The sequence below is a fragment of the Salvelinus alpinus genome, chromosome 35 (assembly GCF_045679555.1).
Source record: "Salvelinus alpinus chromosome 35, SLU_Salpinus.1, whole genome shotgun sequence".
In the NCBI taxonomy this organism is placed as follows: Eukaryota; Metazoa; Chordata; class Actinopteri; order Salmoniformes; family Salmonidae; genus Salvelinus; species Salvelinus alpinus.
The window spans coordinates 12,733,688-12,858,144 of record NC_092120.1 but is presented as its reverse complement, the minus strand read 5'-3'; the positions used below and the strand labels follow the sequence as shown (position 1 = coordinate 12,858,144).

Genomic DNA, 124,457 nt, shown 5'->3' with positions numbered 1-124,457 from the left:
AGGCAGCAAGAGAAGGGTTTCCTGGTAAACAGTAGGCTGGTGATGATAACTGGGGATTTCAGGATGTGTGTTTTTCCTACCGCCGAGTGTTCACACAGATAAACAGCACTGCATGGTGGGTTAATGGCGCACACATCCTTGTCATGAGGAAACCAAGAGCCCACAGAAAACATAAAATGGTTTCCTGTAGGCTAGAGTGCCCAACCAGGGTCCTCTGAGACAAAGCCTGACTGGACTCCTGTATGATGGAACTAATCATGTCCACCTGCCTGCTGTGCGCTAATTGAGCCTGGGGACACAGTTAGAATGGAACTGTAGCCTATGTCTCAACACAAACTCAAAAGCAAAGTTAAAATCAATTGAGCTGCAGAAAATCATGGAATAAGACTAATTACATATTATGTAAAGATGTGCTTGACCCTGGCCCATCTGTTGATTTGCAGATTGCTCTCTCTCTCTCTCTCTCTCTCTCTCTCTCTCTCTCTCTCTCTCTCTCTCTCTCTCTCTCTCTCTCTCTCTCTCTCTCTCTCTCTCTCTCTCTCTCTCTCTCTCTCTCTCTCTCTCTCTCTCTCTCTCTCTCTCTCTCTCTCTCTCTCTCTCTCTCTCTCTCTCTCTCTCTCTCTCTCTCTCTCTCTCTCTCTCTCTCTCTCTCTCTCTCTCTCTCTCTCTCTCTCTCTCTCTCTCTCTCTCTCTCTCTCTCTCTCTCTCTCTCTCTCTATCTCATATGACCCCTGGTGGATTATGCAAGCTTTACTCATGTGGCAAGCTGCTGCTTTAAAATATAAACATATTGGGATAAAATATTATATTAATTATGAATCATTGACATTTTCAAAGCATGATAAGTAAAACAATTACAATGTCTAGATAGCTTCCCATAGGCTCCATAATTATAAGAAATGTGTAAAAATGTTACAAACAGGATGGTATAAATTGGAAAGGTTGGGGAAACAGCTGTTGATGAAAACATTATCACAATGCAATTTTCTCTGGGGCCCCAACATGGGGTTTCTCCATTGGGACCCTAGGAGGCAGGTTTGCAAGAACAAGGGGGCAGGTAGGCCAACTGTCAGAACTGTGACAGGCTAATCAAGAGTCCACTATTGGAAGGATATAGGGCACATTAGTTTCAAATGACTGTTTCAACACAGGGGGTTTGTGGCACCTTGATTGGAGCAGAATAGGTGGAATGGTATCAAACACATGGTTTGATACCACATGGTTTCCATGTGTTTGATGCCATTACATTAGCTCCGTTCCAGCTGTTATTATGAGCCGTCCTCCCTTCAACAGCCTTCTGCGACTTTCACGTATGTATTGGGTAAGGGTTGGTATTGGAATGACAATGGCAATGTTCAGTTTGGCTCGCAAGTACAACATTTAGCAATTAAGTAAGGATTATTTGCAAATTCAAAACCACTTCTAATCAACTAAACCTGAAAACAAGTTCAGAACGTTGCCGATTGTGCTCGTCGGGGGTGTAGTCATTTGTCCAAACCAGTGGAGACTGCTGAGGGAAGGACGGCTCATAATAATGTCTGGAAGGAAGTAAATACAATGGCATCAAACACATGGAAACCATATGTTTGATGTATTTGATACCATTCCACTAATTCCACTCGAACCATTACCACGAGACCGTCCTCCCCAATTAAGGTGCCACCAACGTGCCACCAACCTCCTGTGGTCCAAACGAGAGTTACAATTGGACAAATTCCGCTAGGTCCCTCCCCGTTTTGTTCAGTTTGCTTCCGTTTAAGAAACGTAAAGAATACACCCCAGTGTTTAGTCTCTTAAAATGAAGGGGGAGATTCACAGTGTTTGTGTGAGAAGTGTGCATAAGGGCATGAGACAAAGTAATGTGAAGCATTGGGGAAAGTAGGGATATGTGCAGTGGTGGAAAAAGTACCCAATTGTCAAACTTGAGTAAAAGTAAAGATACCTTAATAGAAAATGACTCAAGTAAAAGTCATCCAGTAAAATACTACTTGAGTAAAAGTCTGAAAGTATTTGGTTTTATATATACTTAAGTATCAAAAGTAAATGTAATTGCTAAAATATACATAAGTATCAAAAGGTAAATTAAAATGTCAAATTCCTTATATTAAGCAAACCAGACGGCACTATTTTCTTGTTATTTTAATGTACGGATAGCCAGTGACACACTCCAACACTGACATAATTTACAGACGAAGCATGCGTGTTTAGTGAGTCTGCCAGATCAGAGGCAGTAGGGTGACCAGGGATGTTCTCTTGATACGTGTGGCAATTGGACAATGTTCCTGTCCTGCTAAGCATTCAAAATGTAATGAGTACTTTTGGGTGTCAAGGAAAATGTATGGAGTAAAAAGTACATTATTTTCTTCAGGAATGTAGTGAAGTAAAAGTTGTCAAAAATAGTAAAGTAAAGTACAGATACCCCGAAAAACTTCTGAAGTAGTACTTTCAAGTATTTTTACTGAAGTACTTTACACCACAGGATATGTGTTAATTGTAGGGGTGCCCATGGGACTGTGGATCAGAAATGTCCAGTGCAGAAGAGGCAGGTTGAGGTTTTCAGGGCTAGAGTAGTGCAGAAGTTATCATATTCTGAGGCAGTGAAGAAAGTAGAGGAAGATGGGTCAAGGGGGAGGGACTCTGAGAGGAGTGGTGTGAGTACTGTAGTAGATCTGTACCAGTACAGAGGGATAGGCCAACAAGTGATATACAGTACCAGTCAAAGTTTGGATACACCTACTCATTCCAGGGGTTTTAGTTTTTTTTTTTACTATTTCCTACATTGTAGAATAATAGTTTAGACATCAAAACTATGAAATAACACATATGGAATCATGTAGTAACCAAAGAAGTGTTAAACAAATCCAAATATATTTGAGATTCTTCAAAATAGCCACCCATTGCCTTGATGACAGCTTTTCACAATCTTGGCATTCTCTCAACCAGCTTCATGAGGTTGTCACCTGGAATGCATTTCAATTAACAGGTGTGCCTTGTTAAAAGCTAATTTGTGGAATTTATTTCCTCCTTTAATGCGTTTGAGTCAATCAGTTGTGTTGTGACAAGGTAGGGCTGGTATACAGAAGATAGCCCTATTTGGTAAAAGACCAAGTCCATATTATGGCAAGAACAGCTCAAATAAGCAAAGTGAAACCACAGTTCATTATGACTTTAAGTCACGTTCAGTCAATCCGGGAAAATTCCAGTTTCTTCAAGTGCAGTTGCAAAAACCATCTAGCACTATGATGAAACTGGCACTCATGAGTACCGCCACACGAAAGTAAGACCCAGAGTTACCTCTGCTGCAGAGGATAAGTTCATTAGAGTTACCAGCCTCAGAAATTGCAGCCCAAATAAATGCTTCACAAAGTTCAAGTAACAGACACATCTCAACATCAACTGTTCAGAGGAGACTGCATGAAACAGGCCTTCATGGTCGAATTGATGCAAAGAAACCACTTCTAAAGGATACCAATAATAAGAAGAGACTTGCTTGGGCCAAGAAACACGAGCAATGGACATTAGACTGGTGGAAATCTGTCCTTTGGTCTGATGAGTCTAAATTAGAGATTTTTGGTTCCAACAGCCGTGTTTTTGTTAGACACACACTAGGTGAACGGATGATCTCTGCATGTGTGGTTCCCACCGTGAATCATGGAGGAGGTGTGATGGTGTGGGGGTGCTTTGCTGGTGACATTGTCAGTGATTTATTTAGAATTCAAGGCACACTTAACCATTATGGCTACCAAAGCATTCTGCAGTGATACTCCATCCCATCTGGTTTGCGCTTAGTGGGACTATTATTTGTTTTTCAACAGTGACCCAACATACCTCCAGGCCGTGTAAGGGCTATTTGACCACAAAGAACAAGAGTGACCTGGCCTCCACAATCACCCAACTTCAACCCAATTGAGATGGTTTGGGATGAGTTGTACCGCAGATTGAAGGAAAAGCAGCCAACACGTGCTCAGCATATGTGGTAACTCCTTCAAGACTGTTGAAAAACATTCCAGGTGAAGCTGGTTGAGAGAATGCCAAGGGTGTGCAAAGTTGTCATCAAGGCAAAGGGTGGCTACTTTGAAGAATCTCAAATATAAAATAGATTTTGATTTGTTTAACACTCTTTAGGTTACTACATAATTCCATGTGTGTTATTTCATAGTTATGATTTCTTCACTATTATTCTATGATGTAGAGAATAGTAAAAATAAAAACCCTTGAATGAGTAGGTGTGTCCAAACTTTCGACTGGTACTGTATGCTTCAGTAAGATTGGATTTTTTGCATTTATAGCAATGGTTTTCAACTGTACTACAGAAAATTAAGGTTGTGGTGGACGCTACAGAGAGGTATTTGGGTGTATGAGACTTAACGTCAGAAGAGTTACAGGGTGTGTTGTGTGGTGGTGACTTGTCATTTCAGGCTGTTGGCCTGAGCTAGGCCTATATATATTTAAATAGTGGAATAGGGTGGTGAGTGTAGGGTTAGATGGTAGGGTATTTGGTGATTTTTTAAAATGTTGTATTTACAAGCCAAGTATACGGGAGTTATACTCCAGTCTAGTAGGTGGCGGTAATGCAACATTTATTGGATGCCAACCGCCGTTAAACCTCATCGAAGAAGAATAAGAAGCGTAGTCTTTTCCGGTGCCATGTCAGCCTGCTGAATTTACCTCATGGTTCAAGTGGAACTGTGAAAACGTTTTCATTTATCCCTTTTGAACAACAATGTGAGTCTAGATAACCAGACCAGGTAAAATAATTAGTACCATTACCCCGGTCGTTGTTTATGATTTCATAGCCAGCACTTATTAGCACAGCAATGACTTCCATTCAAGTGTAAATGTTTTCTTAAAACTGACTAGCTAGCTTGCTTGTTAGCTAAACCCAAACTGAACTTTGCCTGAGCAGTCTTTTTTGCGGACTTGCAAACAGAATTTGTATATTATATTTGAGAAAATAGTGTTCTTTGTGCATTACTGTTCAACTATCTAATACATAAATGTTGACATCTGATACTGAAGACCTGTCAAATGCAGTGTAATATAGCTAACGTTAGCTAGCTAACATGTTCATTTCTTTAGAAATAAATGGCAGAAACTGTTCAGGAAAAGAGCCGTGGACTGAAGTTTGCAGAGCAACAGCTACTGCGTCATGGCTGGGAACAAGGTAATGTTAATGTTAGATTTTCAGAAAGGTATTTAGTAACAGTACGGTATAGTCATTTAATGATGGGCAATATGCTAGCTAATGAACATTTTAAGATTACAGGCAGGAGTTTCTATATCAAGTGTAACGTTATACATGTCAGCTTGAACTTGCTTGTAAATTACATTGGTAGGCAGGGCAAACCAGTTTTGGTGATTTAAATCCATCAAAGCACGTTTTTGGACTCATTCAGCAGTTTTTACCTGATTTTAAGTACAATACCATTGGAAATGAATGTTGAAAGTTACATTTGTATTCCTGAAACTTGTGTTAAATGATGCTGGCACTGCTTCCTGTTGACAAGACATTTGGATAAATAGCCCAATGTCAACAGTTTTAACGTGTCCAAATCAATAACCAATAATCAGAAACAGTTTATCTTGAAAACATAAAATGTACTATCATACATGTGCAACAATTAGTAATCATATTACCTGTTTTGACAGGTGGCAATAAATCACTGATATCGATTAGGGGGGAAATCGGGTTGTATGCTCTGTTGAAAATTAAAACCACATGACAACTGGACATATTTTTACATCACTGGTTAGAGAACAACCTGCAGAAGACAGTGGGCTACATTGGGGTGATGCATTTTGATTTGGGGGTCGCCAAAACAGAAAAAGAAACGCACTGTTTATTTGTAAATCACTCATATCGAAAACCACATGGAATGTGTTCATTACTGGTTAGAGGAGAATTTGTAGAAGACTGCTAACTACATTTTGAAGTGTTGAACAGGGGGTAAACGTTTGGGGTGTAGCGCTGTTTAAACTAACACTATTAAAGGCCACACAGAATCATGGAATAACTTGTACATGGTTGGTTAGATGAGAACTTGTAGAAGGCTGCAATGTATATTTTGGAACGTCGGATGTTGATTTCGCCATCACGAAAAGGGAACAAACCACTGTTAACCCAAACGTTGTGATTAGTTTAAGTTATCACCACCCATAGGATATCAACAGTGACAACGGCTGGCTGTTATTTAAGTGATAGTTTGATTGTCAAATCCATTGGTGTGTGGCCAGCAACTTTTAAAGAGAGACTGAGAGAGAGAACTTTTAAAGATACTTTTTTTGTGCCATTTCATTAACGGCGTGTTCTGCGCATCCCAGCACGTGTGACAATCAATGGTACAAAACCAAAGATATTGATCTGTTTTGAGCAATAAATCTTGTCATCGTGATGACTATATTCTTTTATACTCACATCACCAATCTGAGGTAAAAGGATATGTAATTCCACAAAATGTTATGGTTTGAAAATGCAAGCTTGTTAGGTAGTAACAAACTGTCCACATTAGGGAAATTAGCGCAATATTCAATTCAATATGGCAAAATAATTAAACATGTCAATTTAAGATGATTGTCTATGTTGCCTACTCACAAACTATTGCAACAATGACATCTATTTCTCACTAATTTAATGATTTAGAGTGTTAAAAAAATGCTCTCAAACACAATTTAACCGGGGCTCTAGACTAGAGCCTCCGTAGTGTCTGTGCAGCAGCCTGAATGTTTGATGTCCCTACTAGTAGTAGTTGCCAGTCGTATCTAATTCTGTGTTATGAATGGTAACTAGATTTAATGTTCTTAGTCTACCACTAATAGAAGACCCCTCACTGTTCACAGGTAAAGGTCTTGGTCGGCAGGAGAATGGTATATCTGAGGCTATCAAAGTCAAAGTGAAATGTGACAAGGGAGGGGTGGGACATCGTCAAGGGGAGCAGTTCACCTTCCATTGGTGGGACCATGTCTTCAACAAAGCATCTTCTAGCCTGGAAGTGGAATCTGGCGAGGTAAGTCCTCAGAGGGGGTGTGTGAAATGAAAGATTATTTTACCACTAGGCCACGCACACGCATACACACATTCACACACTTACATTGGGCCTAGGCTATATCTCCACCTTTCTGTTCTAGAATGGTGTGCAGGTGAAGAAGTTGGTGGAGGAGGAAGAGGAAGGAATGATCTCCAACAAGAAGCCAACGAAAGCCATGTTGGGAAGAGACAAACTTTATGGATGCTTTGTGAAGGTACAGAAAAACAAATCCAACTGGAACACACCCATATCTGTGCCAATGAGCGCTCTTGATAGTACAGAAAGATACTGCACTTAGGCTAATGATATGGACTGGAACTGTTTTATGTCTCTTCCTCCTAGTCTGCCACCCTCCTGGCAGGACTGGAGCAGCCAGAGCAGAAGTCCTCCAGTACAGATGACAGCAGCTCTGACGATGAGGACCAGAGACTGGACCTCTCCAGCACCACCAAGTAAGAACCTCAATGCCCAATACCATCCACCACCATACAGGGATTGATATCAGTTTGTGAAGGTTATTTGTTTTCATGTCAATGTGAAGATTAAACCATTACATTGTTAATGACAGTGGTTTTATGTACTCACAGGTTTAAATATTAAATGATATTTCCCTCTCCCTTTCTATAGGCTATCAGACGCTGACCTGGTGAAGGCTTGTGGAGGACGCACCGCTCACAAGTAAGTTGCTTGTCACCAATACTTTTGTAATAAACCGTAAACAAATCACATGAATGTGTGTTCTATCTTGGTGCATGCTGTTGGTGAAGGGCTTGAACCTGGTCTTAATTAGGAAGCTAAACATTGTCCCTATTCCTGTTCGCAACAGAGGAGCCAGACACGGCCTTACCATGAGTGCCAAGCTAGCCAGACTGGAGCAGCAGGAGCAAGAGTTCATGGCAAAGTATGGCAAGAAAAACCAACTAGCGGCTGCAACACCAGATAGCGTCACTACCCAGCCAGCTGCCCAGATCCCTGAGGATGAACTGACGCATGAGACCCCGGGGAAGAAGGCCAAAAAGAAAAAGAGGAAGAATCACTCAGAGGATACCCGTGAGAATGTGGCTGAAGAGAACGCTGATTCTGCTGTTGTCTCCGGAAGTACCAACATGGAAATAAAGGTGAAAAAGAAGGAAAGTTTAAAGGAGAACACTGGGGAGGTGGCGGTGGTTCCTGTAGAGGAAGAACTAACATCTGTGGAAGATAATTCAGCAGACAACGCTCAGCCAACCAAGAGGAAACGTTCAAAACAGAGGAAGGTGTTGGAAGAGGGCGAGAGCTGTCATCTAAATGGAGAGGTGTGTGAAACTGATGTCATTTCTATAGAGAGTGATGCCGGAGGAGGCTGTGAAGACGCTTCGGAGGGAGAAGGTGCCACTCGGCAACAGACTGACTCAGACACTACTACCAAGAAGAAGAAGAAGTCCTCCAAGAACAAAGAGGTGGCTGAGGAGATGGAACACACTAAAGATAGAGAAACCAACCAATCAGAAACTGTGGCGGACTCCCCTCCAAAAAAGAAAAAGAAACGGGATGGAGCAATAGAGAGAAAGGAAGTGAGAACGGTGGAGGAGGAACCTAAAATAAAAGGTAAAAAAAAAAAATGCAAGGAGGTCAAGCAGACCGTAGAGGACAGGTTGCACGATGTATTGGACTCCATACCTCTGAAAAAGAAAAAGAAGAAAGCTAAACAACAGGAACCAGTTTGATGAGGACTAGTGGTTGCCTTGTTGGAGAGGAAACAGGTCAGGGATTTGGGTCAGCGCTCTAATACATCTTATAGACACATGAAATCATCGAATGAAATGCAGTATATTTTTAATTAACGCTTATTGCAACACCATGCAAAAAGGATGTTTTGTTTCTTGTCAACATTTATTTGTATGGAAAGATTCAACTACAGACTGTAATAAGAAAATATATTTAGTCGTCAACTAGTGTTTTTATACAGCTTCTTGTATGGTGGTCTTGTATTGTTAATATTCTCAACATGGATGTTTTAAACAATGTGATATCAACATCAGATATGAGGTTGCTACGTATGAGCACAGTAATGTATTTTCTTTGCTCAATAAACTTTCCTTACTATTTTGTGTGATGAGGTACAAGTGGCAATTAAAGCTGCTGATTTAGAAGTATTACATTGTTTATAAAACAGTGATTTTATTAAAAGCGGAACCATTGAAAGCCCTACACAAATGACTTTATTTTTTATATACTCTTTACAATAGATCTTTGACTGAACGTAGCTCAATTTACATTGGAATGCTGAATCATATGGTCAATTAGCCAAAGGTGCATTGTTTGGGTTAGTTAAAACACAATCATGACCCCACAGGTTGATGCTTCCAAAACCTATGAAAATAATACAATGAATGAAAAAAAACGTAATGAAAAAATTATTTAGGGCTGGATTCAATCTGTGTCGCGGAAGATCCACGTTAAGAATTGAAGGTAATGGTTTCCGATTGGGCCGGCATGCAGCATTTACTGTGAATGCAGTCTGCGAACGTGGGAACATTGATTTTAAATTTCAATCGAGCTATAATGCGGACCTTCGACGGTACCGATTGAATCTAGCCCTTAGTGAAGAATTGTTGTAGGCAACATGCTTTGTTGTATTTATACTGATAGGAATGTCCTTACACATCAGTCAGATTCTGATTACGTCCATCAACCCAAAGCCATTGACTGTCTTCTGCTATGTCAGTCAGGCCAATCCAGTACCCATGATCATCATAATAGGATTGAGTGTTGAGAATGAATTCCTGAATGAGAAATTAAGGATACAAATGAGTAAATAGGCTACATTTAACAGCCGCAGTTCTGTGAGGCAGCGTGACAGTGTCTAAACGTTATGGATATATGCATCTTATCTGGTCCAAATGAAAGAGAATACGGTATGAAAGTACTTCCTACTTCCTGTAGTCAGTCCCCTACTTTTTTTGAATGGGCTTCAAGCTTACATAATCAAATTCGTGAAAAGGCAGTTATACACTGAGTGTACACAACATTAGGAACACCTGCTCTTTCCATGACAGACTGACCAGGTGAAAGCTATGATCCCTTATTGATGTCACTTGGTAAATCCACTTTAGATGAAGGGGAGGAGACAGGTTAAAGAAGGATGTTAAGCCTTGAGTCATGGACAGTGAGTGCCATTCAGAGGGTGAATGGGCAAGACATTATTTTTGAAGTGCCTTTGAATGGGGTATGGTAGTAGGTGCCAGGTGCACCAGCTTGAGTGTGTCAAGAACTGCAAAGCTGCTTCTTTTTTGAATACTCAACAGCTTCCTGTGTGTATCAAGAATGGTCCACCAACCAAAGGACATCCAGCCAACTTGACACAACTGTGGGAAGCATTGTCAACATGGGGCCAGCTTCCCTGTGGAACGCTTTCGAACACCTTGTAGAGTCCACGCCCTGACAAACTGAGGCTGTTCTGAGGGCAAAGGGGGTGCAACTTAATATTAGGAAGGTGTTCCTAATGTTTTGTACACTCAGTGTATAATATATATATACAATTCTATTCGTATTTATGTATTGATTTGCTCATACCCGATTCTTTTTATCAAAATATTTGACGCTCAAGAAGTAAGACACATAGCCGAAAGTTAGAAAAGTCTTATTTGAAGCCCATTCTTAGCCTACAAAATGAGCCAACAGGAAGTACCACTTTCATACTGTATAACAAAGAGCACAGATGTAGCAGTGTTAATGAACTTCATGTTGTGAGGGAGTTTCCTTGAACATACAGTAGCTATAAACAGTTGAAGTCGGAAGTTTACATAAACTTAGGTTGGAGTCATTAAAACTCGTTTTTCAACCACTCCACAAATCTCTTATTATCGAATTATAGTTTTGGCAAGTCGGTTAGGACACCTACTTTGTGCATGACACAAGTCATTTTTCCAACAATTGTTTACAGACAGATTATTTCACTTATAATTAACTTAACTGTATCACAATTCCAGTGGGTCAGAAGTTTACATACACTCCGTTGACTGTGCCTTTAAACAGCTTGGAATATTCCAGAAAATGATGTCATGGCTTTAGAAGCTTCTGATTGGCTCATTGACATCATTTGAGTCAATTGGAGGTGTACCTGTGGATGTATTTCAAGGCCTACCTTCAAACTCAGTCCCTCTTTGCTTGACATCATGGGAAAATCAAAAGAAATCAGCCAAGACCTCAGAATTTTTTTTTGTAGACCTCCATAAGTCTGGTTCATCCTTGGGAGCAATTTCCAAACACCTGAAGGTACCACATTCATCTGTACAAACAATAGTACGCAAGTATAAACACCATGGGACCACGCAGCCGTCATACCGCTCAGGAAGGAGACGCGTTCTGTCTCCTAGACGTACTAGAGAACGTACTTTGGTGCGAAAAGTGCAAATCAATCTCAGAACAACCGCAAAGGACCTTGTGAAGATGCTGGAGGAAACAGCGTTCAAAAGTATCTATATCCAAGGTAAAACGAGTCCTAAATCGACATAACCTGAAAGGCCGCTCAGCAAGGAAGAAGCCACTGTTCCAAAACCTCCATTAAAAAGACAGACTACGGTTTGCAACTGCACATGGGGACAAAGATCGTACTTTTTGGAGAAATGTCCTCTGGTCCGATGAAACAAAAATATAACTGTTAGGCCATAATGACCATCATTATTTTTGGAGGAAAAAGCTGTAGGCTTGCAAGCCGAAGAACAAAATCCCAACCGTGAAGCACGGGGGTGGCAGCATCATGTTGTGGAGGTGCTTTGCTGCAGGAGGGACTGGTGCACTTTACAAAATAGATGGCATCATGAGGGAGGAAAATTATGTGGATATATTGAAGCAACATCTCAAGACATCAGTCAGGAAGTTAAAGCTTGGTTGCAAATGGGTCTTCCAAATGGACATTGACCCCAAGCATACTTCCAAAGTTGTGGCAAAATGGCTTAAGGACAACAAAGTCAAGGTATTGGAGTGGCCATCAGAAAGTCCTGACCTCAAGCCCATAGAAAATGTGTGGGCAGAACTGAAAAAGCGTGTGCGAGCAAGGAGGCCAACCAACCTGACTGTTACACCAACTCTGTCAGGAGGAATGGGCCAAAATTCACCCAACTTATTGTGGGAAGCTTGTGGAAGGCTACTCGAAACGATTGCCTTTCAAAAGTTAAACAATTGAAAGGCAATGCTACCAAATACTATTGAGTGTATGTAAACTTCTGACCCACTGGGAATGTTATGAAATAAATAAAAGCTGAAATAAATAATTCTCCCTATTATTCTGACATTTCACATTCTTAAAATAATGTGGTGATCCTAACTGACCTAAGATGGAATTTTTACTTGGATTAAATGTCAGGAATTGTGAAACTGAGTTTAAATGTTTTTGGCTAAGGTGTATGTAAACTTCTGACTTCAACTGTATCACATATTTTAATATGGTTCCTATTTCACTTTTTGTACATTTTTATTGCTTGAGTAACCCTTTAAAGGTTGTGTGAATCTCCCTTAAAGCACTTACCTGTAGCAGTGTCCTACCTGTTCCTCTTGACTGCCTATGTCAACCAAATCGGCATAGTTGTTTTTGCAGTGCTGTCTGCTTCCTTGCCAGATCCTCAAAAGGTGACAGAGGGGGACTTTAATGTGCAGAAACAGGTAACAACTGGATTGGAACAGCATCCAGCCAACTTGACAAGGTTTGCACTCTCTATATGTGCAACATGAAACATGCAAAGTAATATAATAATATATACCATTTAGTAGATGCTTTTGTCCAAAGTGACTTACAGTCATGCATGTATACATTTGTTGTATGAGTGGTCCTGGGAATCAAACCCACTATCCTGGCATTGCAAGTGCCATGCTCTATCAACTGGGCAACAGAGGACCACTACGATCAGCTACATAGTGTTTTTGACATTTTAAAGTAACATAAAGCATCACTGTGACATACATTCTGGACCATCAGCATATGAGAAAATTCAAATGAATGAGGAAATATTAACTAGGATGGAAACTTTAACTTTGGTGTTGGCATCTTTATATGGGCAGTAGTTATCAACTGGGAAAGTCTTCAACTGAAATATGACCCCAAGAGTCCAATTGAGCCCATCCCTGTCTCCTGACAAGTTCATCCTCTCTGCCTTCAATTGCTGGTTTTCAGCAATTGAAAAGCAATTGATTGGCTACACTAAGCTTGCAGTAGAGATTCATTAGGTCCTGATTGGCTGCCAGTAGGGATATATGCTCATCTGTTAGCTGCTCCAGTTCCCTCAACAAATTTGTGTTGTGCTCTGAGAGGGCAGTGTTGGCTGTGGAGAGAGAGAAGGACATACTTACTCAACCTGCACCTCTCCAAATGTCATATTATTTTGTCTTTATGATCCACATACTCACAGTAAACACAGAGAGGTATAATGGCTGATGCAAACAGGACACAAAGAACCCCCAAACACACTGCCACTACTCGAAAGGGTTGAGAGTGGGGAGCAGGGCCCTCCTCCACTAGGATTAGCAAAGATAGGAGTGCATTATAGTTACATTTTAATATGCTTCATTAGTGAATCTGACAGTATGCTATCATTCGAAGGAGTCTAATAATTGAACAATAAATGGTGGATATTGATCTCTTATTTAACACACATGCTGTGGCAGGACCAGGTTGACTTGGTGCACTCCCCCTCGCCTTTACTTCAACATATAGAGTATGTTCTTCCTTTGTCTCTTTTCTTTCATTCGTTTTTACTGTGGTAAGAATGTAACTTGTCACAGAGAGGTACTTGATTAAACCTTCATTTACAATACATTTGGCATCAATGTTCTCCAACACAGAATTGATAAAACATTAAAATAATCTGGACTAAATAGCTGCCATAACTGGCTCGCTTGCTTTAAGCATCCATCAATTTGAAGATTAAAAAACATGGTGATTTAAATAAAACCGTTTTAGTGCTAGGTCTGGCAGTAAGAATTAGCTTAATTGGTAGAAATGCACTAAAAAAGAGTAAGATAGATGAAGAGAGAAAGAAATGCTGAGACTCAGCTTTTGGTGAAGAACATTTTAGATTTTTTAAAACCATTGTGGATTAATGCAGCTCTTCTGGCATCCTTCAGATAAAAAGAAAGTCATAACCAATGGTGTCTGAAATACATGTGTGACTACTGTTAAAAAGCATACTCCAGGACTTTTCAACAGGTGACTATCAGGAAAATAGTTCTCTGTCTGTATTGATCTGTTTTATTTAAAGCAAAATTCGAACAGGCTTATGTTTCGTCATTGGACGCCTTCATAAGCGCTTTTTCTTTATTTTTCAGTTTATTTAAAGGTATTTACTTACCTGTTGAAGTGTCCTGGGGTGAGGAAGGCTTTTTTTGATTTTCAAGTCCCTCAGTCGAGCACCTGATTCCCTTTTTTTTGTTCAAGCTGGGCTGAAGCTTGTTTGGGTACGCTCTATTTATACAAGTGTGACTACTGTTGTTATTATCTTCAATAGGATCTGTATAAGTACTTCTGGGTTGACTCTGGTCTGCATGAATTACTCACAGATAATCTCCACCCAGCCGGCTCTCTCTCTCTGTAGCAATTGAGCCTGGGGATGAGGTTACTTCACAGACAGACATTTCACTGTACAGATTCACACATCTGACTCAAAGGGGTATGTTTACATGTCATGATGGTAACATTGCTGTGTGGTACTCAATATGGAAAGCTGTAAAGCTGTGGGAAACATAAATAACTATGTTCAGAAACAGAAATAGGATTGTCTTTCATTCCTCTCTTGTTTTAAGGTGAGCATATCTCTGAAGACTTGCCTTTCCCTCCTTATACCCTCCAGTCACTGGTTGATTCTTAAAAAATAAGTTGACCGAGCCACATTGACTGGTTACAAGTTCAAGGAAATGCCCTGACTTGCTAAGATGTCTGAAAATGTAGTAATCCTTTTCCCATTTGTCTGTTATATTAAGATAGATATATTAAGTCATTTCCCATATGAATGCAATAGATCTTCAGTACACTATTGAGCCAACACTAAGAGTTTGAATGGATGCAGGGTTTCTGCAATGTGGATGTGGGCTGCTGCAATGTTGAAATACTGTCACCAGAGGGTAGTAATGAGGTCATAATGGATCAGAGAAAATAGCTCCACAACAATTTGTTTACTTTGTACACAAAATAGTCTCATGATATGTGTGTATCAGATAAACTAAAACCATTGTGTACACATTTAATAAAATAATTGCAAATGTATTTGCATAGACAGTCTTCTACAAAACATTAATGTCAGTCAAATTGTGAGTTTCTCCAAGTGACTGACTCAGACACCAATATCAAAAAGAAGAAGTCGTCCAAGAACAAAGAGGAGGATCCAGTGGAGATGGAACACACTAATGTAAAGAAACCAACCAATCAAAAACTGTGGAGGACTCTCCTCCAAAAAAGAAAAAGCAACAGGATGCAGCAATAGAGGAGAGAAAGGAAGGGAGAACAGTGGAGGAGGAACCTAAAATAAAAGATACAAAAAAAAATGCTAATAATTTGGAACAAGATTGATGAGGACTTGCCCAAGATTGTTGGAGAGGCAAAGAGATCAGCCATTGATCAGCTTGTGGCAGAGCTCCAATGTTCAGTTAATCTTATAGACAAATTAAACCATCAAATTAAACACGATATATTTAATCTGGACTCAACTGAAATTTTTGCAAAACCATGAAAAAAGGGTGTTTTGTTTCCGGTCAACAATAGACTTTCAGCAATTGAACAATAGAGGTTTATAGTGGAATTGATATTAGAAATCATTTTTTAAACTGGTGTTTATATGCCGATTCTTGTACGGGGTTCTGTATTGTTAATATTCTCAACATGGATGTTTTAAACAATGTGATATCAACATCAGATATGGAAAGGCACACACCTGTGCCTTTCCATTTGGAAAGGCACACACCTGTGTATATAAGGTCCCACAGTTGACAGTGCATGTCAGAGCAAAACCAAGCCATGAGGTCGAAGGAATTGTCCGTAGAGCTCCGAGACAGGATTGTGTCGAGGCACAGATCTGGGGAAGGGTACCAAAAAATGTCTGCAGCATTGAAGGTCCCGAAGAATGCAGTGGCCTCCATCATTCTTAAATGGAAGAAGTTTGGAACCACCAAGACACTTCCTAGAGCTGGCTGCCCGGCCAAACGAAGCAATCGGGGGAGAAGGGCCTTGGTCAGGGAGGTGACCAATAATGCGATGGTCAATCTGACAAAGCTTAAAATTTCCTCTGTGGAGATGGAAGAACTTCCAGAAGGACAACCATCTCTGCAGCACTCCACCAATCAGGCCTTTATGGTAGAGTGGCCAGACAGAAGCCACTCCTCAATAAAAGGCACATGACAGCCCACTTGGAGTTTGCCAAAAGGACTCACAGACCATGCAAAACAAGATTCTCTGGTCTGATGAAACCAAGATTGAACTGTTTGACCTGAATGCCAAGAGTCACGCCTGGAGGAAACCTGGCACCATCCCTACAGGGGAGTATGGTGGTGACAGCATCATGCTGTGGGGATGTTTTTCAGCAGCAGGGACTGGGAGACTAATCAAAATCGAGGTAAAGATGAACAGATCAAAGTACAGAGAGATCCTGAAATTCTAAGACCTGTTTTTGCTTTGTCATTATGGGGTGTTGTGTGTTGATTTTTGAGAGGGAAAAAACAATGTAGAATAAGGCTGTAATGTAACAAAATGTGGAGAAAATTCAACGGGTCTGAATACTTCCGAATGCATTGTAAATGCCTTATGAGCTTCGTTCCACTGTCATTCTCCATCACAACCCAAAATATAAGCTTGATTTCTTCCAATGTTTGTAATCAAAGTAATTGTCAACAAACACTATATAGCCTCATAACATGGTTAAAACTATTAAGTTTATATAACGGATGGTCAGTCCTTGCACCCATAGCTCTTTCTATGAACTTGACAGTGGTTACATTTCTCCAGCCCCATCCCTCAGCTTTTTTACCAAAACAGGGGCGAGAAATTCTTTGTTATTGTTTCAATTGCTGATTGGCGCTTTAAATAAATATCTCATCTAGTGCATAAAACTTTCGATTTAGCAGAAGTATTGCATAGGTTATAAAACTGAGTGATTTCAGAAAAAAATGTAAACTTCCATTCTACATATTAAACTTGTACTTCATATGCTAAGATGTTTCAAAATTGAAGGAAGAAAATCTTGGAAGACAAGTCTAGCTTTGCTTTGTAAACTGAATATTATATGATTTCTGATCTATGAAAGGCCAAAACAAATGTTATTCTAAAACACTACTATACATATAGTTGATCTTTGATTGTGAACATAGAAACAACTGTATGAACATAATACAATAAGACAATATAAGAGCACTAATTCATTGTCATAATGAAATAATTGATATGAAAGAAAATGTGTCTGATTTATATGAAAGCTCAAAACTAAACATTATTTTTTAAATTCACCAAAGCTACATTAAAACAGATCGTTGATTGTTAACATTTCAAAAAACGTACAAAACAAACCTGTGTTTGCGTCAGCCAAATATGGTTTTGCTTTGTGAATTCTATATTAAAATCACTTCCTGAATTGAGTGAATCTGAATTGACCCCAACAAGCAGATGCAGGGGTCCTTCAATTAGAAGAATAAAACCTAATTTAATTCTCAAAGGAAGATGCAATAATATATGAGTTCAGTATGTGAGAATACTTCTTAAGAGAGTGTTCCTGCAATTTAATCTGACCATATTAATGCTCTACTCTCACAGATCCAACAGTTCTGCATGTCACACGATTCAGCTTTCCAATTAGCCAATGGTGCATTCTTTGGGATAGTTAACACGCAATCACCCCCAGTTTGACTGTTCCAAAACCTGTGAAAAGAGAACACCACCATTAATGAAAATAAATTACTGAGTCAAAAAATGATTTAACAATGCTTCTTTGTTGTGTTTACACTGAATAAAATGTCCTTACCCAGCAGTCAGATTCTGATGACTTCCATTAACCCAGAGCCATTTGCCGTCTTCAGCTTTGTCAGTCAAACCGATCCAATACCCATGATAGTCATCATAGTATTCTTTAGTGTGGTTATGAATGAATTCCTTAATGAGAAGTGAGTGAAACCACAACTTAAGTGTTAGGGAAAAGGTACATTTTATAGTAATCCACATTTTCAGGAGGCAGTGTGTAAATGTTGGATCTAATGGATGTAATCAGGTCCAAATGAGAAATAACAAAGAGCACAACAGGAAGTAGCATTTTAATGGGCTTTGTCCTTTTGTCTTTTAGTTATGACTGCTTTACCATGAGTTCATAGCTATTACACATTTTAATCTAGTTCCTATTTCACTTTTCATTCATTTTCATTGTTTGATTGACTTAAAGGTTGAGTGAATCTGTCCCTCTAAACCAGTGGTGGAAAAAGTACCCAATTGTCACGTTATACTTGAGTACAAGTGAAGATACCTTTGATGGGTTTGGATTTCTGAACTTTAAATGTTATTAATCATTAGTTATACTAGATACCTGAGGGGTGCCATAGCCGAGGGGCTACACCAGAGGTTAATGGTTATCTGTAGGGGGAAGGTATATGGTGGGTGCATTTAATCTTGGAATGTACTGTAAGTCTATTTATTCTTGTAAGTCGCTCTGGATAAGAGCGTCTGCTAAATGACTTAAATGTAAATGTAAATGTACTGAGAGTAGGGAAAGTGATCACATGTGCCAGGCATTGATAAGGGGAGAGAGCCATGGATTAGTGATGAAGGGGGTCGAGGTCAGGTCAGGTCACTTTAAGGGAGAAAGAAACGTTTATTGCACGTATCACTTAGTTTCCTGCCTAGCAATAAAGATACAATGTTTAGCGAGAAGGAGGAGACTCCACCCAAAGTGGGGTACAAATACCACTACTATTGTTGACATGTTTTTGTATATTCAGCTGTTCGATCCTTTGGGAAGAATACACTTGGGTTAAGCTTTCATAGTGTCCGTCGAGTTCTTACTCTGGTAATTTCAACCTAACACCTTAATAGAAAATGACTCAAGTAAAAGTCACCCAGTAAAATTCTACTTGACTAAAAGTCTAAAAGTATTTGGTTTAAAATAAACTTAAGTATCAAAAGTAAATGTAATTACTAAAATACACTTAAGTATCAAAAGTTAAAGTAAAAGTGTAAGTCATTTCAAATTCCTTATATTAAGCAAACCAGACGGTACCATTTTCTTGTTTTTTTTAATTTACGGCTAGCCAAAGACACACTCCAACATTCAGACATCATTTGAAAACGAAGCATGTGTGCTTAGTGAGTTCGCCGGATCAGAGGCAATAGGGATGACCAGGGATGTTCTGTTGATAAGTGTGTGAATTGGACCATTTTCCTGTACTACTAAATGTAAATGTCATGAGTACGTTTGGGTGTCAAGGACAATGTATGGAGTAAAAAGTATAATATTTTCTAAAGGAATGTAGTGAAGTAAATGTCAAAGTAAAGTATAGATACCCCAAAAAACGACTTAAGTAGTACTTTAAAGTATTTTTACCTAAGTACTTTACACCACTGCTCTAAACTCTTGTTTGCACCAGTGTCCCACCTGTTCTGCTTGGCTGCCAATGACAGGCAAATCAGCTTTTTCTTGTTTGCAATATTGTTGGCTTTCTGTCCAGGTCTTCCATTGAGTGTCAGGTTGCACAATCAGGTAACAACTAGATTGGAACAACATCCAGCCATCTTGACAAGAGTTACACACTCTCTCTACAACAATAAAACATTTACAGTATTAACGCTACAATATAAACACAATTAGTTTTGTTAATACTGTATATTCATTTTAAGTGTAATATCTAATAAGTAATGTATTTTAATGTACAAGAAAGGGGATTACCTCCTGTGCCAACGTTTTGTGAACAATATTTCTTGACAGGAAAGTCATCAAACTGAAAAATTAACTGAAGATTCCAGTTCAGTCTATCCCTCTCTCTTGACACATTTTCTTTCTCAGCCGCTAAACGTCGGTTTGTAGTGCTGACATTGGTGTAATCACTCTGCAAAATGTGATTGGCTGTACTCAGATTGCTATTGAGATTCATTAGGTCCTGATTGGCCGCCAGTTCCCCCACCAACTTTGTGTTGTGCTCTGAGAGAGCAGTGCTGACTATGGAGAGAGAAGGACATGTTTACTCTATGATGTCATCCTACACCCCTCCAAAATCCATAATACTTTATGATCCACATACTCACAGTAGACACAGAGGCCTATAATGGCTGAAACTAAGAGTGCACAAAGAAGCCCCAAACACACTGCCACTCCTCGAAAGGGTTGAGAGTGGAGAGCAGACTTCTCATCCACTAGGAATAGCAAAGATAAGAGTCATGTTATTATAACCATACTGTTAGAATAAGAATATACATTTAATGGTAAGTGTTATTCCATCAGCTGATGAAATCTAATAATTGAACAATAAAAGGTGGATCATTTGATTATGGCGTAGATTCAATCCGGACCACGGAAGCATGTCAGAACTTTGCGCTTTGAAACAAATGACTAGCCACTTGCAAAATGCTATCATTAAAAATAACCTCTGTGATCTCCATCTTGCTAGCTACTATTTTGTATTTTATTCAAGCGGATAAGGTAGTGACATAGGCAGTGACATCCTCTATGCAAACTGACGTTCTATTACGTACAGACAGACAGTGTTAATCCGGAACATTTGAAAATTGTAGGATGCAACCCAGATCTCTAGAGAGACTAATCATGCTATAACTCAGATCTTCCACAGTCCGGATTGAATCTAGCCCTATCTCTCAAACACACCTGCTGTGGCAGGATTTTGTTGAGTGACTGCACTTCCCTTAGCCTTTACTTCAGCATATGCTGTTTCATCTTCTTTTTTCTCTGTGGGGAATAGAAAGGAATACACATACATATCCATTAATTGCAACCCATTTGTGAACCAATTTTTGCCTTACATGCCACTATGAAAATCTTATGCCATTAGTAACTCTAACATGTAACCCATATAGCTTTTTTATTTGTTGTTGATTGGAAGTATGTAAAAAAATAACTGACAATTACCCCTGTTCCTCAGCCCCAATATCTATATACTTCAGTCCACTTACCAACACACCTAAACCCAATTACCCACACACCCCAGCCCAGTTACCCCCATGCCCTAACCCTAACATACACATGTCAGTACCCTAATATTTATACAATCAACTACCGATACACCTTTATCCTAGCCTTAATTGCCCTATTTGTTCGTCATAGACCCCAGTTTCTTTGCCAAAACTCCTCATCCCTGTTGCCTTACTATCTCAGCCCTGTTACTCACTTTGCCTAGGTCTGTATTAACCCAAGTCACCAACAGTAACCTATATCCAGCCACTCGCTGCACATCTCAACCCTGTTATTTGCATATCTTAGTCCTGTGACCTCTGACCTGTAATCACTTAATAATTTCTAATAATTTCATAGATAAACTCACAGTACAGTGGTATAACACTGGTAGGGGTAAAGTGACTATGAATAGACAATAAACAGCGAGTAGCAGTAGTGTAAAAACAAAGGGGGGGGTCAATGCAAATAGTCCGGGTGGCCATTTTATTAATTGTTCAGCAGTGTTATGGCTTGGGGGTAGAAGCTGATAAGAAGCCTTTTGGACCTAGACTTGGCGCTCCGGTACCGCTTGCTGTGCGGTAGCAGAGAGAACAGTCTATGACTTGGGTGGCTGGAATCTTTGACAATGTTTTGGGCCTTCCTCTGACACCGGCTAGTATATAGGTCCTGGATGGCAGGAAGCTTGGCCCCAGTGATGTACTGGATCATACGCACTACCCTCTGTAGCGCCTTACGGTGGGATGCCGAGCAGTTGCCATACCAGGCAGTGATGCAACTGGTCAGGATGCTCTCGATGGTGCAGCTGTATAACTTTTTGAGGATCTGGGGACCCATGGCAAATCTCTTCAGTCTCCTGAGGGGGAAAAGGCATTGTCATGCCCTCTTCATTACTTTCTTGGTGTGTTTGGACCATGATAGTTTGTTCGTGATGTGAACACCAAGGAACTTGAAGCTCTCGACTCGCTCCACTACAGCCCTCCTTTTCCTGTAGTCCACGATCATCTCCTTTGTCTTTCTCACGTTGAGGGAGAGGTTGTTGTCCTGGCACCACACTTCCAGGACTCTGACCTCCGTCCTCTAGGCTGTCTCATTGTTGTCGGTGATCAGGCCTACCACCGTTGTGTCGTCAGCAAACTTAATGATGGTGTTGGAGTTGTGCTTGGCCACGCAGTCGTGGATGAACAGTGAGTCTACGGAAAGCTTGATCACACAGTTGTCCGGAACAGCTGGTGCTCTCGTGCATGCTTCAGTATTGCTAGCCTCGAAGCGAGCATAAAAGGCATTTATCCCGTCTGGTAGGCTCGTGTCAGCTTGTGGCTGGGTTTCCCTTTGTAGTCCGCAATAGTTTGCAAGCCCTGTCACATCAGACGAACATCAGAGTCTGATGACTCTAGCCTTTAGCTCGATGCAGATTTTGCGTGGCTTCTGGTTGGGATATGTACGTATGGTCCCTGTGGGGATGACGTCATCGATACACTTATTGATGAAGCCGGTGACTGAGGTGGTATACTCCTCAATGCCATTGGATAAATCCCAGAACATATTCCAGTCTGTGGTAGCAAAACAGTCCCTGTAGCATTCGTGTCATCTGACCACTTCCGTATTGAGCGAGTCACTGGTACTTCCTGCTTTAGTTTTTGCTTGTAAGCTGGAATTTGGAGGATGGAATTATGGTCAGATTTGCCAAATGGAGGACGAGGGAGAGCTTTGTACACGTCTCTGTTTGTGGAGTAAAGGTGGTCTTTTTTTCTCTCTGGTTGAACATATGACATGCTGGTAGAAATAAGGTAAAACGGATATAGGTTTGCCTGCATTAAAGTCCATGGCTACTAGGAGCGACAATTTTGGATGAGCATTTTCTTGTTTGCTTACAGCCTTTTACAGCTCGTTGAGTGCGCTCTTAGTGCCAGCGTCGGTTTGTGGTGGTAAATAAACAGCTACGAAAAATGTAGATGAAAACTCTCTTGGTAGATAGTTTATCATGAGGTACTCATAAGCTACTCTCTATTCGACACCACGCACTAGCTGTTATTGACAAATAGACACACACCCTCACCCCCACCCCTCGTCTTCCCGGACATAGCTGTTCTGTCCTGCCAATGCACAGAAAACCCAGCCAACTGTATATTATCTGTGTCGTCGTTCAGCCACGACCCGCTGAAACATGAGATATTACAGTTTTTAATGTCCTGTTGGTAGGATAGTCTTGAACTGAGCTCATCCAGTTTATTCTCCAGTGATTGAACGTTGGCCAATAGAACGGATGGTAGAGGCCGGTTACCCACTCGCAAACGAATTGTCACAAGGCACCCTGATCCGCACCCCCTGTATTTCCTTATTTCCTTCATGCGAATGACAGGGATTTGGGCCTTGTCCAGGAGCAGCATTATATCCTTCGCGTCAGACTCATTAAAGAAAAAATCTTCATCCAGTTCGAGGTGAGTAATCTCTGTTCTGATATCCAGAAGCTCTTTCAGTCATAAGAGACGGTAGCATCAACATTAGGTACAAAATAAGTTACAAACAATGCGAAAAAACACACAAAATAGCACAATTGGTTAGGTACCCGGAAAACATCAGCCATCCCCTCTGGCGTCATTCTTCCATTCCATTCCAGATCTACATGCATCTCAGCCCAAATACCAACACGAAGAAATATCATTGTGCAAGAGACAGTAAACAAACCTGTTGACATTAAATATTTGTTCAGTTATTACACTAATTGAGTTTATACAGAAAGTTTCAGACCCCTTGACTTTAACCACGTTTTGTTACTTTACAGCCTTAATCTAAAATGGAGTCAATCGTTTTTTCCCTCCTCAATCTACACACAAACCTATTTTTTCCGGCTATTGTGACCCATGGGATTAAATGGGTTAAGAATGTAATTTTTACTTGATTTAACTGAAGATATTTGATTAACACATAATGGCAGAGTAGATTTGCCATCAAAGACAAAAAAACATGAACATGATTCAGCATAAATAGCTGCCATATCTGGCTCACTTTCTTTAAGCACCCTCCAATTTGAATTTTCACAAATAATTGTGGTTGTTAGTCTTCAGTCTATAACATTTTTTGTTAACTAAAAGACAGTGACATTAATGAAGAGATGAGAAAGAAAGGCCAAGACCCACCTTTCGGCAAAGAAACGATGGGATTCTTGAAAACCACGGTAGAATAATGCAGCTCTTCTGCCATCCTTTAGACTTGTTGTCAACAGTGTGTACAGATAAACCTTACCCAGTGTTGAACTATATGTTATGGTGGTCCCTGTTTCTTATATCCCTATTAGGACCTGTATTAGTACTTCTGCTTTGACTCTGGTTTGCGTTACTCATGTCAGACAACAATTTCACTGTTTCCATCTGACTAAGAAGAGGAAGTCGTGTTGACGTGCCATGGTGGTACTGTCATGACGGTACTGAATGGCACTGCACTACTCAATGTGAAAATCTATATGGAAAACCATTGGCCTACAACTTTGAATGGAAAACAGAAATAGTTTTGTACAGAAATAGAAATCGGAGTGTCTCTCATTCTCTGCTCACTTGTTTTAGTGTGAGGATACCTCTGAAGACTTGCCATACCCTCTTGTCAGTGGTTGATTGAGAAGTTTTTTGAGAAGTTGGCCAATCCACATTGTGGTTGACTGGTTTACAAGTTAAATTTAATACCCTGATTTGCTGAGACTTCAGAAAATGTTGTAATGCGTTTCTCATTTGTCTGTAATAGATCTTCACTTCAACCATAGGATCGAGGTTGAAGTCTTGTTACCATGTAGACGTGGGGCAATGTCGAAATACTGTCACCAGATGGTAGTAGTGAGGCCAAAATTGATCTGAAAAGTAGCTACATCACTTTTTTAATCAAGATGGTAGTCTATCCTTTATTAAGTCAATCAATGATCTAATTAGATTGATTTAGCCTATAATTTCTAAACCTACATCACGTGTGACAATCGGAGTTGTCTTAGTACAAATATAAAGGTTTCCTCTAGGCTTCCTGTCAAGTGTATTCATCATAGAGTATTGTATTCATGCTATTGCATTTAGCCTTACATATTACATTCAGTAGTCTCACAATTACGCACAATATGTGTGTATCAGGAAAAAAAACTGGTGTAAAGAAATACATGATTTCATAAAAATAACTGAATATGTACTTGTAGAGAGATAACAGAAATCATTCAATCAAAATGTGAATTTCAACCTGTGAATAAGAAGCAGAAGACATTCCAGCAGTGCTAGAGTTAACCCCTAAATGACATCACTGCTCACTCCCTCCTCCCTCTCCTCTCCATCCCTCCTCCCTTTTCTTCCCCTCTGCCCTCCCCCTGCATTAATTCCAGTATGAAAGGAGAGTATCTCACCAGCGGTCACACTACAGGAGGCAAGCAGCCTCACAGCACATTCTGACCCCCACACACAGGCTTGGAGAGATAGACCCAATCAGCACCTCACACACATTGACAGAAACTGCTCACTCCAGAGTGAGGCCCTCTTTACTCAACCAGCATCACTATCTGTCCTCTCTCTCTGACATGGAGCTTCACAGCCTCCGACACCACCACAGCCACCGGACCGACAACAAGCTCCAGATGCTGAACCTCAACCAGCGCCTGGAGACCTACCTGGGCCGAGTGAGGCTGCTGGAGGAGGAGAACACGCTACTATGCCAGGAGCTCCAGGCACTGAGGGGCTGCGGCCAGGGGGGGCGGATGGGCCTGGAAGACAAGCTGAGCCTGGCCAGGCAGGAGGTGGAGGAAGCCTGGAGGGAGAAGGACCGGGTGGAGCTGGAGCTAGGGAGCCTGGGTGAGGAGCTCCAAGTCCTGGGGCTGCAGAGACAGTGGGAGGCGGACGCCCATGGGGAGGTGAAGAAGAAGCTGGCAGACAGCAGGAAGGAGATGGAGGAGGAGAGGAGGGCTCAGATCTGGTTAAGAGAGAAGGTGAGCCAGCTAGAGAAACAAATCCAGTTCCAGATACAAACCCACCAGGAAGATGTTGCCGGCTTCCAGGGTACACTAATCCAAGTCAGACCTGCACTGCCACCCCCTCCATCCCAAACGGGCACCCAGCTGCTCAGCCTCCAGGACCTGGGTGAGGAGTACTCCCAGATGGCTGTCAGGGCGTGGCATGAGGCGGCCATGGTGTTTCAGGGCCAGGTAGACAGCCTGGACGAGTCTCTAAACCAGGCCAGAACCCGGTTGGCCCAGGTGGGCCAGGAGAAAATTGAGAGCCAGCTGAAACTTAAGGCCCTGGAGAATGAGCTGCAATCAGTCCAGGATAGAAGGCAGTATCTGGAGAGGAGTGTGGCCAAACAGAGAGACAGGGAGAGGCAAGAGATACAAAACCTGCAGGTAAGAACAGTTAAAGTAGCCGACCTTGATCTTTGGTGTGGGCATATTTATGGGTGTGGGTTTATTCATGTCAGTATCTCATAGGTAACTTTGTTATAACAGTGTAATTTGCCAATGCAATCATATAACAGTATCAATTAGACTATTTAGAACTCCTGTTCACCTGAACCTGAACTGAGACAAAAAAGTGAGATTCCTAACCATACTAACCATACTATTAAATTCCATATTGAGTGACGCTTGAATAATCATACATTCTTTAAAATGTCTTGAGTGTGTTGTCTGAATGTGACTGCTGTGTGGGATTTAGGACCTTCAAATGACTTCAGTCCAAAGACAATTGACAATGTGCTTGTTGTGTATTTTGCCAGTTAATTGAGACAGCTAAAGCTGCTTCCAGTTGAGAAAACCAGAGCAAAACAAAACGTTTGAAATGTCAGTCATAGCAGAACGTTTTTCAAATGGACATGGCCCAAAATATAAACGGGGAAAAGATGGTCATTTTATGAAAACACACAGAGGTGTTTTTGTCCAAATGAGTCTGATGATATCTATGACAAAGAAACACACCAACGCAGTATCGCTGAGAAGGCTTATATTGTGCTCCCTTTCATTTGAAATGCTAATGAAATGTTTGGACAGAAACAGCATATTGGACTCTGCATAGGCTGGGGCTCAGGGAATTAGTTCCAGGTCATCATTTGTCTAGAAAGGTCAAAAATCCACACTGGGGCCCAACCATAAGATGCAGGGAACACAACATTAAACATTCTATGTTCTATGCTGGGCATAGGCTCTGGACATGGGACCAGGAACCATAATTCAGTGCCTTCAATACATGTGCTATAGTTCATGTGCTATTGTTGGATGACATCAATGCTATTTCTAATCAACTCTCTTCCCTTTTCCTGTTCCTCAGGCCCATCTGGAGGTGTTGGAGATGGAGAAGGGGGCACTGGGAAATCAGATTGACGCTCTCCTGACAGAAAGTAGGGGTCTGGTGCAGCTGAAGATGTCTCTAGGCATGGAGGTGGCCACATACAGGTACTGTACATGTCACAGTACATATATCAGATGCTACAGTACCTCCCTCATCATACCTTTAGCACTAATCTATAGACATTTTGGGCCAAATGCTAAAGGGTAACTAGTAAATCATGCATTAATGTCAATTGGAGCTTTGCTTGAAAATATTAGTTACATACAAGGATCTCAAGTTGGACTTCAGTCTTAACTTGTTTTCCTTGTCTGTTTTTCTTCACAACCACTGATCTGATAGACCATGGCAGTTGAAAGTATTATGATGGCCATCCATCCAATTATTTTACTCATCAGCTGTAGAGGGAAAGGAGACGAGGGGAGGAAGCCATGAAAGACCATTGGCCCACAGCCAAAGGGGATCAGAGGTAGTGTCATTTTTTATGTAAGAGAGGCGTGGGAAGGTTCAAATAAAAGCGTCACCTCAAGCCTGTCGATCAGAATATGAAAATTGAGGCAAATGTCCCACTCATTCCATCTTCACTAATATCTTCCCCTTCTTTTCCAAGAGTTATTTTCCAAACATGTTCTTTTTCTTTTATTTACCTTTCTACCGATTTGTGAGAAAGCCGTCATTATTAGCCCCATGTCCATGCTGATTTAGACGTCTAGTTTATCACATTCAAAGATGGCTTTTCAACTGGAAGTTCAGACTGAGCCCCATCACCCCTCCCCCTGTGAGAATGTGGAACAATATGTAGATGCCCAAGGCCTGTTGTCCAATAGGGCTCAGCCGTCTGGCCTAAAGGTCATCCCCTTGAAAAGGCCCGTCTCGGCTGTCTTGAGCAGGGTAACTTTATATGGGCCTCTATAGTGGCGCTTTTCTCTTCCCCCTCCATAGTGACCCCAAGGTATCAGCAGGGAATGACCAACGTATGAGCCATGGGAGTCTAGAGGAACAGGAATAAGAGGCAGGGGGAGAAGCAGAGAGCAAGTCTCAAAGAGATTTACTAAATGCATCAAATTCATATTTTTTGCACCTACACGGTGCATCCCAACACGCAATACAACACATTGAGCAACACTTGGAATGTCATTCTGGGATCATATTGGGATATTCATGTGCACCAGTTTATAAGTATTTAAGAGTATTGTTTCATTAGAGATGCTGGTTTGAATGTGTGTTGGAATGGGCATGGTCCACATCTGTGAATACAAATGGTATTAGTTCTGCTTGTGCTAATCAGAATGTCAGGGCGTGCATGCCTGTATTTTAGGCTGTGAGTATGTGAGAGGGGGAATTGATGGTAGTGGTGTGCACTGCAGATGACAATGTCATCCCCACATTTCCATAACAACAGATCTCATGTTGGCAACAAAAGCCCTCCCACTTCACTCCTCTGACCCCACCCTACGACACTTATTTTAGAAAAACCCCTAGTACGGCCAAACTAAAATGATCTTGGTTATTCGTCACATTAGTATTCAAGCTGCTTCTAACCAAAACACAAGATTTTCTAGATAGTGATGCAAAACATATTACATCACTTTCCCTTCATGAATCCTTCTCTCATTTGTCTATGTCTGTTATTTTCCTTCAGAGCTTTACTGGACAATGAAAGTCTGACGGGGGATTTCTCTTCAACAAATCAGCTAAGGAGTACCTACACATCTGGTAAATGATCACTTCATGCAGAACCAGCTATATCAGTGACTGTGTTGTAATACAACTTGATATTGATAGGCGTCAAAGCCATCACCTCCATGACATGTATTCCTGTTACTGTATACTTCTACTCAAAACCAAGAGGCATCTATCTTATCCTTAAGGTAGGCGAGTCCTGACTCTGTATTGTACTGTATATAATCACATTAGACCAAAAAGACTGGGGGATGGTGTGGGTTGGTTAGGGGGCTGAGCTAGACGCGTCATGCTCTGTAACACAAGCTACCTAAGAGGGTCCCCAAAGGTCGTTGAGCCATATGGCTTTGCTTTCCGGTAATTCAGACTCGAGGGGAAGGAAGTCATGATCAATATCTTTCCATTACTGTCTAACCTCAGGAGAACATGTCTCCTAATATTGCCTTTGGGATGGGATTTCGAGATCTGTCAACCCTAGGATAAAACTGAAGACATTTTGGAATAGGCAGAGATTTGCAATCAAAAAGCAATCAAAGCATTGATGAATGTTTCCTGGTATTGTCAAGATTATTGTCAGTGTCATTTCAACTTTATCGATGTCTATCTATGATAGTCCCTGGCCTGTGGCCTACCCATTACCATTATGCCTGGTCTACCTATTCAATAATCTTCCTATGTCATTCACAGATGGAGTGCCCAGCTCTCGAGGGGTTAAGCAAAGCTTCCAGACACAGCTGGCTACCAGTCACATGATCAGTCCCATCTCTACCTTCCATAGAGCAAGCCCACGATCCAATGTAACAATGATGTCCGCATCACCAATCTGGACTCAAAACCGGGTAACCCTGAACGAAACACCTGAGAGTTGTCGAAAGACAGAGGAAGAGCATGTTAACTTTGACTTAGGGTCCAACCGGCAGGTAAGTTGGTCAACGCCTTACCCCAAAGTACCACAGGATGGAATTTCAGTCGACCACTTCAGACCCCAAGATGTCCATGAAGAAGTCAACTATGCTGAGCCTCTCTCACCTCCCACTGAAGAGGCAGGAGCTGATGTTGTATCTTGGCTTGGTTCTGACCATAAGGAACAATCCATGTGGGATTTAGAAAAGGAGGAAGAGGATCAGAACATAGTCAGAACCTGGGTTGCTGAAGAGAAACCCGTTCTGGAATCTGCCATGAGTCACCAGGTTGAGACCAGCTTCAGTATGCCAACTGTGTTCAGCACTGATGCTCAAGAGCTCTACAGCCCTTCAGTGAGCTATGAGAGAGCAGGTTCGGTGACAGGGGCACATTCTGCTTTCTCAGCGAATGATGATAATGATGTACCTTTTGAAATGTCTTCTGAAAAAGAGGAACCTCTACTAGATCTGCCTTATGGTCCCATGAATGCATTGGGGGAAAGAGATCTTGAAACAGCAAGGAAAGACACTGAATGGGTGGGAAAAGAAGGCTTGGAGTCTGAAACTAAATCAGTGCTAGAACATGCATTTGAGACCTTCACAAGCAGTCAAGCTTTTGAGTATGGGGCGGGGAAAAGTTACAACAAGCCAAAAGAGTTCAACCAAGAGGACAATATGTCTTATGCATCTATTCAAGCCTCCCACGGTTCAGAAGAGGCATTTCACCATGTTAAAAGAGTGGAGGAAGATGTTATTAATCTCACAAAAGAGGATGATGAAAATGATATGTCTAACAAAGATGAGGAGCAATTGGAAGATGAATTGCGCCCCTATGGGTATGGTAAGGATGATTGTGAAAGATTGGCAGGGTTCAATAAGGAAAATTGTGTGACAGAAAGAATCGATAAGTTCAACCGAGAGGCGATTATCTCATATGAATCTGCTCAAGCTTCTCACTGGTCAGAAGAGGTATTTCACCATGTTGAAAGAGTGGAGGAAGGTGACATAAATTTCACAAAAGGGGATGATGAAAATGATATGTGTAATAAACGTGAGGAACAATATGCATTGCACCCCAATGGGGATGTAAATGATGAATGGGATAGAGTGGGAGGATACAATGAAGAGAGTGGAATTGGAGAAAGAATGGATGATTGGAAAGAAGGAAAGGATAATATGAAAGAGGAAGAGATGTGGAATAACAGAGAAACCCAACCCAATGGGTCTGATCAAGAGTATATACCTTCAAATGTAGAGAAACTGAATCAATTCGAGCAAGAGCATATACCTTTAGGCAGAGAGAAACTGAATATATCCGACAATGACAAAGAGGATCATGATGAGGCAAACGACTGTCAAAATACTTCTATTTCATGGAGGGCTGAGCTAGAAGGTGACAGCTACGCTCAGGACAACACACTGGCCGACACACACCCCCTGATTCGTTACAAGAGTGACGAGACGGATGCCAACACTCAGGCTTCACACATGGGAGAAAGTGACTCCAGTGATGGTGAAGAGGACAGGGAGGTTTGCCAGACAGGAACAGGCACCTGGGGCGAAGGCAAGTCCAAACAGTTTGACACCATGGAGGATCTGTATGAAGAGTCAGAAGGGGATGTCATAGATCAGGAAAGTAACATGGGCTCCACTCACCAAGAGGACATGGATGCTAGCCAAACAAAGGAGCATGCTACACAGGAGAATGATGAGGAGAATGCAGTAGATCAGTTGATTCAGAAGACAGAAGAGGAACAATCCTATGAGGAACTTACAGAACCTGGAGAGTACTCCATGGTGTGCTCTGATGAGGACTATAATGAAGAAATAATTGATAGATTGGTGGAGCAAGAGTTAGAGAATTTATCTATATCCAGTTACAGTGAACACTTTAATGGGCAGATGATTGAGAGCGAGTCAGTACTGAGTCTTCAAATTGAGTCTCACACTGAACTTTCCCAGACACAAGACATATTATACAGTGAGGAGGTAGACCAGATACACTCAGTGAGACTGAATCAATCTGAGCAAGAGCATACGACCTCAGGCGGCGAGAAACTGAATCAATCCGAGCAAGAGTACATAACTTCAGGCAGAGAGAAACCGAATCTATATGCGCAAAAACATATACCCTCAGACGGAGAGAAACTTAATCTCACCGAGCAAGATAATATACCTTTAGGCGGAGAGAAACTAAATCAATCTGAACAAGAGTATATACCCTCAGACGGAGAGAAACTGAATCAATCCGAGCCAGAGTGTATAACTTCAGGAGGAGAGAATTTGAATAAATCTGAGCAAGAGCATATACCTTCAAACGGAGAGAAACTGAATCAATCCCAGCAAGAGCATATACCTTTAGGCGGAGAGAAAATGAATCAATCCGTGACAGAGTATATACCCCAAGGCAAAGAGAACATGAATCAATCTGAGCAAGAACATATACCCTCAGACAGAGAGAAAATTCATCAATCCGAGCCCAAGTATATACCTTCAAACGGAGAAAAACTGAATCAATCACAGCAAGAGCGTATAACTTTAGGCAGTGAGAAACTCAATCAATCCGAGCAAGAGAATATACCTTCAGACAGAGAGAAACTGAATCAATCCGAGCAAGAGAATATACCTTCAGACAGAGAGAAACTGAATCAATCTGAAGATCAGTACATTCCTTCAGGCGAAGAGAAACTGAATCAGTCTGAGCAAGAGCATATACCTTCAGGCGAAGAGAAACTGAATCAATCCGAGCAAGAGACTATACCTTTAGGTGGAGAGAAACTGAATCAATCTGAAGATCAGTACATTCCTTCAGGTGGAGAGAAACTGAATCAGTCTGAGCAAGAGAATATACCTTCAGGTGGGGAGAAACTGAATCAATCCGAGCAAGAGACTATACCTTTAGGCGGAGAGAAACTGAATCAATCTGAAGATCAGTACATTCCTTCAGGTGGAGAGAAACTGAATCAGTCTGAGCAAGAGAATATACCTTCAGGCGAAGAGAAACTGAATCAATATGAGCAAGAGTATATAGCTTCAGGTGGAGAGAAAATGTATCAATCCATGCAAGACCATATACCCTCAGACGACGAGAAAATGAATCAATCTGAGCCAGAGTATATACCCTCAGGTGGAGAGGATCTGAATCAATCTAAGTCAGAGTATATACCCTCAGGTAGGGAGAAACTGAATCAATCTGAGCCAGAGTATATACCCTCAGGTGGAGAGGATCTGAATCAATCTAAGTCAGAGTATATACCCTCAGGTAGGGAGAAACTGAATCAATCTGAGCCAGAGTATATACCCTCAGGTGGAGAGAAACTGAATCAATCTGAGCCAGAGTGGATTTCCTCAGAGGTTATGTATTCAATGCACTCTAGGATTCGAATGACACCTGAACACACATCTCTTAGAGAAAGTTCAGTAGAAATATCCAAAGCAGGATATTTGGCTCAAGGTAAGGTCTTCAATGGGGAACTGGAAACTGAAGCTGTACCAGACAAAATAGAAGGAGAGGATGACCAGAACCTTTCTATGCTGACTCATGCAGACTTCACTGAAAGCCATTCTATCTACAGCAGTTTAAACAGCAGGCCTGAGAGTCAAACCAATATGAACAACTCGGATATAGAAGAGTCCAACAGCACAGATGATGAGTCTCCAAATGCAAGCCAGTATTTGCAACCTGCCAACGAAGCAAATCTAACTGCAGATCAGGAAGACTTGTTAGATGTGGCGGTCTCTCACTATGAGGATTGCAATGCTCTTATAGAACATTCTGCAGAGGAGGTCACTAGCTATCAGGCAAGTCATGAATGTCTTCAGACAGACAAATGGGAAGTCTTAGAAAGTCCAAACAAACACCTGGAATCTGGAGATCCTTTTGCAGGTCACAAGAGAGACTCAGAGAGATCATCCAAAACTGACAGCAAAGGCCGGGACCGCCACAGCTTCCTCAGCTCTGGTGTACACAGCAACTTCTGGGGTTCCAATCTGGAGTCAGGAGCCCCCTATCAACCGGATGAGCCATATGACCATGTGACCGAGCTACCCAATCAGAACCTGGCCTTGGCTGATAACCTATCCTGGGTGGATTTGGAATCCACAATCCACAATCCACAATCCAATTGGAACACAAAGATGGACAGTGACACACCTAAAGCTTCCACCCTTGAAGAAGAGGACGAACAGATGCCCTCACAGGTGAAGCAGCTGGTGTGTAGAGATGTGGTAGAGGGTGTGAATGTTACTTCTGAAGGTTCTGAAGATGAGGGAGACTCCAGGTCATCTGGGGAAGAATAGGAACAATTTCAGCATAGTTTCTATAAGGAGTAAAGTAGAAGTAACAAGTGTTATTGAGAGTGTAATACTATTTACACTTTACAGGCTTTGAATATGAGCATTGATTCACATTGATCCTTACAGTGAAAAGTAAATGAAAGGATCATTTCATCCAAACATGAATGTACTATGTCACAGAATGTCATGACAATTCAGTGCTCTCTGGAATCCTTGGGATGTTCCTACCCTAAACCCTAACCTTAACCCCTACCCTTACCTTAACCCTAACTATAACCATGACCCTTACCTACACCATTTAAAATGTCAACTTCAATGGGGTAGGGACGTCCCAAGGATGCGAGATAGCATGGACCGTCAAATATTTATGCTGTTTTCAAAAACCAAAGTTGTGCCTTGGTGCACACCCTGCTGACACTAACCACCAGTGTACCTACTCCATTTCAAGATATTGAGGGCCATTTTTGTAAGTTTTACAAATTTATGTTTGAATAGCCATTTTTCTATTGTTTTTATTTTATTAATTTTTTATTAGCCCATCCACAACCCCCCCCCCCCCCACACACTTTGGAGAACAAAAGTAACTTAGTTAAAAACCAAATAAAGGACATTTGAAAGTCAAAGCATTCTTGATTTGATTGCACTGATTGAAGGAAATCAATTAGAGCAAAAGTGAGAACCAAGGTATTTCAGTGCACAAGACCTGGGAGCTTGTTTTTCTAGTGGCAACTTTTATCTTAACATCGTAAGCAAGTTTATTTGATAAGGACTCCAGTTGATATATACAGTACCTTCAGAAAGTATTCATAGCCCTTGACTTACTCCAATGAAAAGTGTTATTTATGATTATAATTTGATATTTCAACTCAAACACTCACTACAAGCAGCAGTGCATGGTTTGAAATCCTAGAAGAACAGCTTGCCTTCATTTTAAAGGGATAAATATAACTAACAGACAATGAAACAACATGGTGCCATATTAGCTATGCTTTGTTGACGATTACGGCAAAAAACACTTGTGTTGTTTTTTGGCTAGTGTTCTCTGTAGAAATGCACAAAAAAACCTACATGGAAAAATAAAACTAATTGACAAATATGTTTATAATTGTATATTTGCTTAAGAACTTTTTATGACTTATTTCATGATGCAGTTTTGATATACTCTACATTGAAATATTTACAGTTTATAAATAAAGCTTTTGTAAAATTAAGGGAGAAAAACATAGAAATATAAACAAATAAACACACTCTGGTCCATAAAAAATAAAAAATAAAAAATGTATTTAACAAGGCAAGTCAGTTAAGAAACGGTCAGCTATTTTACAATGACGGTCTATTATCCAGTAGTCTCTTCTGATAGAGGAAAGACCAGCGCACAACGGGTTCCGAGAATAAATATCCAGTGTCTGTTGAAATCTGGACAAAGCTCTTTAAAGACAGAGGAAAGCATACCCTTAGACTAGGCCAAGAAAACAGCTGGCTTCTCCCTCAGCATCTATCTGTTTCCTCTGTGTATTACATTAAAGTGAGTGAGACCCAGGGGCGGTGTGGGAGGTGAGATTTGGCACCATCCCAGCTTTGCTGACCTCAAAGCAGGCTAGCTAACAAAGCCGCACTGGGCCCTCCATAACAAACAACCATCCCATGGGAAGACCGAGGGATAAAATAGGCAACAAGGAACAATGGATGACCTCACCTCCTCCTCTTCCTGCCTCCTTTCCCCCTTTTTTGTCATTCATTAGTCAGTTTTCAGAACAATGGTGTCTATTTTAGCTGCCGGTTGCCTGCTCACTGCCCAAATCTGTGCAATGACTGATTGAATAAAGGGGGAAACCACAGCCATTCACAGAGAGAAGGGCTGGGTGCTGGAATGGCATTACGGCAGCTGTCTGGCATGCTCTTATTCTCTAACGTCTATGGCTCCTACTCAGCCTTGTAACTAGCTATGACAATACAACTTTATATATTCAGTTCGGGGAATAAGAATAAACTAACTAGGTTATATAGGCACAAGATGATATACAGTATATGAAATAACAATACTTATATAAATAGATGTTGTGGATGGACAAGCTATGTCTATCCCAGGAACACATGCCCAGTGCTGTTAATAGACAAATAGTTTCCTGACAAACAGCCAGGATGACCACATCTGATGCAAGAGGCTGAAAGTGCTTGGTCACTATGTCCGGCTCCGACCAGAGGCTCCATTTCAGCTGGGCCATTCTGGCTAACCTGGGGGAAGGGGCTCAGCTGGAGGGCTGGGGTGTGTGTGTGTGTGACTATGACACAGGAGGGATGTAAAACTATACCAGCTCTCTATAGGGAGTGTGTTTGCTCTCCTTCGACAACAATCTGTCATCCATTATCCCCTTTCTATTGATTTACTCCATGTGATGGAAGACCTGTAAAATCAGACAGAGGAACGGGTGGCTCCTTGACTGGCCTTCATTTTCTCTTTTGTTCTAAATTTACGACTGGCCCACCCTCTGTAAACAATGGGCTATAAGGAAGAGAAATATGTTATACGTGCCATGTTGTAAACAAATCTAAAAATATATTCAAGTCAGTGCAACCTGATGCATATACAGTATGTACTCGTTCTATTAGACTCAAATAATTGTATGAATACATCACTAAGGACAAGTGTCACTTACAGTACCAAGGACAGACAAATGACAAAGCACTTTAGACAGAGCTGCTTCGGACGGTTTCAGCTGCTATCTCACAACCACATCAGCTGCTCCAAAGAATGTGTGAATCATTCTCACATAAAAGGTCCCCTTATGATGAGATAAGGTCATGTCTGCCAATCAGCAACAGGGTAACAGAAATAATGACACGCGCCCAGCCAATGACCTTGATTGTAACAGAGTATAAGTTGTTCTAAAATGTGCAGTCGTCTAATGGTAACGCTGATATGTAGGAAAGAGACAGTCAGGCTCTTGACCCCTAGCTCCAAAAGAAGGGTGTATTTATTATGGTTATGAATATGAGTTTGGCCTCACTGACAAGAATCTGAATAATGACAAATATGTTTTTATACCGAACAGAAATATAAACGCAACATGCAACAATTTCAAAGATTTTACTGAGTCACAGTTCATATAAGGAAATCAGTCAATTTAAATACAAATCTATGGATTTCACATGACTAGGAATACAGATATGCATCTGTTGGATCAGAAAACCAGTCAGTGTCTGGTGTTTCCACCATTTGCCTCATGCAGCGCGACACATCTCCTTCGCATAGAGTTGATCAGGCTGTTGATTGTGGCCTGTGGAATGTTGTCCCACTCCTCTTCAATGGCTGTGCGAAGTTGCTGGATATTGGCGGAAACTGGAACACGCTGTCGTACACGTTGATACAGAGAATCCCAAAGATGCAGTGGTGGAAACAGTACCAAATTGTTATACTTGAGTAAAAGTAAAGATACCTTAATAGAAAATGACTCAAGTAAAAGTGAAAGTCACCCAGTAAAATCCTACTTGAGTATAAGTCTAAAAGTCTTTGGTTTTAAATATACTTAAGTATCAAAAGTAAAAGTATAGATCATTTCACATTTCACAAACCAGACGGCACTGTTGATTTTTTTTTATTTTTACGGCTAGCCAGGAGAGCACACCAACACTCAGACATTTACAAATTACGCATATGTGTTTAGTGAGTCTTCCAGGTAAGAGGCAGTAGGGATGACCAGGGATGTTCTCTTGATAAGTGTGTGAATGGACCATTTCCCTGTCCTGCTAAGCATTCAAAATGTAACAAGTACTTTTTGGGTTTCAGCGAAAATGTATGGAGTAAAAAGTACATAATATTTTTAGGAATGTAGTGAAGTAAAAGTAAAAGCTGTTAAGAATATAAATAGCAAAGTAAAGTACAGATACCCCAAAAAACTACTTAAGTAAAAATACTTTAAAGTACTACTTAAGTACTATACACCAATGCAAACATGCTCAATGGGTGACATGTCTGGTGAGTATGCAGGCCATGGAAGAACTGGGACATTTTCAGCTTCAGCGATATGGGGCTGTGCTTTATCATGCTGAAACATGGGGTGATGGTGGTGGATGAATGACACGACAATGGGCCTCAGGATCTCGTCACGGTATCTCTGTGCATTCAAATTGCCATCGATAAAATGCAATTGTGTTTGTTGTCCGTAGCTTATGCCTGCCCATACCATAACTCCACCACCACCATGTGGCACTCTGTTCACAACTTTGACATCATCAAACCGCTCACCTACACGATGCCAGACAGAGGAAACAGAGGAGCCGGTGGTTGTGAGGCTGGTTGGACGTACTGCCAAATTCTCTAACACGACGCTGGAAGTGGCTTATGGTAGAGAAATGGACATTCAATTATCTGGCAACAGCTCTGGTGGACATTCCTGCAGTCAGCATGCCAATTGCCTGCTCCCTCAAAACTTGAGACATCTGTGGCATTGTGTTGTCTGACAAAACTGCACATTTTAGAGTGGCCTTTCATTGTCCACAGCACAAGGTGCAACTGTGCAATGATAATGCTGTTTAAATCAGCTTCTTGATACCTGTCTGGTAGCTTCTTGATACCTGCCACACCTGTCTGGTAGATGGATTATCTTAGCAAAGGAGAAATGTTCACTAACAGGGATGTAAATACATTTGTGCACAAAATGAGAGAAATAAGCTTTTTGTGCGTATGCAACATTTCTGGGATCTTTTATTTCAGCCCATGAAACATGAAACCAACATTTCACGTTGCGTTTATATTTTTGTTCAATGTACATATTCGGATGCATATTTTGTCCACACTGTGATGCAGGAGCCAGTGTATTATTTTATTTTGCCTCGAGACAGCCGGATGGTACCAGATGCCCACTCTAATCCAATCAAAGATGGCCCCCTGTGAATTCACTCCATCAGTTATATACAAGCAAATGTGGCCATGCATAATAGTAGAGCCACACCCGGCTCATCCCTGGCCACGTGATAGGCATTAGGGTTAGCAGTGTGGTTAAGGTTAGGTTTCAAATCAGATTGTATGACTTTGTGGCTTGTCCCAGCTAGTGACCACTCTGAAGAGCTGCCTCCAGAATAAGATTCATGACAAAAAAACGCTAACCTGCGAGGTATACAGTACTGCCACAGACTGAGTGGTCTCGATTATAAATTATTACTAGTTGGCCATTGTCACTGGAGACAGAAGTGTGTGTCTGTCTGAGACATGAGCTCATGGGCCACACAGGACAGAACAGCTGCCACTATGGTCAACTGTCTGGAGGAGGGGACAATACACCCCCACCACATCGCTCCAATCCTCTCTCTCATTACTTCATCTCTCTCATTCACAACATTGGGACTAAACATGGTCTTATTTATTAAGCATTTGTTTACTGTCCAATGATGATTAAGAAACTGAAATCTTGCACTTCTTTAAATAAATAGAGATTATGTCAGTGGAAAAGTTATCATGCAATGAATAGACGCCTCAATACAACATTTCTCCATGAGAACTCCCCCAAGTCTCTCCTTCCAAGATCATTCGACTTTCTCTTTTCCTCCCATGACAGTTATGATTTACAAAAAGTAATTTTCTATTAAAGTTTTTGTTTTATTAGTATTAATCTTTATCGTTATGTCATTCAAATACCGTGGCGTAGTCTCACATAACATGCAGTTTAAGTAAATTAAGTTGATCACTAGGATTGCGAAAAATGTAATGCTTTAAATGTGATTTGATATAGTAAATTATTTCTAGAAACTTTTCAATTTTTGAAAACTAAAGAAAAACCAAAACATATTTGGCTTAGGTTTATGGGCTGTAAAATAATTCAGTAGATCTGAACACGTGATATTGATGCCCAAAGCATTACCAGCACATGTGGTGACATCATATAGTAAAAATAGATCACTCCACTTCACATATCTCTGGCAATTAATGAGCAACTCTCTCAACAGTCCCATATTTTATGTCACTTACCAAACATAGCTGATACATCACATTTCAGAAAACTCTTTTCAGAAAACAAGTTTGTATTGATAAATGATCAAATGTTTTGATAGTTAACACAAATCCACATTCTAATGTAAATCATAATAATAACAAACCAAAACCTCTTTGTAGGTCAACTTGTCTATTTAATATATAAAATACGATAAAACATACGCAAAAAGGGGAGGGTAAGAAGGGACAAATGGATACTTTGGTACAATAACAAACACCTTTTTTGTAAAAGCAGTATAGAATTTGTAATAACATATCAGTGCATACTTTATTTATGAAAATATACACAAATTGTATATCATTCTCCAAAAACAACAAAAAAAATCAGACTAGCCGAACACAATATATTAACTATAATTTATTAACTTTTTTCTTCAATTTCTATTTTATTTCTGTGTGATGTATATTCTTATTGATATTACATTTCATATTTATTTCCTATAACATGATTCATTCTTTTTTTTGTGTTATGCCCATGCATTGACATCTTTGTGTCTGGTCAGAAATAAATTAAATGTGTCTTGTCCCCACTTTACTATGTGTAGACTAAGTTTTATACATTTGACTAAAAATTGCAGCATTGAACTGGTCATTATATTAAACTTGTTTACCACCTTCCATGATCTCACATGTACTAATATTACTACAGCCGTTTTGTTTTGTCATAAATCGTGCAATATTTGTACACCCTTTGAAGAAAAAACAAAACAAAAAATGAAAACAAAACAAAAATATATTTATATAATATTTATATATAATAAAATAAAATTCAAATAAAACAAGATTCCTAACCTACACAAAACCGCAAAAAATAAAATTGTCTTTTCTATATCATCATTACAATTACCATCGATGGTTACAATAATGATAATATTAACAGTAATAATAGCAATTATCATAGAACAATTATAATAAAAACAGACAATAGAACTGTCACCAGCACAAATTAACACTGGAAAGTGAGATTCTCTAAACATCATTCATTATACATGGGGAATATGGGGGCGCAGGTTAACTATTGTCATGACGATTGTCTTTTCATTTGTGATTACACTGACCCTTAGTGTTGTTCTGAGATAATGTCAGGGCTTTATGCAACACCTCAATTGGCCAACGTCCAGAGTACTAACCAACCATCTCCCCATAGTCTGCTTCCACTAGTCACCATTTAGTCTAGTTATGAAACATTGCTTCATGGCGTGTGGCACTATTCAAGACATAGCTACCATTTTTATGAAAAAAAACGAACATCAGGGTCAATGTTTTGTTCAAAGCTTAGGACACAACAGTCTTACAGTCCAAGGGTGTGCGAACATGCCGGCAGTCGTGATAGCTCTCTCTCTGCCATCCGTCTCTAGACGATCGTCTAGACTCCTGAAGAGTCAGGCTGCACAATCCCTACGGCAACAACTACAACGATATAAAACAATAAAGAGCCAATGGGAGGTCATTTGAACCTGTTCTGGAGTGCAGAGTATATGTGAGTATGGTGTTTGAGTGTGTGAAGCAATGAGCCGTTTTGGCAGAAAATTGATAGTGGTGGAGGTCAAATGAGAGTGAAATGGACTTGTCTTTTAAGTCACTGGTAGGGAGCGAGTGAAATGCTGTAATTAATTAATGTGGCCAGGGAGGAACTCTCGTCTAATATAAAGCACAAGGGATACTTGTCTGGCTAATGTGTGTGAATGTGTTTGTATGTGTGTGTTGGATGAGTTTGATGTGCCTGAGGACATGCAGACATGACTGTCCCATTCTGGAGGACACCTGGCTTTTAAAGAGAGGAGGCATTTTGGGGGCTTGGAAGGGGTTAAAGTGCGCTCCGTCAGAGTACTAACCACTGCTCACTCAAACAGTCCAATCCACTGCTACTTCCCATTCTGTCCCTCTAGCACCCTCACTTGGCTTTGCAATGTAGTACACTTATGTACACACAAATAGAAAGACAGATCCACTGAGAATCAACACATTGGCTTTTAGGGATATCCTGCTGAACATATGTGAACATATATTTCTATATACAATCCCTGTCGTCTATTGTTTTCTCTGCATCGTATGCAGTTCATCACTTACTCTCAAAATCTACTATCGCTGCTGTTATATATATATATATGTATATATGGTCTATATGTTTACCCACAAAAAACAATATCCCTGCTATACAAAAGCCATACAGAAGGAAACAGAACAAATTGCTTATATACACAGTTCTTTGCTTTTTCTCCCAGTTTACATCTCTTATTCAGAGCCTTCTGAAACACTGGCATTGTTTAACAAAAATACTTTTCGTGTGTGAGTGAGGATGAATTTGAGCGTGGGGAAAATCAAAAAGTCAAGACGGTAGTAACAAAAAAACTTTACACAAAAAGAGCATTTGAAATAAATATCAAAAACAGGAACACACACGTAGCGTAGCATCTGAAGTTGATATGTAGGTATCTGTAGCATGTGTCATAGAGCTAGTGCAGCCCATCCCTGATAAAACAGTATTTGACCTAGATAAGGTATCGATGTTTCAGATTAAACAGCTATTTGCATGGTTCTGATTAAATACCTGGCTAAAACTAAACAAAACAAGGATCGTCCACTTTAGAACAGTGAATCCTGTCTTATCAAATGGATAGCTAGTAAGTTTGACTTGGTGAATTTTGGGTTCTCAAATCTAAATTAGAAATGTTTATAGAAATGTAAAGATGGCTGATGGACAAGTCAGACAGAGAGAGGACGTAATATTCCAAGAAAACAGTTTAAATCTCATTCACCAATCTCATACTCTTTACAAAAACACCAAAAGCTGGATATAACAGTGCCACTGGGCAGATACAAAGAAGTGGATTCATTTTGGTTCTCGTACTGTTTCTCAACAGAGCACTGCAGCTGGACTAGAGACCTACTGTGGATAAAAGACAGGAGGATACCAGATGTGTATTATGTGATGTAGAGGGTAAACAGAAAACCCAGCAAAGCCAATAGTCAGTCAATAGTCAGTCAGTTTTCTAGCCGCTCTCTCTCCCTTCAAAACGAAAAGGAGACAGAGCCAGCTTGAACAAAAGAGAACTCATTCATTCCAATCCTAATCTTGTCCAACACACTATGTTGACATGTAATCCCTGGTTCGGTTACTCTGCCCCTATAGAGGGTGCTTGTGTGAGAATGTGTGTGTGTGTGTGTGTGTGTGTGTGTGTGTGTGTGTGTGTGTGTGTGTGTGTAGTACAATATAGGGTAAAACAGTATGCAGCTTGTGTTGTCAACGCATACATTTGTGAGAGAAAGTGTGTAAGAGCATGCGCAAATGGGCGTGTCCGGTGCATGTGTGTGTGTTTGTGTGTGGTGGAGGCATGTGTGGAGGTCAGCATTTACTGTACATACGGTAAATAGGTGTGGGGTGGGGGGGTGAGAGAGAGAGGGGGGCATCTCTCCCCTCAGTCCCTTGTTCTACACATCTATGTGACCCAAGTGTCCAGTCTCATTCTCTTCACATTGGCCCCCTCCTGCTCCTGCTGCTCCTGCGTGGACGAGGGCCTCAGGATCCCCATGGCCGAGGAGGCCCCTCCCTGGTGGTGGAAGTCCTGGGCCCGCCCCTGGGCCCCATCGTCCCGGTCCCCCTCGTAGGAGCTGCCGTTGCTGCTCAGGCTGCCAACGGGCGAGCGGCCCAGCAGGGTGGACGGCTCCAGGCGCAGGGCCCCTGGGTACTGGCCTGACATAGGGGCCCCTGTGATGGTCACTAGGCCCCCTCCTCCGCCACCCCCGGCTGTGGAGCACGGGGTGCTGCGGTCGCGGTTGGGCGACACGGGCTCCGACTTGATGCTGATGTTGGGGTTGGTGTTAATTGTCAGCATGGTGCCCTGAGGTAAGTGGCCAACTGGCCTGGAGGGACCGAGAAAAGAAAGAGAAATGGTGAGACATGTGCTGACATCTGCTGGTCAGCCAGGGTAACTGCAACACTCCTTACGAACACACATATCAACATCACCATGAACATCACTTTTAACACAGGAGCCCAGACAGGGACCTGCTCAACAGCACACAGTGCAGTAAGCGCTGATGGAACATAGAGTCAACACCTCCACACACTAGGTGGAGGGGGGGGGAATCCTAGAAAACAAATGTGTCAGCAAATTGAGTAGCGGAAAAACAAACAGAACCTTGCAGAGAGAAAGAATATAATTGTTTATGGGAGTGGTAGATAAGTGTCCCTTCTATGAACTGCGTAGGTCTTCCTTTCTATGTGCAGTGCTCTGTGTTCCACCCTACTGTTCATACACACCCTGGCCTGACAGCTCATGTTTGGCTAATTGCTAACGACAGGTAATGTTTCACTGCTAATGTTTTAGGGAACAAAGTGTCATGACGTAGCTTTTACAAGAGACTATAGGTTGATGGACTGAGGTTAGACACATGAACAGATACGCAAACAGACTGGATGAAAAGGCCACACGGAAGCGCACGGTCCACAAGCCATGCAGACTGACTCTGGATTCCGAAAGACCATGCCTTGTGCCATGTGTCCACAGTCACTTTTATCTTTTGCATTTAGTAACTCATGCAATTGTACCCAGACACCCCCAACTACACACCCCTCCAACAACTCCCATCTGCAAATTCTCTCTCCCACACCACCCCCCTCGATTGGAAAAGCAAAACAATCACTTCAATCAGGTCACCCTTAAAAAGGACCAACGCAGCCGTTTTTTTTATCTCAATATCAAATCATTTCTGGCTAACAATTAAGTACCTTCCTGTGATTGTTTTCAATTAAAATAGTCAAAAAGAAACAAAAATAGCTTCTTAGCAAAGAGAAATTTCTCATGAGTGTGGAGGGGGAAACTGAAAACTAGCTGTTATTGGCAGAGAGGTTTGGAACTCTTTTATTGGTCTATTCACTCATTTGACGACACCAGGCAGGCCAAAACTCCATCCCACAAAAACAGGCTGCCATTTTTCCCCAAAAGTATTTTCACAGCTCTTACACTAAAAGGGCATATCATAATTTTCACAGTATTATTCCAAGCTCAGTGTGGAAATATTCAGTGAGCTCCAAAAGTATTGGGACAGTGACTCATTTTGTGTTGTTTTGGCTCTGTACTCCAGCACTTAGGATTTGAAATGATACCATGAGGCTAAACTGTCAAGCTTTAATTTGAGGGTATTTTCATCCATTTCGGGTGAACTGTTTAGAAATTACAGCACTTCTTGTCCCCCCATTTTAGGGGACCAAAAGTACTGGGACAAATAAGAATAGAATATATTTCTAAACACTCCGACATTCATGTGAAGGCTAACATGATTACGGATAGTCCTGAATGAATCGTGAATAATGATGAGTGAGAAAGTTACTAATATCATATCCTCAAGACATGCTAACCTCTCACCATTACAATAACAGAGGAGGTTAGCATTCTTGGGGGGTATGATATTTGTGTGTCTTTAACTTTCTCAGTGATCATTATTCACGATTCATTCAGGATTAACCATAATCATGGTAGCATCCCCATTAATGTAGAAGTGTTTAGAAACATATTCTATTCTTATTTACAATAAAAGTGACTCAAATGATTGGTCACAAAATAATGTGAAACACAACCGAAACAATGATGTAATCATTGCATGCTAGGAATATGGGACCAAATACTTTGACTTCTTTAATACACATAAGTGAATTTGTACCAATACCTTTGGTCCCCTTAAAATGTGGGGACTATGTACAAAAAGTGCTGTAATTTCTAAACAGTTTACCAGATATGCCCTCAAATTAAGACTGACAGTCTGCATTTTGTCACTGTATCATTTCAAATCCAAAGTGGTGGAGTAAAGAGCCAAAACAACAAACAAAAAAATCACTGTCCCAATACTTTTTTTGCTCACTGTACATAAAACACAGGGAAATCAAGTTTTTGACTGCACTGGGCCTTTAAGATAGTGTACTTATAGGGCACAATGACCCATTCATATTATTTTATATTATCACAATTGTACAATAAAAGATGCAAGAACGTGATTCTTTACCCTACAACACACACACATACTCTCGCTCATGTGCACACTCACTCCCTAAACCCTTGAATGTGTTACTCTGCCTCTATGTGCCACTTTATCAAGTGTAAGCCCGGCATTATGGACTTGTACAGGTAGATGGATTATAGTGCCACAAGGGTCTTGTTGCTATGGAGAACAAAACGGGCAGAGTCAGCAGGCCGGTGACAGTGATGGCTCGCTCTTCAGGCTAGCTCAGGGCGCTAACACAGCTAGCGTAGTCAGAAGCACACGGTTACAATACAGTATAGTATAGCGCCGTTTCCCAAAACCTAGTCCAGAAGGACCATTGTGTGCACAGTTTTCACATTAAACCAATCTCTCAATAAATTTGCTTAAAATGAGTTGATAGTGAGTTTCATGGATGACTATTACCAGCAGCTCCATATGGAGCCTCTGTCGAATAATTATTGGATCTGGTTTTAAATGAAAACCAGCATGCATGGGGGTCCTCAAAGACCAGGTTTGGGAAACAGTGCCATGCTGTGTGGCTAGTTATACACTGAAGATAGAAGAGGCTGATGGGAGGAGCTATGGGAAGATGTGCTCATTGTAATGTCTGGAATGGAATTAATGGAACAGTATCAAATACAAACATTTGGAAACCACATGTTAGACGCAGTTCCATTTATTCCATTCCAGCCATTACAATGAGCCCATCCTCCTATAGCTCCTCCCACCAGCCTCCTCTGACTGAGGAGATATACAGTACCAGCAGAGACCCTCTTCCCTGCCAAATAGCAAGTTTGATTGAGAGGCCATGCTGTAAAAGGAGGGTAAAAAAGAAAGTTTGAGAAACTAACACAGGGAGGGTAATTCAGAAACCTGCTCTCCATTGATGTACATAACAGACAGCCCAACAACTTGGCTAAATCATTTTACATTCAAAATTAGTCAAACATTGGGTATTCATTTACTAAATAAAATGTAATTATAGACCTATCATTTTGAATGTATTGACCAAGACATCAATCGAGTCCCTAAATAAATGTGATTTTATCGATTCTATTATTTTTCCCTTTCCTGTAATGTAGTGGATGTGTTGACACAATGATTCCCTATCCGGTTGTCTGTGCAAACAAACTATTCCTTGAGGATAAAGGAGCTTTCTCTGAACTAAATAGGATATTATGTGCACAGCACACAAATCAGCAGTGTGTACATAAACAACTATTCGTTACTGTGTACATTGTAAAACATGCGTAAGGTAGAGACATAAAGGTAAGCCTTTCCCTGAACAAAACAGCTGGAGACAGGGAGAGGGAGAGAGAGACAGAGAGAGAGACAGACAGACAGAGAGAGAGACAGACAGAGACACAGAGAGAGAGAGAGAGAGAGGGAGGGAGAGAGAGAGAGAGAGAGAGGGAGGGAGGGAGAGACAGAGGGAGAGCGACTCAGAGAGAGATAGAGAGAGACACACACACAGAGATAGACACAGAGAGAGAGAGAGTGAGACAGAGAGAGGGAGAGAGAGGGAGATATTGAAAGGAAGAGAGACAGAGAGTGAGTTAATAGTGAGACAGATAGCAAGGTAATGGCAATAACTGCCACCTGTAAACTTACTGAGGTAGCGAGTTGTGTGTGTGCACCATTTCTCCAATGCAAAAGGACATGTCCTTAATGCAAGGACAGAATGACTGACTGACAGACAGACAGACAGACATGTTCCCTAAACAGGAACCATTTCTCCAAAACCCCTTAAAACTTCTCAACTCAGACCCTTTCTCTCCTGAATGCATCAGCTGGGTTCTTCAAACATAGAGACCAACACATCCTGCAAGATTGAAGGCAGCAATTGACGTGTGGAAAACTATTCAATAAACAAGTAAACAAGTCAACGTGGGAAGGCTAGCGGGACACCCTTGACACAGCATTAACATTTAGATTGGTGTGCTAGTCAACAGGTGCACGCTAGTTGCAGTGAGTCTTTACTGGAGGCTCTGGAATGACTGGCCACTCAGTGCAAGAGAAGGAAGGGGAGAAAAAACCCAGCAGAAATAATTTCCTCCTCGCTTCCCACGGCGAGTAACCAGGGCTGACAGGGAACACGAGGCTCGCAGTGCAAAACCGTCAATCACCTTTGATTGGAAGTGTCTGCTCACTGCGGCTACCGTGCAAGGGAATAAATAACAAAAACAGTGGGACTGTACGTATAGCCTATGTAATCAAACGCTTGTGTGAAAGAACAAATCGTGGGAGGAACGTGCTCTTCAGGGCAAAATGAGAACGGTTTGTTCAAGTGCCTTACTTTGAAGCAGCAGTTTCACTGATCTATATGAAGTATGGATGGGTGAAATCTTGACTATTGATCTTACTGTCAGGCCATCCAGGTGATATAGAGATAAATAGACCTGTGCTTCAAGACAAAAAAGGAGGACTACATTACTCATTCTTGGTGTGTGTTTGTGTGTGTGTGTGAGTCAATGCTGTCCTGTGAGACTGACACACACAGCGCGGGGCGGCTGCCATATTCCTGCATATTTCTCTCTTTGGTTCCAACACTCAAAGCCTCAGAAACAAGATTTAAAAGGGTTTGGCCGGCCGGGATGTCCTTGTCCTATCGCACTCTAGCGACTCCTGTGATGGGCTGACGCATGCACGCTGACACGGTCACCAGGTGTATGGTGTTTCCTGCGACACATTGGTGCGGCTGGCTTCCGGTTTAAGCGAGCAGTGTGTCAAGAAGCAGTGCGCCTTGGCGGGTCGTGTTTCGGAGGACGCATGGTTCTCAACCTTCGCCTCTCCCGAGTCCGTACGGGAGTTGCAGCGACGGGACAAGACTGTAACTACCAATTGGATACCACGAAATTGGGGAGAAAAAGGGCTAACATTTTTAAATGTACAGTGTAGGTTACATGGAATCTAAACTGTTATACCTTCATTATGTTCTTAAGAATTGAACCCAACCTGAGAGCCGCACAAACTTAATTTGATACGACAGACAGGAAAAGCATGACGATAACCACACATGTAGCGCTAGATGCTAATTCGTTCACCTCAGGTTAGCAGCGAAATTGGAGATGCAGTTAGCCATCTCCCCGTTCTGTTTCTCTGCGCCCCACATGCTGTGGACAAGAGGGGGAGAACAAACAGGCGGTTACATACAGCTACCCCGCGGCTAACCTAGCCGCCACGGTCATAGAAACCTGCATTTAGCTCTAACAAGTAACGAGACAAAGCTGATGGCTAATGAGGATCACTAGCTAGCATTAGCCTTCAGCAGGTGGTCAATGCACACCTAAACCTAGATATCTTGGATCCACGTGGGGAGATGTTAAGGGAGAGGGAGTTATTTAGGTCAGCCTCTCAGACATACTCAAACTCAAAGTGGAGGTACATGCATACCAGAGGAGGCTGGTGGGAGGAGCTATAGGAGTACGGGCTCATTGTAATGTATAGAATGGAATCAATGGAATGGAGTTTCCATATGTTTGATATGTTGGATATCGTTCCATATATTCCATTCTAGCCATTACAATGAGTCTGTCCTCCTATAGCTCCTCCCACCAGCCTCCTCTGATGCATACTATACCATAGCTAGTGGATACCAGTGACGGTCGGAGGTGTTCACAATTTGGGTCTTTATTGTAGCTAGAAACCACGCTAATCTGCTCTCGAGGAAAAATCCTTCATTTCATGTCAAATGCCATTGATGCACGGCTTTGGTGAGTCAGAATTGCTGATGAAATTGTGTGCATACAGTAAGTGCATGTGTGTTTATGGGCTATAGAACAGGTAGGTACAGAGGGATGGCATAGGAGAGGAGTTACTACTAGATTGGTCACATAGTTTTGGGAAAGGGTTTGGGTTAATTCTCTGAATCTCACTGCCCTAAACGCAGATATCGGTTTAGGGCAGTGGGGACCCAATTATTTCAGCTAGAATTTCTGGGGACCTCATTTGTAACCCAAGAATTTCCCCCATCCCACCTTAAATCTAGCGACACAATGTTAAAATCTAATGACACAACCTTCAATGAATTGCATTTTCATCTCATCAAAATGAGAAGAAACCAATAAATATATTTACTCAATAATAGTTTTTTTGTATATTGTTCCACACAATAATATGTACTTTTAATTGTATTATTATTATTTACATTATTTTGGGGGGGGGGCAAACCCACTACAGTTCCCCCATGAGCCCACAAGGGGTCGCGACCCCAACTTTGAATACCACTGGTTTAGGGTGCAGCTAGCCACACTTATGTAACTAGCTACACTCATACAATAGAGTGACCGGTGAAGTGTACTTACACCAAGTTACTGAGTGACGCCAAGCTAATCTGTTGTTGTTGTTGTTGTTGCTGCTGTTGTTGTTGTTGCTGCTGTTGCTGCTGCTGAGACACTGCTGGTTGCTGTTGCCAGGTGGACATGTTGCTAGGCAGCAGCCCTGATGGCGTGAATGTCTGGAGCGCAGTGAGATCTGCACTTGTCAGCTGGTACTCTGAGATAGAGGGAAGGGGGGGGAGGGGGAGAGAGAGATAGAGAGAAAGGGAGAGAAATACTCACACATTGATCAAAGTGAATATGCATAGGATTCACTTATAGTGGTAAATTGTGCTCCTTTCTGCCTCTGCCAATTAGGGCAATTATAGAGCAGACTGACAAAAAAAGAATAACTGAATAAACTAATCAAAAGTATTCACCCTTGTGTTTCTATCATCCACGGGTCCTAATACACTTGCTTTAATAAGACACACTACAGACATACAGTGTGTGCCCAATTGCCCGTGAGCAGAGAGTACCCTTGTCCTCTTTTACTCACCAGTGTTGTAGGTCGTCTGCATGGCGGAGAAGGGGGCTAGGAGACTGGGCGTCGCCACGGAAACCACTGGCGTGGACAGGTTCCCTTGAGAACCACCTAACCGCTGAGCATTCTGGGAAGACAGAGGACACAGGAAAGACTCTTGAACATCAGGAAGTAAAGACTTATTTTAAACCAAAAATGTTGTGCCCACGCAGTACCATGACATTCACTAACAGTATCAAATACAAACAAAGGTGGGAACATCCTGGCCTGTACGGTTCTTGACTTCTTTATGACACGGAAACACCAACATTCACGGCCACGTGAAAGAAGAGTTGGTAGAGGTGTTAGGAAGAGTTCCACTCAATGGAGAGTCATGCGGATTGAATGAGAGGCATGCATCGGGCAGAACAACCAGAGTGAGCAATAAAGTGATTGTGTTTATGTGTGAGTCGGGGCTCAGACGCTCCAGGGGTGGAGGTCATTGTGCCATTGGTGTCACCTTGTAACAGTTTGTCCTAGTCAATGGATACACACACTCCAGAGAATACTGTAGACTACACACAATGACCTCCTCCTGCCCAACCCGACATGGATTACACACACATGGAGTTGACCCATGCACGTGCTAAGATACATACAATGCATTCACAGAGAGAGCTTTTGCTCCATTTTGGATTTACCACACATAGTATGTATACATGGCTACACACTATTCTATAACATACAGTACCAGTCAAAAGTTTGGACACACCTACTCCAGGGTTTCTTTATTTTTTTCTATTTTCTACATTGTAGAATAATAGTGAAGACATCAAAACTATGAAATAACACACATATCAAAATATATTTTATATTTGAGATTCTTCAAAGTAGCCACCCTTTGCCTTGATGACAGCGTTGCAAAATCTTGGCATTTTATCAACCAACTTCATTCTCTCAACCAGCTTCATGAGGTAGTCTGGAATGCATTTCAATTAACAAGTGTGCCTTGTTAAAAGTTAATTTGTGGAATTTCTTTCCTTCTTAATGCGTTTGAGCCAATCAGTTGTGTTGCGACAAGGTAGGGGTGGTATACAGAAGATAGCCCTAATTGGTAAAAAACCAAGTCCATATTATGGCAAGAACAGATCAAATAAGCAAAGAGAAAAGACAGTCCATCATTACTTTAAGACATGAAGGTCAGTTAATCTGGAAAATGCAGTCGCATAAACCATCAAGCGCTATGATGAAACTGGCTGCCACAGGAATGGAAGACCCAGAGTTCTCTGCTGCAGAGGATACGTTCAGTACAGTTAACTGCACCTCAGATTGTAGCCCAAATAAATGCTTCATAGTTCAAGTAACAGACATCTCAACATCAACTGTTCAGAGGAGACTGTGTGAATCAGGCCTTCATGGTCGAATTGCTGCAAAGAAATCACTACTAAAGGACACCAATAAGAAGAAGATACTTATTTGGGCCAATAAACACGAGCAATGGACATTAGACTGGTGGAAATCTGTCCTTTGGTCTGATGAGTCCAAATTTGAGATTTTTGGTTCCAACCGCCGTGTCTTTGTGATACACAAGAGTAAGTGAACGGATGATCTCCGCATGTGTGGTTCCCACCGTTAAGCATGGAGGTGGAGGTGTGCTGGTGTGGGGGTGCTTTGCTGGTGACACGGTGACACGATTTATTTAGAATTCAAGGCACACTTAACCATCATGGCTACCACAGCATTCTGCAGCCGGACGCCATCCCATCTGGTTTGCGCTTAGTGGGACCATAATTTGTTTTTACAACAGGACAATGACCCAACACACCTCTAGGCTGTGTGAGGGCTATTTGACACTTTTTGGTTACCACATGATTCCATGTGTGTTATTTCATAGTTTTGATGTCTTCACTATTATTCTACAATATAGAAAATAGTAAAAATAAAGAAAAACCCTGGAATGAGTAGGTGTGTCCAAACTTTTGACTGGTACTGTACATTGTACTGTGCTCCTATTCAATACTACACTGTAAGTACTGTATACTAATGATTTACTAATATACCAGTATGACAGTATATCAGTATGACACTCATGCCTGTGAGACCACAGTGTTGACACAGCAACCACAGTCAAGTCTAGGAGGAGTTTCTATTCACCTCACTCACCAACTCCAGCTCCTCATCGGTCTGCAGGGGGCAGTAGGACAGAGAACACGGGTTACAGCTCTGTACTAACCTGCTGATCTAGGATCAGCCCCCAATCCTAACCTTAACCATTGGGCTCATTAAGGGGAAATGCAAAACTGAACTCAGATCAGCATCCAGGGGGCTATTTCCTCACGCACTCACGAAAATATCAAATTCAGAACAGTAATTATGACGAGATGCACGGATGCATTTTGACGTCAATTCTTCTTTAGCACAGTCTAAAGCCACACTCAGTTTGAGTGCCAAAATCAACCTTTGAATTTAATCTTACTATAATTGCTGTCCTATTAATTGTTCAATTACTAATATATAAACTAATAATGACTCAGCATCTGTTTTGTAGAAAAATGTGAACTTCCGAGTGACACCACTCTGAGAAACAAAACGCTGTTATTACTATAGACATCCCAACCTCCTAAAATGTGTTGAGTTGAGTCACAATACACAATAATAAATAAATACCTCTCATATTTCAACCGTTTACAAATCAAACAGCGTACGCTTCGTTTTGGTATTAATGTTTATCTCAGAAGGAACAGAGATTTGACCTAGATAGTTTGTGTGTATGCATTGATATGTAGGCTGTGTGCCTTTTCATTTTTTTAAAATGTAGTTCTGTCCTTGAGCTGTTCTTGTCTATTGATGTATTATGTCATTCTGTATTATGTTTCATGTTTTGTGTGGACCCCAGGAAGAGTAGCTGCTGCTTTTGCAACAGCTAATGGGGATCCTAATAAAATACCAAATACCAAAAATTCAGAAAGATTCAGCACCCCATTGTTTTGTGACTGGCGGGACACCAATGAAGCATTTATCAATGTGAGGAAACAACAGACTCAGTTTGGGCCAGTAGGGCTCCCGTAGTGGATCTCTCTGCGGCTCACCAGCTGCATCAGGCTCTTGCCGCTCTGGGAGGTGATGACCCGGAGATCAGGCTTGCGGCTGTTCACCATCTGAGGGCTGGGCGGAGGTGGAGACTTGGCCGGGACTACTTTCCCCAGGCTGTTGCCGTTGGAGACGGAGAGGAGGCCGGGGGAGGCCCTGGCACTGATGTAGCCGTTCGCTGGTTGAGAGAGAGACGGAGAGGAGATATTAATATGGTGTTAAGGAATGTATGGAGTGTTTATGTGGTGTGTGTATACTTCTCACTTACTGTAGGACAAATGTAACACTGTGAATAATAGCATGAATCTGTAAACATTACTCGTTTGACCCTTTCACGCATTACACTGTAACACTACAAAACGTCATAGCTTTTCTCTACAGGAGCAATGTCACACCTATGTCAACCCTACGGCATCCCTACAGCATGTCAACATTCAGACAGTCCCCTTTAGTTCATGTCATGTGACACACCCCTAAGAGAAACAACCTTTTGTTATTACTCAAGACATTCCAACCTCCTAATGTGTTGTTGTCTCATAAGACACAATAAAAAACTAAGAAATACCTCTAATATTTGTATCGTTTACAAATCAAACAGCGTACGCTTCGTTTTGGTTTCACTTATTATGAAGGTCTATCCATCGAACGGCTCAATGGTGAGCAGTGTTAATCTGGGACAGCATCAAGCTACTCAGACAACAGCATTCCTTCTTGCCATGGGACAGACCGTCAGACTGATTTCCCCTTACTTGGTTAAAAGGAGAAGTTGACTCAAAGAAAGACAGGCTCACTGTGTGGATGGGGGAGCGGGGGACTTTCCCAGCACTGTCAGGAACACAACCAGGCAAACACAGACAGTAGACACACAGACAGAGAGAGAGAGCGAGCGAGACAGAGAGAGAGATACAAGAGACATACGCACATACTGTGGGCAGACACACAGTCAGACGCACAACTACGCACGCACGCTCACACACTCCCTAGAGCTGGGCAGGGTTCTGCGACAGCAGATAAAAGTTGCTCCATGACGTGTCCCAGATGCTACCAGCATGTGACACCGTTTCATCTCAGTCACACATACTTCAGTTCAGACACACACACACACACACACACACACACACACACACACACACACACACACACACACACACACACACACACACACACACACACACACACACACACACACACACACACACACACACACACACACACACACACACACACACACACACACACACACACACACACACACACACACGGGTGGCAAGGAGAGAAAGATGTTTGTTCCAGACTCATTTGTGGCAGCAGTATCAATAACACACTACCTCCATCAAACATACAAATGCGTAACAGTTATCATAAGTTTGCTCACGCCATTCACAACTGAATAGAGAACTCTGGGCAGCCAGTGAAGGTAACTTTGTACTGAGGTGTTTAGGGATTGGAATATGGGAATTTAGGTGAGTGTGAGCCACAGCCGAGGGAAAAGTGGAACAGGGCGATGGTGGCTTTTTGTGTTGTACCCGACCTAGCAGACACAGACACTCGCTCAGTCCTTCCTCTAAGAAACCGGACACTCACTCATCTACCCCAGCAATAGAGGGAGAAGAAGGAGGAGAAAGAACGTGTGTTAGTCAGATGTTGGCCCCAGGCCCTGGGCTCTTTGAACAACAGGGCTCTAGAGTGTAAGAATTCACATTCATTATGTGTCTATGTGAATGTTCATCCATGCATGTATTTGTGTAAGTATACAGTTGAAGTCGGAAGTTTACATACACCTTAGCCAAATACAATTCAACTCAGTTTTTCACAATTCCTGACATTTAATCCAAGTAAAAATTCCCTGTCTTAGGTCAGTTAAGATCACAACTTTATTTTAAGAATGTGAAATGTCAGAATAATAGTAGAGAAAATTATTTATTTCAGCTTTTATTTCTTTCATCACATTCCCAGTGGGTCAGAAGTTTACATACGCTCAATTAGTATTTGGTAGCATTGCCTTTAAATTGTTTAACTTGGGTCAAACATTTCGGGTAGCCTTCCACAAGCTTCCCACAATAAGTTGGGTGAATTTTGGCCCATTCCTCCTGACAGAGCTGGTGTAACTGAGTCAGATTTGTAGGCCTCTATGCTTACACACGCTTTTTCAGTTCTGCCCACAAATCTTCTATGGGATTGAGGTCAGGGCTTTGTGATGGCCACTCCAATACCTTGACTTTGTTGTCCTTAAGCCATTTTGCCACAACTTTGGAAATATGCTTGGGGTCATTGTCCATTTGGAAGACCCATTTGCGACCAAGCTTTAACTTCCTGACTGATGTCTTGAGATGTTGCTTCAATATATCCACATCATTTTCCTCCCTCATGATGCCATCTATTTTGTGAAGTGCACCAGTCCCTCCTGCAGCAAATCACCCCCACAACATGATGCTGTTCTTCGGCTTGCAAGCCTCCACCTTTTTCCTCCAAACATAACGATGGTCATTATGGCCAAACAGTTATATTTTTGTTTCATCAGACCAGAGGACATTTCTCCAAAAAGTACGATCTTTGTCCCCATGTGCAGTTGCAAACCATAGTCTGGCTTTTTAATGGCGGTTTTGGAGCAGTGGCTTCTTCCTTGCTGAGCGGCCTTTCAGGTTATGTCGATATAGGACTCATTTTACTGTGGATATAGATACTTTTGTACCGGTTTCCTCCAGCATCTTCACAAGGTCCTTTGCTGTTGTTCTGGGATTGATTTGCACTTTTCGCACCAAAGTACGTTCATCTCTAGAAGACCGAACGCGTCTCCTTCCTGAGCGGTATGACGGCTGCGTGGTCCCATGGTGTTTATACTTTCGTACTATTGTTTGTACAGATGAACGTGGTACCTTCAGGCGTTTGGAAACTGCTCCCAAGGATGAACCAGACTTGTGGAGGTCTACAATTTTTTTTCTGAGGTCTTGGCTGATTTCTTTTGATTTTCCCATGATGTCAACCAAAGAGGCAGTGAGTGTGAAGGTAGGCCTTGAAATACATCCACAGGTACACCTCCAATTGACTCAAATGATGTCAATTAGCCTATCAGAAGCTTCTAAAGCCATGACATAATTTTCTGGAATTTTCCCAGCTGTTTAAAGGCACAGTCAACTTAGTGTATGTAAACTTCTGACCTACTGGAATTGTGATACAGTGAATTATAAGTGAAATAATCTCTCTGTAAACAATTGTTGGAAAAATGACTTGTGTCATGCACAAAGTAGATGTCCTAACCAACTTGCCAAAACTATAGTTTGTTAACAAGAAATTTGTGGAGTGGTTGAAAAAACAGTTTTAATGACTCCAACCTAAGTGTATGTAAACTTCTGACTCCAACTGTACTTTCATGTATGTTTCTAAGTGTTTATGTGTTGTATGTATGCATCACCATATCTGTTTTAGTGTATACCTGTGTGAGTGTATGTGCTGTGTGAGTGTGAGTGTGTGGGTGTGTGTTCTCTCTCCCAGGTTCTACTCCTATTACACCCAGTGCCGGGTGTGGGAATCTCAGGAATGCCGGGTGACGTCAATGGTGACATTCCCTGAGCCCAGAGCCTGGTTCTGTGTTCAACAGCTGAGAACGACAGAGCGAGGGGGAGGAGGACGGGATGTGGAGAGAGGAGGGGGAAGAGAGAGAGAGAGAGAGACAGCGGGCTAGCAGGGTGAGTCATTTGAGCTGCGTCTTGGGACCACTGCACTGTTTACTGCACTGGAGGGTTACTGAGACAACCCCAGTTTAGCGAGAGAAAGGCATTGTAACTACTGTGGTCCCTGTTCCATGACTTTGTGACTTGGGTCTGATTCTGAAACTTCAGATATGAGTGTGTAACTCATTGTCGTACGAGTCCTTCATTGATATCAATGTGAAAGCCGAACCTATGCTCACAAAATGTAAATTAAGATTTGTCACAAATAGAAAGTCATAAATAGAAAAACATATTCTTCTCAATACAATAATACAGTCATTCAGTTTTGGGGAAGATATTGTAGCACAATATCTGATAATATTGTCATCTACCACTGACTGTATGCCGAGAGGAATTAGATTAGAAGTGAGGCTCTGGCCGGTGTCAAAGTCACCTCTGAGGAGATGGTTCTGCCAAGACAAGGTACAGTTTGAACCAGGAGGGATTGGAGTGTGTGTGTGTGTGTGTGTGTGTGTGTGTGTGTGTGTGTGTGTGTGTGTGTGTAAGGGGGGGGGACATGGGGGAACAGCTGCGATAGAGGGAGAGAAGTACTGACAGAGGGAGGGAGAAAGCAGTGTCAGGGGAGACAGAAGGGGGGTGAGGAGACGGTGGAGATGCTAGGCCAGAGTGTTCATGTCATTCATGTCTCTACCCCTCTTTCTCCCCTCAGTCTTTCATTCTCTCTCGTTCTCTTTCCCATCAACCCCCTGGGCTTTTTACAAGTGGCTTTCCTGTGACCCTCAGCTGTCGCTGGCCAACAGGTGTGTGTGTGTATGTGTGTGTTTGAGTACATAAGTGTCAGTGTTTGTGGCGGTTGCCATCGACCAGCTATCCTGACGTCTTTTTCTCTTCCATCAAACAGTGGAGTCTGTCCCAAAGTGTAATCCATACACCTTTTATGCTTTACTATAACCCACAACTCCCATCACGTCAAGGAAAGCCATGAAGGGTCAAAACGAACAAGCTAATAATCTATTGTCACAGCTACAACAGAGAGACGCAGTTCACTGTGTATACGGTATCATCTTATTTGCTAAGTAAAAACGACTCAAACACAACTAGGTATTTTAGCAGAAGTAGACGTCACTTACGAACTGGGCTCGGGCATCCTCCGTTGGAGTTGTTCAGTTCACCTCCTAATAGAGCACCTGTGGAGGGAAGAACAGAAGACGACGGCCATGTTGAAAAGGACAAGTTGCACATACGAGTGGATGTGAATGGTAACAATTGCTAAGAAAACATGAAGAACATGAACAATGCTGAATCCATAACATTGATGTTGTTCATCGACTACAGCTCAGACTTCAACACCATAGCGCCCGTCAAGCTCGTCACCAAGTTCAGGAACCTGGGACTGAACACCTCCCTAGATCCTGGACTTCCTGATGGATAAACTTCAGGTGGTAAGAGTAGGCAACAATACCTAAGCCACGCTGATCCTTAACAGGGGGCCCCCCAAGGGTGTGTGCTTAGCCCCATCTTGTACTCCCTGTTCACCCACGACTGTGTGGCCACGCACAACTAACTCCATCATCAAGTTTGCTGATGACACGACGATGGTAGGCCTGATCACTAACGGCGATGAGACAGCCTACAGGGAGGAGGTCAGAGACCTGGCAGTGTGGTGCCAAGACAACAACCTCTCCCTCAACGTCAGCAAGACCAAGGAGCTGATTGTGGACTACAGGAAACTGGAGCGGGTGCACACCCCAATCCATATCGACGGGGCCGCAGTGGAGAGGGTCAAGGGCTTCAAGTTCCTCAGTGTTCACATTACTGAGGACTTAACGTGGTCCTCTGACACCAGCACAGATGTGGGTGAAACGATTTGGCAGAGCCCCTCAGATCCTTAGGAACATTTACAGCTGCACCATCGAGAGCATCCTGTCTGGTATGGCAACTGCACCACCCTCGACAGGAAGGCCCTACAGAGGGCGGTGCAGACAGCCAAGTGCATCATTAGGGTTGAGCTCCCAGCCATCCAGGACGTACATGCTAGGCAGTGTCTGAGAAAGGCCTGAAAGATTACCAAAGCTTATATCCCTTGGCCATAAGACTGTTCAATGGCTAACAACTACTGCTCCCCCTCACACCTCCCCTGCTGCTAAAATGATTATTGATTAGATCTATTACTACCACTACGCTGCTGCTCATTGATTATTGATTGTCATTACCATTTATCCAGTTTACATGTATATATTACCATTAGTATATTACCATAAGTATTTATATATTCCTGCTACCAGTCACTTTTCAGCCCTGTTTACATGTACACTGAGTATACCAAACATTATGAACACCTTCCTAATATTGAGTTGCACCACCCTGTTGCCCTCAGAACAGCTTCAACTCATCGGGGCATGGACTCTACAAGGTGTCGAAAGCGTTCCACAGGGATGCTGGCCCATGTTGACTCCAACGCTTACCACAGTTGTGTCAAGTTGGCTGGATGTCCTTTGGGTGGTGGACCGTTCTTGATACACACGGGAAACCGTTGAGCGTGGAAAACCCAGCAGCGTTGCAGTTCTTGACACAAACCAGTGCGCCTGCCACCTACCGGACCCCGTTCATAGGCATTTAAATATTTTGTCTTGCCCTTTCACCCTCTGAATTGCACACATACACACTCCGTGTCTCAAGGCTTAAAAATCCTTCTTTAACCTGTCTCCTCCCCTTCATCTACACTGATTGAAGTGGATTTAACAAGTGACATCAATAAGGGATCACAGCCTTCACCTGGTCAGTCTGTCATAAAAAGGGCAGGTGTTCTTAATGTTTTGTATAATCCGCCAATCACGCCTTCATTTACACTCTTGAGCGTGCGCACACACACACACAACTTATGCTGCTGCCATACTGTTTACTATTATTATTATCATCATCTATCCTGCTACCAGACACTCCTAATCTCTGCCTACATGTACAGTACATCTCAAATACTCCAGTATCCCTGCACATGTTGTATTGGCACTGCCCCCGTATATTGCTTCCTCTCTTATTTCTCCTGTTTTTTATTTTGTATTATTAGTTATACTATTTTGATAATGCATTTTTTCAAAATTACTGCACTGTTGTGTATGGGTTGCAAGTTAAGCATGTCACTGTACTTGTGCATGTGACAAATAAAACGTGAACTTGTGATGAAGTCAACCATTAACCACCGTCCACTCTGTTCCTTACCTGCGCTGGCCGGTCGCTGTGGTAACCCTGGAGACCCAGTGTTCCTCTGGAGAGATGGTTGCTGTGGTGACAGCAGGCGGGGATCTGTGAGGGTGGAGGTGACGAAGGAGGTGGTGACCAGGCCGCCAGAGTTACTGAACTGGAGAGCGTTCTGATTGGACACTGGCACCGTGACGGGCATGGAGAAGGTGGGCTGTGGGACGGCTGACTGGAGGAGAGACAGGAAGAGGAGGGGCTTAGAAATGTAACGGCACGATGGGCACATGTATAATGTTAAAGACACTAACACACACTCTCAGAAGCATGTGCACGCACAAGCACACACACATACAAGTGTGGAAACAAGAAGCTGAAAAAGTGTTTGCTTTCAGATCACATGCAAGGTTATGTGTACATCATAAAAGCTACATGGGATTGTTATTGCATTGGTTATTGGTGACATGTCATATTATACATCTCATGACCTCACATAGTTTCTCTTCAATTTTCCCTGCAATTAAAGATACTATGGGGGGGGAAAGTCTTTGTTTGTCTGTTTTTTTTATTACATTTTTGCACAGAGCTTGGAAATTTGAGTATCTGATATGTAGCCTCTACCTGAGAAGTTGACTGCTAATTTTCAAACTTTTACCTTGAAGTAAACGTTTATCCTTAAAAATGTATATAACTAGTCACTAAAACGTTCTCTAAAGTATCAAGGACTGCTTTCTCAAAGTATAAGAAGTGTAGTTAGCAAATAGCTTTGAACAGGTCCTGAGTCAGCTAAATAATACTAGCCGTGTGACCCAGCCCAACACCAGGTCCTAGTCAGAGACAGGACCCAGGCGAGGGTTGTCCACTCTTCTGCCTGTAACCCATTTCACCCTGTTTTCCTCATCATGGCAGAAAGCAGGCAGGGCCTCTATATATAGAATATGGGCCAAGCGTGGCCTGGTACTGTATGTGCTGAGTGGGACCCAGTTTAAAGAGAGAGAAAGAAGATGCTCTACTCTGTCCATCATATCGACCTTCCTTCCCGTTAGCCTACAGCGTATTCCACAAGTTTACATCTGGGATCTATGTGTGATGCTATACAGGGGAAGAAAGGAGAGCAGAGGAGACTAAGTTCTTTTGATATTGTGTGTTTTGTATTGTATCTGTCATAATCTGATAAGAGTCCTGTCATTCTTGTGACAAACTATTTGTCAATGTGGCGAGACTGAGTGTAACCTTTTCCTTTCTTTATAGCATTTTAGTAGACTGAGTATTAGTCTGTGTCTGCATTATCCTGTTCTAGTTACGAACAACAACAGTGCTAGGTAACGTAAAGACAGAAAGGCATCCGGGCTGTCACTAGTGCTGTAGCTCTTCTGACCCATAAGACCTGCGAGGGTGTCATGTCACGTACACAACTTCACTCAATATGCTGTATATGGCACAAATGTTCAGGGTACTATGGTGACAAAACCAATCTGCCTTGGACTCCACAGTAATAGAGATGTCTCAAATCCCAGAGCACCAGAAACTGAGAGAGAAAGAGGCAGAGAAAGAAAGAAAGCGCAAGTGAGGGTAGGGGAGAGAAGAAAAAAAAGAGAAAAGAGAAATAAAGAGAAAGACAAAGAAAGAGAGAGAGACAGAGAAAGCCCAAATGGGTAAGCCTACTGGGCATGCTGGTGGGCAGGTCTGGCGTCTGGAGAGGTAGTCTACAATATAAGGCAGAAGGTTACAGCACTGCAGCACTGCACACTGGCCAGGCAGAGAGGAGGGAGGGATGGATGGATGGGTGGAGGGATGGAAGTGGGGTTAGTGTGAGGGGGCAGAGGTGTGGAAACGTGGAGCATACAACACTGGGACAGCACTTCCTACATACACTTATCGTACACTCATTAAAATACTGTTTAATACTACACTGATGTACACTAAACTGTGCTGTGCCATTTGGACAGATATCTCTTGGATAACAAGTTATTCAGTGGTATTGCTAAGTTAGGTCAGATAACTGTCAGTGTGCATAATCTTAATACTAGAGTAGAGTGACTCATTCATTGTGTCAAGTGCATGGCATTATAACGGCCCTAAAATTAATCATATTGGATAAATAATAGTCTTTCAGCTTTTCCTCGGGCTAAGTGGGTTCATTGAAGGCAGCTCAAGGCCTTCAACAGCATAACAAAAAACAAACCTATTTTTCTCAGCGGCGCGCTACATTGGTGTATTTCCTAGATGCGAGGGTATCAGAATGAATTAAACTCATGCCCTACTTTCCTTCCCTCCCTCTTGTCCTAGAAGCCTTTGAAAGTTTCCCTTTCAACTTTAGGAAACGTCTCATCCTATTTGTTAGCAGTGATGGATTAAAACCACAAAAACAACTTTCGAACAACGTTCGGTTGACCTTTAAAGGTCCTTGATATTTGACTACAATGTTGATCTCACCAGTGAATACTCTGTATAATGCAATTAGATCGAATCGTTTCACAAAAATAATGCTCAGCTTTTATCTTAGTATTGTTGGAATACAGGAGGGAAAACAAGTGCTTTAAAGATTTCTAAAATAACTTCAAATGACAGAGAAATAAGGAAAAGTTGTCTCTCTTTTTAGTACAAATTTTCTGACAGTCACAGTCAATTTCAAACAAACACAACACATAACATTGCAAACAATATTAAGGAACATCTCTTAAATCTGAAAAGCTAAATCAGCTGTGTCACCAATTGGCAAGTTCCAGTCTTGCCTTATAATCCTGTACATCCCTATAGCCTGCCTAGCCTCCCTATGCTCCCTAGCACTTTCTACTCGACTCCGGGGATTGCAGTACGAGTGGGATTAAGCGTGTATATCCCAGCCCCCTAGCTGTCATGTTGGTAGATTATGATGCTGTTGAGGGAGATTGGTGCTGTATGCTTCCGTTTGCTACAGTAGGCCCTGTGAAAGGTGTGCCGGGCAAGGTGGGGGATGGGAGGCCAAAGCCAGTGCAAGCTTGCTTCCAATCGTCTGGGGTGGGAGCTACACTCTCCAGGGGGTGGCAGATTGAATTCTATTCTTCTTCTTTCTACTCGGAAATGCTTTTAGGAGTTATTTCAGCTCACCACAAACACCAAAGTGTTGGAGATACGGCTTAGGTTAAATTCAGGATAAGTAGTATTCACTGAATTCATTCAATAGAGAGACAAACTTTTTTGCTGAACCGCTGCTTTAATGTAACGGAGTGGTTGGGTGTGTGATAATATTATCAGTTTTGGAGAACAAAACTTTTCCATCACCATTGGGTTTTTTGTCTTAGTGACAATATCCTGCATAATACAGATTACGCAATACATTGTAGTACATGTTGTATAATACATTCTAAAAAACCAGGGCTTAAGTCAGGGATAGGTGTGTATATCTCCAGTTCAGCTCATCCTGTGAGCAGTAAAGTCCTTCACATTGGCCCGACGGGAACTCGATAGACAAAGTCCCATCCCTCGTGACCAATAGGGAGGCCAGATCAGACAGGAAGCCTGGTTGAAATTGAGTGCTCCTCATTAAACTGACGTTAATGGCATTATTGAGCCCTGGTGGAAAATAATGAATCATAAAAAAATTGGCACCGGAGAGAGGAATAAAAGAGGCAATGAACCGTGGCAGCGTGCCAATTACGAGGCAGCCCTGGAGAGTGTCTGACAAACACCCTGGAAAATGAGGAACAGCCTATCCGAACCTAGATGGTCACACTTTATCTGTAAAACTAACGCCCTTGAAAAGCATTCATTTGTACCATTCTTCTCACACTAACAATGGGGTGACAATGAATAATGAGAAGTATTTCTTTGAATGTGTTATGCCCCGTTTACCATGGCTTCCTCATATGCCACTTTTATGTAGTCTTTATGAAATCTGTCAATAGCTTATGAATGATTCTTGAGACCTGTGACCACTCTCCAATCAGACTGTTGAGCTCCGCGCCCCGACATCCTTACCCGGGCACACACGATCAGAGGGGGATTGTGGGTACAGAGGTGGGTGAGAGATGGAGAGGAGTGGGGGGTGGTGGGGTGCTCTGTGAGTATTTGGGTTGCTGTCTGCAACCGGATCTGGGTAAAATCCAGTCCGGTCCGGTAACACAGCAGTTCTGGTACAGCTCACGGTACTCACTGACAGCCTATAGCTCTGCATCATTTTATCAAACTCCTCGTCAATTTTTTTGTATTTCTCCTCAGTGTGGGGGGTGAGGGAGAAGGGCTCCTCAGGGTCTGGGCTCTCTGAGTCCCGGTGCTCTTTCTTGTTCAGAGCCTTGGTCCGTTCGTTCCCACAACGGAGAGAGAAGAGGAGAGAGAGGGAGGTTAGAGAACGTGACGAGAGGACAATGGTACTCACGCCATAGCGCTTGAACAGGATATCCAGGTCCTCGTTCTTGCGGTACTTGTCATCGTTTAACGGGCTTTGGTCGATGGAGTCGTCGCCGTCCGGCTCGGGGCTGTTGCAACTGTTAAAGCCTTTCTTTCGCAACGTCTGAAGCGGTTAGAGGAGGAAGAAGAAGAGGAAGGAGGAAAACATTTCATTTTCATGCACAATTATGTCAACAACACCCATTAACCAGACTGTACCACCATTTTAATTCTAATAATGATAAGGAAAAAAACAGCGATGGCATTCGAACAAAACCAGTAACATGATTCTGAGCCTCAGATAATATTTAAAATCGATCCATTCCAGGAAGGTCAATGTCAATGTTCACAACATCTATGACCGTTTCGAAGCCAACCACCTTTAAAGGTCTACTCTACACAAATCAACAAAGATGTCTGAAATAAGGAGTTATCACTGGACAATGACTAACATTTTCAACAACAATTTTCATCCACACACACACACACACACACACACACACACACACACACACACACACACACACACACACACACACACACACACACACACACACACACACACACACACACACACACACACACACACACACTTCAAAAGTTTGGGGTCAATTAAAAATGTCTTTGTTTGATGAAAGAAAAGCACATTTTTTGTCCATTAAAATAACACCGAAATGATCACACGGTTTATTTTAAGAATGTGAAATGCCAAAATAATAGTAGAGAATGATTTATTTCAGCTTTTATTACTTTCACCACATTCCCAGTGGGTCAAAAGTTTACATACACTCAATTAGTATTTGGTAGCATTGCCTTTAAATTGTTTAACTTGGGTCAAGGGGGGAAGAGGAAGGCACCTTGGGAGTGTTTAGGCAAGAGGCCTGCGGGCATACATATACCTGTAGTATGTACTCTGTCTATGCACACTAGGTAAGACCTGGGCAGACCACCCCCTGTATTTTGGTTAGCACACCAGGTGGCATTAAGAATAAGTAAGTAGGGGGTAGGTAAGGTAGGAGAGGGGGCTCTTTAACTTTAACTTTCTTTGCTTTGGTTCCATCCAGCCCTTTTTCCCCAAATTACCGTGTGAAGGAAGAATAAATTCCCTGTAAACGGTAATATTCTCTGCCTCGGTCATCCTTACCCGCACCTACAGTCACATACCTCTTTCACTCCACGGGGAGTTGAGTGTAGCAGGGTGTTGCGTTCCCTCTTCCAAGAGGCGTACGTAACATAATGGGGGCTCATCCGGGATCATTAAACCCACCGGACCCTGCTGCTCTGAGCTCTCTGTGATTGAGGTGTGCTGGTAGGTTGTGAGTTTGGATGACTTGTTTAGTTAAGCGTGTCCAGTAGGCTGCTGTGTACCATGGCTGCCTCAACAGTCTCCCAGTTTATTGAAGCGCCCTCTGTTGATCGTTTGGTGGGGTTGCGTAAAGTGGACTTTTGCGCCATAGCTGATCATTATGGAATCTTCGTCCCTGAGAAAGCCCGAAAGGCTGAGCTTTTGGTGCTAGTCAGGGAGGGTTCATTTCTCGTTGAAAGATGAGGAGAGGGAGGCTTCAGGAGAGGAGACAGATAGACCTTCCGATGCCAAGTCGGAGGACGGTGCGGAGGAAGGAGTTGCTCGTACCCCCTTTACATTGCCCCGATATGACCCTTTATCTTCTGCTTCGGGTCGTTCAGACAGGACTGCAAGGCTAAAGGTGAGGCTGGCCTGTTTGGAAATGGAGCAAAAAGATAGACAGATGAAGTTTGATGTAGAAATTAGGAAAATGAAAATCGACAAGGAGGTGAGGATCCGACAACTGGAGCTAGACGCTGGCTCCAATGCGATTTCACAACCTGCCCGTCATCAAGCCCACTTCGATGTGAGTAAAAATATTGCTTTAGTCCCTCCATTTCGGGAGTCGGAAGTTGATTACTATTTCTCTGCGTTTGAGCGTGTGGCCATTGCGCTACATTGGCCACTCGAGGTTTGGCCGCTCCTGTTGCAATGTAAATTGTCTGGGAAAGCCCAGGAATTAGTAGCTGCTCTCTCCCTGGAAGACAGTTTACAGTGCGATATAGTTAAAACAACCGTGTTGCATGCTTATGAGTTGGTGCCTGAAGCTTATAGGCAGCGCTTCAGGAACCACAAAAAACCCTCACCGTACGTTTGTTGAGATTGCTAGGGACAGAGAGTCTCTATTTTAATCACTGATGTTCTCCAATACCTTGACTTTGTCCTTAAGCCATTTTGCCACAACTTTGGAAGTATGCTTGGGGTCATTGTCCATTTGGAAAACCCATTTTCGACCAAGCTTTAACTTCCTGAATGATGTCTTGAGATGTTGCTTCAAAATATCCAAATAACTTTCCTCCCTCATACAGCTATCCTTTTTGTGAAGTGCACCAGTCCCTACTGCAGCAAATCACCCCCACAACATGATGCTGCCACACCCGTGCTTCACGGTTGGGATGATGTTCTTCGGCTTGCAAGCCTCCCTCCTTTTCCTCCAAACATAACGATTGTCATTATGGCTAAACAGTTATATTTTTGTTTAATCATACCAAAGGACATTTCTCCAAAAAGTATGATCTTTGTCCCCATGTGCAGTTGCAAACCGGAGCCTGGATTTTTTTATGGCGGTTTTGGAGCTGTGGCTTCTTCCTTGCTGAGCGGCCTTTCAGGTTATGTCGATATAGGACTCTTTTTACTGTGGATATAGATACTTTTGTACAGGTTTCCTCCAGCATCTTCACAAGGTCCTTTGCTGTTGTTCTGGGATTGATTTGCACTTTTCGTACGTTCATCGCTAGGAGAAAGAACACGTCTCTTTCCTGAGCGGTATGATGGCTGCGTGGTCCCATGGTGTTTATACTTGCGTACTATTGTTTGTACAGATGAACGTGGTACCTTCAGGCATTTGGAAATTGCTCCCAAGGAGGAACCAGACTTGTGGAGGTTTACAAATTTTTTTCTGAGGTCTTGGCTGATTTATTTCGATTTTCCCATGATGTCAAGCAAAGAGGCACTGATTTCGAAGGTAGGCCTTGAAATACATCCACAGGTACACCTACAATTGACTCAAATTATGTCAATTAGCCTATCAGAAGCTTCTAAAGCCATGACGACATTTTCTGGAATTTTCTAAGCTGTTTAAAGTCAGTCAACTTAGTGTATGTAAACTTCTGACCCACTGGAATTGTGATACAGTGAATTATAAGTGAAATAATCTGTCTGTAAACAATTGTTGGAAAAATTACTTGTCATGCACAAAGTAGATGTCCTAACTGACTTGCCAAAACTATAGTTTGTTAACAAGAAATTTGTGGAGTGGTTGAAAAACGAGTTTTAATGACTCCAACCTGAGTGTATGTAAACTTCCGACTTCAACTGTACGTAGGCGTACCAAGGCCCATTTTCAGCAACCATCACTCGTGTTCCAATGGCATGTTGTGTTAGCTAATCCAAGTTTATCATTTTAAAAGGCAAATTGATCATGAGAGAACCCTTTTGCAATTATGTTAGCACAGCTGAAAACTGTTGTTCTGATTTAAGAAGCAATACAACTGGCCTTCTTTAGACTAGTTGAGTATCTGGAGCATCAGCATTTGTGCATTTGATTACAGGCTCAAAATGGCCAGAAACAAAGAACTTTCTTCTGAAACTCGTCACTCTATTATTTTTCTGAGAAATTGCCAAGAAACTGAAGATCTTGTACAACGCTGTGTACTACTCACTTCACAGAACAGCACAAACTGGCTCTAACCAGGATAGAAAGATGAGTGGGAGGCCCCAGGGCACAACTGAGCAAGAGGACCAGTACATTAGTGTCTAGTTTGAGAAACCGACACCTCACAAGTCCCCAACTGGCAGCTTCATTAAATAGTACCTGCAAAACACGAGTCTCAACGTCAACAGTGAAGAGGCTACTCCGGGATGCTGGCCTTCTAGACAGAGTTCCTCTGTCCAGTAACTGTTCTTTTGTCCATCTTAATCTTTTATTTTTATTGGCCAGTCTGAGTTATGGCTTTCTCTTTGCAACTATGCCTAGAAGGCCAGCATCCCGGAGTCGCCTCTTCACTGTTGACTGGTGTTTTGCGGATACTATTTAATGAAGCTGCATCAGATGACCTGGCCTCCAATCCCCCGACCTCAACCCAATTGAGGTGGTTTGGGATGAGTTGGACCGCAGAGTGAAGGAAAAGCAGCCAACAAATGCTCAGCATGTGTGGGAACTCCTTCAAGACTGTTGGGAAAGCATTCCAGGTGACTACCTCTTGAAGCTGGTTGAGAATGCCAAGAGTATGCAAAGCTGTCATCAAGGCAAAGGGTGGCTACTTTGAAGAATCTAAAATCTATTTTTGATTTGTTTAACACTTATTTGGTATGTTATTTCATAGTTTTGATGTCTTCACTATTATTCTACAATGTACAAAATAGTAAAAATAGAGAGAAACCCTGGAATGAGTAGGAATCCAAACTTTTGACTGGTACTGTATATAGTAGTATGGCGCAAATTAAGGTTAAGTGCCTTGTTTAAGGGCACATCAACATTTTTTTTTCTCTGTCGGCTCGGATATTCGAGCACCTCTAAATTGGTGTGAAGCGCCACGCCAACAAAAGCTATTGAGCAAAGGTAAAGAATAGGGGGTGAAACAGAAGCACACCGCGGTGTTAGCCAGCCACAGAGTTGGGCAGTCAGGCCATTTCAGCTCTAATGCACAGTGGAAAGGGTCTTATTTTGACATGATTCTGGAAACAAGCTTAACTGTAAGTAGCTTTGCCAGTGGGATCTGGACCAAACAGCAAACCAGATCCCGACAAAATGGATTCCCACCTAGAGTGTGGCAAATTCTTCCACATGACAGATGTACTATTCAGTTCTATTGTATATGGAAAAGGGGGAATGTGTATTTAAGTAAAGCAACATAAATAAATGGGTATCTACAGTATTGTGTGGCAGAGAGATGACTGTATTATCCGCCATACAGTGAGTGCTGCCTGATGGAGATTTGATTAGTAGATAAGTGGATGTTCTCTAGGACACCCACTAGGGACGATCACTGTTCTGTGTAGTGAGGATGACTCAATAACATGGAATTCAATGCCAAGCTGAGAGGCAGAGAGAATAAAAGACGTAAAAAGACTAATGCAGTCATTAGCTACCCAACTGTGAAGTTAAATCCAGGTTTACTGAGCTAAACCACCCAATACAGATCAAATTCACTCTAAATATTATTATCCATAATGTATAGTGTGATATCCATAATATATATTATATTCATATTATTACACACAGTGTGAAATACATTCCACCCACATAGAGATGACTCTTTCATCTGTACCCGGTTTATCTGTTCAGGTGTATCAATTAAAATCAGTGCACTGATCAAATTAGAGACTAGAACTTCCTGACACTGTTTAGCCACCATGCTGTTTATTCTGCACTGTTAATGGAAAACATGATCCGTGTGTCTGTGCTGACCTAAAAAACAAAAAACTGACAATGACAACATCTGACAAAAGTCTGTGCAGGGACGTGGTAGAGTCATGGACATATGCAGCCGACTGTCAACAAAAACAAAATCGCTACATACAAAACTGCCCTGACAATAGGACATGGCAGTCCTATATAATGTTACACACACGCAGAAGTCGGTCAGCTGATCAGCTTGTTTCAGTCAGCTCCATCTGTTCACCGGTCCCTCCGCACCTCTCCCCCGCTGGCACACTCTTTCAAGTGCTGCCCTCTATTGTGTTGCCAGGGTAAGATTCCCCTGCAGAGCAGCACACAGTCTGACTGGCTGGGCTGTGAGCATCCCTGCCCCTCCCCCTCTGGCACTCTCGTCCTATCTTCTGCTCTCCCTTGCTCTCTCTTTCATTCTCTCGCGGTCGCTCAGTCCTCGTCTTTCTCTCTCCAGCTGTATCTCTCGCTTTCCTTCACCTTTCACCCTCTTCTCTTTCACTCTATCCATTTATATTCATTTCTCTTTCTCCATCTTTTTCTCTCAGGATCTCATAATCGATCCATACAGTCCTCTCACGTCATCCTCCTACATGTTCTCCTGTGCTGCTCTCCTTTATCCTCTTATCCGGCCTTCACTTTCCTCCATCTCCTGTCTATCCATCTCTCACTTCTGTCTTTTGACCTGCTCTCCCTCTTTTGACCTATTCCCACAGCTTATCATCCTACTTTTTGCTCCCAAAATGCCATCTCTCCTTTTCTCCAATTCTACCTTCTCTCTTTAGAATGGAAGTATGTGGTGAGTAGTACGGGCCGGGGCCCAGGAACACAAAGGCATAATGTAATGTCACGTCCCATTTGCAGTTGCTCGCATTCAGGTACATTGTGCCCCCCCAGGGCATCTTGTAAGCCTCTGCTTACTACACTACAGGGCTGCCAAATAACACATCACTGAGTGGCCATAGAGGCTCTGTCCGGCTCTATCCTCATTCATTCGACTAGTAGTACATCCCTGAAGAATGTCTCCACTATTACTACAATGGCCAGCGGTGGGTGTTATTACTTATACATGTGGTTAATGGACCCCCTCTATCACACCATCTCAGGAGGGGCCAATGGCTTGCTTCCTCACAGAGGTAGCGGACCATGCCCTCATTGGATATGGATGGTCTGGAATCTGCCGGATGACAGTGAGGAGGCCCATATGATCTGTATCACAGACCGAGCAATCGTATCCTGTTGTATTTTTCTTTTACCGTTATTTAACTAGGCAAGTCAGTTAATAACAAATTCTTATTTTCAATGACGGCCTAGGAACAGTGGGTTAACTGCCTTGTTCAGGGGCAGAACGACAGATTTTTACCTTGTCAGCTCGGGGATTCGATCTGGTAACCTTTCGGTTACTAGTCCAACGCTCTAACCACTAGGCTACCTGCTGCCCCATTTAACAGTCTGTCTAAAATGGGAATAATGCTGCATAAGCTCTTTCAAAAAATTGAGATTCATTTTAACTTAGGCATCAAATCACACTATTTATTTAGCTTGCCGTGATGAATAAATAAATGCGGCTTTCATTTGCTCTTAAATAATCAATCATGCCCCATTAATGTTCCTGGCAGTAACAACAACAAACATGATGCAGACTAAGTGCCTGTTTAACAAAAACAAAAAACTGAATCTGATTAGATACCATTTACCATCACACCCTGATGCATCATAATAAAACATATTACCGTCTCCATGGCGATCAAGTCACCTCCATGACCTTTGGAGGTGACTTGATAAGGAGCCCCCATTGACCCTGTCCTGTCCCGATTAGGATATTGGAATATGACAGGTCTTAGGGCACGTCCCAGGAATTTGGCTGACATGGCAAAACAGGATTATTCTGATGGAGGGAGAATCGTCAGGGCAACAGAGGGAGGCCCGCCTCATGAGGAACCATCAGCGTCATGATAGGACAGTTCCGAATATCTCCATATTGGAAAGTGATGGGCAATTATGTTCTAATTAGAATAAATTACTCATGGGGAATCTTGTCAAGTGCTGTTTTGTGGTGCGTGTCATGAGGAGCTCCTCTCACCGTGACCTTGAATCAGGGCAGTGACAAAGTCTTTAAGCCATGCTATGGTAAGATCTTCCTCTTTGAGCTACTTAAGAAAAAGGGCATCCCCTCTTCTTCCTCTCTCCTCTCCCTGGCTATTCATCTCCCTCCTCATTCAGAGCTCATTCTCCATCACTTTTCCTTCCCTCGCCCCTGATTGGGATCTGCAGTGAAGCGGATTAACACGTTCTGGCAGTAGAGGCAGGCTGCCCACACACACACACTACACGTGCAGCACAGAGAAGCTGTGTGTGTACATATGCATCACCTCCCAGCTGTGTACTAGAGTGAAGGAATGCCCAACTGTGTGAAGAAAATTGTGTGTACCAGTCAAATGTTTGGACAACTCATTCCACTGTTTTTCTTTATTTTTTTACTATTTTCTACATTGTAGAAAAATAGTGAAGACATCAACTGAAATAACACATATGGAGTAAGGTAGTAACCAAAATGTTAAACAAATTAAAATATATTTTAGATTCTTCAAAGTAGCCAGCCTTTGCCTTGATGACAGCTTTGCACACTCTTGGCATTCTCAACCAGCTTCACCTGGAATGCTTTTCCAACAATCTTGAAGGAGTTCCCACATTGTCGGCTGCTTTTCCTTCACTCTGCGGTCCAACTCATCCCAAACCATCTCAATTGGGTTTAGGTCGGGTGATTGGAGGCCAGGTCATCTGATGCAGCACTCAATCACTCTCCTTCTTGGTCAAATAGCCCTTACACAGCCTGGAGGTGTGTTGGGTCATTGTCCTGTTGAAAAACAAATGATAGTCCCACTAAGCGCAAACCAGATGGAATGGGGTATCGCTGCAGAATGCTGTAGTAGCCATGCTGGTTAAGTGTGCCATGAATTCTAAATAAATCACAGACAGTGTCACCAGCAAAGCACCATCACACTTCCATGCTTCACGGTGGGAACCACACATGCAGAGATCATCCGTTTACCGACTCTGCATCTCACGAAGACACGGCGGTTAGAACCAGAAATCTCAAATTTGGACTCATCAGACCAAAGGACAGATTTCCACTGGTCTAATGTCCATTGCTCGTGTTTCTTGGCCCAAGCAAGTCTCTTCTTCTTATTGCTGTCCTTTAGTAGTGGTTTCTTTGCAGCAATTTGACCATGAAGGCCTGATTCACACAGTCTCCTCTGAACAGTTACTTGACCTCTGAAGCATTTATTTGGGCTGCCAATTTCTGAGGCTGATAACTCTAATGAACGTATCTTCTGCAGCAGAGGTAACTCTGGGTCTTCCTTTCCTGTGGCGGTCCTCATGGGAGCCAGTTTCATCATAGCGCTTGATGGCTTGTGTGACTGCACTTTAAGAAACTTTGAATTTCTTTAAATGTTCCACATTGACTGACCTTCATGTCTTAAAGTAATGGACTGTCGTTTCTCTTTGCTTATTTGAGCTTGGTCTTTTACCAATTAGGGCTATCTTCTGTATACCACCCCTACCTTGTCGCAACACAACTGATTGGCTCAAATGCATTAAGAAATTCCACAAATTAACTTTTAACAAGGCACACCTGTTAATTGAAATGCATTCCAGGTGACTACCTCATGAAGCTGGTTGAGAGAATGCCAAGAGTGTGCAAAGCTGTCATCAAGGCAAAGGGTGGCTACTTTAAAGAATCTAAAATATAACATATATTTTAATTTGTTGAACACTTTTGGTTACTACATGATTCCATATGTGTCATTTTTGTGTTGATGTCTTCACTATTATTCTACAACGTAGAAAATTGTAGAAATAAAGAAAAACCCTTGAATGAGTTGATGTCCAAACTTTTGACTGGTACTGTATGTATGCACATTTCAGTTTTAGTATCAGTGCTTTTGAGCATTGGGTCTGTATATTTGTGTGTTTGTATATTTATGTGTGTGTATATTAATGTACTGTGTGTGTGTGTGTGTGCGCGTGCGAGTAGGGTACATAATAAGCATAACATATGACTAAGTGTGTGTGCGTGACTGCATCCAACTCCATAATTCATACACCAAAGCACTTGCTTGGAGAGACGCGGGGAGGCAGAGCGGCAAATGGACACATTTTGTGCCTATCCGCTCAACCCCTCTCCTCTCTCTCCCTGTCTTTCCCCGCTCACCAGTGCCAAGCGATTCATCTAAACTCTGCCCCTCTCCCTCGCTAAACAATACAGATCAAACTAAACAAGCTAGAAGGAGCCTCTCGGTCTGAGGAATGGCAGTAGAACAGTGGTTCTCCTCTGGGCCTGAGGCTTGCTGAAGGAGATGGAGATGCATGGGGGAACCCTCATATGGATTCAGGCAGTGACACACTCCCGCGCCGAGGCATCTGGCCTGAATATTGCATGAGGCATTCTCACGGGCCACTGCAGAGCGGGCGCATGCACACAAACATGAAGGCTTACACACAAATACAGGCAGACACACACACAGTCATTGGAGCTTAAGCTAATGTGGCCCGGAGCGGCCCAAATCCCTGCCACAGCCCTCACCTCTGCCATCCACAGACAGAAAGACAGAGGAGAGAGAAACAGCGAGAGAGACACTCTGAATGCCATCTCAGTTATTCCACGTGGTAATGGACAGCTGCAATGGCTGTACCAAGAATTTCATGATCCAGTGACATGGTCTTTATAGAACGAAAAGGCTTCACTGTATATGAATTATAAGTGGTAAGTTAATATTTAAATAGCCAGTTAAAATGTTTCTGCCCATTTGTTATGAATCCATGAGAAAACCTGTGTATAAAAGGGTCAAGGCAGATAAATGATACCGCACATCCATGTTGGTGAAAAAAAGATACCACTTGAGCGCTCATTCGCTCAATGTAACCTCATTCACATTCCCCATCTAGAAACTCTCTCTATGCTCCTCCTCCTTCGTGCAACCCTCCATTTTGTGATAGCGTGGTTCCAGGGGGACCGGAGGCTTTTTGTTGGAGTGGCCTTGTAGCCCCGGCCAAGGCTAGGGGGTGGTGACAGCAGGTCCAGCTGTCCCTACCTCTGCCCTCCCACCATGATCCCAGGCACCAGGCAGCCAGCCAGGCCTGGATGGATGGATACTGGAACAGGCCCCACACGAGCCTGTAATCTGGCCACAGCACACTGGTGTACATTTAGGGCCTTCTAGAGCCAGCCTATGTTAGCTAGGGGCGGCCATGCTAGGCTAACTGCCCTCAGTCTCTCTCTCGAGATCTGTTTCCTTCTCGGTCTCTCTGAGGTAATGTCATGGAAGTTACTGTACCTGCCCTCTCACTAGACATTTGCTTTAAGAGGAATTAAGGCTTGTAGCTTGTGTTTATATTTGTCTACTCTGGCTATGACAAAACACAACATCCAAACAACTCTGGATTCAACCAAGGATTCAGAGAAAAGCACACACCAAAAAATAAAAGTGATCTTGAATACTCTAAAAAAGAAAAGAGAAAGAAAAAAACATCCCTTTCTCTTGCTACATAAATAAAGACCTGATGGCTTTGGATTGAAAGCGCTCATCCAGACCAGAGTGGTAGTAGTCAAAAATAAAACAGCTCTTGATATCAAGAAAACATAACACCAGGTCACGTGGGCCTGTTATCAAATATAAATCATGAACAGAAATATTCGCTACTTAATTTATCAACAAAATGTTAAAAAAAATATAATACAAAATAAAACAATCAACAGGTTATAGGCAAACCCTAAAATAAAGTGTTATCAAATGTAAAATACCTTCTAAACAAACATATTATGACCATATTACAACCACGGATGTAAAAACAAAATGAAACACAGCGAGCCATTTCATTACCGCCTCTCCTCCATGGCACTGTACTAAAATACCATATTGTAACACCTCTCCCCTCCCCCATATCCCCCTCAACCTCAGAACACACAACCACCCTGTTCACTCTCTCCTGCAGGGAACTACACAGTAACACCTCTCCTCCTCCTCCTCTCTCCCTCCTCCATTACCTCCATGATGTCGACGTTGGTCCGGCTCTCGTGGGGCTCGTTGTACTCGGTGTATTTGAGCAGGACCTTGTCCATGTCGGTGCTGGCGTACTGGAACAGCTTGTTGGAGTGGTTGAAGATGATGAGGGCGATCTCACAGTCGCACAGCACGCTCAGCTCATACGCCTTCTTCATCAGGCCAAACTTCCTCTTGGTGAACGTCACCTGTGAGGGGAGGGATGGTGTGGGTGTATTAGAGGGTGGTAGGGAAGGGATGTTGTGGGGCAGGGTATTGGGAAGGAGAAGGGGGGATTGGCAGGTGATATTGGGAAGGGGAGAGGGATATTTGGCATAGAAGGAAAGAGGAAGAACAATAACATTAGCGATACTGTAAAAGTGAAGGAATTTGTAGTACTGTATAATAATTGGTTAAACGTAATACAGAGGGACTGGGAGGGACTATATCAATAACAGTAAATAATAGTCTCTTAGAGAACAGCCAATGTGTGAACAAACAACACATTACAGACAGCTAATTAAAGGTGACAACAGGGATGAGGTCCTGCAGTGTGTTGTGGTTGTGTTTAATACTACTCCCTTGGTTTTGAGGCATTTATGCAAATAGGGGAATTTGAGTTTGTTTGTTTTGCTGTAGACAGGATCAGAGAGGAGCGCGAAGAAGGAGATGCACGGAAAGGAACCACACTGCCATGTGAGACCTTCAATTGCTCGCTCTCTCTTTCTCACTCTCTCCATCTCCCCTCTCTCTCTATAATTGCTTGAGCACCCCCATGTTACACTGATGCCTCTCTGTGGGGCAGGAGCCAGCTTGTGCTCTCTCCCTTGTCCTCCCCACGGTCTCAGTCTCCCTCTCTCACTGTCTCCGTCTCTCTCGTTTCCTCGCTCTCATTTTCTTTTCTCTCCCTTTTCCTCTCTGCGTCGTTCTTGCTCACTCATTGCTTCCCGCTGCCACAAATCAAATTATATTGGGGTCGTATCCATGGGCAACCGCCTACCACCTCCCTCCCTCAAACCCCATCACACACACTCCCACAATCATCTCCACACACACACACACACTCCCACAATCATCTCCACACACACACACTCCCACAATCATCTCCACACACACACACACACACACACACACACACACACACACACACACACACACACACACACACACACACACACAGAGAGCAGAACATAGAAACAAGGGGAAGAAAGTTCAGCGAGGACAATGGCAAGCCAGGCTCACAGAGCTGATAAACAATACTATTACAATGATTCTCATAACCAATTATAAGATGGTTTATCATGAAGAGAAATGCTCTGATTTGTCGGAGGCGTGAGGTACACCGAGTCTTCAACAATAATTAGTCTTGATCCTTCCTTCGACATGAATGCCAAGATAAACAAGCTGAACATAACTGACATTAAGAACAGAATTGCAAGTAACCAATGGCAACGAACGACAGAACAAGACATCCGCCATGAGAGGGATGAGTTGTTTCATGACCGTGTCCTGACGAGTGTGGTTGTGTGGCGAGGAGAGGAGGAAGCCACAGTGACAACCACAGCCTCCCCAGCTGCTCTACTTTCTGCACCTGCAATGTTTCAGGAGTGTTCATGGTCTCTGTAGCATTCGGCGTTCAGTCAATAATCCATTACTATGTAAACTATTTGTGGTTCTCACGCTCTCTTTTCACAACATGTATTTCACATGCTGTTGAATTTCCGTCAGAGTCTATAGCCTTGGGGTCGGGGCCAATCCATTAGTGCTAATGACAGTATCTTGTGATCAACATCTAGTAGGATGATGGTTCACCAATATTTCTATCAACTTTTGATGAATCAACATAATGCTTGAATGCCTGAAGCATTTTGAGTCTCTGTGTGTGCTGCTCTATGAAAATGGGCACCTATAAAGAAATACAAAAAGCTTAAGATGATTTCAGGACCTCGGGCTACCTAGTGTCTAAAATACTCAGGTTCTACTCAGCCAGGGACATTTTGGGGATGGCAGACGCATCACATCCATTACTCAATAAGCTCAATGAACCAAAGCCCATTAACCAGTTGACTCATTTTAGAAGGATCATTTAGCCTTTCATCGTCTTGGAAAAATACTGGTGTAGTCATAGGCATGATAGAGTTTCTACATACAAAGAAACATTATCCACACACACACACCTGTCTGTTCCGTTCATCTGTGATCCTCTGTATTTGGATCTTTTTCCTTCCCATGGTTCCGGTCTGGCGGTGGGAGGGGCAGGGGGGCGTGGCGGGGTCGGAGGGCACGGCTGTCCTGTGGAGGTGGTTGGTGGGCACTGTTGCCGACTAGGCGTTTGGCTGTCGCACTCTTTCTCGTACACACTCTCTCTATCTCCCTCCGCTCCACCTGTCTGAGGCAGCTGGTCTAGGAGCTCTTACCCCTGCAGGAAATAAGGAAGAAGAATGGGGCCACGTGGCGGGGCCTTCAGATCATGGTCTGTACAGCAGGCAGGTCATCCACTGGTCCTCTGAATCTGCAGGTGTGTTACTCCTGGAAAACAGAGAGCATCGGATCAGTATGACATTCAGGAGAGGTAGAGGTATCGTTCATGTACCATTCCTGCCAACATCCTTCAGAATCCACAATTGTCTTAGCCTTTTAACCTCAACAGTACTCGACAGAGAAACTAAAGCGATGCATTTAAGTCAGGGTTCCTTTCGGACAAATTAGAAGCACGCTTCGAAAGAGCAGCCGCAGCAGCAGCGGGGGGAACTGAAGGATGGGGAAGCCTTCTCTTGGGGTTAGTGTTCCATGGGGGCAAGTGTGCCTGGCGCACTGTGGAGCGGGAGCCCCTCAGGGGGGCCACGGGGAGGGAGGCTGTGCTGTGTCAGCTTTATTAGAGGCATCACCGCCACATAACTGATCTGTTGGTTGCCCACAGCAACTCGCTGCCTGCCCGACCTGACGTGCTGCATGTGATTCCCAATTGAATGCCGAGCCCGGCCCCATGGCCCAGTGAGGCTGCTCGCCATGTGTGGGCGGGACGCTAGTGCTCAGAGATTCCGTTTTGAAGTAGGCTCTAGGATTCTGTCACTGAACCCGTAATGTTATCATTACCACTAGGTTTTGTTATCTAAACTGTGGTAATTTGGCACAGTTCCATGTTAGATAACCAACTGTGTTCCTTTAATATAAGGAAAATAAGTGTATTTAAAGATAAATATTTAATTGAAGACAGAAAAGTCCAGGTCAAATCCGCAGTTGAATTAATAACAAAGCTGGCCACCCCATCTCTGTTTTGGTAAAAAGCTGAGGGATGGGACTGGATAAATGTAACCACTCTCAAATTCATAGAAAGAGCTATGGACCGACCATCTATAAGAATCTAAATGATCATTTTAACTATGTTTTGAGGCTATATAGTGTTTGTTTATATTTATAATGTTTACAAACATTGGAGTAAAAACAAGCTGTTATTTTGGATTCTGATAGGGTGTGACAGTTGAACTAAGCTCATGAGGCATTTCTAAAGTTATATTCTTTTAAGAATCATTAGGTAAATATCATTATTTGAATTAGTTCAAAAGTGGGTGCAGCAACTGCAGATTGCCCCTTTAACTAAACAGGGTTTTATTATTTATTTTTTTGCAATGTATAGCAATTTCTAACAACAAAAAGAGAGAGGGCAAATGAGAGAGTGCAGAGTACGTGTGCATATGAATGAATGAACGAACGAGCAGACAGCAACCTGGGAATGGCAACAGAGGCATGGACCATTTTAATTAAGCCCCACTACTACTACTATTTGTGGTTCAGCCTTAAAAATAGCTCTCTATATATACATCCAGACTGTGTACTGTTCCAACACACCCGCATGACAGTGGGAGCCGAGTCATTGCATTAGAGAGAGTGCATCTGGAAAGCCTTGAGTGCAGTTTCAACACTACATCACCCATTGTTTACCTGAGAGAATAGTAAAACCACCCCCTGATTAATGCCTGCTCTGCCTCTATTACCATAAAAAACAAAACAATGACGTGATAGAAAGGGTTCTGTGTGTCGATGTGTGCACATACCACACATTTGCTTATAGTTGATGCAATTGCATTCAATATGGCAATGCGTTCTCCATGAATTATGCACTACGTATTTGGCTTGGAGGCAGGACAATGGGAGAAGTCTGAGAAAAGGGTGTTATGCATGTCATAGTTGTTCTCTTAAAAATAAAGCCCAAACAAAAGAACTAGAGGCAGCTTCAGCTCTCGTTTTACATGGAAAATATGGAGGGGGTTGTATTAGGTCATTTCCGCGGCAATGGAATTACGCTTTGACGCTTTCTCACTTTGGCATACATTTTCAACAAAAACAATTGATTTCAAAGTTCAACAAAGCAATGCACAAGGACTACTTTGAACAATTTACACAGAACATTTCACAAAAACACATTTACTGGAAGAACTGTGCAGATGCAAAGTTTGGTAACATAATTACTGTAAAATCTCCCTCAGTTTTTTACGCAACCACATTTTAGAAAAACGTAAATATCTGTTCCAATTAAGATTAAAATATGTCTGCAGAAAGAAATTCGACACCATTAGTTTGAAAAATTATATTTTGGTTATTGAACTACAGTAGGTGTAGTGGATTTACATCTGGTAACAGAGTTACGGTAACGGAATTACATCATGAGTCCCTGATCTGTACTATATAGAAATGCATAATTATGGCTATGAATATAATTCTCTTCATGGTGATGTATCCTGAATAGGTACAGAAAAAAGGTAGAAATATGCAACATCCTTCTTTTGGGTATTATTCTACACACTGGGTATTATTGTAATGAGCTCCGCCCCCAAACAAGACCACATTTGGTCTGTCCGGACTAGACCAAATCTAAAACAATCATAGGCGTCTGTTTCACAAGATTGGACATCACAGTAGAGTCGAGTACAGTACAGCAGAGCACAGTAAAGTAGATATGTTCAGTATAGTACATTCAATTATACTGTACTTTACTAGTGTACTGTACTACTTTACTCTACTGTCCAAACTTGTGAAACATAGACTTCTATGATTGGAACAAATTTGGTCCGGCCAGGGCGGACTGACCAAATTTCAACATCCATGGACGTGCGATGTTGGTCAGTGCCCAGTGGGTGAGGATGCTTGTTACAGTAAATGGAAAGAGGGTTGGTGTCAGTAAGAACCGAGAGAGGTGACATTAATGAGAGAGAGAGAGGAGAGAGAGAGGCAAGAAGAGCCTTCTATGCCATCAAAAGGAACATAAAATTTGACATACCAATTAGGATCTGTCAAAAAAACATTTGAATCAGTTCTAGAACTCATTGCCCTTTATGTTTGTGAGGTCTGGGATCCACTCACCAAACAAGAATTCACAAAATGGGACAAACATCAAATTGAGACTGCATGCAGAATTCTGCAAAAATATTCTCTGTGTACAACCATAAAACAACAAATATCATGCAGAGCAGAATTAGGTCGATACCCCTCTAATTATCGAAAACCAGAAAAGAGACGTTAAATTCTACAACCACCTAAAAGGAAGCGATTCCCAGACATTACATAACAAAGCCATCACCTACAGAGAGATGAACCTGGAGAAGAGTCCCCTAAGCACTGCTGGTCCAGCAACACAATTAGGCCCAACCAAATCATAAGAAAACAAAAAGATAATTACTTGACACATTGGATTGTTATTATTTTTTTTTTAAACAGAGCAAACTAGAATGCTATTTGGCCCTAAACAGAGAGTACACAGTGACAGAATACCTGACCACAGTGACTGACACAAAATTAAGGAAATCTTTGACTATGTACAGACTCAGTGAACATAGCCTTGCTATTGAGAAAGGCCGCTGAAGGCAGACCTGGCTCTCAAGAGAAGACAGGCTATGTGCACACTGCCCACAAAATTAGGTGGAAACTGAGCTGCACTTCCTAATCTCCTGCCAAATGTATGACCATATTAGAGACACATATTTCCCTCAGATTACAGAGACCCACAAAGAATCTGAAAACACATACAATTTTGATAAACTCCCATATCTATTAAGTGAAATACCAGTGTGCAATCACAGTAGTAAGATTTGTGACTTGTTGCCACATGAAAAGGGAAACCAGTGAAGAACAAACACCATTGTAAATACAACCTATATTTATGTTTATTTATTTTCCCATTTGTACTTTAACTATTTGTACATCATTACAACACTGTATATAGACATAATATGATATTTGAAATGTCTTTATTCTTTTGGCAGTGTGGTGCCAGGACAACAACCGCTCCCTCAATGTGAGCAAAACAAAGGAGCTGATCGTGGACTATAGGACTACAGGCCCCCATTCACATCGACAGGGCTGAAGTGGAGTGGGTCGAGATGTTTCAAGTTTCTTGTTGTCCACATCACCAACAAACTATTATAGTCCAAACACACCAAGACAGTTGTGAAGAGGGCACGACAACACCTTTTCCTTCAGGAGACTGAAAAGGTTTGGCATTGGTCCCCAGATCCTCAAAAAGTTCTACAGCTGCACCATCGAGAACACCCTGACCGGTTGCATCACCGCCTGGTATGGCAACTGCTCGGCATCTTACCTTAAGGCGCTACAGAGGGTAGTGCGTATGGCCCAGTACATCACTGGGGCCAAGCTTCCTGACATCCAGGACCTATATAATAGGAGGTGTCAGAGGAAGGCCCAAAGTAATTGTCAAAGACTCCAGTCACCCAAGTCCATAAACTGTTCTCTCTGCTACTGCACCGCAAGCCGTACCGGAGCGCCAAGTCTAGGACCAAAAGGCTCCTTAACCGCTTCTACCCCCAAGCCATAAGACTGAACCAGGTTTTCCTCTAGGATTTTGCCTGTGCTTAGCTCTATACGTTTATTTTTATCATAAAAGACTCCATAGCCTTGCCCATGACAAGTATACCCATAACATGATGCAGCCACCACTATGCTTGAAAGTATGAAGAGTGGTACTCAGTGATTTTTGTGTTGGATTTGCCCCAAACATAACGCTTTGTAGGCAGGACATAAAGTTCATTTCTTTGCAATATGGCACTGTCTTCCTTTTTTTCACTCTGTAATTTAGGTTAGTATTGTGGAGTAACTACAACGTTGTTGATCCATCCTCAGTTTTCTCCTACCACAGCCATTAAAACGCTAACTGTTTTAAAGTCACCATTTGCCTCATGGTGAAATCCCTGAGTGGTTTCCTTCCTCTCCGGCAACCGAGTTAGGAAGGATTCCTGTATCTTTGTATTGATTGGGTGTATTGATACACTATCCAAAGTGTAATTAATAACTTCGCCATGCTCAAAGGGATATTCAATGGTCGGCTTTACTTTTTTCCATCTACCATTACGTGCCCTTCTTTACGGGGCATTGGAGAACCTCCCTGGTCTTTGTGGTTGAATCTGTGTCTGAAATTCACTGCTCGACTGAGGGACCTTACAGATAATTGTATGTGTGGGGTAATCATGTTAAAAAACATTATTTTTAATAATCTTAAAACACTATTTAATAACTATTAAAACACTATTAAAACACAACTTAAGCAAATGTTTACTTCTGAACTTATTTAGGCTTGCCATAACAAAGGGGTTAAACATTTCTAAAGACATAATTCCACTTTGCCATTATGGGGTATTGTGTGAACGCCATTGACACACAATCTCAATTTAATAAATTTAAAATTCAGGCTGTAACAAAATGTGTAAAAAGTCAATGGGTGTGAATACTTTCTGAAGTGTTGATATTAGTTGGCAGGGGTATTTACTTCAACATTATTGTGTTTTGATGTAAATCTAATACCTTTCAATAATTTTTCTGGTCAATGTTGTCCAAGACCCTTTTTTCCATATGTTTGAGCAGAAATGAAAGCCTTTCCTTATTCCACATTTTTTGGATGGAAAATGGTTGCAAAATGTTTATATGCCTTCATTTCTAAAACATTTAATTTGACATGCTCCTATGAACTTCATATGTGTGTGCTCATAGGTCCTTTTAGATGTAAATGCCCAATATAATAGCAAACCATAGAAACTCTGGAGTACCATAGAAACTCTGGAGTGGGTTGTTATATTTGCCAAAGACTGTAGAAGTAACAGGTTTATACTGAAAATACTCAAACTAAAACAGAAAACACTTTTGAGTTTTATGTTATACACTCAAATAGTAGAAGACTAGTGAGTGAGCAGAGCACTACTCCTTCCATAAGAACATTGGTCTACAGTTCAAAGGCAGCGGTCAGTGGGATTTGTTTTGGGATGCGGGCCGGTCACACATGAAAAGGCTGCTTTATCTGCCCGGGTGTTCAAACCTTGACATTTTACCCTTCATGCTGCGGGAGTCAGCCTCCCATGTCTGATGTCAGGTAGAATCTCTCCTCTCACATTGAAGGCAGAGGGCCTGGAGAGTGTCTACTGACTGGCTGAATTAAGGAGTGTGAGACACTTTAGACAAGGAACAGATTAACACTGATAAAAGCTATTCTGCAGTGGTCCTTACATTGAGCCCTGAGGAACCCCTAAAATATATGCAATTTGTATCTGTATTGTTGAAGATATTTTAGTGTGCAGTATACTATCAACAGCTACACTACATGGGGAAGATCTTTGATCTTTGCATGTAAGGTCAGAACCTTAAGGCACTCACGACAGAATAATCCATAAAAAGAACAGATACACAACGGTGCATCATTTGTGTGTAAGTTCAGAACATCTGTTGCTGTTCTTTCAACCATTTCAGAGGACCACCTCCTGTTCAGCCTATGAGGAAGCAGAGTCATTGGCTACAAGGTGGTGCAACACAGTAGGAGCCACAGTGTCACAGAGTTGCCACCACCTTATCCATCCTGCATCATGTGTCATAGCCTACAGTGCAGAGGCACAGGTGTCACGACTTAGTCATGACATATAGCACAAACGACAATTGCATGCCACAGCAGCAGAGCATACAGTGGGGAGAACAAGTATTTGATACACTGCCGATTTTCCTACTTACAAAGCATGTAGAGGTCTGTAATTTGTATCATAGGTACACTTCAACTGTGAGAGACGGAATCTAAAACAAAAATCCAGAAAATCACATTGTATGATTTTTAAATAATTAATTTGCATTTTATTGCATGACATAAGTATTTGATCACCTACCAACCAGTAAGAATTCCGGCTCTCACAGACCTGTTAGTTTTTCTTTAAGAAGCCCTCCTGTTCTCCACTCATTACCTGTATTAACTGCACCTGTTTGAACTCGTTACCTGTATAAAAGACACCTGTCCACACACTCAATCAAACAGATTCCAACCTCTCCACAATGGCCAAGACCAGAGAGCTGTGTAAGGACATCAGGGATAAAATTGTAGACCTGCACAAGGCTGGGATGGGCTACAGGACAATAGGCAAGCAGCTTGGTGAGAAGGAAACAACTGTTGGCGCAATTATTAGAAAATGGAAGAAGTTCAAGATGACGGTCAATCACCCTCGGTCTGGGGCTCCATGCAAGATTTCACCTCGTGGGGCATCAATGATCATGAGGAAGGTGAGGGATCAGCCCAGAACTACACGGCAGGACCTGGTCAATGACCTGAAGAGAGCTGGGACCACAGTCTCAAAGAAAACCATTAGTAACACACTACGCCGTCATGGATTAAAATCCTGCAGCGCACGCAAGGTCCCCCTGCTTAAGCCAGTGCATGTCCAGGCCTGTCTGAAGTTTGCCAATGACCATCTGGATGATCCAGAGGAGGAATGGGAGAAGGTCATGTGGTCTGATGAGACAAAAATAGAGCTTTTTGGTCTAACTCCACTCACCGTGTTTGGAGGAAGAAGAAGTATGAGTACAACCCCAAGAACACCATCCCAACCGTGAAGCATGAAGGTGGAAACATCATTCTTTGGGGATGCTTTTCTGCAAGGGGACAGGACGACTGCACCGTATTGAGGGGAGGATGGATGGGGCCATGTATCGCGAGATCTTGGCCAACAACCTCCTTCCCTCAGTAAGAGCATTGAAGATGGGTCGTGGCTGGGTCTTCCAGCATGACAACGACACGAAGCACACAGCCATGGCAACTAAGGAGTGGCTCCGTAAGAAGCATCTCAAGGTCCTGGAGTGGCCTAGCCAGTCTCCAGACCTGAACCCAATAGAAAATCTTTGGAGGGAGCTGAACGTCCGTATTGCCCAGCGACAGCCCCGAAACCTGAAGGATCTGGAGAAGATCTGTAGGGAGGAGTGGGCCAAAATCCCTGCTGCAGTGTGTGCAAACCTAGTCAAGAACTACAGGAAACGTATGATCTCTGTAATTGCAAACAAAGGTTTCTGTACCAAATATTAAGTTCTGCTTTTCTGATGTATCAAATACTTATGTCATGCAATAAAATGCAAATTAATTACTTAAAAATCATACAATGTGATTTTCTGGATTTTTGTTTTAGATTCCGTCTCTCATAGTTGAAGTGTACCTATGATAAAAATTACAGACCTCTACATGCTTTGTAAGTAGGAAAACCTGCAAAATCGGCAGTGTATCAAATACTTGTTCTCCCCACTGTATGTGCAGAGAGATGTGTGTTGGAGAGGTTTTGTGCACGTGTATGTCCTTCTGTCAATGCATACTGTATATACGTGTATGTATTAGAGTTCGACCGATTATGATTTTTCAACACCGATACCGATTATTGGAGGACCTAAAAAGCCGATACGAATTAAAATCGGCAGATTTTTTAAATTTATTTGTAATAATGACAATTACAACAATACTGAATGAACACTTATTTTACCTTAATATAATACATCAATAAAATATATTTAGCCTCAAATAAATAATGAAACATGTTCAATTTGGTTTAAATAATGCAAAAACAAAGTGTTGTAGAATAAAGTAAAAGTGCAATATGTGCCATGTAAGAAAGCTAACGTTTAAGTTCCTTGCTCAGAACATGAGAACATATTTATTTTTATTTATTTTTATTTTACCGTTATTTTACCAGGTAAGTTGACTGAGAACACGTTCTCATTTGCAGCAACGACCTGGGGAATAGTTACAGGGGAGAGGAGGGGGATGAATGAGCCAATTGTAAATATGAAAGCTGGTGGTTCCTTTTAACATAAGTCTTCAATATTCCCAGGTAAGAAGTAGTTTTAGGTTGTAGTTATAGGAATTATAGGACTATTTCTCTCTATACCATTTGTATTTCATATACCTTTGACTATTGGATGTTCTTATAGGCACTTTAGTATTGCCAGTGTAACAGTACAGCTTCCGTCCCTCTCCTCGCTCCTACCTGGGCTCGAACCAGGAACACATCGACAACAGCCACCCTCGAAGCAGCGTTACCCATGCAAAGCAAGGGGAACAACTACTCCAAGTCTCAGAGCGAGTGATGTTTGAAACGCTATTAGCGCGCACCCCGCTAACTAGCTAGCCATTTCATATCGGTTACACCAGCCTAATCTCGGGAGTTGATAGGCTTGAAGTCATAAACAGCGCAATGCTTGAAGCATTGCGAAGAGCTGCTGGCAAAACGCACGAAAGTGCTGTTTGAATGAATGCTTACGAGCCTGCTGGTGCCTACCATCGCTCAGTCAGACTGCTCTATCAAATCATAGCCTTAATTATAACATAATAACACACAGAAATACAAGCCGTAGGTCATTAATATGGTCGAATCCGGAAACTATCATCTCGAAAACAAAAACTTTTATTATTTCAGTGAAATACGGAACCGTTCCGTATTTTATCTAACGGGTGGCATCCATAAGTCTAAATATTCCTGTTACATTGCACAACCTTCAATGTTATGTCATAATTACATAACATTCTGGCAAATTAGTTCGCAACGAGCCAGGTGGGCCAAACTGTTGCATATACTCTGACTCTGCGTGCAATGAACGCAAGAGAAGTGACACAATTTCACCTGGTTAATATTGCCTGCTAACCTGGATTTCTTTTAGCTAAATATGCAGGATTAAAAATATCTACTTCTGTGTATTGATTTTAAGAAAGGCATTGATGTTTATGGTTAGGTACAGTCATGCAACGATTGTGCTTTTTTCGCAAATGCGCTTTTGTTAAATCATCCCCCGTTTGGCGAACTTGGCTGTCTTTGTTAGGAAGAAATAGTCTTCACACAGTTCCCAACGAGCCAGGGGCCCAAACTGCTGCATATACCCTGACTCTGTTGCAAGAGAAGTGACACAATTTGCCTAGTTAAAATAAATTCATGTTAGCAGGCAATATTAACTAAATATGCAGGTTTAAAAATATATACTTGTGTATTGATTTTAAGAAAGGCATTGATGTTTATGGTTAGGTAGCAACGACAGTCCTGTTTCGCGAATGCGCACCGCATCGATTATATTCAACGCAGGACACGCTAGATAAACTAGTAATATCATCAACCATGTGTAGTTAACTAGTGATTATGATTGGTTGATTGTTTTTAATAAGATACGTTTAATGCTAGCTAGCAACTTACCTTGGCTTCTTACTGCATTCGCGTAACAGGCAGGCTCCTCATGGAGTGCAATGTAAGGCAGGTGGTTAGAGCGTTGGACTAGTTAACCGTAAGGTTGCAAGATTGAATCCCCGAGCTGACAAAGTAAAAATCTGTCATTCTGCCCTTGAACAAGGCAGTTAACCCACCGTTCCTAGGCCGTCATTGAAAATAAGAATGTGTTCTTATTAACTGACTTGCCTAGTTAAATACAGGTGTAAAAAAAAAAAAAAACGGCCAAATCGGTGTCCAAAAATACTGATTTCCGATTGTTATGAAAACTTGAAATCGGCCCTAATTAATCGGCCATTCCGATTAATCGTTCGACCTCTAGTATGTATGACTGTGTGTCAGCCTGTCAGTGTAGTCTGCTATACGTGTCAAGCTGTCAATTGTGTATATGTGTGTGTGTGTATATATATATATATATATATATATATATATATATATATATATATATATATATATATATATATATATATATATATATATACATGTACACATGTCCATCTCTTTGTAAGTTGGATCAGAGCACCCTGGGGCGCAGAGACAACAGTCAGTGGTGTGGGCTGCTGGAGTCAGGCCAGAGCACTGCTGATAAATCCATCACCTTTCCCACTCAGCACCAGAGCCTACCAGGACTGACCACAGACTGCTCATAACAAACACAGCTATACAATAGTTAGGAAACTGTTACTTACACCAATATCAGGAGAAAACTAACATTTACAATTAAATTACCTCTCATTGGCAGCTAATTAATGGTTTTGTTTTATGTATCCAGATCTGTTTGAGAGCAGTTACAAGCTTCGCTGTGTATATGCTTACGCTGCCTTGTTGGCAGACATCACCAATATCAGGGGAGTCACCTACAGCTCTGCTGAGGACTCAGGTTTCATTGGGAGCAGCCAGAATCTCCCTCTCTGGTTGCATGGGGCTACGGGCTCTGGGGAGGCTATCAACAAGACAGATCTCTCTCTCAGTTTGTGGTCCAGGCAAATCAATACTTATATTCAGTATCACCATGGTCACCCTAGCTAGGGTAAAGGTAAAATCCCTTCTCCCTGTATGAACGATGACAGTCTGGCTGCTCCATACAAATGAAATTGCTACTCAGAATCGAATTTAATTCAATCAAACCAGAGTGCCACCACGGTTTTGCGTATAATCATTGCAATCCACACCTGAGGCATGGAGGCCACCTGAACAGAGGGGCAGGAGTCTGATTAGTTAGCCTTTCATTGGGGAAGACGTATCCGCAAACACAGGCAGTAACTAGCTACTGATCTCTCTCTCATCCTACCCAGTGGGACTCTGTGCTTTCACCCCAACCTTGGGCTGTAGTCCCAGCACCAGCTGTGGGATATTTACAGCCTGTTGCCTCATGTTCCAGCACAGCCATTCCGCTCGGCTGGCCCGCTCCACTCCGCCTGTTGATTAACCGCTTGTTTGGTTAGACGGGTGTGCATTGTGCCTTATTAACCGAAGTACTCAGTGTGAAGGTGAATCTGTGTGAGTGATATGGTGGAGAAATGTATGGTGGTGGGCTTGGATTCTTTTGAGGCGAGGAAGGAAGGATGGGGGCTGGACCTGGGTCTGCTGTTTGGCTTGTGACTGGGCTTGTGCCTGTGTGCATGCTGCCAACACTGGCAGGGGAATATGATCCCACCCCCCTCCTTCTGTTCACCAATCCTAGGGTGGGTTTTTGGTGAGGGGGTAGCTGCAGTGCAAGAGCAGCACTCCTAGAAAGGGGTGGGAAATTGGAGGAGGTTGGACAGGTTTGGGATGGGCGGTAAATAGATCTGCGCTACTCGGCTCGTGAATCACGCCCCCGCTGCCAGTCTTGTCAATACTGCAGTCTACCCCAACAACAAACACACACACACACAAACAAACACACACACAAAGACACAACCTCAAAGCACCCAACTGCCACGGAACTACCGCCAACACAAATACACTGCCGGTCAAAAGTTTTCGAACACCTACTCAATCAAGGGTTTTGATTTATTTTTTACTATTTTCTACATTGTAGAATAATAGTAAAGACATCAAAACTATGAAATAACACATATGGAATCATGTAGTAACCAAAACAAAAGTGTTAAACAAATCAAAATATATTTTTGATTCTTCAAAGTAGTCACCCTTTGACTTGATAACAGCTTTGCAGACTCTTGGTATTCTCTCAACCAGCTTCACCTGGAATGCTTTTCCAACAGTCTTTAAAGTAGTTCCCACATATTCTGAGCACTTGTTGGCTGCTTTTCCATCACTCTGTGGTCTGACTCATCTCAAACCATCTTGTGGAGGCCAGGTCATCTGATGCAGCACTCCATCACTCTCCTTCTTGGTCAAATAGGCCTTACACAGCCTGGAGGTGTGTTGGGTCATTGTCCTGTTGAAAAGCAAATGATAGTCCCACTAAGCCCAAACCAGATGGGATGGCGTATCACTTCAGAATGCTGTGGTAGCCATGCTGGTTAAGTGTGCCTTGAATTCTAAATAAATCACAGACAATGTCACCAGCAAAGCACCCCCACACCATAACACCACCTCCTCCAAACTTTACGGTGGAAAATACACATGCGGAGATCCTCCGTTCACCTAAACCGTGTCTCAAAGACACAGCGGTCTTTGGTCTAGTCCAAATCTTGAATTTGGACTAGACCAAAGGACACATTTCCACTGGTCTAATGTCCATTGCTCGTGTTTCTTGGCCCAAGCAAGTCCCTTCTTATTGGTGTCCTTTAGTAGTGGTTTCTTTGCAGCAATTCGACCATGAAGGCCTGATTCACACAGTCTCCTCTGAACAGTTGATGTTGAGATGTGTCTGTTACTTGAACTCTGTGAAGCATTTATTTGGGCTGCAATTTCTGAGACTGGTAACTAATGAACTTATCCTCTGCAGCAGAGGTAACTCTGGGTCTTCTTTTCCTGTGGCGGTCCTCATGAGAGCCAGTTTTATCATAGCGCTTAATGGTTTTTGCGACTGCACTTGAAGAAACGTTCAAAGTTCTTGAAATGTTCCGCATTGACTGACCTTCATGTCTTAAAATATTGATGGACTGTCGTTTCTCTTTGCTTATTTGAGCTGTTCTTGCCATAATATGGAATATTACTATCTTCTGTATACCACCCCTACCTTAACACAACTGATTGTCTCAAACGCATTAAGGAAAGAAATTCCACAAATTCATTTTTAAGAAGGCACACCTGTTAATTGAAATGCATTCCATGTGACTACCTCATGAAGCTGGCTGAGGTGAGGGCACTCAGAGTGTGGTGTCAGGAAAACAACCTCTCATTTAACAACAAAACAAAAGGAGATTATCGTGGACTTCAGGAAACAGCAGAGGGAGCACCCCCTATCCACATCGACGGGACAGCAGCGGAGAAGGTGGAAAGTTTTAAGTTCCTGGGCGTACACATCACAGACAAACTGAAATGGTCCACCCACACAGAGTGTTGTGAAGAAGGTGCAACAGCGCCTCTTCAACCTCAGAAGGCTGAAGAAATGTGGCTCGTCACCAAAAACCCTGACAAACTTTTACAGACGCACAATCGAGAGCATCCTGTCGGGCTGTATCAACTGCACTGCACTCAACCACAAGGCTCTCCAGAGGGTGGTGCGGTCTGCACAACGCATCACCGGGGGCAATCTACCTGCCCTCCATGACACCTACAGCACCCGATGTCACAGGAAGGCCAAAAAGATCATCAAGGACAACAACCACCCGAGCCACTGCCTGTTCACATGGCTATCATCCAGAAGGCGAGGTCAGTACAGGTGCATCAAAGCTGTTTTTCAATCTCAAGGCCATCAGACTGCTAAACAGCAACTCAGAGAGGCTGCTGCTTACTCATATCACATGTATATACTGTATTTTATACCATCTATTGCACCTTGCCTATGCCGCTCGGCCATCGCTCATCCATATATGTACATATTCTCGTTTACCCCTTTAGATTTGTGTATATTAGGTAGTTGTTGGGGAATTGTTAGATTACACTGCACTGTCTGTCGGAACTAAACTCAGCAAAAAAAGAAACGTCCCTTTTTCAGGACCGTCCTTCAAAGATAATTCGTAAAAATCCAAATAACTTCACAGATCTTCATTGTAAAGGGTTTAAACACTGTTTCCCATGCTTGTTCAATGAACCATAAACAATTAATGAACATGCACCTGTGGAACGGTCGGTAAGACACTAACAGCTTACAGATGGTAGGCAATTAAGGTCACAGTTATGAAAACTTGAGACAGTAAAAAAAGAGGCCTTTCTACTGACTCTGAAAAACATCAAAAGAAAGATGCCCAGGGTCCCTGCTCATCTGCGTGAACGTGCCTTAGGCATGCTGCAAGGAGGCATGAGGACTGCAGATGTGGCCAGGGCAATAAATTGCAATGTCCTTACTGTAAGACGCCTAAGACAGCGCTACAGGGAGACAGGACGGACAGCTGATCGTCCTCGCAGTGGCAGACCACGTGTAACAACACCTGCACAGGATCGGTATATCCGAACATCACACCTGCAGGACAGATACAGGATGGCAACAACAACTGCCCGAGTTACACCAGGAATGCACAATCCCTCCATCAGTGCTCAGACTGTCCGCAATAGGCTGAGAGGCTGGATTGAGGGCTTGTAGGCCTGTTGTAAGGCAGGTCCTCACCAGACATCACCGGCAACAACATCGCCTATGGGCACAAACTCACCATCGCTGGACCAGACTGAACTGGCAAAAAGTGCTCTTCACTGACGAGTCACGGTTTTGTCTCACCAGGGGTGATAGTCGGATTCGTGTTTTTCGTCGAAGGAATGAGCGTTACACCGAGGCCTGTACTCTGGAGCGGGATCGATTTGGAGGTGGAGGGTCCGTCATGGTCTGGGGCGGTGTGTCACAGCATCATCGGCCTGAGCTTGTTGTCATTGCAGGCAATCTCAACACTGTGCGTTACAGGGAAGACATCCTTCTCCCTCATGTGGTACCCTTCCTGCAGGCTCATCCTGACAAGACCCTCTTGACAGTTTATGTCTCGGTTGTTGAATCTTATGTTCATACAAATATTTACACGTGTTAAGTTTTCAGAAAATAAACGCAGTTGACAGTATGAGGACGTTTCTTTTTTTGCTGAGTTTAGAAGCAAAAGCATTTCATTACACTCGCATTAACATCTGCTAACCATGTGTATGTGACCAATAACATTTGAGAGAATGCCAAGAGCGTGCAAAGCTGTTATCAAGTCAAAAGGTGGCTATTTGAAGAATCTCAAACACTTTTTTGGTTACTACATGATTCCATATGTATTATTTCATAGTTTTGATGTCTTCAATATTATTCTACAATGTATAAAATAGTAAAAAATAAAATAAAAACTTGAATGAGTAGGTGTTCTAAAACTTTTGACCGGTAGTGCACAACGAATTACAAAACACAAGTCTGTCGCAGAAGGCACTCTCACTTAACTGTGCACAAACACACACATTCATATGCACAAAGAGGGCCACAAGACTGGTGTAGTCAGGCTTGTTGTTGACAGAGGCTCGTCTCCGTCACCACGTCATTCCTGTGGCGATGTGGTTTGACCTGTCAGGTGACATCACATACAAACAGGACCACACCCACTCACCCAGCCCTGGGAGTTGGCAACTGCTCCCATTCACCTGGAACGCTCCTGGGGCCATGCCAAAACAAAATAATAGCAGGTGCCTAGGTTAAAGTATCCCTTGCTGCTTTCCACAGGTTCTTCCCCCAGTATGTCTCCAATGGGAATACTCAACCCATCATCTTTCTCTTTATTCTCAGCCTTTCAGTTGGAGAAACCTAATGGATACCCCTTCCCCAAAACTTCCCTTTTTCACCTCGCATCAGATGAGGGCCAACCAGCGCTGAAGGTCTGAGAGAAAAACACCCTCTAGACAAAACACTGATGACATCAATGTGACATTAGGGGAGAGGGTGTGTGCGGCGCACAGGTCTGTGTGTGCAAACGTTGGTTGTCACCAGTCGAACATGTTCTGTCAATGAGGCCTCACCAAAGAGGTAGATCAAGATAGTTGACTGGCACTTAAGTACAGCCATATATCATTATATAATATCACATTTGTTTATTTTTAAGACTACAGTCATTAGTGAATTAAAGCTAATGTACATAGAACCGTCCCATGTTTCTATGACATAAACATGATGAGTCTGAAAATACTCAACGGCGCACCAAACCTTGTGATGTTGTTTTCAGGAGATTACCCGTGTTTTGCACAACTCTACGTATAGAAGGAGCTTGCAATGTGTTTGCCAAACATGTAATAATTGTACATTTTTGGTTAGACAACCAAGGTTCTTTCACTAACCTCATTTGAAGAGTTCAACCTAGTTCGATTGTATCCTGCACATCTTCTATGCACCTGCAGTCACTCTCACAAGATTTCTCATCATTCTGTTGTTCTTTGTAGGAGCATTTATTGAGGCTGCATGATCATTAGCAAGGCCTTTTGCTCAAAAGTATATGATCAGTGACTTTATTAAGCATGCTACATGAATATAATTAAAGGAAGTAGAATTGACATTTCTTGAAAAACTCAACTCCTTTTCAGTTAGTGTCTCAAACACCTATTGAAAACACAGACTTGCAGTGAGCAGCAAATTGCAATGGAAACGTGGAAAATTGGAGATAACTAGCCACACTTCACAGATCAGTAGCTTGAAAGAGTTATTCGTCTCACAGTTATGAGAGTCACGAAAGAACAGACAAAAATAAACGATAATGTAAGGCCATATTTAATAGCATATTAGCACAATGCTAACATTTAAAAACTCTCAAAGTGAAAAAGCATACCCTTAGGCTAGATGGCACTTGGATGAAAACTGGCTACCAAAAATCTATCAAATAAACCATATGTCACTTAGGCCTACTGAGCCACATGAGCTGCTGTAGAAGAAGTGGGGAACTCACAAAGTAGGCTTTACCAAACCACCAGTATGGAAACTGTTAGTGAAGCACAAGCCACACAGTAAGTCACCTCACAGTCTTTGACATCTGCCATCACTAGCTTCCTATACTGATTACTAAACCACAAAAGCAAAACATAAAACACAGTAACTACCCTGAACGTGTGGCTGTTCTGTGAAAGAATATGCTGAAAGCAGTCTTATAGTAATATTATTCCACCAAGACAACTTTTTTTCATTAGAACTTAAGCCAGAGGAGAGGCCTCAGACTGTGCTCAGGAGAGACATTTTTCTGTTTTAAATTCATTAGGCATTTAGCTGGAGCAACATTTGAGTTAATGCACAAGTCACGTTGTAAGGAAGTAACAAATCTTATATGAAAATGCAATGCCGGTATTGGTTGCCCTTACCCTTGGCTGATCAGTGGGCCGCAGTCAAAAAACAGAGGCACAAGTTTAAAAAGACTCTTTAAAAAGCAGAAAGCACCAGCAAGCACTCTGAATTGAATCCAAAAGACTCTTGGTTACAGTGGCACCCAGAGCATTCTAAGTCAAAGTTCAGGCATATTCCCAGTGAGAGGGGTCCAAACAAAGTGTGGTGTGTCCATCCTGCACACAACTGGTAGAAATGACAACTGCAGCAGAGCCCCTCACACTGGAGACCCACTCCCCAGGCTCGCTTTCCCTCTGGACAACCAATCCCCCTTCCATCCCCTGGTCAACCCCCCCCCCCCCCCTCCCGGTCAACCCCTTATCATACTCTTCCCAGGTCACCCTTTGCCCTAATATGCAGTTAGGCTGTGTAGTTTATCAGATCCCCTATACCACCCCCCCCCCTATTCCCTGGCCGGTACATGTGTGTACATTCTCCCTTCGGATTCACAAGCTGCTGTAAGTGCAGTGGCAGCTGCCCCTACACACCTTTTGTTCCAACAGCCCCTCTCCCCCTACCCCCTGTCATCTCCTCACACATGCTCAGCTGTTGAAAGGTTGGGCACACCGGACTTGTGCTGATCTATGCAGCCCCAAATCTGTAGATGTTCTGAAATGGTCTTTTGACCTGTCTTTTCTTTTACACATGTTGCGTGTAGTCACATATTTTGCCTCTAAAATTGCTATTATGTCATGCAAGAAGGCAAAACTTTCAAGGGTACAACTGAAGGCTCTGACTTGATTAGCTACAATCTCACAATCAAGCCCAATTAAAAGCTGGAAAACTGGAGAAATCTACACATGCGAGTTGAGAAGTAATGCTATATGAACAAGTTGTCATTTGTGTCTGTTTTCAAGAATGATTCCGCTTCCCAAGGAGTAAATCTCAGGCTGTGCCCTATCATGACCTTCAAATCTCTGAGGGGGTCGAGAGGGTGTGGGAAATGGGAGGCCAGGAGTCTGTTGAAGTTGTGTCATTGAGTTTCCACAAAATACAGCAAATATCTTTATTGGTAAAGGCAAGTCTATGTCCAGAACCCAACTGGTTAATAAAGGGTTGAAATGCCGAGGAGCAATCTCATCTTGAAGCAACAACTCATATAGATACATCTGAGGGAAGGAAAAGAAATGGCTCCCTTTGAGTATCAGAGAGGAAATATGCACATGGATGGGGGAAATGCACAACAGCCCTAAACACAACAAGACACTTTGAGGACACAATTACTTCCACAACAAACACCAGTGATTGGTAATGGCCTTATCTCGCTGCCCCTCTCCAGGTTTTTCCCTTCCTCTCCTCTTATCGTCTATGTGCTAGCAAGGCAGACTGGGGCTCTCCATGTTGAACACATTGTGTTGGCCCAAAGCCTAATAAGGGGATCCATGTGACTGCCTCCTCTCTTCCGGTGACTAATGTGAATGCTGCCCAGGACTATGTGGTGCTGCTGGCCCACGTGTGGTGGTGGAGTATGGGCGTCAAGAAGGGAGAGGGGTGGTGGTAACGCTGCAGTATGGAGAGTATGGAGAGAATTAAAGAACGAAGGCATTTACTTTTTCCCTGAATAAAGTCACATACCAAATTGGCAAAGTCACAATACCAAATGTATCATTGAATTATTATGCTGAAAGATAGTGATGGGGGAAAATAGAGTTACATATCGTGATATTATTTTTGGCAAGATATTGTATTGTTTTGACAGTATCACAATATTATTTTGCGCTAGTTGGCTGTACCTGCACCAAAACTCCAGTATTTTTACTTCTTCCAAAACTCTCTTGTCCCTCTGTCGAAGACATCTGGTGAGCAATATGTTTAGAACATTGAATCTCAATAAAGTCACAGTATCGAATAGCAATACCTATAGAATCGTGAGAATCAAAATACATATTCTATCGGAACCTAAGTATCGTGATAATATCATATCGTAAGGTCACTTGCGATACCCAACCATACTGGAAGGGACATTTTGTTTTAGAAAAGGACATGCAAATAAACATCCATAGAGCTCTTCCACCTCTCTGTGCTGGACAGCTGCTTACCCTAGGAGTCCAGATTCACTTCGCTCAGGGTCTACCTGAACGATGATTGAAAGGATCAAGTCTGTCTATCAGCACACTGAGCGCAGCCCCTTTAATAAAGCAGGTTCTTTGCTCTTTGCGCTATGGCTTTAGAGCATGCAGAGTAAAGCACCTGCTCCACTTACTCATTCATTGCTAGAGCTGTCTGGGCTGCATTAGCTTCCCACTCATGCTGCACAGAAGTTAACACACTTGAAAAATGCAACACAGCATGTAGAAATATTGAAACTGTTCATTACTGTTCACAAAACAATGTCCATACAGGCTAGAAAACTTTTACAATGCCAGACGACACCGGTAGAATCCAGCTTTAAATTGTAGGTTAACCTTCCTTGCTAGCTTAGGCTACAGCTTAATTTAGTACCCTAGTACTTTGTTTGTGATAACCATAATGCAAAATATGCTGATTTCAAAGCTGATTGTCACCACAAAAACTTTATTAATTCACTTCGTCTACCTCGCCACCAAAAACTCATTCACTTCTTCGTCTCCCTTGCCTCCCGGCTGGTTTACACTAGACTCCATAGCCACATTCTGCCTCAGCAAATGACCTCATTACATTTCTTAAAGAGGCAGCGCACACATTTATAAAAGGTTAGATTGCTTCTTCTATGCAAATGTTTGTTTTACCCCTTTTTCGTGGTATACTACCAATTAGTTACAGTCCTGTCATGTCGCTGCAACTCCGGTACGGACTCGGGAGAGGCGAAGGTCGAGAGCCATGCGTCCTCCAAAACACAACCCGGCCAAGCCGCACTGCTTCTTGACACAAAGCATGCTTAATCTGGAAGCCAGCCGCACCAATGTGTCGGAGGAAACACCATACACCTGGTGACCGTGTCAGCGTGCATTGCGCCTGGACCGCCACAGGAGTCGCTAGTGCACGATGGGACAGGAACATCCCTGCCGGCCAAACCCTCCACTAACCCGGAAGACGCTGGGCCAATTGTGCGCCGCCCCATGGGTTCCCCAGTCACGGCCGTCTGCGGCAGAGCCTGGACTCGAACTAGGTTCTCTAGTGGCACAGCTAGTGGCACAGCCACTCGGGATGCCATGTGCAAATGTTGATGATCAGTACAATAAAGTAATGTTCTCCTAGCAGTTGCCAAGAAAATAAGTCTGTAGCCCCATGAAATCAGCTAAAACAAGCTCAATAACTCAATGCATGCACACAGTGTTGAATAATATCCATTCACCTGTATTGTTAAGACCTATGCTACATCTTGATTTACCCTGTTTCATCAATAGAGATTTACCATGTTTTTTTGTAGTTAGATTGTTTTTACCAAAGTCAAATTGAGTGTATCATTGTATAATTGATTCAATTAATGCATGCATAGCAAAACAAATGTTTACAAACATTTGCAAATATAATGATACTGAACTCAAAAGATGCCCAACAATTGAACAGAACAGTAGCTGAGTTTATCTGTCTGAATCAAGTGCCATTCTGTGACTTGCTAATATACTTTTTTTTTTGTTGCTATGGTACCGTTTTGGTATTTAGTATCATGATGGTATCGAGTATTGTGATACTAAACCTGGTATCGGTATCAAAGTCAAAATTCTGGTATCTTGACAACACTAACTTACAAAGTACACTTTTAAAATAAAATAAAGGAATAGAAAATGAACCATGAAAGGTGTGTCTTTAGAAGGAACTCTCTGCTCTAACAGTATAACAGGAAATTCACAGATGCTTTGTTCAATACAAGCCCATTTGGTACTCTCTTTGTAAGTGACTAATAGATTTGTGAACAAACATCATATGCTTTCAAGTGTTTGACAATGAATACCCTAATTATGCAAATCTGCTTCCTTCTCAGGGACCGCACAAAAATAACTAATTAAAAAAAACTGCAGTACAGCATTTACATTTCGTGACAATTGATATTACAATTGTGTCAACCATAACAACAATAACTTTTCAGTAACATGTGAAAACAATGTTCTCTAATGCATTATTATAGGGGAATAATCTGCAGGGTAAAAGGAGTAAACCCTGAAACTCTCACCTGAGGTGAGACTTGACAGACATTCCTTCAGGGTTTGACCATTCAGAACAATTTTCAGTCCTAGGCGTCAACAGCTGCCACCAAGATATTTATGGATTCTCAAAAGAAAGACGCGAACACATCTAACCCACTTTACCCTAAACAGCCTTCCAACATCATTAACATTTAGTAACTAATATGATCTCATTCATGAATATCAACAGTGCTTGGAGAGAAAACCAAAGGACTTGACCCAAATTCTCTGAACAAGACTACTGTCCAACAACAACAACATGGATTTCTGTTAGTGTCCCTCCCTGAGAGCCTTGCCTCATTCTCCTAATCAGGGGAAATTTGGTATCTCCCAGCCCTGGGAGCAGTCACAGCTAAAGGGTAGAGGTCAAGAGGCGCGGGACGAGTCCTAACAGACGTGTCAACCTGTTCCCTTCAGCCACGCCTCGCTCAGCTGCCACCACAAAGGTCCCCTGCCTTCACACACTGAGGCAGTCGCCAGCCACGACACTCAGAGACTACCACACACCAGAATGACCAACCTGGGAGGTGGCGGACATTTAGTCTAGGCTGAGACAGAATGAGACAACATTTATACGCAAAGGTTTATCAACAGTATCCTCAGGAAGTTGTTTTGATTGTGAAGAGTAGGATATTTCAATAAAACCAATGCCTGTGGTCTCATTCTTTTGTAAAGACAAATAATGGAATCAATGTAAGAATAGAATTATGATATCGGCTTAAATTGAGCATATGTTGAAAATCCAATTTCAGTATACTTGATGTTGAATATCTGTATGAATCTACTACAGCCTTCAGATTATACATGATCACTGGATAAAAAAAATAAGTGTCGAAAACAAGAAAGGATACAGAGTCCACATTCTAATCTGTGGTGATGGGTATTAGGCTTGGGCGGTATACCTTATACCGGGGTATTTGCAAATAGCCACAAGATGGTTTTTCAATACCATTGAAAAATGATTTATTTTAAGTTTTTCAATACATTTTAATATTTGTAGCAATTTTTATTTTGTAAATACCTGCAGTCAACTTGTGCAATGCGTTAGGAGATAAAGCAGATTGCATTCTTCATTTCACCTTATTTTATATTATGAAGCTTACCTTAGTTCCCCAGAACAGTTGAGACAGTCATGTGTGTGTTTGTAAATAGCACGGGAGAAAGCGGGAGCAGGTGAGTCCAGCTGTGCATTGACAGGGGTCACGTTTTATATTGAAAATCAGTGTTTTTTACTTCACATTTTTACTAAATACATTAGTGCAACACATTCAGCAGAAAATAGCATACTTTTCATCAGATGACAAAAGAAGTGCAAAGCTATTTGCCTGGCAGCCACACAAGTAAATGAGCTTACAATGAAAAAGCAAGGTATTTTTTTCCAAAACAATGCATGGCCATCATATTTCTAATGTTTAGGCCTATCATAGAAAGAATGTAGACAGCTACATTTCCTAATGTTTTGCTTAAAGATAATCTTGCATTTTACCAGAGTAAAATTGGTTGGCTACACTGGGAAAATTATGGAGAAAAGTAGCTACACATCAGTCAGGGTGCTGTCTGCTGATAAAATGCACGTCCATGAATTGTCATCCGAGTTTAGAAATGCAACTGAGGCACAAAATTTGTCTGATGCCGAGCAGAAATTACAACAAGAAACATTTTAGATCAGCGTTTACAAAACGCAGCAAAATATTTACGCATTTTATATTTTTTACCTGCGTGAAAAATGTATAATTATGTTTTAGCAAGTTAAAATTAGGGGTCGTGTTATCTAAGTAAGTGGCTGAATTAATAAGGTGACGGGGCATCATATTGTGTTAGCTTTCTGCCATGTTCGAGAAGTTAAAGCACTTTGGATGAGGTATTTGTACATCTGCCACTGCCATCTTGATTTCCTTTGCCCTAGCAACTCCAGACAGACACAGTGTGTAGACATGCTGCTGGTGAGCCAGTACTGTTATTCCTTCAGACAAGCATGCATCAAAACTTTGTTCATTTTGCACAATGTCTCTCGTTCACATTCGCTTGTAAAATGTCCAAACTCACCAAAAATGACATGTGGTAGCTCCTACATATATATGTATAACTTTATGAGCCGGTTTGCCTGTCTTTGCAATTCGTTTATTTTCATTTTTCGCTCATTATCAAATTTAGCTAGCAGCCTTCATGGAAATTCGCTATTACTTGTGCTAATTTTGTTAGCATTCTGGGAATAGACGCCCAATGTGCTTTTTGGTGTCCTCTTGTGTACTAAGCCTGTAATACCGTAAATCTCGGGGTGAGAGAAGGACGGTAATGAAGATATGACAATTTGGATACCGCCCAACCCTAATGGATATTTCTAGCCATTAGATTCAAAGGGAAAGTATTGTCCTAGAAGATTCAAAATAGGATTTAACAGAAGAGGAAACCTGTGCTTTTTCAGTAAACCTTTTTCATATTGGGTCCAGAAGTCTGTCCTTCAGAGCACCATGGACTGGTATGGACCACAAGACCTGTGCTAGATGACTACTTCGGTATTTAAGATGGAGGCAGCTGACCCCAAGGGAAAATAAGACTGGGGGGGTATATGAGCTGCTCGGCATGGCACGGCGCGACATGTCCCAACTGTCATTGCACACAATGCAGATGAGGCGCTGTGTTGTGCACAAACAAATCACCCAGGCAACGAGAAGTTTGATGTACACAGTGGGACGGAGAGGCCTCCACACAAACACCTCCCTTCCTTATCCCCCATCTAGCATGACACACACACACACACACACACACACACACACACACACACACACTTCTCCTCAGAAACAGCTGACGTTTTAACAGACTTCTAACAGCTGACAGGCTATAGGTGGGTCAGAGGGGACCCTTTATAACCCCCCTTCCTCTCCTCTTAGTCCCCAGCTCCATAATTCCTCTGAGCCGCACACACACACACAGACATGCACACAGAGTCCCATTTCCGCACCTGTTGTGACTCCATAGGAATTGTACTGCATGAAAAACCCAGCTTTACCAGTAACCACCCGTCCAACTCAGTTGACCTCTCCATCTCTAACCCACCTATTCTCTGGACCTTTAAAAAGAGCTTTATGACCTGACAGCATGTGTTGGAGAGGCTTGGTTTGACCATGCGGCTCAGTGTGTGGGCACTGTGTACAGTATGTGAGAGCAGCAACACATGCTACTCTGGTGTCGACTATAACTATGGTACAAGCAAACCCGCTAAGCTCCTTTTCTGCTTCCCTTACGGATGTCCTGAGTGGTATTACCAAACAACAAGACCACAATGGAAATAAACCATTGACTAAGGTTTTAATCCACAATCATTTCTCAATGTTTTTATGTAATCTGTAGACAATGTTACATGATGCCCTATTTTGTATTACATTTTTGCTTTCAATTATTAAATAATACATTAATTACAGGTATACAAGCAAGATGTTCTTAACCTTCTCAGAAGCATATTAGACTGACACACACAATGAAGTTCACATTCAAAATAGAATGGACAACAGTGGCCTTATGAGAAAAGAATGTCCAAAATGAATTGCAGCAAGATGCCAGTTTTACAGGTAGTGGTAGGTCAAAGTAGCTGAAGGGGCCTTGGGCTGCAGTTAAACTACCAGTGGATGCAGCGCTCTTCTTACAGGGAGCTGTGATCACAGAGTATCTAGGGTGACAGACTGACTGAAAGGCTCGTGAAAGTTGAATTGTGAGGGAATGCTGTCTTCATATTTAGGACAAGTAGACAGTTTGTAAAGGGGTAAAGCTCTAGAAGAGAGGGGATTTGAAAGCACAGCACTTCTTTGGATTGGATGGGAAAACCAACCATGGGTTGAAGAAAATAATTTAGGATTTAGGTATTCTTGCTGTGAGTGCAAAAAGGAGCAGATAACTCTCTCACTCCTGTCACTTACCTTCTCACCCTCCAATTTCTCCATCTATCCTTGCTGAATCTCTTCCATTTTCTCCCACTATTTTTCTTCCTCTCCATACTACTCTATTTCTCTTTCTTTCTGAAGGAAATGAGACTGTTGGCTTTTAGCTGTAATGTGATAACCATTTCAATTATATAAACAATAGCCAGACTCCTCCAGAGGAAGGAGTGGTTAAGATTCACTTGGAGTGTCGAGGCCAAAGCGCACATGGAAGCTGACTTGTAAACACATAGCGTGTGTGTTAGAAAGTGAGTGTGTGTGTCTCAGTGGATAGATGTCTCTGTGTGTGCACATATGACTGTGTGTGGGATGAAGAGCATAAAGAGGCCTGGGAGAGAGGTGAGGACGAGTCAGTCAGCAAACACGCTGAAATGAAATGTTATCTAATACATGGAGAGGAACGGTGAGGCTGCCGGTTAAAAATAGTGTATTTTTCTCACCATCTATAACGTCACTGCATTTGCCCCATGGCAAACTAACTGACCACCTGCATTGCTATAGTCTGGACGCCTGTTGAATTAGAATTCAATGGATTTCCTGTGGGATTGTATTGTGGTGAATAGGGGAAAGGTTTTGAGAGTCATAAGCTAGGTTTCCATCGAACTGGAAAAAGATTTTCATAAGAACATTAAAAAAATCTGCATAAAAACAATATGCACCAGAGATGTGTTTCCATCAAAATGGACTATTTGCGGATAAAAGGCTGTGTGTGATGACATAGCGCACATAAAAATTACTTTGCGGTTATACTCCCATGTACCGGATAAAAAAACATTAAAAAAGTTAATTGGGTTTCCATCGCATTTTCTACTCTACTGACGGTTTTGTCACAACAAATGTAGCGTTATATAGCGAATGTGCCAACTCTGGTATTGGCATGTGCGCCTAAGCCAACAGCTCGCAGATTCAGTGTGGGTATAGCCGACAAAAGAGCAAGATTATTGTACCTGTCAAACGGCAGCCAAACATCAAACTTTGTCACATGCGCCGAATACAACAAGTGTAGACCTTACTGTGAAATGCTTACTTACAAGCCATTAACCAACAGTGCAGTTCATGATGAGTTAAGAAAATATTTACCAAATTAACCAAAGCTAAAAATAATAAAAAGTAACAATAAAATAACAATAGCGAGGATGTATACAGGGGGTACCGGTACTGAGTCAGTGTGCGGGGGTACAGGTTATTTGAGGTAATTAGTAAATATAGGTAGCGGTGAAGTAACTATGCATAGATATTAAACAGCGAGTAGCAGCAGTGTAGAAAACAAAATGGAGGGGGGACGGGGGGGTTAATGTAAATAGTCCAGTGGCCATTTGATTAATTGTTCAGCAGTCTTATGGCTTGGGGGTAGAAGCTGTTAATGAGCCTTTTGGTCCTAGACTTGGCGCTCCGGTACCGCTTGCCACATGGTAGCAGAGAAAACAGTCTATGACTTGGGTGACTGGAGTCTCTGACAATTTTATGGGCTTTCCTCTGACACCGCCTATTATATAGGTCCTGGATGGCAGGAAGCTTGGCCCCAGTGATGTACTGGGCCGTACACACTACCCTCTGTAGCGTCTTAAGGCCAGATGCCGAGCAGTTGCCATACCAGGCGGTGATGCAACCGGTCAAGAACTTTTTGAGGATCTGGGGACCCATGCCAAATATTTTCAGTCTCCTGAGGGGTAAAATGTTTTGTTGTGTGCTCTCCACGACTGTCTTTGTGTGTTTGGACCATGATAGTTCGTTGGTGATGTGGACACCAAGGAACTTGAAACTCTCAACCCGCTCCACTACAGCCCATCGATGTTAATGGGGGCCTGTTCGGCCCACCTTTTCCTATAGTCCACGATCAGCTCCTTTGTCTTGCTCACATTGGAGGGAGAGGTTGTTGTCCTGGCACCACACTGCCAGTTATCTGACCTCCTCCCTATAAGCGGTCTCATCATTGTCGGTGATCAGGCCTACCACCGGTGTGTCGTCAGCAAACTTAATGATGGTGTTGGAGTCATGATTGGCCATGCAGAGGGGACTAAGTACACACCCCTGAGGGGCCTCAGTGTTGAGGATCAGCGTGGCAGACGGGGTGTTGCCTACCCTTACCACCTGGGGGCGGCCCGTCAGGAAGTCCAGGATCCAGTTGCAGAGGGAGGTGTTTAGTCCCAGGGTCCTTAGCATAGTGATGAACTTCGCGGGCACTATGGTGTTGAACGCTGAGCTGTAGTCAATGAACAGCATTCTCACATAGGTGTTCCTTTTGTCCAGGTGGGAAAGGGCAGTGTGGAGTGTGATTGAGATTGCGTCATCTGTGGATCTGTTGGTGAGGTATGCGAATTGTAGTGGGTCTAGGGTTTCCGGGAGGATGCTGTTGATGTGAGCCATGACCAGCCTTTCAAAGGACTTCATGGCTACCGACGTGGGTGCTACGGGGCAGAAATCATTTAGGCAGGTTACCTTTGCTTCCTTGGGCACAGGGACTATCGTGGTCTGCTTGAAACATGTAGGTATTACAGACTCGGACAGGGAGAGGATGAAAATGTCAGTGAAGACACTTGACAGTTGGTCAGCGCATGCTTTGAGTAGACGTCCTGGTAATCCGTATGGCCCCGCAGCTTTGTGAATGTTGACCTGTTTAAAAGTCTTGCTCACATAGGCTACCAAGAGCATTATTACATAGTCATCCAGAACAGCTGGTGCTCTCGTGCCTGCTTCAGTGTTGTTGCCTCAAAGCGAGCATAAAAGGCATTTAGCTCGTCTGGTAGGCTCGCGTCACTGGGCAGCTCGCGTCTGGGTTTCCGTTTGTAGTCCGTAATAGTTTAAGCCCTGCCACATCCGACAAGCGTCAGAACCGGTGTAGTAGGATTTAATCTTAATCCTTTATTGACGTTTTGCTTGTTTGATGGTTCGTCTGAGGGCATAGCAGGATTTCTTATAAGCGACCGGATTAGTGTCCCGCTCCTTGAAAGCGGCAGCTCTAGCCTTTAGCTTGATGTGGATGTTGCCTGTAATCCATGGCTTCTGGTTGGGATATGTACATACGGTCACTGTGGGGATGACGTCGTCGATGCACTTATTGATGAAGCCGATGACTGAGGTGGTATACTCCTCAATGCCATTGGATGAATCCTTGAACATATTCCAGTCTGTATTAGCAAAACAGTCCTGTAGCGTAGCATCCGCGTCATCTGACCACTTTCGTATTGAGCGAGTCACTGGTACCTCCTGCTTTAGTTTTTGCTTGTAAGCAGGAATCAAGAGGATAGAATTATGGTAGATTTGCCAAATGGGGGGTGGGGGAGAGCTTTCTATGCATCTCTGTGTGTGGAGTAAAGGTGGTCTAGAGTTTTTTGGTTGCACATGTGACATGCTGGTAAAAATGTTGTCAAACTGATTTAAGTCTGCCTGCATTAAAGTCCCCGGCCACTAGGAGCGCCGCTTCTGGATGAGAATTTTCTTGTTCGCTTATGGTCTTATAGAGTTGGTTGAGTGTGGTCTTAGTGCCAGCATCGGTCTGTGGTGGTAAATAGATGGCTAAGAATAATATATATGAGAACTCTCTTGGTAGATAGTGTGGTCTACAGCTTATCATAAGGTACTCTACCTCAGGCGAGCAATACCTTGAGACTTCTTTAATATTAGACAGCTGTTATTGACAAATAGACACACACCCCCACCCCTCGTCTTACCAGACATAGCTTCTTCTCTGTTCTGCCGGTGCATGGAAAATCCCACCAGCTTTATATTATCCGTATCCACGACTCTGTGAAACATAGGATATTACAGTTTTTAATGTCCTGTTGGTAGGATAATCGTAAGTCATCCATTTTATTTTCCAATGATTGCATGTTAGCCAGAAGAAGGGATGGCAGTGGGAGTTTACGCAAATGACGGGGATTTGCGCCTGTTCCCGGGAAACCAGTATATCCTTCTCATCGGACTCGTTAAATGAAAAAGCTTCTTCCAGTTCGTGGTGAGTAATCGCTGTTCTGATGTCCAGAAGTTATTTTCGGTCATAAGAGACGGTAGCAGCAAAATTATGTACTAAATAAATTTAAAAATAAGTTATAAACGCAAAAAAATAATAATAATAGCACAGTTGGTTAGGAGCATGTAAACCGTCAGCCATCCTCTTCGGCGCCATCTTTCAACAGAATAAGACCCTCGATATTTATTGGAAAGGAGCATCAAGCTCATCACCGTGCACTTTCACCATCCTGTCAAATTCATCATCATATATTTCATCTGTAGCCTAATAAACTGCATGCTTTCCCAAGTCGTAGTTGGAGGACCACACAGTCTTGCCACCGCAATTTCACACATATTTAATTTTATAGACACAAACAGATCCCACCTTATTTTGTTTGGTCTACATTTGGAAAGTTGACCAACAAATTAGCTGTTTCCATCAGGCATGTCATGACATTTTATATCCGACATATACTTTACTCGCATAAAAAGGTTGGATGCAAACCTGGTTATAGACTGTATTTCAGTGGTCCAAAGGCTGTATTATGACAAGTCGTCTGCCATTTCAACACTTGTTCCATTGTAACATCAGATTGCCTTTCCCAATTGTTGTCCACACTACTCAGATTGCTGCTGGGGATCAGTACCAGACCAGCATGCTCACACACACACACACAAAATGGGAAGTGTGTCACTTTGGAAGGGTGGAGAGGGGATTTTTTACTCTCCTCCTCTATCTCTGACTCACTGGAACCATTCCCAGCTCTGGGTAATGGCTGCTTCACAAGAGAAAAGGAATAAGCCAGTCATCTTCCCTCCCAACGTAAACTAACACACCCTGCATGGAGCGCACGGCTAACTCAAAGAGCCCTGTGCAGATGGCCCCATTACTGTACAACCATAAAACTATACCACGCCCCAGTGAGGAAAGGGTGATATACATTCAATTGAGGGCACAACTTACAGCATATGCCGTAAATCAGTGATATGAGAAATGTAAGACACAGGTTTGGGAGGAATAAGAAAAAAAATAAAAAATAAGGGAGTTTGGAAAAGATGAAGACCAAGTAATGGCAGGACTTGAGATCAAAGGGAAAGAGGGAGAGAAGAAGGAGAGAGGTGTGTGAGAGGCGGAGGTGTAGTGTTTCAGCTCCTGGGCCGGGCGCTTGCCGTTTCAGCTGTGCAGAAGTGATGGCCATCCCCTGCTCTCGCAACACTGTAACCCTGTCAGCACAGCGGCATAGCTGGCGATTGGTCTCACTTGCTCTTTTTCTCTTTGTCTCTAAGTTGGGATTATTATAGTTCTCTACAGTTGTGGAAGCCTCTTTTCTCCCTCTTTCTTTCTACTTTTGTCTCTCTCCTGGATGCTTTTGAACTCTCGTAGCAATGACAGATCTTCCCACTGTAATTTAAGTTTTCACATTTTCCAATGGATTCAGCTGCATTTTCCAAAGAACACAGGTTGCATTTCCCAAAGGCTTCATCCTATACTCTGATTAAATACAGTTCACTGGTGGTCGCTGATCCTGATCCAACGTCCTGTCCCCTTACATTAAATCTAACATTACCTGAACACACTGGTTCAGGTTAGTTATGAACCATGTTTGTTTGGGAGCCGCTGTGAGGAAAGGAGACAAGACCATCACCATAATTACTCTGCATTGAGGGAAGGTGGCCTCTTTCTGGTTCCTCTAAAAAGCACCTCCATTTGTGCACAACTCAATAGATTTTCTAAATACTGATCTCATTACCTTGTTTCTTTGACATCTTTTCTGTAGAAAATGACAGAAAAAAGGCTTGCCTGATTTGAACTGAATGAACACAAAATGTAATTACATTGACACCAGTCAAGGTCACGCTGGCCCCAGTGTGGTGTAGTGTAACACTTTGTGTTCCAAATCCTTGCTCATCTCAGACTCATTTGTTAATGATAATCTTGCATATGTGTACAGCTAAGTTGCATTTAGCCTACATAGGTTGTGATGTCTTGATCCCACCGCCCCTTGATCCCACCAAAGACCCCCAAAAAAGCCCATTCGGTTGGCTTTATGCAAGATTACCCTTTCTATTCGCAAAGAGTATATTAAGAGGAGGGAAATTCGACTTAATCTGGATAAAGCCTCTGGCAAAACAACTGAGTGATAGAGAAGAACAATGAAAACAAAAGGATATGGACACCGTCATGAAACGGAATGAGGGAGTTTTAATATACTCCTACAGATTCCATAATCCCAGATAAAAATACATGTTACGTGCATTCACCATTTTGATTTATTCATCTGTTTCTACCTACTAGCCAAAAGGAGGTCAACCCAGATTTCAATGTTTTGCTCCAAAGCTGTATATTTCAAGCAATGTCTTTAGAGGCGGACTGGATAAATGTAGTGCCCTGAGCAGAGTATTTTTTAGAGAAAAGCAACAACTGGGTGTAAGGATTTACCATTCATTTTTTTCTCTTCAGCTATATTTTTATGAAACAGATCCTCATGGATTGATCACTGTAAGCTATAACCTGATGCATGATTGACATACATATAGAAACACGGTGCGCAAACCAATCACAAGACAATGGTATCTGGTGATAAACCAACTTTTGAAGAACTGTTGAGATGGGTCATTTCAGTGAATTTAGCTGCCCTTGCAAGAACCACGGAAGATCTCTTCATCTTTAGGAGTCCATCTTATCAATGTGAGATGTTAACATGCTAACTAATGCTGTTACCGCAATAAGGATCAAGTGTGACCATTTGGAGCTGAGACATACATAAAAAAACATGTTATTTTAGCTATGGTAGACTAATGGCTCCAGTGAGAATTGATGAATGCTACCGTATATCAAATGAATAGGGAATCATTGGTATGCTTTTATGACCGGCAGTTCAATGGAACGCTAATCGCTATACCATTTATGGCTTTAAGTCTATGGTTGAATTCTAAGCAGAGATTTGGAACCTAACTTCCCCTTCAAGACGCGAGCAGCTGCTATTTTTGTTGTAAGCTGACACCGGTGGTCGCACAAAAGCAACCACCTCGTTTCAGGGAACTAGTTTTTCAGAGTGACACCAGTCAGTTCTCATAGTTTTTCAGTTCAGAGAACGGATGTAACAGATTCAAATGCTCATGAGATTACTCTTTGGTGTGTTGGAACCGTTGGATACATTGCGTCCTTGTACCCAATTAACTGGTGCGAAGTTCTACATGCTCAGGTTGAAGGTGTTTGAACCTCCGCTAGAGAGCAAGCAGCCGTTTCAAGTCAAATAAAGTATTTCTAAATAATATGAGAGGATTTCAGCTGTTTCACTGCTATTCAGGTTATTTCATAACATTCAATCACCTCTGCTTATTCAAAATGATCAAGAAAGGTGGGTGGGAATCAAATCTGAAGGGTAGTAAAAGATGCAAAATGGGAGCCTACAATAGGCTACCTACAATCGTGTTCAGAATATGGCAACCCTCTCTACTTCACCTTTAAAATTGGGGGTATGCCAAGAACCACCCTTTGGTATTTAGAATAAGACTCTACTCCATCAGACCGTTACCAGAATTTTGACTTCGATAGCGATACCAGGTTTAGAATCACAATACTCGATACCAAAATGATATGTCAAAAAAATAAGGCGTTATTAGCCAAAGTCACAGAAAGGCACTTGATCCATACCTTTTGAGTTCAATATCATTACATTAGATTTTTATTTTACTTTGTTTACCACATAATAGTAATAATGTATTTGAATGGTAAATCTCTAGTCTATTGATAAACTGGGTAAATCAAGATGTAGCCTAGGCCTATTCACAATACAGGCAAATCATATTCAATAGGAGTGTGTGTGTATGCGTTGAATTATTGAGCTGGTTTGGCTGATTTCATGGGGTTACAGAATAAAAACAATATGTTCACCTTCCATTTGGAACGTATAAATCCCTGATCTGGCTTTCAAGTCTGTCTATGAAAATGCAATTTTTGTTAGATTTAACTAGAACCACACATAATGCACATTCACTAATAATGACTAACTTCTTGTAGCAGGCATTATAGAAAATTAACACAGGTCTCATAAACAATCTGTCAAGCACAAGCCCAGGTGCTAGTAAGTTAGTGATGGGGTGGAAACAAATCGATAGTTATATATTGGGATATTATTTGACAATATATTGTATCGTTTTGACAATATAGCAATATTATTTTGCACTAGTTGGCTGTACCTGCACCAAAACACAAGTATTTTCCCTTCATAGCTCGTTCTCCATCTTATTTTTTAAATAGGAAGCCAATTTGCTTCCAGCACTTGTATTTATATAACTGATCAAAACAATATGTTTGGAACATCGAATCGCAATAAAATCACAGCATTAAATCGCAATAAATATTAAATTGTGAGTCGCAATACATATCGTATCGCCGCCTAAGTATTGTGATAAAATCGTAAGGTCCCTGGCAATTCCCAGCCCAATATATAGTGAGTAGCCATCTAATCTTTATACTTTAAGTTTAGCCAACTTGGATCTATTTGCTAGCTAACAAGGTAGAACAGTTGAATTGTTATGAACACACCCTTCTGTCTGTCTCCAACTGTTTGGACAGCATGCTAGCCCGTCCACTTTGTTCAGAAGTTGAAATCAAGTGACCTACCTTATTTCTCAGAATGAGAACGAGTTGCCAATTCCTTACATAAATTGTGCTTTTTTATGGTTATTGCACATTTATAAACACAGACTAGACAGCTAGCATAACAGTCATTGGTTAAAATGCTGCTAGCAGTATGTGTTACCACCAAGCGACAAACTGAGCATACATTTTCCTGAATCAACGTTCATTGATACTCCCATTTGAGTAGTGTCTGCTCTGCATGCATGGAGTTTAGACATACAAATGGTATCGTTAGAAAGGTTCACTTCTCCTCTATTACAGTACAATAATCTCTGAATGTGTTTCGGTGTCCATATGACCAATTGTTGGACCAAACCTCAAATGCAAATAGCGGGTTGAAACCGCTTGTCAGAGAGGAAAAAGTGATCTCTCATCTTAGTTGTTGTGAGTGGCAGGGGCTTGGTATGTGAGTAAAAGGTGCACAGAAGGAGCAGAGGAGGCAAGGCCAAAAAGACAACATGAGAACAAGTGGACAAACACTCATCAAAATAAAAACCTTGATTTTTGCGATATTGGCATTTGAAATATTGCGCTAAAACCTAAATTAGAATGAATCTAAGCCCCGAATCCCAGCCCTAACTGATCAACAACATTTGAATAGAAGAAGCAATCTCTTCTTCTATAAAAAAAAAGTGTGCGCTGTCTCTGTAGTTAAGACCCATGACGTCACACACACACACAGTTCAAGGCTCCAGCAAAGACAATATTGGCTGGGAGAGACACGAAGTGAATTAATCAAGTTTTTGGCGAAAATCTGCTTTCTGCGTTATGGTTTGCATATTACCATAAACAAGGTACTAGGTAAGTGAATTGATGTTAGCGTCAACTGTAAGCCGGCAAGGAAAGATAGTCTACAAAACTGGAAGCTACTGATATCATCTTCTTGCATTGTAAAGTGTTCTCACCTGTAATGGACATTGTTTTGCGAACAGTAATTAACAGTTTCAACATTTCTAAGTGTGTAAACTTCTGTGCAGCATAAGTGCTGATGCAGCCCAGACTACCAGTGAAAACAGTGGTTCCGCAGGACAGGCTAAAGCTAGCAAAGAGTAAGTGGAGCATGCACAGTGCTCTCGTGCTATAAGGGGACATCGGCTGCGCTGATAGACTTAATCCTCTCTCAATCAGTAGACAACGGGAGACACATTTGACAGAAGTACCGAAAGCAACAAATTCTAGTACTGAACTGTTTTTCATGACCTATTATCGAAAAAGTACTTTAGTTTCAGCATACTGTGCAACACTAGTTACCACTGATCGGTAGAGAATCTCAGGCTCCAGCATTATCACCATCAACCTGCTCCACTCCATTGTCCAAACCACTCATCCCTAAGCGGGCACTTCAGATCTCCACCTCTCCCAGAGCATCCTAACCCCTCCACTGGCCCACTCCATCCCCCTCTTTCCTTTAGGGACCGTAGGGCCTAGTTGACCTCCCTTGCCCTCTGGACTGGAGCCCTTACTCTCCGCTGCGCCTCTCTGCACATTACCTTAATTGATGTTTAACCCCTGAATCAGCTGCTGATGATGGCTCAATTAAGAGCTTGCTGGAGGAGAGATTAGTCCTGGGTAAGTAAAGAGTTTTCTGCCCTATAGCCGAGGAGAAGCAGAGCTCACTGGGCTTTAATCCTTGTAGGGACGGTTGGGAAACAAAGGTTGCCAGGACTGCTTCCCACATTACACCTCTGTAGGTCTTTGCCCTGTGTGGAGATCCTCTGGCTGCAATTTCAGGATGAAGCATTGAGTGAAGGCCATTTTGAAATGACATGGGAAGAGAGGGGATGGATAGGTGAAGCTTGCCAGTATACTTCTCACTTTAAGCGACTGTTGGTCTTAGCCATGATGAAAAGCACTGTTGGCTTGTGGCTCCATTAAGCGACGAGAGAGGGTGACATTTCTTTCCCTTACAGTGTGCTGGAGTAAAGTGAGGCCCTGTGATGATTGAATCACAGCCATAATGGCAGAAGGTAGGACCCTGCTGTGCAGCGGAGTTCTTCCTGCTCTCCACACACAGTGTGGGAAAAGCAGTGGGCAAAGCTGCCGTGGAATAAAAAAACACAAAAGAGGCCATGAAACGATCACGGCGAAAGCACACACTCCTTATGTGACACTTGATATAACTAAAATGCTCTCATTCTTTCCAAAGCTGTTGGTTTGTTACAGGTGGAACAATTGTTTTTTTTGGCATGACAATAAGCAGAGGCTATACTTATCTGACTGAAGTGAAGATAAGATGTCTTCCATCGCAATAGAGCGAGATAACATGAGGTCATCGGTAAGCCAGTGTATGGGGGGGGTCAGACAGACATTTAACTTGAACTATCCAGGCATTATTTCAGCCTAGGGTTAGGCAGTGATTAAATCACATCAATATTTGTGTCAGGCAAGGGGTGGCCAGTACACCATTGATTGTCCCAGATATTAGTGCTTAATTGAAATTACACTGTAATTGGAGGAGAGAAGGCTTTGACCAATAGAATGTTCTGGGCAGCAGATTTAGGGCTATGCTGATCACTTGCTCTTTAGATTGCTAGACCACCACTTCTATCCCTTCTCAAGTATCCTTACTCTCTCTGTGTCTCTGTCATTCCCTCCCTCCCTATACAGACGCTCACGCCAAAACAAATATTTTACAAACACACACATACCACACATAAAAATACAGTAATTGTATGGGCACATACTCAAACACTTACATGAAAACATATTCAGTCATTATTCCATATAGACTGCCACATGTGAGATGTCTGAAGAGCACAATAGCTGACCATCTGTGTTTGCAATTCAGCAGGACGCTGCAGCATGAGAGGATGATTGTTATTCCTTGGAGACTGAGTTAACAAGAGGAATCTTCTTTTTTTGACTGGAGCCACCATGTGGCATGGCTATTCTGAGGGTGCCATATAAACATTATGTTTTTACTTGTGTAATTACAGTGTTATTACATAGGTATAAGACCAACTTAATCTAAAGTGTTACCCATTTGCTTTAATATAATTTAAGTTAGATTTTTGAGTTGCCCGTTATTAAATAGTAAGAGACTTCTCTGGCACTTCTAGGATGCCCCCTTGCTTGCGGTCACGCTTCTCAAGCACACAAAAGGCTTTTACTTTGCTGAGCCTAAAAGTTATTTGTCGCTAAAGCCTTTCCTTTCACTGTATGAGGAGAAAGTACACTAGTCTACATACACTCAATCTGCCAATTTAGGTCGTGTGTAGCCTAGTGGTTAGAGCATTGGACTAGTAACCGAAAGGTTGCTAGATCGAATCCCCGAGCTGACAACGTGAAAATCTGTCGTTCTGCCCCAAAACAAGGCAGTTAACCCACTGTTCCTAGGCCGTCATTGAAAATAAGAATTTGTTCTTAACTGACTTGCCTAGTTAAATAAAGGTCAAATAAACAAGTGTGTGTGCATGTTGAGAAAGAAAGAGAAAGAGGATGAGAAAGAATGAAAGAGGGTGCAAATCATCCAATTGCAATACCCAAACACTTTAAACTATTTCATGACATCCTTGCAAACTAGGGATTACTTTATGTCGCCTCAATGGTATGATACTAGCACAATTAATAAACGCCAATAATTGGTGATTGTATGGATGCTGGGATTCTCTTCCTTCATGAGCGCAACAGCCGTGGTGACCGTTCACCAGGAGCTGTCAGAACGATTTATGAAAAGTGTCACAGAGGTTTTGACACGATTACTCTTAATGTCTATGAATTGATTTTACTTAAGTGAGTAGAATGAATAGTTTACTGCATACTTTATTCCTATTGAGAGGCTATTGTTGGTTGTTCCTTCATGGCAGACACGCAGTTCGATGGAATATTTCTCCATCGGCAAGAGAGTTACAGCATAGCAAAGCGCAGAGAGAGCATCAATTTGTCAGAAAAAAAGTAATTTAAGGAACCTTTGGTATCAACGGAATGCGCATGTAAGCCAACGTTAATGTTTTGCGTCCATCAAATGGTAAACATTGGCAAAACACTTTTGACCTGACTGTATATGAATTTAACGGCGCAAAAATGGTTGCCTGTGGTATATTTGCTGTTTTCTCAAGGAAAAAGTGTCAACAAACTATTGATTTATTCTAAAATCCGGAATCCATTTTGCGCGTGAAAGTGTTGGAGATAGGATGTGTAGACTAAACCTTCAGTGTAACTAGTGTGTTGTATTAGGAATTCTTTCCCAATATTCTATGAGAGAGAAATTATATTCTGTCAGTTTTTCCTTTACCCTGGCATGTTGTTTTTACAGTAACATAGGAAGTCTAGTGATTTGAATTAATGCTCTGCCTAACCCTCAATATGTGACAGTTTAGTGTCTCACTTGTGGGATTAAACATATTAATGTATTTCCCCTCCCCCCATAAATGAGGGGCATAAACTGATGAGTGTTTCAGCTATGCAGGCAGGTATAGTGCACGTTGTGATTCCCGTCAGGGTGTCACATGGCAGAGACGGGGTCCTCAGGGACACAGTCCAGATAGTGGTTCTCACCAGCCCTGGCAAGCCTCAGAGCAGTCAGAGACCGAGTAGGAGATTACAGGACAATGAGCTGTCCCGGTAAGGACATGCCCCTGTGTTTCCCGCTGAGGAGTACTTACAGGTAAGACAGGGAACACGATCAGAAACAAATAAGAAAAGGTAAATGATACTTTTCACCCTGATAAAGGCTAATCTGTTTTCATCTTTGAGACGATATGGGTCAGGACCAGTGCCATGGACTGGGTATTCCAACCAATACAAAATAACTCTGCTGTCTCTGACATTGTCAAGATGTCAGAGCTAATGGGAGCTTTACACCCCCCCCCCCCCCCCTCACAGCTCCCCCTACCTTATCTATTCTTGTCTTTCTGGAAGACACTGGCCCTCACGAGTCTCCTGTGCTGGCCTCAATTTTGACATCATTAGAGGCTCCCACCATCATTCCCGCATGTGCCACAGGTTTAGTCTACACATCCTATCTCCAACACTTTCACGCGCAAAATGGATTCCGGATTTTAGAATAAATCAATAGTTTGTTGACACTTTTTCCTTGAGAAAACAGCAAATATACCACAGGCAACCATTTTTGCGCCGTTAAATTCATATACAGTCAGGTCAAAAGTGTTTTGCCAATGTTTACCATTTGATGGACGCAAAACATTAACGTTGGCTTACATGCGCATTCCGTTGATACCAAAGGTTCCTTAAATTACTTTTTTTCTGACAAATTGATGCTCTCTCTGCGCTTTGCTATGCTGTAACTCTCTTGCCGATGGAGAAATATTCCATCGAACTGCGTGTCTGCCATGAAGGAACAACCAACAATAGCCTCTCAATAGGAATAAAGTATGCAGTAAACTATTCATTCTACTCACTTAAGTAAAATCAATTCATAGACATTAAAAGAGTAATCGTGTCAAAACCTCTGTGACACTTTTCATAAATCGTTCTGACAGCTCCTGGTGAACGGTCACCACGGCTGTTGCGCTCATGAAGGAAGAGAATCCCAGCATCCATACAATCACCAATTATTGGCGTTTATTAACTGTGCTAGTATCATACCATTGAGGCGACATAAAGTAATCCCTAGTTTGCAAGTAATACAACCCAGCAAGCAAACTCTCCATCATGTAGTCTACCCTTGACACTCAAAATAAAGCACGAGACAGCGCGCGAACACAACACCGAAATATGGTTGCTTGGAGTTGCCCTCAGTTCAATGACATCAGAAAGTGTCTATTCGAAAGCAACATGTTGTTAAATATAAGTTATTCAAAGTAAACAGTTGCCTAATGTTACTGACCAAACACATTCACTAGCAGGTAGCTAACCTGGGTAACGTTAGCGAGCTTGTGAAGAGTGACTTACCCTGTAGAACTGTATCCACATCTGTCTGGTGAAACCGGAGATTCAAAAATATATGACTATGTATTTAAAATGTTGATTGAGGAATACAAATTATGTAAACAGGCTGTCTACCGACGTCAGTAAAAAAAATTAAAATCATTCCTCTTGAAGTACAAGGTAACTATTTAGTTCTGTCAAACGATACAATGTAGCTGCTGCTGCCCAATCTATCGTGATTGGCACTGCTTCATGATTGACACTAGCCGGACCAATAGGCAAGAGATTTTCGTGTTGTTTAACCAATCACTGGAGACGTCAGAGGATTTGAGTCGTCAACGTGAAGTTAGTAGAAGGTGAACCGTGAAGTAGGAAGGACTAATGGTGAGATCATGTGTGAGTGTATCCCTCCGCCTCTTATGTTTTACTGTAAGAAATAACGTCTCTATTTGAATCATGATATCCATTGTCAATATTGTCTTACTTTTCGAATTTACGCACAGCGTTTGAAACAATGCAGTGTGTCATTTCAATTGTGATGCCAGTGATGTCTTATGTGTTGGCCTTGTAGCCTAATAGCAAAATAAATATTCTCTTTCCTCTTGTAAGGCTATTGAATATGGCCAATAATTTGACTTTATAAGTGTCTGTTTTCCCCCAATACATTTATCTTGCATTTAGTCTTATTATTTGGCTATATGCTGTTGGACAAAAGTGCATCCATAAGCTCTATAAAGTAGTATTTGGTCCAGCATAACCTACGGAAAGTAACATACAAATCCTGTACAATGGGTATCACCCAATGAGGTAGAATTGGAAACTTCGATTTCTGCGGACTTGAAGAGTAGGTTACGCACTGAGCGAAAAGCAGAGCAGCGTTTCAATGATGAACTACTTTATCTCATGGCTGCGGAAGAAAATGGTGTTTACAGTGAGGAAAGGTGTGATGCTGGTCTGCATAGAAATGAAAATGTACGGATGTAGTGTGAAGCGCATGACACGCTTGAATGTTCATTTGCTCATAATCATCTGTAAAGTTTTAAGGCTACTTCACCAGTATAAACACGTAATGTTATTCATTCCAGACTAATGAAAATATTAATACAGTATTTCTATCTTATTTAGTTTCATATTACAGTCTGTCGCACATAGCCTACGTCACCATCTAGTCAGTAGCCTATGAAGCAAATGGTAAGGGCTGTCAAATGTAGTCACAGGACATGGTTTCACAGAAATATTAAATTATATTGTATCTGGAAGTAGCCTACAGTATCAGTATCTCCATAATTGAAACAAATGTGTCTGTTTATTATTAGACAGACTGATGACAGACTAGGATTTCGCTACACCCGCAATAACATAAGATTTGATTTGATGCTTACGTAGTGGGGTTTTGCAGAAGAGAATTAATGCAAACAGATGGGCACCCTGTTGGCCTCTCACACTGGCCTGTTCCTAGACGTTCAACCAGTTGGACTTGGAGCCAGTTAGGCCCTAATTTCACATGACTGGGAATACAGATATGCATCTGTTGGTCACAGATACCTTTCTTTTAAGTAGGGGCATGGATCAGAAAATCAGTCAGTATCTGGTATGACCACCACTTGCCTCATGCAATATGACACATCTCCTTCAGAGATGATCGGGCTGTAGATTGTGCCTGTGGAATGTTGTCCCACTCCTCTTCAATGGCTCTGTGAAGTTGATGGATATTGGCGGGAACTGGAACACGCTGTCGTACACTTCGATCCAGAGCATCCCAAACATACTCAATGTGTGACATGTCTGGTGAGTATACAGGCCATGGAAGAACTGGGACATTTTCAGCTTCCAGGAATTGTGTACAGATCCTTGTGACATGGGGCCGTGCATTATCAATCTGAAACATGAGGTGATGGAGGTGGATGAATGGCACGACAATGGGCCTCAGGACCTCGTCACAGTATCTCTGTGCATTCAAAATGCCATCGATAAATATTCAATTGTGTTCGTTGTCCGTAGCTTATTCCTGCCCATACCTTAACCCCACTGACACCATTGGGCACTCTGTTCACAACGTTGACATCAGCAAACTGCTTGCCCACATGACGCCATACACGCTGTCTGCTATCTGCCCAGTACAGTTGAAACCGGGATTCATCCGTGAAGAGTAAACTTCTCCAGCGTGCCAGTGGCCATCGAATTTTTGCCCGCTGAAGTCGGTTACGAAGCCGAACTGCAGTCAGGTCAATACCCCGGTGAGGGCAACGAGCACGCAGATGAGCTTCCCTGAGATGTTTTCTGACAGTTTGTGCAGAACTTATTCGGTTGTGCAAACCCACAAATTCAGCAGCTGTCCGGGTGGCTTGTCTCAGACAATCCCACAGGGGAAGAAGCTGGGTGTGGAGGTCCTGGGCTGGCGTGGTTACACGTGGTCTGCATTTGTGAGGGCAGTTGGATGTATTACCAAATTCTTTAAAACGATGTTGGAGGCAGCTTATTTTAGATGAATTAACATTAAATTATTTGGCAACAGCTGTGGTGGACATTCCTGCATTCAGCATGCCAATTGCACGCTTCCTCAAAACTTGAGACATCTGTGGCATTGTGTTGTGTGACAGAACTTCACATTTTAGAGTGGCCTTTTATTGTCCCCAGCATAAGGTGCACCTGTGTAATGATCATGCTGTTTAATCAGGTTCTCGATATGCCACACCTGTCAGGTGGATGGATTATCTTGGCAAAGGAGAAATGCTCATTGCTAACAGGGATGTAAACTTATTTGTGCACAACATTTGAGAGAAATAAGCTTTTTATGCATATGAAACATGAAACATGGCACCAACACTTTACATGTTACGTTTATATTTTTGTTCCGTATATGTTATTATTTTGGTAAGAGGTTCACTTGCAGTTAGAAAACTTTGTTTATTCTGAAACATATGTAATGTTATGGAAGAGCAGGTAAGTGTCCAAGCACATTCCACACAATAGTTACTTCTCACGAATAAGCAATGTTTTCAAAAGTCACTCATAGTGTCATTGTGGAACCCTTTTTCTTTCAACTAAAAACATTAACCTCATGCAACAATATGATCAAATACGTGTCCCCACAATCAGGGTCCTCCACATAGTGCTACCTGCATATTGTCTACAGAACTAATATTATGGTGTCTCTGTCTCAGTTGATTTGGCGTTCTAGCTAAATGCAGTGTCCCTGGTGACCTAGCTGCCTCTCTCACCCAAGACTTTTGCAGGCTAGAGACCCCTCATCCCGTCCAAACACACACATTAGCAACAATAGGCTTTGTGGGAGGGAAGCAGGCTGTTATAGTGATGTAACCGGATTGCTCTTTATCAGAGCTCTTGTGTCCAGCAGACCAGAATAAGTACCAATCAGAGAGTGTGTGTGTGTGTGTGTGTGTGTGTGTGTGTGTGTGTGTGTGTGTGTGTGTGTGTGTGTGTGTGTGTGTGTGTGTGTGTGTGTGTGTGTGTGTGTGTGTGTGTGTGTGTGTGTGTGTGTGTGTGTGTGTGTGTGTGTGTGTGTGTGGTGCCCATAATAATTTTTTTAGGCATTGGCTACAGCTAAAACTTCTCAATAGATGTTGAGACATGGATTTATCTTGATATTGGACCACTTTTGAGGTCAGACAATATCTGACATACTTGTAAATATTGTTTTTCACTTCCTCACCCTTGCTCTCTCCTCTCGCTCCCTCTTCATAAGCCAATCTTTTCCTTTCTTTTTCCCCTTCTATTCCTCTCTCCCTCTCTTTCTCTTTGTGTGGAGAGTGTGTTAGTCCACGTGAAAGGTGTGTGGGTGCAGCTCCCTCTCTCTGCAGTGACCCGCTGCTCCGCCGCACTTGGCTTCCAAAGCATCCTGTCGGCTGCCTAGCAACACTCAGTGTCCATGGCAACGGAGCCAACAAACCCTCCCACCTCCATCAGCTGTACCCCCACAATAGAGCTTAAATGTGGCAATCAGGAGGAGGACTGGAATCCAGTATCTGGGCTATAGTGAACAGGTGGAGTAAAATGTTACAGTAAAGCAATCACCATGTGTTAATACTAGTTGTTTTTTGGGGCTGAGAGCCCACCAATTTTCAGCTAAGACGACCAATCTGCTGAGGGTTCAAAAAGGGTGACAGGTTCTCGAGAACCAGGATGCCCAAATAAGAGACTTTGAGGGAGACCAAGTAATTGCACCAGTGTAGAGTTTCCAAAGTGCAGAGGTTGTATCTGTTATTTTGTAGAGAGAATACAACATAAAAAGTAACTAAGCCAGGGTCAAATTAGTTTTCAACTTTTACCTTTTTGTCTTTCATTCCGATATGAAAAAACTGTAACTGTGTCTTAACAGATGGTACAGAAGCCCACCCGAGTTTTCGTTCTGATTAGAGACAGACATGGATGCATATAGGCCTATACATTCATGTGAACAATACATTTATGGCTCTGGTTAGAGGCGGCTCTTCAAACCTGTCCCTGGAGAGCTACCCTCCTGTAGGTTTTCTCTCCAATCCAAAACTGATTCAGTTTATCAACCAGCTAATTATTAGAATCAGGGTAGATTAGAGGTAGTGTTCCCCCTCTAGTGGGTATAAGTAAGCATTACACCCAAGTGACATTTTTCTATTTAATTTTTATTTATTTCACCTTTATTTAACCAGGTAGGCCAGTTGAGAACAAGTTCTCATTTACAACTGCGACCTGGCCAATATAAAGCAAAGCAGTGCGACAAAAACAACAACACAGACTTACACATGGGATAAACAAACGTACTGTCAATAACACAATAGAAAAATCTTTATACAGTGTGTGCAAATGTAGTAAGAATAGGGAGGTAAAGCAATACATAAGCCATAGTGGTGAAATAATTACAATTTAGCATTAACACTGGAGTGATAGATGTGCAGATGATGATGTGCCAGAAGAGATACTGGGGTGAAAAAGAGCAAAAAATCTATAATATGGGGATGAGGTAGTTGGGTGGGCTATTTACAAATGGGCAGTGTACAGGTGCAATGATTGGTAAGCTGCTCTGACAGCTGATGCTTAAAGTTAGTGAGGGAGATATAAGTCTCCAGCTTCAGTGATTTTTGCAATTCGTTCCAGTCATTGGCAGCAGAGAACTGGAAGAAAAGGCGGCCAAAGGAGGTGTTGGCTTTGGGGATGACAAGTGAAATATACCTGCTGGAGCGTGTGCTACGGGTGGGTGTTGCTATGGTGAAC

The 124,457-nt window shown here is 42.3% G+C and overlaps 4 protein-coding genes across 12 annotated transcripts; 2 read left to right on the top strand and 2 right to left on the bottom strand.

Moving 5' to 3' along the window:
* Nucleotides 1-4,575: 4,575 nt before the first annotated feature.
* gpatch4 (G patch domain containing 4) lies at nucleotides 4,576-9,221 on the top strand. Of its 2 annotated transcripts, none has more exons than XM_071384181.1 (7): nucleotides 4,576-4,725; nucleotides 5,080-5,164; nucleotides 6,838-7,004; nucleotides 7,126-7,239; nucleotides 7,368-7,477; nucleotides 7,653-7,703; nucleotides 7,852-9,221. In XM_071384181.1, exons 2-7 carry the CDS (start codon nucleotides 5,086-5,088, stop codon nucleotides 8,729-8,731), a joined length of 1,401 nt encoding a protein of 466 aa, XP_071240282.1. In that variant the 5' UTR covers nucleotides 4,576-4,725; nucleotides 5,080-5,085; the 3' UTR covers nucleotides 8,732-9,221. The 2 variants fall into 2 exon arrangements, with proteins under 2 accessions (XP_071240282.1, XP_071240281.1); XM_071384180.1 differs by having other exon boundaries at nucleotides 4,610-4,748.
* Nucleotides 9,222-16,813: 7,592 nt separating this feature from the next.
* On the bottom strand, nucleotides 16,814-24,464 carry LOC139564432 (C-type lectin domain family 9 member A). The gene is made up of 7 exons (XM_071383946.1): nucleotides 24,286-24,464; nucleotides 20,843-20,923; nucleotides 20,266-20,373; nucleotides 19,910-20,179; nucleotides 19,619-19,779; nucleotides 18,002-18,129; nucleotides 16,814-17,898 (listed from the first exon to the last, which is right to left on the bottom strand). Exons 1-7 carry the CDS (start codon nucleotides 24,347-24,349, stop codon nucleotides 17,760-17,762), a joined length of 951 nt encoding a protein of 316 aa, XP_071240047.1. The 5' UTR covers nucleotides 24,350-24,464; the 3' UTR covers nucleotides 16,814-17,759.
* Nucleotides 24,465-25,518: 1,054 nt separating this feature from the next.
* Nucleotides 25,519-35,421, top strand: nes (nestin). The gene is made up of 4 exons (XM_071383447.1): nucleotides 25,519-26,507; nucleotides 27,427-27,551; nucleotides 29,087-29,160; nucleotides 29,815-35,421. Exons 1-4 carry the CDS (start codon nucleotides 25,692-25,694, stop codon nucleotides 34,326-34,328), a joined length of 5,529 nt encoding a protein of 1,842 aa, XP_071239548.1. The 5' UTR covers nucleotides 25,519-25,691; the 3' UTR covers nucleotides 34,329-35,421.
* Nucleotides 35,422-40,263: 4,842 nt separating this feature from the next.
* On the bottom strand, nucleotides 40,264-119,477 carry LOC139564669 (myocyte-specific enhancer factor 2D homolog). 8 transcript variants are annotated; one of them, XM_071384400.1, is made up of 14 exons: nucleotides 119,271-119,477; nucleotides 108,490-108,563; nucleotides 79,074-79,425; nucleotides 76,902-77,105; nucleotides 65,389-65,523; nucleotides 61,056-61,263; nucleotides 58,967-59,023; nucleotides 54,165-54,343; nucleotides 53,230-53,259; nucleotides 51,112-51,223; nucleotides 50,601-50,790; nucleotides 49,341-49,409; nucleotides 47,057-47,107; nucleotides 40,264-44,178 (listed from the first exon to the last, which is right to left on the bottom strand). In XM_071384400.1, exons 3-14 carry the CDS (start codon nucleotides 79,125-79,127, stop codon nucleotides 43,755-43,757), a joined length of 1,713 nt encoding a protein of 570 aa, XP_071240501.1. In that variant the 5' UTR covers nucleotides 79,128-79,425; nucleotides 108,490-108,563; nucleotides 119,271-119,477; the 3' UTR covers nucleotides 40,264-43,754. The 8 variants fall into 8 exon arrangements, with proteins under 8 accessions (XP_071240501.1, XP_071240499.1, XP_071240502.1 ...); XM_071384398.1 differs by lacking the exon at nucleotides 108,490-108,563; XM_071384401.1 differs by lacking the exon at nucleotides 108,490-108,563 and having other exon boundaries at nucleotides 53,239-53,259.
* Nucleotides 119,478-124,457: the final 4,980 nt, after the last annotated feature.

Coding starts and splice junctions, on each gene's coding strand:
- gpatch4 (XM_071384181.1), top strand. CDS start 5,086: ATGGCAGAAACTGTTCAGGAAAAGAGCCGTGGACTGAAGTTTGCAGAG. Junction 5,165..6,837: donor GCGTCATGGCTGGGAACAAG/GTAATGTTAATG, acceptor CACTGTTCACAG/GTAAAGGTCTTGGTCGGCAG. Junction 7,005..7,125: donor TGGAAGTGGAATCTGGCGAG/GTAAGTCCTCAG, acceptor TTTCTGTTCTAG/AATGGTGTGCAGGTGAAGAA.
- LOC139564669 (XM_071384400.1), bottom strand. CDS start 79,127: ATGGGAAGGAAAAAGATCCAAATACAGAGGATCACAGATGAACGGAAC. Junction 54,344..58,966: donor AGGATGCCCGAGCCCAGTTC/GTAAGTGACGTC, acceptor TCTCTCAACCAG/CGAACGGCTACATCAGTGCC. Junction 51,224..53,229: donor AGCTGGAGTTGGTGAGTGAG/GTGAATAGAAAC, acceptor CTGTCTTCCCAG/AATGCTCAGCGGTTAGGTGG.
- nes (XM_071383447.1), top strand. CDS start 25,692: ATGGAGCTTCACAGCCTCCGACACCACCACAGCCACCGGACCGACAAC. Junction 26,508..27,426: donor AAGAGATACAAAACCTGCAG/GTAAGAACAGTT, acceptor CCTGTTCCTCAG/GCCCATCTGGAGGTGTTGGA. Junction 29,161..29,814: donor AAGGAGTACCTACACATCTG/GTAAATGATCAC, acceptor TGTCATTCACAG/ATGGAGTGCCCAGCTCTCGA.
- LOC139564432 (XM_071383946.1), bottom strand. CDS start 24,349: ATGGCAGAAGAGCTGCATTATTCTACCGTGGTTTTCAAGAATCCCATC. Junction 20,374..20,842: donor ACAAAATCCTGCCACAGCAG/GTGTGTTTGAGA, acceptor TGCTATTCCTAG/TGGATGAGAAGTCTGCTCTC. Junction 20,180..20,265: donor TATAGGCCTCTGTGTCTACT/GTGAGTATGTGG, acceptor CTCTCTCCATAG/TCAGCACTGCTCTCTCAGAG.